General features: G+C 33.6%; 15 protein-coding genes, 2 long non-coding RNA genes, 2 other non-coding genes and 2 pseudogenes across 30 annotated transcripts; 11 read left to right on the top strand and 10 right to left on the bottom strand.

Annotated features, from left to right (window-relative positions):
* Positions 1-480: 480 nt before the first annotated feature.
* On the bottom strand, positions 481-2,008 carry LOC148212515 (uncharacterized). The gene is made up of 2 exons (XR_015789829.1): positions 1,283-2,008; positions 481-1,170 (listed from the first exon to the last, which is right to left on the bottom strand). It is a non-coding gene; the product is annotated as an uncharacterized LOC148212515 (long non-coding RNA).
* A 7,033-nt stretch (positions 2,009-9,041) lies between these two features.
* Positions 9,042-10,258, top strand: LOC111010938 (putative WRKY transcription factor 65). The gene is made up of 2 exons (XM_022284521.2): positions 9,042-9,480; positions 9,566-10,258. Exons 1-2 carry the CDS (start codon positions 9,194-9,196, stop codon positions 10,137-10,139), a joined length of 861 nt encoding a protein of 286 aa, XP_022140213.2. The 5' UTR covers positions 9,042-9,193; the 3' UTR covers positions 10,140-10,258.
* A 5,284-nt stretch (positions 10,259-15,542) lies between these two features.
* Positions 15,543-20,798, bottom strand: LOC111010830 (NAD(P)-binding Rossmann-fold superfamily protein). Of its 3 annotated transcripts, XM_088121929.1 has the most exons (17): positions 20,636-20,798; positions 20,333-20,563; positions 20,087-20,248; positions 19,857-19,907; positions 19,021-19,155; positions 18,812-18,835; positions 18,552-18,663; positions 18,329-18,454; positions 18,170-18,219; positions 17,464-17,622; positions 17,277-17,372; positions 17,070-17,185; positions 16,847-16,970; positions 16,604-16,717; positions 16,336-16,416; positions 16,073-16,222; positions 15,911-15,968 (listed from the first exon to the last, which is right to left on the bottom strand). In XM_088121929.1, exons 1-16 carry the CDS (start codon positions 20,696-20,698, stop codon positions 16,106-16,108), a joined length of 1,761 nt encoding a protein of 586 aa, XP_087978055.1. In that variant the 5' UTR covers positions 20,699-20,798; the 3' UTR covers positions 15,911-15,968; positions 16,073-16,105. The 3 variants fall into 3 exon arrangements, 2 of the variants coding, with proteins under 2 accessions (XP_022140095.1, XP_087978055.1); XM_022284403.2 differs by lacking the exon at positions 16,073-16,222 and having other exon boundaries at positions 15,543-15,968; XR_015789839.1 differs by lacking the exons at positions 15,911-15,968; positions 16,073-16,222; positions 16,336-16,416 and having other exon boundaries at positions 16,783-16,970.
* A 102-nt stretch (positions 20,799-20,900) lies between these two features.
* Positions 20,901-20,972, bottom strand: TRNAG-UCC (transfer RNA glycine (anticodon UCC)). Its single transcript has one exon. It is a non-coding gene; the product is annotated as a tRNA-Gly (tRNA).
* A 6,362-nt stretch (positions 20,973-27,334) lies between these two features.
* Positions 27,335-31,187, top strand: LOC111010708 (uncharacterized). 3 transcript variants are annotated; one of them, XR_002601369.2, is made up of 3 exons: positions 27,498-29,790; positions 29,930-30,015; positions 30,678-31,187. It is a non-coding gene; the product is annotated as an uncharacterized LOC111010708 (long non-coding RNA). The 3 variants fall into 3 exon arrangements; XR_002601370.2 differs by lacking the exon at positions 30,678-31,187 and having other exon boundaries at positions 27,501-29,356; positions 29,574-29,790; positions 29,930-30,193; XR_015789638.1 differs by lacking the exon at positions 30,678-31,187 and having other exon boundaries at positions 27,335-29,790; positions 29,930-30,193.
* A 5,789-nt stretch (positions 31,188-36,976) lies between these two features.
* PUB17 (plant U-box 17) lies at positions 36,977-40,091 on the top strand. Its single transcript, XM_022284396.2, has one exon. The coding sequence runs from the start codon at positions 37,529-37,531 to the stop codon at positions 39,668-39,670; it is 2,142 nt and encodes a 713-aa protein (XP_022140088.1). The 5' UTR covers positions 36,977-37,528; the 3' UTR covers positions 39,671-40,091.
* Positions 40,092-42,106: 2,015 nt separating this feature from the next.
* Positions 42,107-44,282, bottom strand: LOC111010635 (heat shock transcription factor A4A). Its single transcript, XM_022284117.2, has 3 exons — positions 44,123-44,282; positions 43,301-43,959; positions 42,107-43,216 (listed from the first exon to the last, which is right to left on the bottom strand). The coding sequence occupies exons 2-3, from the start codon at positions 43,520-43,522 to the stop codon at positions 42,212-42,214; spliced, it is 1,227 nt and encodes a 408-aa protein (XP_022139809.1). The 5' UTR covers positions 43,523-43,959; positions 44,123-44,282; the 3' UTR covers positions 42,107-42,211.
* A 10,359-nt stretch (positions 44,283-54,641) lies between these two features.
* LOC111010749 (BES1/BZR1 homolog protein 4) lies at positions 54,642-57,791 on the top strand. Of its 2 annotated transcripts, XM_022284276.2 has the most exons (3): positions 54,679-55,057; positions 56,686-57,452; positions 57,543-57,791. In XM_022284276.2, the coding sequence occupies exons 1-3, from the start codon at positions 54,842-54,844 to the stop codon at positions 57,544-57,546; spliced, it is 987 nt and encodes a 328-aa protein (XP_022139968.2). In that variant the 5' UTR covers positions 54,679-54,841; the 3' UTR covers positions 57,547-57,791. The 2 variants fall into 2 exon arrangements, with proteins under 2 accessions (XP_022139969.2, XP_022139968.2); XM_022284277.2 differs by lacking the exon at positions 57,543-57,791 and having other exon boundaries at positions 54,642-55,057; positions 56,686-57,456.
* Positions 57,792-57,921: 130 nt separating this feature from the next.
* Positions 57,922-61,089, bottom strand: LOC111010747 (RING/FYVE/PHD-type zinc finger family protein). The gene is made up of 5 exons (XM_022284275.2): positions 60,604-61,089; positions 59,383-60,267; positions 59,054-59,254; positions 58,547-58,742; positions 57,922-58,348 (listed from the first exon to the last, which is right to left on the bottom strand). Exons 1-5 carry the CDS (start codon positions 60,721-60,723, stop codon positions 58,164-58,166), a joined length of 1,587 nt encoding a protein of 528 aa, XP_022139967.1. The 5' UTR covers positions 60,724-61,089; the 3' UTR covers positions 57,922-58,163.
* Positions 61,090-63,444: 2,355 nt separating this feature from the next.
* On the bottom strand, positions 63,445-65,977 carry LOC111010902 (endoglucanase 25). The gene is made up of 6 exons (XM_088122241.1): positions 65,647-65,977; positions 65,263-65,573; positions 64,678-65,157; positions 64,456-64,588; positions 64,139-64,317; positions 63,445-63,846 (listed from the first exon to the last, which is right to left on the bottom strand). The coding sequence occupies exons 1-6, from the start codon at positions 65,975-65,977 to the stop codon at positions 63,445-63,447; spliced, it is 1,836 nt and encodes a 611-aa protein (XP_087978367.1).
* A 3,836-nt stretch (positions 65,978-69,813) lies between these two features.
* Positions 69,814-79,975, top strand: RKF1 (receptor-like kinase in flowers 1). Its single transcript, XM_022284512.2, has 25 exons — positions 69,814-70,187; positions 70,318-70,449; positions 72,003-72,177; positions 72,818-72,889; positions 72,977-73,045; positions 73,126-73,197; positions 73,310-73,381; positions 73,492-73,563; positions 73,675-73,746; positions 73,859-73,930; positions 74,022-74,093; positions 74,195-74,266; positions 74,535-74,603; positions 74,763-74,828; positions 75,758-75,820; positions 75,928-75,972; positions 76,112-76,158; positions 76,420-76,808; positions 76,885-77,083; positions 77,726-77,884; positions 78,078-78,199; positions 78,277-78,487; positions 78,665-78,902; positions 79,015-79,165; positions 79,331-79,975. Exons 2-25 carry the CDS (start codon positions 70,353-70,355, stop codon positions 79,718-79,720), a joined length of 3,066 nt encoding a protein of 1,021 aa, XP_022140204.1. The 5' UTR covers positions 69,814-70,187; positions 70,318-70,352; the 3' UTR covers positions 79,721-79,975.
* A 508-nt stretch (positions 79,976-80,483) lies between these two features.
* LOC111010670 (dynamin-related protein 4C pseudogene) lies at positions 80,484-82,779 on the bottom strand (annotated as a pseudogene). Its single transcript, XR_015789962.1, has 2 exons — positions 82,320-82,779; positions 80,484-82,238 (listed from the first exon to the last, which is right to left on the bottom strand). The product of XR_015789962.1 is annotated as a dynamin-related protein 4C pseudogene (transcript).
* Positions 82,780-83,801: 1,022 nt separating this feature from the next.
* Positions 83,802-85,020, top strand: LOC111010844 (histone acetyltransferase (DUF1264)). 2 transcript variants are annotated; one of them, XM_022284416.2, is made up of 4 exons: positions 83,802-83,933; positions 84,024-84,319; positions 84,398-84,595; positions 84,666-85,020. In XM_022284416.2, the coding sequence occupies exons 2-4, from the start codon at positions 84,034-84,036 to the stop codon at positions 84,890-84,892; spliced, it is 711 nt and encodes a 236-aa protein (XP_022140108.1). In that variant the 5' UTR covers positions 83,802-83,933; positions 84,024-84,033; the 3' UTR covers positions 84,893-85,020. The 2 variants fall into 2 exon arrangements, with proteins under 2 accessions (XP_022140108.1, XP_022140109.1); XM_022284417.2 differs by lacking the exon at positions 83,802-83,933 and having other exon boundaries at positions 83,958-84,319; positions 84,404-84,595.
* Positions 85,021-87,586: 2,566 nt separating this feature from the next.
* On the top strand, positions 87,587-92,175 carry LOC111010783 (serine/threonine-protein kinase 12). Its single transcript, XM_022284340.2, has 12 exons — positions 87,587-88,173; positions 89,937-90,011; positions 90,104-90,199; positions 90,289-90,374; positions 90,464-90,584; positions 90,674-90,753; positions 90,890-90,952; positions 91,047-91,153; positions 91,230-91,315; positions 91,400-91,521; positions 91,598-91,709; positions 91,845-92,175. Exons 1-12 carry the CDS (start codon positions 87,847-87,849, stop codon positions 91,944-91,946), a joined length of 1,377 nt encoding a protein of 458 aa, XP_022140032.1. The 5' UTR covers positions 87,587-87,846; the 3' UTR covers positions 91,947-92,175.
* Positions 92,176-92,323: 148 nt separating this feature from the next.
* On the top strand, positions 92,324-96,791 carry LOC111010782 (zinc ion binding protein). 3 transcript variants are annotated; one of them, XM_022284336.2, is made up of 7 exons: positions 92,324-94,060; positions 94,393-94,448; positions 94,607-94,879; positions 95,018-95,254; positions 95,556-95,675; positions 96,262-96,390; positions 96,574-96,791. In XM_022284336.2, exons 1-7 carry the CDS (start codon positions 92,401-92,403, stop codon positions 96,592-96,594), a joined length of 2,496 nt encoding a protein of 831 aa, XP_022140028.1. In that variant the 5' UTR covers positions 92,324-92,400; the 3' UTR covers positions 96,595-96,791. The 3 variants fall into 3 exon arrangements, with proteins under 3 accessions (XP_022140028.1, XP_022140029.1, XP_022140031.1); XM_022284337.2 differs by lacking the exons at positions 96,262-96,390; positions 96,574-96,791 and having other exon boundaries at positions 95,098-95,254; XM_022284339.2 differs by lacking the exons at positions 95,556-95,675; positions 96,262-96,390; positions 96,574-96,791 and having other exon boundaries at positions 94,968-95,106.
* A 3,810-nt stretch (positions 96,792-100,601) lies between these two features.
* Positions 100,602-105,636, top strand: LOC111010689 (floral homeotic protein AGAMOUS). Of its 2 annotated transcripts, XM_022284193.2 has the most exons (9): positions 100,602-100,758; positions 100,866-101,096; positions 103,386-103,467; positions 103,555-103,616; positions 103,689-103,788; positions 103,866-103,907; positions 104,008-104,049; positions 105,221-105,354; positions 105,503-105,636. In XM_022284193.2, exons 2-9 carry the CDS (start codon positions 100,873-100,875, stop codon positions 105,555-105,557), a joined length of 741 nt encoding a protein of 246 aa, XP_022139885.1. In that variant the 5' UTR covers positions 100,602-100,758; positions 100,866-100,872; the 3' UTR covers positions 105,558-105,636. The 2 variants fall into 2 exon arrangements, with proteins under 2 accessions (XP_022139885.1, XP_087978148.1); XM_088122022.1 differs by having other exon boundaries at positions 105,221-105,636.
* Positions 105,637-110,519: 4,883 nt separating this feature from the next.
* On the bottom strand, positions 110,520-113,227 carry LOC111010627 (GDSL-like Lipase/Acylhydrolase superfamily protein). The gene is made up of 5 exons (XM_022284107.2): positions 112,940-113,227; positions 111,993-112,117; positions 111,497-111,742; positions 111,107-111,362; positions 110,520-111,013 (listed from the first exon to the last, which is right to left on the bottom strand). Exons 1-5 carry the CDS (start codon positions 113,166-113,168, stop codon positions 110,790-110,792), a joined length of 1,080 nt encoding a protein of 359 aa, XP_022139799.1. The 5' UTR covers positions 113,169-113,227; the 3' UTR covers positions 110,520-110,789.
* Positions 113,228-116,724: 3,497 nt separating this feature from the next.
* LOC111010824 (adenine phosphoribosyltransferase) lies at positions 116,725-117,865 on the bottom strand. Its single transcript, XM_022284392.2, has 2 exons — positions 117,187-117,865; positions 116,725-117,088 (listed from the first exon to the last, which is right to left on the bottom strand). Exons 1-2 carry the CDS (start codon positions 117,655-117,657, stop codon positions 116,909-116,911), a joined length of 651 nt encoding a protein of 216 aa, XP_022140084.1. The 5' UTR covers positions 117,658-117,865; the 3' UTR covers positions 116,725-116,908.
* Positions 117,866-120,650: 2,785 nt separating this feature from the next.
* Positions 120,651-129,790, top strand: LOC111010763 (alpha,alpha-trehalose-phosphate synthase [UDP-forming] 1). 2 transcript variants are annotated; one of them, XM_022284297.2, is made up of 18 exons: positions 120,651-121,009; positions 121,676-122,077; positions 122,282-122,379; positions 122,561-122,949; positions 123,193-123,307; positions 123,482-123,583; positions 123,881-124,031; positions 124,259-124,347; positions 125,133-125,181; positions 125,848-125,948; positions 126,491-126,678; positions 127,686-127,803; positions 127,922-128,098; positions 128,169-128,291; positions 128,380-128,467; positions 128,544-128,674; positions 128,933-129,031; positions 129,197-129,790. In XM_022284297.2, exons 2-18 carry the CDS (start codon positions 121,693-121,695, stop codon positions 129,593-129,595), a joined length of 2,802 nt encoding a protein of 933 aa, XP_022139989.1. In that variant the 5' UTR covers positions 120,651-121,009; positions 121,676-121,692; the 3' UTR covers positions 129,596-129,790. The 2 variants fall into 2 exon arrangements, with proteins under 2 accessions (XP_022139989.1, XP_087977499.1); XM_088121373.1 differs by having other exon boundaries at positions 121,645-122,077.
* Positions 129,791-130,151: 361 nt separating this feature from the next.
* LOC148212514 (U6 spliceosomal RNA) lies at positions 130,152-130,254 on the bottom strand. Its single transcript, XR_015790039.1, has one exon. It is a non-coding gene; the product is annotated as a U6 spliceosomal RNA (small nuclear RNA).
* A 489-nt stretch (positions 130,255-130,743) lies between these two features.
* LOC111010705 (putative carboxylesterase 18 pseudogene) lies at positions 130,744-132,401 on the top strand (annotated as a pseudogene).
* The last annotated feature ends 6,903 nt before the right edge of the window (positions 132,402-139,304 follow it).

Here is a 139,304-nt window from a genome sequence, read left to right as displayed (position 1 = left end):
GTCATGTGAAAGTTCTTGTCAAACTTTCATTAAGAAAATTTGCACATGAAAGCTCTCGTGTGTGCAATATTACAACTATAATGATCCGTAAGATTCATTGCCATATTTTTAATAGAATACTTCTTTCCCTGCTATATCATAATTTTAATCATATATATAATTTAATAATATGTAGGAGTTGGGAATGATCTGTTCAGGTGGAAATATCATTTATATGACAAGACACATATCATTTTAAGTATACCAATAAAAAATATATAACTAATATACCATTGACAAAGTATATCAATGAATATACTCAAAACGAAGTACATTAACAAATACATGAGTGCTTACTTTCGTACGATTTTTGTAAAATATTTTATTGTGTTATTATTTAAGCCTGCAAAAGCCCCATGTTATAATAACACAATAATGATGTTTAAAAATATTAAAAAAGGCAAAAAGGAACCATGCAATAATATAAAAACGACAATTAAAGATGAGAAAGTATGGCATGTTAACAAAAATTCACTTCTCTAAACAATGCAACATTAATTGTCTTTGCATAAAAGACAATGAAACCTTAAAGCAAGCAACAAGGAGAATCTAGAAAAGGGGAGGCAAGGGGTTCCGATGTGCATGTGTTAACATGCCGCCAGTATCTCTCCATGATTTTCTTCAATATGATTTCTTCATTTGGTTAGAAGTAATTCGCCAAATCCTAGATGCAGAAATATAATTTGGAAGATCTGACTTGCGTCAAACTTGTGAAAGAATACTTGCAGCACATCTGCTGAACAAGGTCGTAATGACTAAGCCCGAACAATTGTTGCATCTCTTTCTTCATTAATTGTTCCTTTGTGGCAAGCCTCTCGTATCATCTTTTCGATGTATTGAAACTATCTTCTTCACTCCTAAGTCTCATTGAGATTTTTAATATGAAAGTTTTGGCTAACATACCCCAATTTCAGTGATATCTGCTTTGGAGTAATGTTGTAGTTTCGATCCTTTAGCATATTTGATTAGAGTGCAAAAACTGAACCTTTAGCAGGACATCAAAAAATTGCAGCTTCATCCTGGTCCTCCAAATCTTTAACTCTTTTGTAATTATAATAGATCTTTTATTTCACTTAATTGGAGCAATTTCACATAACTTGTCAGGCACCCTTCAATGATATAGTTTGATATCTTTAAAAAAAAAAAATTATGGATTTTGAATTAAAGAAAAACAAAAGTTCACAATATATTTTAAACCTAATAATAACAAAAAAGCCAGGTATATATAACCATTTCAAAATACCTGGGCTGGATGATATGAAAAGTTCCTCCCAGTCCCCACCTAGTAGAAGAAAATGAAATATTCAAACCATAAACAAATTAAAGAAAGTCACACAAAAGAAAAGCATATGGACTAGTGATTACAAGGCTCGGCAGCGATACCAAATGCCTCAACACTTCTTGTAGATAAATTGGGAAAGATGACATACTAAACTTCTTCTACGTCATTGCTTTATGAGGATGATGCTTTTGCAGGAGAGTCGAACAATGGTTTTTTCGTGTCGAAAAGGAAAAGGTGGAGGGATGATTTGCAATTGCATAGGTGCATTGCCGGGCAAATCTCCTTTGGCAGTGAGCTTATGGCCGAAAACGACATAACTAAATTATGCCAATTAAGAAGAGGCAACTGCCAATGGAGTAATTGCCCAGAAATCCATGCCATGCACAAATTTAATCTTCATCACTGCACTGCTGCACTTTCTTTGATGTTCATCAGCTTCATGGGTGTGTATATATATTGGAATAGAGTTGAGATTATTGCCAATTTTGCAGAAGAAGAGAGCAGCATATTCGGAGCACAATACTGTGATCCCTTTGATATATGCACAAGTATAATGCTGTTTGTGCTTGTGCTTGGGTATGAGATTCCCCCTCTGCCTCCGCTCCACATCCATTAATCATTAAACCTGATCTCCCCTCTGTACTAGTACTAGGTTTAGCAATAATTCCCATGGATCTGATCCCAAATCAAGCCCCAGATCAAATCATCAGGGAATTTTCCCCTTTTCCAAGATGGACACTTCAAATATATTGATAATATTGCCTCCAAGGACAATCCAGATGACAGCCAGTACTAGTTTTTTTTGGTGCCACTTGTGGTTTGAGCTGCTTTATTCAAAACCACAAAGCTAAGGCATCTAACTATATCATGCAGTTTCCTTTTAGCTATACTTTCAGACCACTTTTTTCTTGCAAGAATTTCAGCACTTTGAAAAGCAGAACATATGCATTTTGGAAATGGAATAATCCTTTCTTGGTTGCAGTTCATCACCACTATATATTAGAAACTCACAGTCGTCTTACAAAAATTAAACAAGAGATCATCCATATACTAATTGATATACATTTATATATATAATATAAAAGGATAAGAGAAAAGAAGGGAGAATAATCAACAAGGAAACTTAATTTAAAGAAAACTGTACTGTGTATATTCTGTGAGATGTTTGAAGAACTCTCTCTAATATTCTTATCCTTCATTTTGGCCTTTGGGTTTTCCTGCCCCTTAGGCTTCCTTTCTTTGCCCTTTCCCCACCTAAATTCTTTGGCCCTTTCTACGGATATAGATATATACGAGTTCGGTTCGGTAACATCTTCGTTCTTTAGTTTCTTTTTCTCATTTTTAATAAAAATAAATAAAATTACATTGGTAAATATTTTTTAAATTAAAAAAAAAAAGAGGTAACCAATTTTTTTCTTTTGTTATCTAAATTTTAAATTCATAAAGTAAAAAATTTTAAATAAAAATTAATTTTTAAAATTAAATATTAAGTTTTGTGCTATTATTATTTTTAATATATATTATTATTTTTATAAGATAAAATAATATTTTTATTTATGTTTTTTAATAAAATAATAAAATAATATTTTTATTTATGTCTTTGAATAAAATTAAATATTAACAATTACCACATGATTAAATAAAAGTGAAAAATAAAAACCGAGAATATTATCAAACGAGTCAAAATATTTAAAAACCCATAAGAAAGACCTCCAAAATCAACCAAAAGAAAACCTAGTAATCAATGGAGAAGGATTTGGGCCTGTGCACTCGGATTAATTTGTGTTGAGTTTCTTGGTCCTTATTTTCTCTAATGATTCAAACACTAAAGAAAGGGGAAAATTTTTGTATGAAATTTCAACTTAAACTTTTCAATTTCATAGAATAAACTCAGATACATGTTTCAATTTGTATATTAAATTTAATTTTCACTAACTCACCTTCTAATGTTAACAAAAAAAAAACTCAAAAATACAAATTTAATGAAATCCACTTTTCACAAAATTAAGTTTGATTAAGTAATTCCATCCCAGCTAAATTTTAAAACCAAAGAAATCGTTTCAATATTGTCGTATTTTATCAATTACATACCAAATATATGTTTATAATTCATTCAAGTACTTTGTCAAAAAAAAATTAATGAAAATTTACCAAAAAGTAAAATTTGTAATACTTTTTAAAATTAGGATGATATCAAAATTTAAGGCGTAATTCGATGAAAATTAAAATTTAAAGTTAAAATTGAATTTTCCAAAAAGAAAAAAAAAATGTTTTTCCAACTAATTCCAAGTTCCAACATCAACTTAACCCCTACAAAACCGAATTCTTTAATTAGGTATATGCAAATGTTGATCTTTAAAATTTCAGCTGGACTGATGATAAAGCCTGTTTGGTAATTAACGTTCTGTTTTTTTTTTTTCCGGTTTTCAATTTTATTAAAAAATCTAAGTATCCATCACTATGTATATGTATTTCTTGCATTCTAAATTATAAAAAAATTGTGGGACAACAAAAAAAAAAAGTTACTATTTTTTTTTAATTTATTTCAAAATATAAATAAAAATATTATTTTTTCATTTGCATGGATGCGGAAGTGATTCAATTCTAATTTTTTTATTAAGAATGGAAAAACAAAAACAAGATGGGAAGTGATTCATTGCAGTTAAATTTCAATAGCCATATTATATTTACTCCATAACGCTGTAATTTGAATAATAATATGTCAACTACTACGAACTCAGGTTGATGAATCCAAGAAAAAAGCGGCAGCGAAATTACCTACCGACGGCGCCGCCTGGATTCGTGGGGTTTTCCAAATGTTTGGTGGTCGGAAAGTTGAAGAAGGCTTCATTTTGTCTCATTCATAAGATATTTAAGGATATATAAACCTTCTCTGATCTTCTGTTTCATTCTTAATTAATTTCTCTGCATATTATTAATGGGGAGAAAGATATTGGTTTACATTTCTCCAACCAATCATATTACAAAGCATATGAGATGATAACTCTTGCTCACCAGTATTTATTTTACTTTCCATGGGAAGTATTTCAAAGAATATATATTAAAATAGAGTAGATTAATTAATCAAACTTGAGTTTATTTGAATTAATTAAGGCATCAATCTCTCACTAAAACTCTCTGTATTCAAAATATATATATCAGTAGAGATTATCAATTTAAACCTACATAAAAATGATATTTTTGTATAACTAAATTTAGTATTTTTACGTATATCAGCTAATTGAATAAAGTCCACATTAGTTATTTTGTTTTACTCTTCACTGATGTCACACCTAGCTAACTGTTTTTTGACCAACTCACCTTTGTTTGAGGAATATTTGGGAAGAATAGAGCTTGATGAAAGGGTGATTTTCTTGTGAAATGAGGGTGAGAGTCGATATGAGTTTTCTCCTCTAAGAGATTGTAATTTTTCTCTTGTTGGCTTGGTATATATAAGTAGTGATTAATATAAAAAAAAAAAAGAAAAAGAAAAAAAAAGAGTATATAAATGTACTAAAAATAGTTAGGTGCAAGGAAATCATTGAGTGGACTTCTTAAGCTCTCACTACCCGTTTTTGTACAAATAAAACTGTCTCTCATAATTAAACGTCTAATCAAAAAAAAAAAAAAAAACCGTCCAAATTGGAAGGATTGGAGATGAACATGAAACTAGTTGAATATTATTTTAGCCCAAAATTAAAATAGAGATGTGTAAGTCAAAATAAAAGAAATAGAACAAACATTTTAGTCTCTTTTGGTTGGTTTGGTTTGATTAAGTTTTTGTCTAGCAATCAGTTTGATTTTCTGAACAATGGATTTTGACCAATTCTTTTTTTTTTTTCTATAAAAAAACACACGTACCTTATTAACTTAGGAAGACATATATATATATATATATATATATATACTCTTGCAGCAGAATTGCAGGACAAATCTCCTTTAGTCGACACAATAAACACAACTCACAGATCACCCACCTCCGGCTCCGGCGGCGCCGGCGATCGTAGCTTCATTAAATGGCATTCTGTCAAAAGGAGATCTCCCCCATAATGCAACTGCAATCTCATCAACTCTATATATCTTATTTCAATTTACGCACACCCATTTATATATTTTATATATAGGGCCTATATATGTTAACTTTAATTGGGACAAAATTATTCCTTCTCTAACCTCAAGAAATGTGCAAGCCAAACAATGACCCGCGTGGGGTTTTATGTAAAAGCATACTCTGATCATTTCTTTTCTCATCTATATATATATATATATATCCTACAATAGTATTAAAAGAAAAAAGATTTATACTAAATGACATAAATATGTATTTATATAAAAGTATTGTAAAAATGTATTTTATTTTTTTTAAATGCACAAAGGTGGTTTTTGGTTTGGTTTCATATATTTGTATCCAATTTTACAATTTATCTTACTTACTTTGTAAATTTTTAAACTTATAAAAATACATATTCCTTCTATGCTGTTTTAATTCTCTCTTTTTATTTTAAACCACAATCGAAAGTAGAAAGCAAACAGATATTTTCTCTCCACACATGTCCTTTTGCCGCTTAATTATTGATTTATTTCAAAAGGAGTTTTAGATGATCTATTAAAAGAATTTCAATAATTCCACGATTCTATTAATTAATTAAAGGCTTTTTTTCTTTCCTTCTATATAAACTTTTTATCCAATGAATGAGGGAGGACTAGCTACTTGTTTGGTCTCCCTACACATATACATATATGACACATTTGAATTAGAGATGATATATTAAAAAAATTTCAATATAGGTTGTAAATTCAAATATCTACTTGGCTATAAAAAAAATTAAATCAAATATCTACTCTCTCTTTTTATTTATGATTTAATATTAAAAAATACATATAATTTAAAGTTGTAGGAGATGGATTCTCGATGCCTTAAACCTAGTTTTGACAATGATTTTAGGTTAAAATGCGAATTTAGTTATAGATTTTCAAGTTGGTATCCAATAGGTTTTTGAAGTTTAAAATGTTTAAATTAGATTCTTTCAATTGTCTATCTAACTTTCAATATTTTGTGGGTAATAGATTCTTCACCTATTCAATATTTTAAAAAATCTCTAGATCTATTAGACATATATAGAAAATTTACTTTTATCTTAATTTAAAACATTAGAGAACGAGAAACAATAAAATGGATAATGGTTAAATAGGCTTAGGTTACTTTTTTTTTTTTTTATAATTAAAGGAGAGAAGTAACATCCACTAAAGGGTGGTGGCGTAGTGGGCTTGTGGCCGAATGAAGATACATCCTTCTCGGTTCAAACCCTACGAGGCTCGTAGTCAAGACTTCTTCCCTCTTATTCGAGGACAAGTCTTGTCACGTTAGTTACGAAAAATAGAAAGAAAAATAAAAATAAAAACTACTACCACACTTAGTTCTATTTTTATTTATTAAAATGGGAAATAATAAACAACCACCAGAATTAAAGAATCACGCTTTTGTAAATCAGAACCTATCCTATTAGTTTAATAGAGACAAAATTAAGAAATTACTTTAACAATAATTATATTAAAGGATGGCGTATAAGAAAAGTTGATGGTTGAACTTGAACCAATTCCATTGTGGAGGTGCGTTTCCCAAGATGAATCTATGCGAAAGTCAGAAAAAGGAACTCAATAAGTTTTAATTTTCTAAGTAAAAACAAAGGAATTTGAAAACAGACTTAGTCAAATTGTAATTAATTAATTAATATGATTAGTATTTATTGCTTGCTTCACGCATCCATTAATTTCATAAAATTTTTTGGCTGTATCTCTCATTTCCCATGACGCACCAATAATAGATAAATATTTATCCATCGACCATAATTTCAAATTTCAAACAGCATCCCATTCCCCTGCATCTTATTTTATTTTTTTTTAATTCATTCATTTTTCCTATGATCTGCATGCTCTTTATTTTCTATCATTTCATCACTAATTAACTTCTTTTGAGAGAAACAAAAAAAAGATCTAACTTTGTAAAACATTATTGTTAAGGCCAACGGTACCTCTGTAGTTCGAATATCTAGCCTTATACCAATGGGGATAATTGTCCTTCTTTGTATACCATGGATAATCCATTTTCCTAACCAATGTGGGACTTTATTTACACTCCTTACAAACCCGACAATTATTAAAGAGTGATACATCATATTATTATTTAACAATTGTTAGTACTAAAAAAAATACCTCAATTATATTGTGGTATGCTAAAAACGAGACAACCAACCTAAACGTAGCTTAACTAGCTGTTAAGGTAACTATTTCTCATGAGAAATCGTGAATTCAAATCCCCGACCTTAAATGATGTTTGTATTAAAAAAAGATATACTAAATATGAGGAAGAGAAATACATGGTATGTATAATGCTAATATTGTCAGCTCATATTATTTATGCTAATTGTATCATTTAAAGCTCATTAATTATAATCAGGTATAATATTACAAGCGAGATGTGTGCTGAGAAAAAGATTCTTCTTTCGAAGAATCTCTCTTCTCCTTCGTTGTAGCCAAGACCATGTGAGCAACCCAACTAAGTTTTTGCAAAGTTTAATTAATTAGGATATAGTTGTAATTAATTATCAACGATAAAATCCATATATTTAACTTGTTATTTAATTAGCTAACTTGGGCTTGGTCTTCTCTAGGATAGTTAAGATAATTGAATGTGGTAATTAAAGTCTCCTTTTTTTAACATAAACTTAACCCTATCTTTAATAATAATTTACATTTAATAATAGTTTACTTGCAAGATTGTGTTATTTACGGCCATAAGCATACAAACTTTTCCTCAAAGGTTTATATATTATACAGCAAAATGTTTGGTTTTCTTTGAGATTTTCTTGCTAGCCTGACTTTAAAAAACGCATAGTGGGACTAACTAAAAGTTTGGTCCAACAGTAATATGTAGAGATGAGATTCGAAACCTCTAACTTTATGGTTGATGATATAATATTTCTTAATCCATTGAGATATGTTTTGGTTAGTGTGTCTACCTGTACTTTAATTTAAAAATTTCTCATAGATCACATGTTTAAAATTTTCAGTTATATGTGTCTAATAAATCATTATTATTAACTCTTTTTAGTTAAATGTTACATGACACATTGATGGTATTATTTATGTATTATATGTGGTGGATTGATTTTACTTAAATTTGTATGTTTGATGATTTGTGTGTTTGGGAACCTTACCGACAAAAAACTATTAAGATTCCATGGCCTATTTACAAAATCTTAAGCACGAGGACTAAACATACAATATAACGTGACTCTCGACCTATTATAAAACTTTTATAATGTACATAAATTAATTTATGGTACAAATTTAAAAAATTTATGAACAAAACTTATAATTTAATTTGAGTTTTCAAAATTAGGATTATCCATCATTATTATTTACTATATGATTCCAATCTCTATGTGTGAAGCGAACTATAAATATATAGAAAACATTAAAATGAAAATAAATTCACATCGTTAAATATAGTAAAGGTTAACAATTTTGCATAATAGGCAGAAAATCCCACATAATTTATGTCTAGTTATCCAAATTAAAGTCTTCGATGGAGAGAGTCTGTATCTCGTTTCCTCATGACCCCAAATAAACAAAAAAGTAATCAATTTGAATATAGTTTATTTTTGGTGACGATATGAAGAGCGACAAATTGTTGAATTGAATATGATGAAATTGAGAGATGGTTATAGAGTTAAGGAGTGGCACGTCCCCCCACTAATATTTGTCAACTCAACTCCCTTCAAAATTAAAACCTCCAATAATCCAACATTGCCCCTCTCCTTCTTCTCCTTCTTCTTCTTCTGATCTGGCGGAGGCGGCGGCGGCCATAGCATGGATGGTAGCTTTATCAACAACAACCACCGCTACTTTTATTCTGCAGACCAAGATCAAGATCAGGACACCCACAAATTAGGCCCGGATAATTCTCCACCTCCTTCTTCCTCCGCCGCCAAGAAGGGCAGGAGAGGGATGAAGAAGAAAGTGGTCTCGGTGAGAATCAACAGCGAGAGCCCCAGGAACAATTGCGGTGGCAGCGGCGGTAGTACAACCCCACCTTCAGATTCTTGGGCCTGGAGAAAATACGGTCAGAAGCCCATCAAAGGCTCCCCTTACCCCAGGTCACATCAATTTTCCCTTTTTTATCCCAATTTCGTTAAGTTACGAATTTTGGGTTTAATTTGAGTTTAAAGTTTCAATTTTTAGGGCGTATTATCGGTGTAGCAGTTCCAAGGGGTGTCCGGCGAGGAAGCAAGTGGAGAGGAATCGTCTGGATCCCTCCATGTTGCTCATTACGTATTCCTGCGAGCATAACCATTCCGGTCCGGTTTCCAGAAACAATAACAACCACCACCACTCCGCCCGGGGCGTGTCAAAACCCGGTTCGCCGGAGACAACTCCGGTTCAGGCCGTGGTGGAGCCGGAGCCGGAGGAGAAATTCGTGGATATGGGAGACGAGTCGTTGATAACGGGGGACGAGTTCAGCTGGTTCGGGGAGATGGAAACGACGTCGTCCACGGTGCTCGAGAGCTCAATTTTCACGGACAGTTCGACCGGGGTGGGACCGGGACTGGGAGATTCCATTTCGAGTGACGTGGCAATGCTGTTTCCGATGGGAGATGATGACGTGGACGAATCGCTGTTTGCGGATCTCGGGGAGTTGCCGGGCTGCTCCGTCGTATTCCGGCACGGCGGAGGCCGGGGATTGTCGGTGGAAGAACAGCCACCTGGCAGTGCTCAACGACGTCGTATCACTCCTTGGTGCGGAACCACCACCTGAGATTCCCATAACACGCGGCTTTGTTGTATACTTCTATGAGCATCCTCCGCCATTGATGCCGGGAAAGTTCTCATCTTTCTTTCTATTTTTTTTTTAATTATTAACTTGGTTTTTGTTTCTATATATTTTTTCGAATATGCATAAAAGAAAAATCTTCCTTCGTTGCATCAAACGGTTAAATTACCATTTTAATTTGATCTCTATAATTTTAAAATTTCCAATTTTGATTACTATAACTTGATTAATATTCCTCAAAATATATTTATCGTCACTATTTGATGTTTAACAGTTTTTTCACTCGACATTATTATCTTTGGATGTGGGTATAATTAAACAAACCACGAACTAACATCCCCAAGAAAAAAATGTTGTGAAAACTGTCGAAATTAAGTGATGGTGATAATATTTTGAGAAATTTAACCAAATTATAGAAATTGAAGTGAATTTTTTAGATTGACTAAAATGGTAATTTAACCTTACCAATAATGATTTATCTTCATGTACTTTGATAATGTATGCCTTTAGGTTAAATTTATTGTTTATCCTCTTAAATAGTTTCTGCTACCCAAGGGTACTGTTTTTTGTGTCTTTCTTTTTTTACTTAAGTGCAGATCACCCAGGTATTGTTCATTAGATTTTTTTTTTTTTTTTTTTGGTAAAGAATAATCATATGATTAAAACTCTATTTTCTTCATTGGAGTAATAAATCAAAATATCTTTTTTTTCTCCTCCTTTCTTGAGACAGGTTAAATTTATTCCCTCAAATTTAGTCTCATTTCAATATAATATCTAGCATTTAAAATTTTGAATTTTAGTCCTCAAATTTAGTAAGTTTCAAATTTATTTCTTATTGTGTTAAATTGGAGTTGGTAATTTACGAAAAAAGTTAACATGATTTACTTTTATCATAGATTAATGTATATGTATAATTAAGAATTAAAGAGATGGAGATAACAGTATATATAGGCAATACACATAATTACCCACGTAGAAGCTGTGAAAAAATTTAGCTAAACTGTTAAAGTGTGCTCAATATAGTAAAAGAAGAATGAAAACAAGGTTATAAAAAGTTCTTAGTATTCAACCCTAGGCATTAGATAATTAAAAAGCTAGTCATATGAATATCGTTTTTCTTTGTGGGTTAATTTAAGGTTTTAATGGCAATGATTCAATCCGAGACTTGATCAAATTTGAGGGACTAAAATTTAAGACTAAAATTCTATTTAAACCTAATCGCTTTTAAATGTAGTTGTCATGGCCAAAAGTTATTCTTTCATTCAACTCTTAGATAAAATTATAGTCGGAATTATAACATAATAATTAATGAATATTTTAAAAATACAGAGATAAAAAATATACGTAAAATCTAAAGGGTAAAATAGATGTTTTAGAGATTTAAAACACATACAAATAATTAAATGAAAAAAAGAAAGACTCAATTTATATATAAAGAAAATGGGTTTCAAATAATCAGTCTCGAATCGAATACAAATCAATACAAGCCATAAAGGCCATTATTAACAATCTAATAAAAAGTCTAAGAATAGTGCATTAAATTTAAAACCTTTTTATTATCAAATTAGCATTAAAAAAAAACAATCAACTAAAAATGAGCGTTTGGATAAATAGGTAGTTGAAATGTCGAGCCGAGCCGGCCAAACCCTAAGAGTCAAATTTGACTTAAAAATCAAATATGACTTTTTTATATAAAAAAATTGGATTAATTAGCTGTAAGAAAGTATAATTTATAAATATTCGGAGGGCTTAATCATTGTATTAAAATAAGATGAGGCCCACGTGATTGGGGCTCCATTAATGCCTCTAGATGCTTAGGTATTACCCCATTGTGAGAGAGAAATAATCTAAATTATGTAATAAATAAAATAGGGGTGGTTGAAGGAAGGGCTAATTAAGGGATTGAAAAGATAATATACTTTTATGGTTGAAGTTAATCTCTCCATTAATTTTTAATCTTTTTGTTTTGGTGTATATATACGTAATCTAGAGAGAGATGGGGTTTTCTCGAATACGTAATATTGTTAATAAAGTAAGCTCCATAAATTAATATTAAAAAAATGTGTGTTTGCCCTACTTTTCATGGCATCTCTTTTGGAACAATATTATGGAAGGTTTTATACGTTAAATGTAATTATTAGTTTATCTTTTTGATAAACGAGTAAGGACTGTTTTTTTGTGTTATATTTTCTTACTTTAATTTCCATCACCCTTTTATTCCTCCTCTTTCTTTGTTTTTCAATACTATATATATATATACAAAAGGAAGTCAGAAATCTCATAGAATTTAGGAAAAGGGTTTGATTCTCCTTAAAGGTGGGAGACTCTTGACAATGCAAGGGTGACCCAACTTTTTGAATTTTATTTGGGAAAAAAAAACAAAAACAGGTTCATGGTTAGTGTTAAAAGGGTAAAATGGAGTGTTGTCTGCTCTTGTTGAAATACGTGTGCTTGAGCTTGAGTCGAAGACGAGGATGAAGTGACTTACGTGCCTAAAATTGGGGACGCTTTACATAGGCAGAGAATCTGTTGAGAGTCAGCAAAATGTCAATGGGATAGAGCTACATTTCTCAATACTCACCTAGCTATAAAAGGTCAAAGTCTCACCTTCTCAAAGTTACACAATTTCTTTGCTTTCAACTAAGTTCAATTCAACGCAAGCTCATGCTAAGTGCTAAGCTCCCATTGTGTATGTGTGGCTAAACACCACACTGGTACAATATCTCCTATTTGCAGGTTGCTCGTTAGCCCACATCAGAGTCCACCTCGAATCACCTACTGACATGTAATCGGGACTAGAATCTTGCATCAACAGTTAGTATAATCAATAAAATTATTAACTTAAAATATCTATCGAGATTTAAGAGACATATACCCTCTGGTTACAAATACTCTACTATATCCATCTTATATTAGTTAGAAATGAAAATGATCTATGATATTATTCCATTAATACCTAATGTGATATTTTTGGATGAAATTTATAAAATATAATTTTTATGAACTTTGTCGACATGAACTGTGATGTTTGATTAGAGAGGAATGGTACATGAATGAACCAAATGAGAGGGATCCTGAGACAATGGAAGCATGATTAGGAAAAATTCTTAAAAAGATTCTTAGTTACTACCTATGCTAACAAGGTACACTTTCTTTTTCGGTAACTCAATCGTAAGAACTCTAAAGTTAGAAAATCTTATGAACTCGAAGTCTAAAATGTGGATAATATCAAAAGTTGAGAAAATATTAAAGAAGAACATCGTTGTCATTGCAATATTTATAAGAAGGAAAAACAAAATTTTGTAGCCATCCATTTTACTAACTAAATAAAGTAAAATTGTACGAGACAAGTTTGAACTTCATGTGTGATGCCCAAAGCTAAAGAGAGTAACACATGGGTTTTGTAATTAATATATTCCGATGATTTTGCCTAAACATATCATTTTTTTTATTCACGATTGAAATCCTAAATGTCCATTCGATCTCTTCTTATTTTAATTGATTCAATTAATATATTACCCAAATTCATTCTTACAAGCAATACATGTTGCACATTCATTATATTCTAACCTTCTATATTTCATGGAAAATAAATAAATTGCCTTAAAATGAGTCTTTCTTTTTTTCTCTCAAAATTTCGTTGACTTTTGTGCCTATAAGAATATAAAAGTATCCAATCAACTCAATCCAAATGGTTGCATGTTACACCTTTGATATTACTTTTGTTTATTTAGTATATTACTTTCAAAACATTCATTTGATCTTTGTATTTTTAATTAATAAGTGACCATTTTGATCCATATTTATAAAATTTTAAAACAAATTTTATACAAAATGGAAATCTTTTTAATAGAAATTTACGTTCGTATTTCAAGAAATTCAGTTAGTAAAGTGTCATGCAAAAATTGTCATTCGAAGAAATGAGATAAAAATAAAAACAAAATGATCGCTTTTTAAAAGTACAATGATAAAAAAAAAGTACGTTTCAAAATACATAAATTAAAATGAACTAAAGTTAAAAATATAGGATTGAAATAGTATTTAAACCGGGAGGTATATGTTATATCTTTTAATTCATTTCACTTAATAGTTCTGTTTAGTTTTTTTTTATTCTTTAATGTATTTTTAGAAAATAATTTATTTAAATAGTTGGATGACTATAAAAGTATCGTATTAAATTATTTTTAATTTAATGTCTAAAAAGTAAAAATTATTCGAGCTGCAAAATATATCCTATTACATAATTATAAAACAAATAGTTCCAAACTATTCAACTCAACCCACCCTGCCTCGTAAGGCCAGAATAGATCATGATATGTATTAAAAGTCTTTTTTTTTAACCATGTATTGAAAAGTCTTTTCTTTTATAAGGAATGTTCAGAATTTTTTTATTTTTTTTTTTGTTGTAAATATCAATTTTAACCTGATTTGGCCAAGTATATTAAGACTTTTAATTTCATAAAACCGCACCTTAAATTTTGATGAATGTTCACCTAAACTATTTAGACAAAATCAAAATGAGACTTTAAGGGTGGTGCAGTAATCAGACTCAATCTTGAGCAAAGTTTACTTTCATTAAATTGGCGAGTCTTTTACATTATTTTTTATTAGAATTAGTGGGTGAATTAGAAGAAACTAAATAGATGATAAAAAAATTACAACACTTTAAGGGTTAATTTTGTCAAATTGAAAGTTTAGGGTGAAAATTAATACAACTTTTTAGTGATAAAAAATGAAAATTTCTCTTATTATTATTTTTATCAAGAAAATTACTCGATTTAAAATTAATTCATAACGAGATTGAGAGTTTGATATACTCGAGAGGTGAATGCATTATCAACATGAGTGTTAACCAGTAAGTACCTAAGTATTGTTCTTACCCAATTCTCTGTCAACCTAAGTGGTGGAGATCTGACTTGTTACCAACGAGCATGCCAATGAACATTGACATGAACACTCACGTCTATCACTTTCACTCTAAAATAATGCAGCAATATCAGATTCAAAGTAAATCTCTCTGATGATCATCTGAAGCATCGAATCAGGAAATATAGGCTCATGTTTTGCATCTGCCCATCTAAGAAAAAACTATTGAAGGAATCGAATCTTTCTTTTTGTTGAAAGACCATGTTTAATTTATCTCTCCCTGTTTCCAATTTCCTTCACATCTATTAAGAAGATTGATCCACTAATCCACACATCCATGTAGAGGTAGAATCAATACTTAAACGTGCATGCTCCAAGTAAACGAGAGAGAAATTACAAAACATATTTCAAATCTGTATCCTATGATTATAGCGAGTATTTCGAATAATCCAACGTTTAGGTTTTTCTCAAACAAAAAAAAATCCAAAGTTTGGGTTAAAATTACAGGATCAAACATATTAGTGAACGACAAATACGATTGAAGTTTTTTAAATAAAATTTTATCTAAGGTTACTCATAAAAGACAACAATCTTACAGAAGAGGTGCAATCTATAAAATTCCATGCACCTTGTTTAACAGTGGACAGTTTGCTGTCATACACAAATACTGTGACCTCTAATCAGTAAAGTTGCAGAAAAGATCATACATACATTTAGCTTTTCTTTTAAAGTCCCTACCAAATCTGGTCTACCAAAAATGAACCCAACAATGCTTTCTGTAGAATACGTTTCAAAAAGGAATCAAACTGGAGCAGGAGTTTGCTCAAGGAGTTCTTTCCCAGTAATGCCATCCTTCAAGGTTTTGAAGTAAATATTATAGTCTTTTTCTGGGGGTGGGTTCTCAGGGTCCACAGTGAATGGCTCACTAAATGGAATCACACTTTTAACCTGAAAAAGAATAATAGTAATCACTAAAAACTCGAATGCTTGTTGTCCAACATTTATAACTATACTGGATCATCCATATAGTCAAAATCCCAGGTTCAACATACTGTTTTATTTGTGGTCACTCATCTTCAGTCCAATCAGTAGAGATAAAAATTCCTATCTGAATGCAAAGGCATTGCACTTTCTTTATCTATTTCTACTTTCCTTTTGTGCACGTGTATGTGTGGGTGCGTGTCTCTAGACATGTGCTTTAACTGTACATGGAATATGAGGTAGATCATAGATAAAGGAAAAAGGCAACTAAGATTATTTTATCACTTAAGAAAATAGAATAAAATAGAGAGAGAGAGAGATAGGGAAGGATTGCCTCAAACGTTTTGTCACATGCATATGGACTTTCCAAAGTAGCGATGCAGATACGAGCGATCTCTTCCCTCGATATCTTACCCTGTGTAAAAAGAGAAAAAAAACATCATAAGAAATATATATTTACCAATTTGAGAACCAGGAAATTAACGAGTGTTTGACACATCTTAATCTTCTGTTGGGATGGGCAGGAATATCTGATGATTGCACATTTCATTGATAGGAATCTGTAAAATCTAAACACTATACATCAGCAGTTATTGTGGTACCGTAATATTATCTCCTTGATCAAAAATGAGATCTGCACCAGCAGGTTCTTCAGTTAACGCACAAGGTCTAACAATTGCATATGGGATTCCGCTTTCCCGAATTAAGTCCTCTCCCTGTCGAAGAATTTTTCAGTATTGAAAGAAAATGAAACATAAGAACAGAAGTATCTGAAACTAACATGTGGAAGTTGGATAATCTGGCCAATTCTAGAAGATTGCATGAATTTAGAATTAGTCTTAAACCTTCGATTTGAATGTAAGAATAAAATCCAATTCTTTATTCAAGCGGACGGCAGGAGGTTGTTTGCTGAGATCAAGCCCAGGCCTATCGGGTCGCGTAACTCCAGCAGAACTCACATGGACAAACCTATACAGTAAACAAACAGACACAGGAACTGTATAAGAAATCGGAAACAGATCAAAATCAGTTAAGGAGTCCTGAAATATGGTTTCTTTTTTGGCAAACCTGGGAGTTATAGGATCCTTTATATACGCCCGTATACATGATAATGGAAGTTGAAATGCACCTTCCACAAAAGTTGGATTGAGTTTCCCATCATACTCGAACTTGCTAAACATGAGCTACATATGATATACGATTCATCAGAAGATGTGAAAGAAAATTATGCAGGGAAAAGATGAGATTGAACTAAAAGAAAACAAGTAATCTTGCCTGAAGTGATATAATATTTCTAGGGTCAAAAGGTGGGGCATCTGTGACAGTTCGAGCTCGAAATATTGGCCTCAAAGAGGAAAATGGCACACGAATCTGAGTATTTGAGGGAACAGGAAACATAATCAGTCATTGGTAGTTAGATTGTCCGTAAAAAGCCCCATCTAGGAGAAATGGTGCTACTCACTGACTGCCATTGGCCTTTTGCAGTGTCAAAGCCGGCTGTATAACCAACAGTATCCCAATCTGTGCTGGTACGCACAATCAGCTTATACCGACGACCATCTCCTTTGAGACGCAACTCCAATCCATCATAAGCAGATAGATCTTCTGGTACAGAAAAATTCTGTATAAATACAAAACACAGCAGAACTCTGACATTAGATCAGGGGATGTAAGGGAGCCGAGCAACATCCTTATTTTAGAGAGCTCAGAGAAGAAACTGAAGGGAAAGGAAAATCTCATCCGAAGGTCAAGCTTAAGAAGCAAGAACATTAGTTCCCATTTATAATACGCATAGATAGGGAAAAAGAAAGAGGATTAAGGAATGGTTCAGTTCAACCTTATAGGGTCCTTCATCCTAATACAGCAGAAAAAAAACGTGATGCAATCCAAAGTTGGAAATATAATAGTACTTCAAATGCTACTGAAAATGAAAACATGATTTTTTATGCTACGTGCTCCTTGGTAATGGTGTTAACAAATGGTTCTTAACTTTATGCGACAGAATTTTGTCATTTAGGACATGAGTTTTTATAGAGTTGTTTCTGGTCCAATTGTTAACTTAAGAACAACCGTGGAGCATTCTGTACGAAAAGAGGCCACTGCATTAGATTTAGATATCTGACAATGTAAAGCATGGGCAAAAGAAATATTCAGAATATTTAAATTACCCTTGTCCGGACACTAGTAAAGCCACCATTGTTTGCAGTTGAAACAACACCTGAAGCAGATGCATCCAAACATAGATTCTTGATCACAATGTTGTTCATTCTATTAACAGTGAGGTAATCTTGGACTGCTACACTGTCTAAAGGCTTAATGGAAGAAACCTTTAAATACTCCAGTTGGTCCTCCATTTTCGCCACCTTTCAAGTCAATTTGAAACGAACTTTCACTCACTCCACCCATCACCACATCATCTAAAGCACCCCAAGGAATTTCTTTGAGATTGTTTCCTGCATATTACAAAGTGTAAACTCAATTACTCCCGGAACATGTTCCATGTGTCTCCTTGTGTCTTGTCCCTTTGCCTATCAAGTCCAAAAAGTGTACCTTCAAATCCAAAAAGTAACCTTCCATTTCGAAGTCCAACACTTTTCTTCACAGCATTGATCAAATTTTTCATTCCAATAAATTCCACCATTTCTGGCGAATCACCTTTGATCTGCATTTGTCAATTATGAAATTAACCTTAACCAGTAAGCATCATTTCTTACATTGATTACAACATATGACCAAGTAAATTTCAGTTTCAACTCCCAAATTAAACTGAAATCTGACACGGAGAATAATGAAGGCATTTAGCTTGTCACCTCAGGTTCAAAGAACTTGATCCCCTGCACCATATCAAATATTGGATCAGAAATTTCTGCAGAAATATGAAAGTCTAGCATACAGATTGTGGAAACCAGAAGTTTATGAAACTGAAAAATGGTGAGAACCAAGTTTAAAATATTAATACGACTACTGCCATAAATATAAGGAAAAGAAAAATTATTATCTTAAGCATCAGTAAACATACTTGGCTATACTTTGCCCTGTCTGGAGTGTCTCCTTCCTTTGGCCCAACAATGACGGAGACAGCATTAATAACTTTCCTCACTCCCTTAAAGTTCTCAGGTGCCAAAGTGCTCCCCTTTGTAACATCCCCAACAATCTGATATTTCAAGGGGAGGAAAATGATTTAGAGGTACTTGAAACAGATTCAAGAAAAACAGAGTTCTTATGCAGTGCATTCCCTAAGAAGAATGTGATTTCTTATTGATACTACCTACCTATTGTGAAGTACTAAAAACTAGTATTCTTATACTTATCATTTCGTGTAACTTCAGTGCGTGTACCATATGGTCATCTGGTTTTCAGACAAGTTCAGTTTAATGGCTAAAAGTTCATATCTAGCTAAATGAGATGATAGGATACACCTGATAGAGCTGGTTGAGGTGAAGTGAGAAAGAAAGAAAAATACGACATTTTTGTGGGTCATATCAATTGGAAACAGTTGAAGAAATGCCAAACGATTAAGAATCAATGAGCCAACTTCCTAGGACATGTCTTTTCTTTTCACTTCACGGCAGGCTCGGTTAAGTTCGTTTTCTCTGCAATCGAACTGATAACCAATAAATGACTTGAAGAATAAATAAAACCATCACCAGAAATCAGATGGTTGGGCATATCGTTAGAATTTCACCATCAATTGGATGTCATTTGGAAAACCTTTCCTACCCAGTTACCACTACAAACATGCATGAATGTCAAGACTTACTCATAATTAACTATAAAGGGAAGGGCAAAAGCTTAACCGATAAATCAAGAAGTATCAAGAAAAACTTTGGATCAGTATGCGGTGATTTAACTAACCAAGTCAATGTCAGGGCCTAGCATCTTCCTTGCCTTCTCTTCATTTCTGACCTGATTACAACAAAAATGTGGAAACTGTTGAGAAAACGAAATAAACAAACAACGAAATGATCGTCATTACTTTTCCGTCTTTTATCAAATGTGCTACCAGATAGAATGCAGTTTTAATGTGTAAGAAGAAAGCACAACAAATGAAAGATTAATCAAGTGAAAGTGGAAAGCTACTATACCAAAGCTCGGACTGGCAACCCCTTTTCCCTCAGGATATCAACCACCCTTCTACCGACCCCACCCGTTGCTCCAGCCACGAGAATGAACCCAGAAGTTTCCATTTCTTCGACGGGTTTGCTTGGTGATGGACCCGACAGTTTAGCAATCAGAGACTCGAAGAACTTCACCATTACCAAAATCAAGTTTCAGTCAATTGATCAAGAAAGAATTCAGAAAAACCATAAAAATTAAGAAAATAACCCGACCTTGGCAGGAGATGGTGGTACGTTGAAAAAGTAGAGTGTTCTCAAAAACCTGCCAAAATCCCAAGCCTCCGAAGAAATGGGTTTTGCTGGAAACCTCACTGAGCGGGAGCTTGAGATGTTATAGTGGAGAAAAGAGTGGTCTGTGCCAAGAATTTGGAGGAACGGATTAGGAAGAAGTTGAGAGGATAGCAAGAACTTCCTTCTACCAATGGGTGACGATGATTTAGGACTCTGCAAAGGGCAAAAGCAAGTAAATTAGAAAATAATTGACATGGGTTATGGACTTAAAGAGAGTGTGATCACCTTCAGAACGAAACAGGGCGAATGTTGAGAAGAAAATTGAAGCCCAACACAACAGATTCCCATTTTCACGTAAGAAAGAAAAAAAGAAAAAAAAAGTTTGAGAAATATTAAAATGTGTTGTATTGATCCATTTCCATGTCTGGTTCTCTCTTATGGTTGATATTTCAGAACCAGAAACAAATACAGGCCACAAAAAGCGCCAACGTTTGGACGAAGCCTTCCAAGCGGTAGAAAAGTCCGATAGATTTAAAAAGAATAAACAAAATGCGTTTGCCGGGAGTCGAACCCGGGTCTATTGCTTGGAAGGCAATTATCCTAACCGTTGGACTACAAACGCTATTGATTAATCGTAACCAGTAATTATTTATTTATAAAGATAAGACAACCTATTTGAATTAAGGAATAATGATATTAGATGATTTTGATCTTAACTAAAACCAAAGATTTTAGATCAGCTACTAGTACTAACAATGAAATAATCTATATATACTCGTTAATCAAATTTAGAGTTTTGAGTCCTGTACATTGTGTTTATAACTTGATATGTTTGTGTAGATTATTATTATTATTATTATTATTGAATAATTTACATGTATCATCCAACAATAAAAGTTTGCATCTGAAAGAAATAATTTGAATATCAATTAATATTAACTATTGATATAGCCATTGTTTTTATATTGAATATCAATTTTTGTCACTCCAAATATGGTATTTCAAATATATGATTGATATTTATTATTATTATTATATAAAAACACTTTAGTTTGTAGTTAATAGTTATAAATAACAAAGCATGGTTATTTTAAAACTATATGTTTTGACTTTCCATAAAACCATAAACTTCACATTATTAAAATCAATTCTATGGCTAATCGAAATAGCTCAAAATAGAAAATCCTGTTATTACATATATCAATTCTCAATCAGTTATACTAAAAAACATAATAGCAAAAATTGAAAGAACTTTAACGGAGAATTGAAAAGTTCAACCACATGATGTGAGATTTAATTTTTTTTTCAACAGAGAAACATTGCATTAAAAAGAAAAACACAATCACTAAAGATTAGATGGAAAAATGGGTGACCATGCAACACAATCAGAATCCACAAAGAAAAGCAACTATCACAGAGGACGGAGAAACGATCAGAAATAAGACACTTGCCCAATAAAACAACTTGTCTGTTCAAAGAACTATGAATATAAACAAATTTTAACCCACTAAACACCTTTACTAAAGTCACAACATCCTTAATCTCAATCAATAATGTTGGGGGAAACTCCTCAATTAATGAAGGGTTCTTGTCAATTGTGGCACCTCTATTTAAGATTGGAAAGGAAATATTTGCCTCCAAAGTTGTCTTATTCCCCACCATGACATGAAGTTCTCTAAATCAAGATGCAACGAAGATGAAGTTCTCCAAGAAATCGCAAGTGGGTGGTCTATCTAATTTTGTGCTTGATAACTCTTCAAAATGTCTTGATGACGAAGTTACGGGTCATACGTAACAATGTTGTCTTTTTATTTTGTTGGCCACAACAGCACTATCTGCATTCAACGAGGAGATATTATATTCGACACCCGACCATTGTCCACCATCACATAAACCAACAAAAAAATAAGGATCCTCTCCGAAAATCGCCTCCACAAGAACAAGAGAGGTCTCTATTATGTCTCTTTATCGGTAATATATATACTTCGACTAATTGAGCTGTGCGTGGAAAAAAAACATAATATTTAAAATTATAGAAAACAAAGAAAAAAAAAAGCATTATTATAAAAGATTTTTTCTAGCTTAATATAAGATTCGGTGTGTTTATTTATTGTGTTTAGGTAAGATTTGGAAACGTTAAATTCGTGTGGGTTTGTGTTTAAATAAATGAAATTCAAAGTTAGGTGCAGCAATTCAATTCAATATCTCCTCTTGGAGTTTGAATCTTAGACTTTATGCTCTTCCTTTTGACTTTGTCAAATATGTGAAGACCGTCGCTATCTTACAGCTTCCAAAGTTCCATGCCCATTGCCATCGTGCTCACCAAACTTCCACATTTTCAACTTTCAAGATCAATATTAATATATAAATAAACAAATACTCTTCGATTTTTCCAAACCTTGTGCATTTTGAAAAATAAAATCCAATCTAATAGAAAGTTATGATATTATTAATTATTGTTATAAATCAATAATGTCATATTATATTTAAATAACCACCCTTGTCTTTTTTCTTTTTTTCTTTTTTTATTTAGATAGAAATTAACAACGCAAGTAGAATTGTGAGGGATGATCTTTATTTACCATGCAAATTTGAGGAGCCTAGGTTCATAGAGTTGAAAATTGTATTGGTTCCGCTGTTAAATTTTAGAGGGAAAAATAAAGTTTTAAACTTGTTTAAATATTGAATTTTGTGAAAGTTAATATCAAATATAAGTACATTTTTTAAGTCAAAATGATTTTACTCCAAACATGAACCTAAGAGATTAGATATGGGTGTTTTCTCTTATTCATTGTGTAAGATTTAGAAATAAGACATAGGAAAGAAGTTGATTTACACTAAAAATAACAGACAACAAATCTCATGATGGTTAAGTACCTTAGTAATTAATAATTCTTATGTGTTTTTAAGTAGGTCAGGCGGTTGTCCGGTCTTGTGAGACTAATTGAGGTGTACGTAAACTGGCTCGGACATATAAAAAAAAACAATAAGAATCAAAATAACCTTATAAAAAAGTTGTTTAGAAACCAATATGAACTTTTCTGAAATTCTAAAGACGAAATGTGCAGAAGTTTAAAACTAAAATTAGAATTAAATTTGTAGACTAAATATACGGTTTAAATGTTTGGAAATTCTTTTTCTCTTCAATTTAGATGATTAAATTTAGGTTCTTCTATTTTAATATTTCCCGTGCTCCAAATTGACTAATGATACTTAGTTAATTGATTTAAATTTAGAAGAGAAAAAATGTTGTTAAAAGAAAAAAAGAAAAGGAGAAACTCAAATATTCTATCAATTCTTTATATGAGGAATTTGAACTTGCTTCTCTTGTTTATATGTGTTATTCACCGATTTTAATATTTACAGATTAAATTAAAAAATATTAAAATCTAATTTCGACCAGGACTGTGAGTTCGTACTAAAAAAAATTGAAGAATTTTGAAAACATTTAAAACATGTATTTAGGCGAAATTACATAAATAAAAGAAAAAGAAAAGACAAATCGGGGAAAATTAGAAAGACAGGCGGCAGAGGCCATGACTGCCACGTGGCATTCTTGCACCGTCTTGGGATCGACATTTATGGCACAGAATTTCAAAACCCTCTTTGACTTTGCCTTTTCCACAGATCTGATTTCATTACTTAGCCACTGACAAAAAAAATTCAATATTACACTATATATATCACACTCTCCCTATTTACACTATATTTTTTTTCTTTTAAAAACATTTATAAAACTATATGTGACAAGTAATGAATTGAATGAATATATATACTTCTATAGTGTCGAAAGTTTTAGATTTTGGTACGATTGCAAGGTTTATCCGAAAGCAAAAATTTTAAAACATCGGATTCAATAAAAACATAATTGTTTCGATATTTGGTAACATATATTGAATCTCAATTTAAAAAATTATTCATAGTAATATATTTGTAAATTAGTAGCAAGCTATGGACTAGCTTAAATCTAAAATAATATTAATTGATTTATTATAAATTTAGTATAAATACTATTTTACAATATTATACATTTTATAATATTATGTTTTGATTTAAAAAAGAAAGAAATAGATTAATAATATGGTATAATATATTTATCATGTAGTCACCAAATTTATTTTTTGGAAGATTATTTATCTTTCTGCCACTTCATTACCGTACCATACCCCATCTCTGTCCCCCAGTTTCCCAAATATTATTCCGACGCTTTGCCTCGTTGGAATCCTCCCCTTGCCATAGATATAATTACAACAATAAGAGAAATATTTTTTCTATTTTTTTATTAAAATAAAAGCGCTATGAAATTCAACAGCAAAATAGGCGCTAACTAAATATTTTCATACACTTAATTATATACCACCTAAATTAGGTTTAAATATTATTTTGTGTCTATTTTGATTCCTATATTTTTTATTTTTTATTCATTTTATTATATATATATTTTTTCAAACCTTTATTTTATGTAACATAAATTTTATACAGTAAAAACAATAATATAAGTTAATGATTATATTTCAAAGAAAAGTAGTGAATAAAGTATTATGTTAAAATTATGAATTAAAAAATAAGATGAAAATGAAAATGAAGGGGCCTAAACCGTCACTATAGAGACCAAGAAAAATGATTCAAAAGTTCATGGACTAAAGTTAACAAAAGTTAGAAGCACTTCAACCTCTAAGGAAGTTTTTAAACATGCACCAAAATAATATTTAAACTAAAATTTTAAAATTCGAAAATTCAAGAATGTTACATTTAGTGGGTGATCTGAAAATAAAAGATCTAAAGAACAAAAACGTTCTTTATAAAACATAATTATATTTCATATTAGTGTTTTCAGATCTGTGTCTGGTAAAAGATTTTTGAAACTGAAAACCTAAGATTTTAATTTTGTTGATCCCACGCTCTGTGTTTCCATTGCCCCCACGCGGTTGTGTTTATATTATATGTACTTACACGTATCTTCCAATCCCCCACTCATTTCCTTCGCCTCTCTCTCTCTCTCTCTCTCTCTCTCTCTCTCTCTCTCTCTCTCTCTAATGGTGATGGCTGCTTCAATCGCATCGCTGCTTCTCATGTTCTTCCTCGTAGCTTCCATGGCGCCAATTTCCGTTTCCACAAAACTTCTCCGCCACAGCAACAACGACTTCGATGAAAATTCCCTATTCTGCACCGCTCTCCCCAAAGCCACCACGCCGCCGCCGTCGTCTCCGAGCACAAGAGGCCACGCCGCCCTCAACGACCAGAAGCTCCTCCGTGCCCGCCGCCGCCGCCACCTCCTCCCCGCCGACGACCGTCCACATTATCATTATTATTATTACAATCGCATTCTCCGCTCCGTCCCCAGCCCCGGTGTCGGCCATTAGCAAAATCCCTTCAATTCCCCACCAATCATTTTCACAGTCCTTTTTTTTTTTGTAATTCTTTTTAATTTGATTCAAAAAGTTTTGGGAATTAGGGCGTATGTCATGATTAAGCTTTTTATACCGTTTTATCAATTAATTAATGTACAGATCAAAGAGAAAAATAAATCGTTCTGTTTGGGTTTGGGTTTGGGTGTATTATTTCAGATTTATGCTAATTAATTAATTCGCACTACTATTGCTCCTTCTGATCCATTCCATGACTATTGGAAAAAGTATGGTACTTCTTCTCATTTAATTTCATTATATCTTATTTAATCATTTATTTTTTAATTTTAGCACTTAATGAAAATGAGATTTTTTTTTTCCTTTTGACGAAATGAAAATGAGAATTAATTAGTAGAAATGAATATCGAATTTAAATTGGTGATGACCCACACAAAATGAAATGTTATGGAAAAAAGGTGACCATAAAGAAAAAAAAGGGTGATGGGACTTGCCAAAATCAAAATGTGAGCATGGGACTATAAAATTGAAACTTAAAAATAAAAAAAGAAAGAAAAAGAAAACAGGATTAAAACTCTATAAAATGGTGTTTCAATAACTTCTTTTTTCTTTTTTCTTTTTTTTTTCTTTTAAATTATGATCTCAATGAATCATTAATTTGTAAACAGTAATTTAAACTATTATTGGATGATTCGCTCCAAAAGAAAGGTTCAGATATCGAATATCAATTTCACTGAAGATATCCATGAAATATTAATGTTGATAGATTTTTTTTTGTAAGGTTATAGAGATAAAAAAAAATAGTAAAAAATATTTAAATTAACAGACAATAATTTCATCATTTCATTGAGAATTTGATCTTTTCTAAGATAAATTAAAAATAATTAATATTAATATTATATCTATGTTAGTGAGATTTTGTTGATATTTTTTATATTTTATCAATCTCTTTTTTGTAATATTATGGAAATATCGATTTATCTTTCATGTCGATGTCAAACTCATGGATACATACTGTTTTAACTAAAAAAAAATTCTATCAAAACAATAAATCTTCAAGAACACTCGATAGAGGTGGATCCTACAAAACAAGTTAGCACTTCAAATATTTTGTCGGTACATAATTCAATAATACAAAATCTCAATTAGAAATTTTTGCATAACCGCTATCATTCAATTGTTAGATTTTTTTTTGGAGGCTAAGTAACCCTTGGATCGTGGATTCAAACTTAAGACAATTATAGGTGTTAAATGTGCATTAAGATTGAAATACAGTTGTGTGGTTATGTATTTGAACGTTGGATTTAAGTTCGAAAACTTTCATGACAGAATTTATTTAGTTCTTCTCCAAACTTACTTTTGAACTAGGAGATAGGAATACATATAATAATGAGAACTTTATTCTTCAATAATCAATGACAATATTTATAATGTCCAATCCAAATAAATATATAGATTAGCCTATATTGTATATTGTAGGAAGAGAAATGGCATGTTACTTCTTGGAATTCCATGAACCAAGATTGTCCCAGAAGAAAAATATAGAATTTTGGTGTATATTCTCTTGAAACTCCCATGTGATCTTTGACTCCCATATCTTCATTGCTGCTTCTTTGAATACTATTTTGAATTGCCAAATAAAAAAACATGATGTACAAACAGAAACTATGTGGTCGGTCCAATGTGCGTCTACATTTGCTGACTTGAATTTGTGGTGGGTCGTGTTTAATTAGTGAGAAAAATCCAACATGGTGCACATGGGCTTGGGCAACTTCGAATTGAAATTGTGATCTTCATTAGCCCACACCAGAAAAAGATTGTATGGGCAATGTCCAAAGAGAAAAGGGAAAATGACAGCTTTTGAAAATTGCAATGGATGGTTTCTTCTTAATGAATTCACAATCCCACGCTTTATGAAACTGTCCCCTGGTCTTGGCAATTAGAAATGTCTCTCTTTTTGGGGGAAATAAGCTTAAACCCTTCTACCCCATTTTTGTTCAACGCCATTGCTCTCATCTCTGTGTTATTTGAAGGACGCCGATTGATCTTACACTTCGATGCTTCAATGGGTCACTTTGCTTTTTCTGCTGCAGTTGATTGAATGCTGCTGTCATGTCCTTTCTTTCTCAGCTTTGTGTTTGTTTCCCTTACTATTTGATCAAGGAGGAGGTTCTTGTTGGGAGTTGTTGTATGTTTGAAATGATGGGTTGGGTTGTCTTTCATTCACTCTGTTTTGAGTTTTGAAGTCTGGGAGCTGCAATTTGCTGTAGTTTCTGGATGGAATGGAGGGATTCCTATTATTTTTAGTGGGTTATTTCCATTTGTTATGACATAAATGCTCACTACATTTCCATTTAGAAACATAAGTCATCCTTTACATTATAAGACGACATACATTTGCAAAAACGTATTCACCTGGAGAAAGGGATGCTCAAGCAAAGTCCTCATAAGCTGATAAATTGCTTCTGAGGAGTTGATTATCCTTCAAAGATTTCAATTTCTTGTGAAGGATATTTTCTAAATCATGGATTGCTTCATTCTCCTTCTATTTGTCAGTTGTTCAAAATAGGTGAGAATGATAGATTCATAATGGGAGAAGTTTGGTTGGAAGAACTGAGAATAAAAGAAAGTATTCGCCGTATAAAAGCATATAACTTCTTGGAATCACAGAGTTGTCTTTTGACTCTTCATGGCAAGTGGGGCAATAATTTTTTAGCAAAGACATTTCTAATACTAGCTGAGGCATCTTGATCTCAAGAAAGCAATTCCAGTGCAGGATGGCCACATCCCCATGATTATTATGAGAAGGAAAGCTGGTAAATTTGCTGATAATCTAGTCAGCCATGAAGCAGAATATGAATTCCCTTCATAGGCCCCATAAGGCGATCCAAAGAAACATGTTAAAGTAATTGTTGGTCAAACAAACATGTGTCCATTGTTACTGAAATGTAACTGACCACTGCATTTGATGAAAATTTGTAGCCTAATTACCCTGTTGTGTACATATATTTGCAGTTAAACAGTACATTTACTTATTATTCATGTTGCGCTACCTCTTGTCTTGGGTGTTGTCTACTGTAAAGTGTTAAATGTGGAAAAGTAGATTTCAAGTGTTTCAGATTATGAATTCCCTCCATTGTTCTCGTGTCTGCGCTCAACTAGTGTCTTGAGTACCGCCCTCGTCAACTTTTGGTGCTCGGTTTCTGCAGTACTTGTAGGTGCCTGTTTTTTTCTTCTGGCTAAGAATAGCATCTAGCAAGGTATAAGGATGGTAGGAGGACAAAATATACTAAGTAAATGCTACAATGTTATGCCAATTCTAGTTTTAACCATCATTCTTCAATCTTAGATAATGAAGGTAAAGTAGATGTCAAAGGGAAGGGTGGTGAAAATGCATACTAGTTAGAGAAGCCTACCTACGAAGTACAAACGTTAGACATACTATTTTGTTCTGTAAGTCGGAATATCATAGGATTCTCTTATGTCAATATGTTTGATTTTCGGTTACAATTACTCTGTCACAGAGATGGTTGTCTTAAAACTTAAGCTGAGAGCTGATAGAGCATAACTCGAACACTGTCCTATGATGGCCATCATGTGCAAGTGCAATGGAAGGCTGCAAGCCCAAATACCATGAATAGTACGAGGACTTGGCACTTCTATACTAGTTTATCTCTATAGAAGTCTAGACTGATTTGCAACTTCACAATTTTATGTTTTGTTTGATTCCTGTCACGTCTAATCATGTTTACTTTAAAAACTGTATGCTTTGGAGATATTATTTTGGTTGCTTGTTACTTTCATTCATAGAGCCTGTTCATCCAAATTCTCATGTTTCTTGTTTTACTGGTATCAAGGTATCAACTGAATTTATGAGATTCTTTCTACAATCCCAACCGGGATCTAAAAACCAACTTCAGAAGAGAAATCAAATATGACCCGTGTCATTGAATGAGTGGAAGATCAGATCATTGTAAGATGCAAAGTTGCTCTTACACGTGTCGTTGAATGAGTGGAAGAAGGTTAACACAAATCAGTTCCCAGTACTGTTGAGAAGCTTGAGCTGGAAAACTTGTATTGTTTTGCCACCATTATCTTTAAAGCTCTTTGCAGTCTGAAAAACTTACAATAGCTGATAAAAGTTTGTTCAAATTTCTTGATTCCCATCTTTTCTTGGCACAGCCAGATGAATGTGTTTGTCTCTTTTTTGCAGCGTTCAAAAGTGAGAACACAAAGATCAGATTCATTGCTAAAGCTTGTTATCTGCTGAGGAAAGTGTCTTCCAGCTAAGTATCCAAGGTAAATATTAAATAACAAGACAAAGATTAAGACTTTTGGTTCTAATACCCCATGTTCTTTTATGAAAATTCATTCTGCTTTTTTACTTTTTCATAGACAACTCTTATCTCTTAAGTCATCTTTTGTACAAACTTTTTGAGTTTAGAAAATGTAGAAAAATCACTCTCTTATGTTCAAATACGCGGTTTCCCATTTTTCTGTTTCCTCTCTGATGAGGGCTATATGAGATGGGTAGCAAATGTCGTACGTTACGTTAAATTACAAATTTAGTCCTTCAACTTTTGTAGCTTGTATCTCATAGGTCCCTAAACTTTTATATAATATGTCCCTCGGCACAAAATGGGAAGTTCATAGACATTGTTTAAAGGTCAACAACCCATTAAACACAATTCTAGAAGTCTAACTCATTTCTACTCTCATCTTTTTGGACAAAATGCAGTGAAACAGATGATCATTTTCACATACCAACAAATATAGATTACAAAACAATTCGGTTTCGTCCAAATAACGAACTCTAATGATTTGAAACGACGTAACAACCAACCCGACTGTCGTGTTTCGAGTCATTTGCATTGTAATCCGACATTTTTATTAGTTTGTGAATGGTCTTTTTGTAGCCTTCTGAGGCAAAAATTATTAAAAATCTTCTTCTCCCCCCTTAGCACTTAGCAGATGCAATCTGGAAGAATCAAACTGGGCCAAACCAATATGAACTTTTCGAAAGCCGTCAACTTGGGCAAATCCCTGGAATCCATTCATTTTTTCATTTCAGTCCCTGACGTGAAGTCGACTTAATTAAAAATTTTGAAAGGTCCCATGTTTCTGTCGTTATGTCTGTTAAAAAAGAAGAATATGAACACGAAGGTAAATTGTATAGCAGCCACAGTTTTGAAGCTCCGTGGTCGGTCAGCTTCAAATGGTGCAGACTGAAAGTGATTGGAAATGAAGCTGAATCTCTCTCTCTCTCTCTCTCTCTCTCTCTCTCTCCCCCTTCTTTATGCCCACTTTGCATAAATTAAAGGTTTTTCTCCAACCTCAAAATGCCTTTAAGAAGAGAAAAACATTATTTCCGTTTTAAATGTCTATGTCGATGGAAATATCAACAAAATGTATTTAAATTGACAAATAAGCAAAGGTTACTCCAAGTCAAACACGCTTAACTTTGAAATTCTTACGATTGAGTTATCGATGAGGAATATGTATCTATTAGTATAAGTAGTAACTATCATTTATTTTAAGTCTTTTCGTCATACTCATTCAGATGTGGTATTGGTATTGGTCCATTCATGTACTCTTTCTACTCGAGCGTCACAAAAACCATGAGTGGTATGGGTCACAAAATAGTGGGCTTTGGTTTGATTTAGTTTGGAAAAATACTTAGGTAATTCACATTTTTATTGGTGGTCGGCAAAAGAAAAAGATATTAATCGATAAGCACTTAAGTATTGTTTCTAAATATGGCTTTGATCAAATTTATACACGAGAACTAAAAAATCATAAACTAACCAACAAGCTCTTGTCCAGCCACAAAATTTTCGGCCAATTCAAATATAGCTCAACTGGTTAATACACTACCTCCAATCAAAATATCACAAGTTCGAGTCTCCACTTCTAAATTTTCAAACAAAAATGAACATTTGTACTATTAAAGCTTATGATTTGGTTCAATGAAATTGAAAATTAAAAATGTGTATAAAAAGAAAAGATTTGATATTTAAAAATTGCTAAGATTAAGAAGAGTTGATTTGAAATGTTGAAGATTGGGAAGTTTGAACAGAAATGGAGCAGTCTGGTTTGTATTGGTATGAATAGACGTCGTTTTGGTTTTGACTTTTATTATAATCAGCCACTGGTTTTGGTAAACTTTCACAGTCTTAATTATAATTATAATCATAATAATAAATCACATTTTTTAAAACTTTTTTCTTCTTCTTTTATTAATGCGTCGGCGGTTGGCAGCCGTAAGGTCTAAACTTCAACTGTTTAATTACTTTAGTTAGTCGGTCAAAAAAAAAAAAACGTTCTTTTTAATTACTTTATAAATTATAATCAGCTTTTCTGGAACCGTGTTGTTAAGCTAATTTACATATGCTTCTTATCTATTTTAAAATTTCGTCCCAAATTTTTATTTTGAATATTATAATGTCAATAGTTTATTTTAATGGTCACATAAACATAACTCAATTGATTAAGATATTTTAATTAAAAAGATCTGTGTTCGAATTCTCATCTCCACATATTATTGTTCCAAAATAAAAATAGTTTGTTTTAATTAACTAGATGAAACTCTCCATCGTGAAGTAACTATATAGGTGATATATATATATATAGTTGTCTAAATATACAATTTAATCTCTTATGTCTGGTGTAAAAAAATGTTAAAATTAATGGATAATAGACTTATATGACATAATACTTAATGAATTGACGAAAAAATAGAGGACAACAAAGGTCATTTGAGGGAAGAAATTTTCTACTCCTTCCTCTAGATTTTTAAAAAATTAGTATAATTTTCAAGTTTTTTTTATAATGTTTTTTCTCCTTTAAATTTATATTAGTCCAGGTTTATCATTAATTAATAAGACTAAATTAAAAAATGTGAAAACATAAGATACTAAATTGAATTCTTTTTTAAATAATAGGAACTAAATTGAAAAAACTTCCGAAGATCATAGATTATACAAAAATATATTCATAACCAAAGTTTGATGCTAAGAAAATGGAAGCATATATAAGTGGAAAAGGAAATAAAATGCATTTGACAAATTATTTTCCAAGTATTAGAACGAAAAGGAATCCATATTTTACTAAATATGTAAGTTGCCCCTAATTTTCTTTTTCAATAATATCAAGCCCTCGATTGTTTGTATTTAAAAACTTCTCATAAAATATACAATATTACGTAATATCAAACTCCTATTTCATATGAAATAAATACTCCAATAAAACAAAAAAGCACAGATTTACATTTTTCCATAATTTGAAGCTATTTAGAGAAATGTGTAATGTAACTTAGATTTGTTACAATAAAAGTTAATCTAATATCAAGAAACTATAAAATAAAATAAAACAAAAGAGTCCATTTTAGTGGTAGAATCAAGGTTGAATTGTATAAGTTTACTCTTTTTCAAAATTGCTTATTGGTCAACAACCTCCTCAAATATCAAAAAAAAAAAGACCAAAAATCCTAAAAATTCATAGAGCTCAAAAATAAATTATTCTAATTATAAAATCTAGTACAGCTCATTTCGTTAAGAATGATTAACCATGAACATTTAAGTTCATTTTATCCTCTTTACCTCCCCAATAGATATGTGTATCGATTTTTTTTTTTTTGAATAATGAATTTTATAAATTTTCTACGAAAGAAATTTTGAGAAATAGTTACCCTGTACATGAAGAAATAAATCACAATATCGTGTGCCAATATAAACTTAATTCAGCGATTATTAATACTTAGTTTATATTAAAAAGTCGTGAGTTCGAATTTAACCACCCTACTTTGTTATACTTAAAAAAAAGTCACAGTACCGAGCTAGTTCTAGTAATTTCTCAAATCCAACTACCACGGCGACCTGATTAACAATCCAATAGAATCACGCCACATCATCAATAACACCAATGGACAGAATAAAAAGTCCACGGCGACAGCATTATTGAAGCCGGTCGAGTCAAAAGCACGGGTTCCCATGGCCTTTTTTTATTTTTTCCTTTTTCATATTTTTAGTATTCTGACGTAAGCCAGCCCAATCTTTGACTTTTCCAATTCCGCTGACATTTCTCACTACGTGGCACTGTTTTACTGGCTGAAATTTATCGGATCAATACGCTAACTTGTCGGTCTCTTCATTTCCCCGGTAGCTACGTGGACCGGTCAAAATTAAACACGTGGAAATCTCTAATTGGCACGCTACCTCTTCAGACCAGAGCTATCGGTGAATAAATAAATAAAAAATTTATTATCCCACCGTTTTAATTCTTGAATATTCAACACAAATGCCCATGAGCTTCCCACACTTATATTACCCTTTTAACTTGACTTTTAAAAAATTTTAATTATTTTCTCTCAAAAACTGGATATTTTAATAAATTAAGATTGTTTATTATATTTTAATTTTTCATCCACTCTGCCCAAAGAGAGGGAGAAAAAAAAGGATTTCTAGAAATTTCTAAATTGGAATTTGTTTTGATTTTTTGACTATATTTTTGTTTTGCTTTCAATACTTTTAATGATAGCCAAACAAAATTGAATTCATGGTTTAGTTTTTAAGAAGAGTGATAGAGATAGGAGGGAGCTATAAAAAAAGTCAAATCGAAGAATAAACGAAAATGATAAACGATTTTTTCTTTTCAATTAACACGTGTACGATTTTTTTTATAACTTATAATTATAAAAAATCTGAAATGCTATATATCAAAATATATTGTTCCTTGAAAATCAAAAATGGGTTTTTGCATTTTACTCTTGTCAACAAATTCACAAATTCATAAGGTGGGGTTTGATAGTAAAATTTTATTTCTTAAATTTTTACTGTAAGGACCTTCCAGTAATGTTATTTATTTTCATTTTGAATTACTGACCCAAAAAATATAATAAAAAGTTGCTCAAAAAGTCTCCAGATTTTGTATTTTTGGACTTCCAACTAAAGAAGAAAAACAATTAATGCCTTTTTTCTTCGCCCCTAAAAGAAGACTATTATTTTGTTAAATGTGTCATTTAATAAAGTATTTTGTTATTGTTTTTCCTAATCTTAATTTTCATTCTTTATTAATGCTCCTTGGAGAAATGTGGAACAACTCCTATTGTTGTGTCTTTTCTTTTTTCTTTTTCTGAGAGGAAGATATAAAATTATAGAATAATACTTTTTCCCTAAGTTTAATGTTATTTATGAGAAAGGCACAATGCTTGTTGAGATTTAAAATTAAAATATAATTCTTCAAAGGTTTAATTTATGCATAGCTGATGCACGATTTTAGTATGTCAGCGTGTGATTTAAAGTTGGGCTCTTACTAATGATCTACCCGAAAACAGAACATAACACCAGTGTACGTAGACTTTGAAACTTAAGTTAGAAGTTAGTCCAAACTCATGTTGAAACAAGCTTATGTAGGATGCAAGGGATTACGTACCTTTTAGAAGGTGGAATTATACCGTTTATATAAAGGGAGTACAAAGGAACCATGCCTCTATCACTACATTTATTGTACTTGTCTTTCAATAGATTTTTCATTGGCAATTAAAGATATTCTGACAGCAAAATATCATTCCGCTGAATGTCTGCGATTTTTCTTCAAGAAAATAGAAAAAAAAAATGGAAGAAGAAAAACATAACCAAGTACTTAAAATTACTAACACTAGCTCTAAATTTACATACAAGTTTTTATTGACGCTATTTGAATTAAAAACAAAATAACAAGCATAGTTACAAAGTGAAAAGTTGATTTCATTATTTTAGTAAAAACACATTCTTACTTTTTTTTTTATAAAGCAAAAAGGAAAAAAAAACACATTATTCTTACTTAAGAAAGCAGCATTAAGTTTTTGGTATTCAAAATTGTATTGTAATTGGATATATGTGAATGAACAAATAACTAAATTCCATTTAATTGTGGATAGTACAAAAATGGCTCATCAACTTCATTCACTTATCCACATGCTTCATGCTAAATGTTGTTTTTTTTTTTATTCAAATTTTTTATGAAAATTTTAAGTTCAAGGCCTCTCTTAGTCTAAAGTCTAAGAATGATTTAATTTTGATTTACAAAATTTCAAAATGTCTTTTAATTCATAAACTTTAAAGAAATAATCGTGATTTTGTAAACTATAACTTCAACCCTATAATAAAACATAATCAAATCAGTTAGGATAGTATTAAGTAAGTAAATTTTAGGTGAAAAATTAATAGCAATAATTAAAGAATTAAAATACATATCGCCCGACTCAAACACACCTCCTAGAAAATCAAAGATAAAAAACAAAACAAACTCAAAAGAAAGCAAATTAATAACAAAAGCACCATACATGTTAAAACTCAAAAAATTGAATGAAATGAAATAATAGTATATTTAAAGAAAGCACAGTGTTTCTGTTCTGTTTTTTTTTTTTTTTTTTTCATTTTGAAACAAAAATTCCCTTAAAAATGGAAAAAAATGAAATTGGTTATTCATTGAGTTTAAAATTAAAAATTGGATTATTAATGTTTGAAGTCAACCCGACCCTGAAAGAGAGAGAGAGAGAATCACGTTCCGTTTCCAATTCCAAATCTCCCCTCCACGCGCCTTCCCACTCACGTGGGCTCCACGCTTTGATTTTAGTCAACACCCTTCAACAAAATCCAATGCCACACAATTACATACATAGAGGCGTTTTTTTTTACCCAACAAGATAAGAAAGAGAGTAGGTAAGATTTAAACATATTTTCTATTATCTTCTTTTGCTACTAACCTCAAACAATTTCTAAAAATATATGTCTTTTTTGGGTATATGTTTATATTTGGCTAAAAATATTTAAATTAGTCACTTATATTCTAAGTTTGTGATAAATGATCTGTCTAAACATACATAAATTTTAGGTTTAGATTATCATTTTTATGGATTCAATCTCAAATCAATTGACAATAAGAGAAATAATTCATTTATATTATAAATTCAAGGAATTGGCTTAATTTAAGTTTTTGAACTCTCATATCATATCAATATCCATCTCAAAATTAATTGACAATTAGAGAAGTAGTTCAAGACTATTACAAATAGGATTCTTTTCTTTTGAATGTGGTATCCTCAACACAAATCTCCACCGTCTTAGAGAAATAAATGGGAAGAAAAAATTAATACTTTTAGAAGTGGTTGAAAGAAAATTATTAGATGAAAAAAGGGGTTGTTTCTTGATTCTCGAACGAGCATAAAAGGAGAGAGAGAGAGAGAGAGAGAGAGAGAGAGAGAGAGAGAAGGGCAAAAGTAAGAGTGGCAAGACATTGTAGAGTAGAAGAAAGGAGAAAAAAGAGGAAACGAATGGACACGAACCTCTCATAAAAATTTATTATTGTCAAACCTTTAGCTTTGGGACGTCACTTTCATTTCACTTCTTCCATTGCAAATTTCATTCATTCACGCTCTCTCTTCCAACTTCTCAGTTTCATTGCTCTGACGCGGAATCCCCACCCAGGAAAATTTTTCTCTTTTAAAAGGGTTCTCTCTCGGTTTCCAATTCGATTTTCTTGCGTTTTTCAATTCATTCTCTAACAATCAACTACTTCCTTGACTGCCCCGATTGAAATAACATTCGGGAAAGTTTTGTTGTCTGATTTTGATTTGGGGGTTTGTTTTTCTTCGTGGCGTTTTTGAATTGCTAATTTGCGGTTTGAGTTGAGCCCACCCAGTTGTTGTAAGACTTGGATTATATCTTCCGTTGATTCGCTGGAGAGGCGTCTTTGGATTATCCTTGGTGGTTGGTTGAAATTTCTATCGCCAATCAGAAACCCTAGGATTTGAGGTTGGTGGGTTTTTAATTTGATGGCTGCCGCTGCGATTTTCTCGTCTTTACGAAGGAGGAGATCGCCGTCGCTGGAGGCTTTCTTGGCCCCCGTTGACCTCTCCGATGTGGCCTTAGTTCAAACCCTAGCGTTAGTTGCGACCGAGCTCGTTTCGCGATTTTCAGACAAGGCCTTCTTCTTCCAGCGCCGGAATTCGCGATCTCTGATACGGAGGCTCCAGGTTTGCCTCGTCTTTTTGGAATTTTTGAAGGATTCGGATGCCACTTTGCCTTACACCGCCTTGCTCTGTTTGAAAGAGCTTTATTTATTACTCTACCGCTCCAAGATACTTCTTGATTATTGCTCCGAATCGAGCAAGTTGTGGCTCTTGCTTCAGAACCACTCCATCTCCGGCCATTTCAATGATTTGAATTTAGAGTTGTTGACCTTTTTGGATGTGTTCCCTCTTGAGGAAGTTGAATTGGGGGTGGACATTAGAGAGCAGGTGGAGCTCTTGCAGAAGCAGTTGAAAAGGGCGAGGATATTTATTGATGAACGTGATGAAGCGTTGAGGATTCGCTTCCTTTTGTTTCTTGAGGAATTTGAGAACGGGCGGCTTCCCAATCCGAGAGAAATGAGGGAGTTTTTTGTGGACAAGTTGGGGATTCGGAATGCCAAGAGTTGCAGAGCTGAAATTGAGTTTCTAGAGGAGCAGATTGTCAATCATGAGGGCGACATCGAGCCCACGGTAGCAGTGCTATATGGTTTCGTTGCATTTACGAGATACAGCAGGTTTTTCCTCTTTGGGTTTGAGGAAGATGAAATCGAATCAGGTGCAACGAACCAGAAGAAGCTGAAGAAGAATTTGATAACACAGGAAATTGCCGAGACGTTTTTAACCATTCCAAGGGATTTCTGCTGTCCAATATCACTGGATTTGATGAAAGACCCAGTGATAGTTTCTACAGGCCAGACATACGATCGCAGTTCAATCGTCCGGTGGATGGAAGAAGGGCACTGCACTTGCCCGAAGACGGGGCAAATGCTCATCCATACCCGCCTCGCTCCCAACCGTGCTTTAAGGAATTTGATCATGCAGTGGTGCATAGCCCACGGAGTTCCTTATGATCCACCAGAGGGGATGGATCCATCTGCAGAAAGTTTTGCAACGGCTTCCCCCACTAGAGCTGCACTAGAAGCCAACAGAGCGACAGCTGCAATTCTTATCCAACAGTTAGCAATTGGATCACAAGATGCGCAGACCATCGCTGCTCGAGAGATTCGTTTGTTGGCGAAAACAGGGAAAGAGAACCGTGCTTTTATTGCAGAAGCCGGTGCCATCCCTCATCTCCAAAAGTTGCTGGCTTCCCCCAACCCCGTTGCACAGGAGAATTCGGTGACTGCTATGCTCAATCTCTCAATATATGACAAGAACAAAAGTCTGATTATGAGTGAGGTAGGGTGCTTAGGATCAATAACCGAAGTGTTGAGATTTGGACACACTACAGAAGCACGGGAAAATGCTGCAGCTACATTATTCAGCCTGTCTGCAGTTCATGACTTCAAGAAGAGAATAGCAGAGGAGGGTGGTGCAGTTGAAGCCTTGGCAGGTTTGTTGAGAAATGGTACACCAAGAGGAAAGAAGGATGCCGTAACAGCCTTATTTAATCTGTCAACCCACACCGATAACTGTGTGCGGATGATCGAGGCCGGGGCAGTAACAGCACTTGTAGGAGCATTGGGGAATGAAGGTGTTGCTGAGGAAGCAGCAGGTGCATTGGCCTTGATTGTTAGACAGCCCGTTGGTGCTGCAGCAGTGGGTAAAGAGGAGAGAGCCGTGGCAGGATTGATAGCAATGATGCGATGTGGGACGCCGAGAGGAAAAGAGAACGCAGTTGCAGCTTTGCTTGAGTTATGCCGAAGTGGGGGAGCTGCCACAACCGAGCAAGTATTCAAGGCCCCCGCTTTGGCTGGATTGCTCCAAACGCTTCTATTTACCGGTACCAAGCGAGCAAGAAGAAAGGCTGCTTCACTAGCCAGAGTGTTCCAAAGATGCGAGCATGTTGCAATGCATTATGGTGGATTGGGTGTTGGTTATGCCTATGCAACTAACTCGGCCTCGGATCCGAGCTTTACAAGCGAGGTGTCTGTGCCAATATCCATCTCGGTACCCGTCGTATAGTTGAACCGTTCACCATTGTCTAGTAGGCTTCAGGCTTTACATGGGTTCCCAATTTTGTTAAAATGTTTACAGATTCTTTAATTGAAATTTAGAAGGGAAGGATTCTAGCTCAACCATGTCCATATTTTATGAAACAATGGTTGCCATGAATCATGTAATCTACTTTTCTCTTAAAATACATGTATCATCTGCTGTGGTAGAAAACATTGGCAAAAAAATGGAGGCTATGCTTCATTCTGATCCTCGAACTAGGATGGCCTCTTTCCATTCCACCCCCAAGAAGCACAAATACCTGAAACTGGAAGTTTTATCCAATGCCTTCACCATGAGCATCTCCCAATGGGCATCCATATTTTTCAGAATTGTTCCCTATCAAATTGGTCATCATTATCATGTTGAATAGAGGATATCCCTTTCAATATCCATGAAGAAATATCATGATGTGAATACTGTTTCTAGTTGATTGATTGGAGACCATTAATCAACTACTATATGCGAAGCTATCAATTACCATTATCAAAACGACAAATGCTAACAGTTCAACAGATATCAGAACTTCAATTCTTGCACTATTCATTTCCCTTATAAGGATTGAAAACAAATGCTGGTGTTGTTAGGTGGCAAAGTTATGAGCATTGGGTTGGGGAAGTCCCACTGAGTGGCAAAAATGTGTTCACATCAACAGTGAGTTGTTAGGCAATGATCAAGAATGGTGGGGCATGGCTTCACCACTCGTGTACTGCAATGCAATGAGATGAAGGAAAAGGCACTCAAAGTGGAAGCAGAGTTGGCCATTTTCTCCAGCAACCATTGGTCTGTATCTGTTTCTGTATCTGAATAAAAACAAAAAATCAACATGGTGGACTCATTATGATGATGGGTTACACATTATTTTCAATTCAAATGCAAGCTGCTGTTCTTTTTCCTTGCTCTAAAAGCAACTTTGCACCCACTAACCCATTCAACAGGCCCTTCCCACATTGAGATTTTACAGCACAACTCCAGCCATCCCAACTTCTGGAGCTTCTTAGGTGAAACTTGAAGGGAACGAGTTGAATTTGGTTGGGCTGATTTGGTATTTCTCCATTTTTATTCCTTATATGGATAGAATTAACCCTTTTCCTCTCTATTCTTTGTAAAGTTAAACATGTAAAATTTTCACTTCCACTGTTGAATAAATTCTAATGAAGTTTTTTGTCCATAATTGTTCCCAGGCCAGATTACATGCATTTGCACATGGCTGGAGTGTGAATAACTTTAAGTTGTACAGCTCTAAACAGAAATAAAGAGAAGGAAAAAAGATCATGGAAAATGAGAATAAAATTTGTGCAGTCCCAAATTAAAAGTAATTATTAATTGTCCTTCCTCATACTAACCGCAGTAAAAATTTGAACCCAAGAACCAAAGCGAGATAACCAAAGATTAGCAGCAGTCAGAGGTGAAACTTGGACGCTGTTTCTTTCAGCAGATCTCTGTGTCCATTTCAGAGTGGAATTTGCAGCAAGATTGTCCTTCATCTTCATGAACTTACTGTAAGTCGAAATCACCATTTCAGCGTATTCAAAAGTTACCTACAATAGCCCAAAGAATCAGAAAGTGATACTCAGAATCTTGAACATACCTCAAATGATGAGAAATAAATATCACACTCCAGATGATTCAGATGGAGCATCAGATATGAGATACTTACCACTTGGCATTAAACAAAAAGAGATTTTTCTATTAGGATGTCAATCCTCAAGGGCTGTTGGAAGTCTTTAAGGAATCAGCAAAACAAATATGATGAAATATTAGACAAACTTTTTCTTAACATGTTAGAGGGTTTCATGATAATACTTCACTGATATCTCCCTAACAAAAGATAAACCATTAATCTTCTAAGACTAAAGGAAACAGAGAATAAATTGGGAGTAAAGTTTTGTGTTCCCTATCATGATCTCTGAAGCATAAGTGAATGATAGTCAAATTCAGTAATAATGCCACCTTTGAAACAGGCCAAGAGAGACTAACCTTTAAGGTAACTGTGTTTCTGTATCAAGACAATGAGTTTCTTTCTATAACCTTGAAAAGGCAAGAAACTCTTCACCACTCTCTCAAGAGCTAGCTTGAGATTTCACAGAAAAGCAACATGCATGGTAATCTGAAGTTTCTAATTACATTTTGCAAGTGAAGATTGAAACAAACTAACCCAATATTTCACAGTACTTCATGTTCCTATAGAAGGAACCAGAGTTCTAAAAAGTTCCCAAAATCAAATTATAATGTTAGAAATGAGAAAGAGAAACTAGTGCTCGTAAAACAAATGACAGAGGAAGTACTATGGACAGAAGACAATGCACAGATTTTTATTTAAAAGAATACAATGATGTGGCAACATAGAATCTTGGGAGTACAAGGCAAGTATTATGAGGGAGTTTTTAAATCAATGAGATCATCTGAAAAAGGACATGGATGAGAGCCCAAATGTTCCATTCATAATAAAATATGTTACATGTGGAAGCTATGGTGAATCAGTAATTCAGAAAAACAATCAACCTATGATCAAAATTTCTCTGCTGGAGTAAGGTGCCCTATTTGTTCTACAACGTTATTTACACTCCTCACATTCCACCAAAATTTTCCGTGATCTCTCTGTCTTTTTTCTTCAACCACGACATTGGAATCTTTTCTCGCCGATTGAACTTCTTGTGGGTCAGATGAACCAGGATTCTCCGTCAAGAATTGCTCCCAGAATCCATCATTGACTCCAGTTGGTACTGGAGCATTGACTCCAGCTGCTTGATCTCTCGAGGCTACAGATTCCGGAGCAACGGTTGCCACGGGCGGCTCCAAATTCATGTCAATTCCAGGTGATTTACATCGAAACTCCTCGCTAACTTGTCTGTGAGACATAGCAGGGCTGCTGGCATGACTTGTAGATTCATCCAACTCCAGGTATGAGCTTGAATCAAGTGGACTAACTTTTTGACCAAAACTATGGATAATGCCTTCCCAAAAGATCAGAGATGTCTCAAAAAGTTCAAACTGCTCTCTTTTCAAAATTGGATCAAAACTACAATCCATATTTTCTCTAGCCACGGATTGAGTTGTCCCCCCCATCTGGTCATCCTCAAGCTTGTCTTCATTGTTGTTGTAAGCAATTCTAGGCAATCTCCTCTTTCTCTCAGGAGTTTCCAATCGTGGCAGAAGATCCAAGCGAAGTCCTGGGACCACCAAACTGATAAACGTTTGCATCTGCTGTTGCATATGTTCGAACCGATCTTTCAAATTCTGCATTTGTAATCCAACTCCCTGATGCTCTTGCTCGTGTCTTCGTAACTCCAGAAGAAGCTGCTCTTTATCCTGTTTAAGCCTTTCAATGTCACCTTTCAAACCCTTTCTTTCCACTTCAGTCAGCGGAGAGGATATTCCTTGTCCATGAATGTTCTGTAAAGAATGACTATGGACTGGTTTTCTCCTGTGGATGTTCTTCATCAGATATGGCTGACCTCTAACAAAATCCTCATTAGCAAATTCCCATTGCTCAGGATCGACCTTCCTGAACCCCTAAAGCAATCAACAAAAGATTCAGACAACAAAAGCAAAAACATAACCACAACACTACAAGAATGAAATTTATCATCATCTTACATAAGTATTGAGCTGCCTGATGAAGCTGGAGAAGTTGCTATGCTTGAAGAATTTTGGCAACAGAACTGATGAGAATTCCAGTGGATTCCGAACAACAAAGCTTTTATTACTAGGAGTCCATGAAACAATCGAATCAGTCGAAGGATCATCGACCATGTCATATGTTTTGACTAAAAATGGAGGCAGCGAACTCAAGCCGCCGCCTCCCTGAGCTTCATCCATTCTATAACCTAACCCTCTCCAATCCCCAAAATGAAACCCCCAAATTCAAAATCCAGAAGCTATACATACATTAACAGCTCCTGATCCGTATACCGAAATTGCAAACAGAAGTCCCAAGTATCAAATCCCTTGCTAAAGAAGATCAATAGAAATCTAAGAAATTCACCACCTGGAACAACTTCGAGAACAATAATGATAGTCCACTCAATGGAAAAGGACTCCTCTAAACCTCTAAAGCGAAAACCCCGAGCTGGGTCTTCATTTTGACTACCAAAAACATCGCTAAATCTCAGAGATTCCCGTCGGAGCTTGATTTCCGGATAAACCCAATTCAGAGCTCTTGAATTCCCATAAGGGATTTTGTAAGAGAAGATGAATTTTGATTTTCCATCGACTCTGCCCCAGTCAACTCAAGTAAAATCTGCTCAACTTATAGCCTAAAAAAGACAAAAGAAAAAAAAGTTGCGGAATCAAATATAACGGTTCGAACTAATAGAATGCTTATGCAACCTAATCAATTCGATTCAACCAATACAAATGGGGGAAAAAGCGACGACAAAAGATTCCCAGATTCGAGGGCAAACTGTAGACACTAGGTACCTGTAGTTGCACTGCACCAAAACAAGCAGTTCTTTTTCCTTCGCTGGATTAGGAGAAATTATAGTTCTGAAATAAAGAAAGCTTTAGTCGACGAGTAGAGTACCAAACATGGCCTTGAAAAAATCATCAGTCGCTTAAAAATGGTGGAAAAAGAAAATAAAAAGACGGAACTTGGAGGATAAGGCAACAATTACAAAGCGTCCAATTATTGAAATTTGCGAAATTGAAGGAGGTGTACGTGTAAGATAAAGATTGGCCGTTTTTTCAAACTACGGGGAGATTTTTCATTTAACGATTTTTTCTTTTTTCCTCATAATAAAAAAAAAAGTTTGGGTCAAATTTAACCAAATTTTTAATTTCATTAGATTATATTATAAACTTAAATAAATTGTAAAAAGTAATGTCTGTTCCACGAGAATCTCAGTAAGAGAAAATTCGAATTTATGAACTTGATTTGTATTGAATATATGTTGTGTTACAATCTCTAATGTATGATCAGATGTGAATTTTAATTCGAAGGCTTGTGAGCTTGTTCTCGAATCAATGGGTCTACGCTTTCAGCTTCTAGCGTATCGAAGAATCTTTAAAATCTTCGGCTGTGAAGCTTGACGCTTGGCGCTTGATGAAGTCTTTGGCTCGCTTGATGAAATCTGCAGCTTGTTGAAGTACTTTAGTTTTGCAACGTGTTCTTCGGTCGGTCGCTTGGCGAAGAGAGGGTTCAGAATTCTTAAAGTCTCGTAGTCTTCAAGTCTTTAGTTCTTCAAGTCTTGTTAGTTTTGGATGCTTGGCACTCTAAACGGTTGTAGATGACTCTGAATGCACCGAATGCTCTGAATTTCCAATGCTTCTCGATCTTTTTTTTCTCTTCCTCTAGATGAGAGGTGACCGATCCTATTTATTGAGCTTGGTGGGTCTTGGGCTTTAATGGGCTGTGGGCTTGGGTCCAATCTCTTTATGGGTTTTGATCCAATTAGTTGATTTCATCGGATGACCATAAGAGAGACACGTGGCACAATTTGATTTGCCGATTTAAAATTAATTTAGGACACGTGTAATTTTATGATTGGTCTAAAATATAATTTTAAATTTTGATGTGGCATTTCGTAATTTGTCAAAATTTCTCATTCAACAATGTCCTTAGTTTAGTTTAAGCTAGATATCAAATATTTATTTATCATTTTAAAATTTTTAAAAGTCTCAATTTAATAAATTATGATTACAGGTCTTTCATACAAAAATGTGTTAAAATTTGTTAATGGAAAATTGATGTGTAATTAAGTGTGGTTACATATTTAGAAAGTGGGCATACCCCTTGAAATAAATGGATTTTGTTGTGATGATTAGGTCGGATTTTATTGATGGGTGGGTTGAGTTTCACATAGCATCTGAGTGAAATGACGTCTACCTATCTAAATATGTTAATGAAATAGAATAATTCAATGATACATAACTTTTTGTTAACAAAATTCAACCATTTTTATGGAAAAACCTAATTGAAAATTGGTATACATTGAAGATTTAAGAAATTTACAATAATAGAGCCAAATTGAGAATTGCCTAAAAGAATATGAACAATGCTATATATTTAGTGTTTATTTTATTACAAAATATTTGTATTTGGTTCTGGGCGTTCAAGAATTTGGAGCGTTGATTCTATCTACTATTGTCTAAAAATAATATGTTATTAATCACGAGATAAACCAAAAAATAACCCATTTTGAATAGTAAAATTTAATAAGGATATTTTCATGGGTACTTAATTTTCTTATTATGTTACCATGGCGGGTGGCGTCATGTAGTGGGCTTGTGGCCCAATGGGATACCCCCTCCCCGATTCTAGCTCCGTGGAGTGCGTAGTCAAGGCTCCCCCTCCTCCATTCAAAAACAAGCCCCACAACGTCGATTATCATGTTGAATAGTCGTCGACGCTCTCGTTTATAGGGATCCAATGGCAAAACCAAACGATAGATTCTGCGTTATCAAGAATTTTTGTTTAGTTGGCTGGCATTTCCTATTTGAGCATTTTATTTTTTTACACGTTTGATTTTGGTTAGATTTGACTATTTTTATTATTGAATTTAGGTACTTTTGTAGCTTAATTTTTTGTGACGTTAATGGATATAATTTGTTAATTTAGGATTAAAAAGAGTATTAATTGGCTATTAGTTTAAGTTTGAAACTCAGATCATCTTTGTGAAGAGAATGGGGAAAAGATTTGGGAAATGAGTAGATAACTGTATAGATTTAAATTCTAAATCGTACCAAAAAAAAAAAACCAATATTGTATCTTGCCAAGAATTGAGTTACCAATGTCAAAAACTTACGTCTATTAGCAAGCTGAAACTCAATACAAATGCGGCAATTAGATCTGCAACAAGGTGAGTGAGATTAAGAGGAGTTATTAGGGACCGTGTTATTGAAATTACCGGTGAAATATATATCTCGCCAATCTCGATTGTCAATATAAGTATAGTTCATTTTAAATAAACAAAATAGAAAAAATATATATTTTTTCTTTTGATGTTGGAGGTTTAATAATTACCTCATACTTGTCGTATTAAAAAATTAATATGAAGTTGCCAATCATTCCAACATACCTCAAGTATCTATTATCATCCAAAAAATGGATGGTTTGATCCATTAGCTAAAAAAATAGAGGTCAATTTTTAATTATACTTTTTGATACTAAACTTTTACTTGTGTTTTTAGTTTTATTCTTTACCTTTAATTTATGTGATGTCGAGTTCCGTTCATCATTGAATTCTAATTTTTTTTATAATTTTAAAATACAGTTCTAATTTTGTAACTTTGATTAAGGTCTACATTTAATGTTTATCAGAAAAAAAGCTCAATTGGTTATCTACATTTGATTTTGTAGCCGGTAAAGATATAATTCAACTGATAAATTTTTTGAGAGCATGGCTCGTCAAGTTGCATCTATGTCCGATCAAAAAGTTTTGAGTTTGAATTCCTACACTTTTATAAGTTGTACTTAGAAAACAAAAAATTAATAATAAAGAAAAAAACTTGAAATCATAAATTTCAAATTGAAAAACACAAAATATTGTTTAAATTAATTAAACATTTGAACTACATTTTATCTAATGATAATAATAACATATCATTACGATAAAATGTAGTTCAAATCTTTGGTTAATTTATATCATTTATTTGTTTTTATTCTCCCTTGAATATGTATTACTTGTTTTGAACACCAAAATTCTTTTTCTTCGTCCTTTTCTTTTTCTTATAAAAATTATAAGTAGAAGATTCAATCGACTTTTGAGATGATAATAAGTGTCTTTTAACTATTGAATTATGTTTAGTTGATTTTTTTAGTATTTAATAAAATAAATTGTATGATCAGTTTTTTCAGATTTTCGTTTCTAATCTTTGTAATAAATGAGTCTAATAATTACTATAAATAGCGTTTATTCTTTTACTCAAGTAAATTATAAATTGGGTGTTATATATTATGAATATAATGTAGTGGATTTTTTTTCTTTTTTTTTTGAGTACATGATTAATGGATTAGTAAAAACGAAACCCTGTCTTTTATGAAAAGAATTTCATCATATCCCTAATGTTATAATTAGTTGTAGAACAAAGGACAAGAGAACAAGGATTTTAGAAGAATGTAAATTGATGTTGCTTCATCATTACTCTGGAAAACATGTTGTAAGATCATAGCCCATATCCTTTTAAAACATGTTTTTTTTTTCAATTTTTTAAATTCAATTAAAATTTGGATGCTATTGTAAGAAGTGCATAACTACAAAGGTCTAATTAGTAAAACAAACTTAGGATTTTTAATAATTAATTTTACAATTTTGGGGAGGTATTTAAACATTAGACCAAGTCTTTCTTTTTTCCCTTTTGTTTTTTAATTGGTTGGAGATGTTTAAAATAATAACACCATAGTTGCCACATGCTACAAGTAGGCATATGTAATTTTAAAAAATTATCTGCTTCAATTCAGTTTATATACATTATAAAAATAAAAGTAAATTTAATTCAATAGGAATCATTATTATTAAAAAAAATAGAAATGATAATATTACTAACATGTCCAAACTTTTAATATTATTTAGATGTGGATTGGGTTTGCTTTTCACTTAATAACCAAAAAAAGAAGAAGAAGAAGAAGAAGAAGAAGAAGAAGAAGAAAGAAAGAAAGATAAAACTTTTATTCAGCCAAAAATTATTTGAATTGTTAAGCATGCACAGAGATCTAAATTAAGAGGGTGTGAGTTCGATCTCCACTCCTACACGTTGTACTTAAAAAAAAAATCTATTTTTTTATTATTAATTAGTTTAGAAAAAATATCCCCCATTGTCATGGCAAGGATAATATAATATGACCCTATTAATTTGTAAAAGTCTTGGTAAATAAACGCATAATATTGGCCGTTGAAAATTTTTCTCAAAATTAATTCACCACGGTTGATCAAAATAAAGTTTTATATAGTTTTTTCTTTTTTTTTTTTTATAAATCAAAATATTATTATGATGATTCGCACTCGAACTCCAAAAGGATTAAATTCATGTTGGATAGTTTGGAAAGTGAAAAAGTCAGAGCATATATACATTTGAACTATCGGCTAATACTAACTTATGTACTATAGAATTTGCTTTTTTCTGGACATCGCAAGGGACGGGTATCCTAAATTTATTTAAATTCAATCCTTATCCGAGGACTTAGATTTTCCAAGAGATCATGTTGATCTTGTTACTTTTAAATTTTATAAATTTCTTAAAGCCCTACTGCCATATTTTGTAATTCATTACATGCTTCTAATAACAATTGTTCAGCTATGGTTGCAGATTAAAATTTACAACACTTAATTAAATTCGATGTTTTAATTGGGAGTTGAAGACCAAATTTGAATCACTTTGTTAAATAAATTTCACGATCAAAATTGGCAAATTACCATGAATTTGAAGATTTTGTGTAATTTAAATTTTCATGGGGGCCGTGAAAGCATCCATTCGTCCAGTCCAAATGATTGTAATCTTTGACTTGAAACTTTGAAAGGCCAAACCCACCGTCCAAAACGACACCGCTTCAATATGAAACGTGCTCGCTCAGTGGCTGTCAGATCAACCCCATCATCAGTTTTTAACGGATATGATTAGACTACACTGCGGGCCCCACCTCCTTAAAACCAACCTGGAAAATTATAAATAAAAAAAAAAGTGCATGATAATTAATAATGCCCCCGCACTCGCCGTCTCGGTCTCATCAGTACCGGACTCCATTCCCGAACTTGCATTACAGTATAATATGTCTTCAGGTCCGCGGCGCACGTGTGGACGCTTCCAAGCCACCACGCCACAAATTCTAGTTATTTTTCGGAAAATATTTGGTTACACAGCAATGAAGAGGATAATATACTTGTCTTCAAAAAAAAGAAAAGAAAGATAATATGCTACTGGTAATTATTTTGTCCTATTTAATCAATATTAGTTACAAATAAAAATAACCTAACTAAATGGGTAATAAATAAAATATAAATCTCAATGGATAACAAATAAAGTACAATTATAATATTCATTATATAAGAAAAATAAATATTAATTAATTGAAAATAAACTTACAAATAAAAATAAAGTATCAAACAAAGTATGATTGTTGTAAAAGAAATTCAAATGAAAAAGATAGGAGATGTAGAAATGAAAGAAAACAAAAAAGATAAAAAGATAAACGTCCTATCCTGAAAATATAAATAACATTAAGAAATAAATGAGGTAATTTAAGAGGGTGGGAATATTATATTTGAGATTTTTAACTCTTAAAATCTTGTGGGTCACTTTATTTATATACTTTATTTCTATTATAATGCGGATTATTATACACAAGTTGCAAAAAATTGATTGAAGTAGTATGAAAAAATTTAAAACTTATAGTTCTAAATTTTATTGGAGAAAATTTGTCACTAACAGAGAAAAGTAAAAACAAAAGATTTTTTTTTTAAATAATAATGAATTGTCAAATATCTAATCATAAGGATGATAAAGTTTCTTACTCATGGTGGAGGAGTCAAATATTTTTTATATTTTCTCTTTAACTTGGTTAGAAATAACCCTACGTATAAGTTTAATTTTAGACCTTATTTTTTGAGGGGTGGTGTAGTATTTGTTTTAAACTTACGTATTTTATAATTTTTACCTTCAAATTGACTTTTGTTTAAAAATTTGTTCAAACAATTGCTTTAATGAATTGTAATATATATGACTGGTATGAAACTGATTAAAAAAAAAAAAAAAACTTGAGCTGTATTTTTGTTTAAATTTGCAATTTTTTGCAATGCTTAAATATTTGGATACAAGGCTTGTTTAAATTTAAGGTAAAAAATGCAATATTTATCCGAGCACAATGTAGAATGTCCAATTAATGAAATTAAAATATCCTTTTATATATATATTTATTTATTTATTTATTTATATTTGGAATGAAATTGAGAGTTAGGATCAGAAATAGAACTCACAATCAATTAGTTGGATATATATACAAATTACCGTTAAGTTATGTTCACTAAAGTTTATTAATAGGTAATATGATACCAAATAAATTCTTCCGCTTTTATTTATATTTTTATCATTAGGTACTCCTACTAATTCGTCTAGTTATCAATAACTTCAACCACTATTTTAAATAGTTAGATAATATTTCACTAGGTCGATTTTATTTATTTTTAGTTAAAGTACTATTTTGATATATATATTTTCCACTTTTATTTATTTTGGTACATGTACATTTAAATCATTTAACCTATTTAGTTTTTTTTATTTTCGAGACCTTCCTCTAAAAAGTAATCACTCTGGTCCCATCATTTGATTTTTTTTATCTCACTTTCTTCTATCATAACTTTAGTAGGACACTCTATTCAATATTTTTCCTAAAATGTATCCATAATTTTACGTCAAAGAGTTTTCATTATGCCATGAAATTTGTTTTAGAACTCAAATAAGGATCAAAATAATCCCTTTTTAAAATTACAACGAACAAAACGAACATTTTGAAGAGAATAAAAACTAAGAATGAAACAAAGTTAAAAAAAATATAAAATCAGAATGAAAATGAATATTTTGGAAGTAAATGATCCAAACGAATAAAAATAAAAAAAATAAAAAATAGTATATAAAGTATTCTTAAAAATTATCCTTAGCATTGAACGAAAGTGTGGATGGCAAGATTTATGTATCAAATCACACTAATTTCCAAAATTCCAAACACAACACATAAATATCTCTCTAAAAAAGAAATTTATGTTTAAACATTAAGAAGAAAAAAAAAGTTCCATATGTAGAAATATCTCCCCATTGAAATTAGGGGGATGAAAAGACCCAAGACTTTCCAAATCGAGGAAAATGAACTACATCACATGTGGAGTGGGGACACTCTCCACACGCATTGGATTACTATTAGGCGGTGATATAAACCTCAGGTGTCATTATCACTTCTCCAGCGGACAAATGATCAACGTCCGAGTTACTGCCACGTGTTCTCGGAGGGTAAAAAATAAAAAATAACTTCAACTAAACCGGGTAGCCAGCGGAAAGTGGCGCCTACAGCCGGGACCACACTAAGCTCTGGGAGACCGGGACACGTGGCTCTATCAGGCTCCTCTGTGGTTCATCACGCAAACGACGTTCCGTAGGGCGTGATAGTCACGTGAATGGAATGCTGGGGCGGAGGGTATGAGCCTAATTCGAGGCATCCTCCGTAGGGTAGGGTGTCCCTTGAAAAATAAAATTATAAATAATTATATAATCAGCGATCGCCTTTTGTTTTTATTCTCTTTCATGATTTTATCGTGTGGATGTGATGTCAACTTTTATCACCCCCTTATTTGTAAATTACAGGATTTCTTTTTCCTTTTATTTATTTATTTTTTTAATTTGTTAATAAACTCGTATTGTATTAATTTCTAAATTTTTCAATTTTATACCTAATACATTCAATCTTATATCTATTGACTTTTTTTTTTTGACATCTTTCGTTTATCTATTAGACATAAACTAAGGTAAAACTTTAAAATTTTAATTCTATATTTAATAGATTTGTAAATTTTAAAAAGGTCACATCAACTTAATTCAATTTTTTTAGTTTATAAATTGCTTCTTAAATTTTTTTATTTAAATTTTAAATTTTAAATCATAGATAAATGGGTTAAGTTTTAAATATACTTAAAAGTGTATTTTGATGACTAATTATTTAGGCTCTTTAAAAACAATTTTGTTTTTTGGGCTTCTAAGAGTGAAGGTCCCCATCCTCCATAATAATAATAATTTTATTTTTAATTTTATGTTTTTAAAAATTAAGTTTACTACTTTCACTTATAGTTTTATTTGTTATTTGATCTATTTCCTAAAATATTTCTAAAAGCTAAAATATTATAAACATTGTAAAATATGTTATGATACTTTAGGAAGGTGCCATGCTTGGGTTTGTTTTCCATTTAGTGTTATTATTAATTTTGTCTGCTATCATAGAATGTAAATCTTTTTTTTTGTTTCTCTTGAATACATAATAGTAAATCCTTTTTTTTTTTTGAGAGAGCAAATCCATTTAATTCCCCATACTATATATATATTTTTTGTATATTTGGGCGAAGCAACTCTTGGTTAGTCTCTAAAGGAAAAAAAAACATAAAAATGTGAAAATTTAAAAAATTTCTCTCTAAATTTTCATAATTAAAAGATTATGCATACAAAAAGTTATAACGTAAATTTTTGCTCATTTCTATGAAAATTTAGGACTCCACCCTATTTGTTTAAGTCTTTTCTTTTTCAGCAGCTATTTGTTTAAATCTATATCTTAAAATGATTGTGAATTTTCAGTCAAGTTTGGAATACTATTATTTTTCCAAGAGCCTAAGTATCTTTCAAAAAGTACAAAACAATATAAAAAATATCATGCTTAAGAAATACACTTCCTAAAAAAAAAAAAACAAAGACAGAGAAAAAAAAGTATTATACATTTAGAGTGGTACAAATACGTATAAGATAATTTGAAAAAATTCAGGTTGAATATATTTCTTGATTTATTATTATTATTATTATTATTATTATATTTTCATGTTCTCTGTGTCCCTCTCTTAAAAGGAGAAGTTATTCCTCCTATATATTTAACAATTACGAAATAAGAGATCGAATCATTGATACTTGACATAATAATAAGTGTCTTATTCATTGAGTTGTGTTTGGTTTAGTTTCTTTTATTTAATCATAAACGTGGTAGACGAAGAGATTTACCACTCCAAATAAATATTATGATCTCACAATAATTTTTGTAATTGGTGTAGTTTTGTCACACTTTCATCTATCTCATACAATTTTAAAACAAACTAACATTGGATATCATCATACCATCTGTAGAACTAACAAACTAACGTTGGATATCATCATGCCATCTGTAGAACTAACAAACTAACGTTGGATATCATCATGCCATTTGTAGAACTTTAGACGGATTAAAAAGTATTGTATTCCTATCTTCAAAAAGTAAAAAAAGTATTCTATTCATTTGCACAAAAAAAGTATTTGTATTTTAAACTTTAGACCAAATAAAATAAATCTCATGCTAGAATATATTGAACAACAAAACAATAAAGTATATAATAAAGAATTAAAGAGTAAAATCTATTATATAGTTGAAATATTCATCGTTACTACTATATTTGTTGAATAAATTATTTGGATAAAGAACAGTTAATTTATTATCATTTCTATCCTACCTAAAATTTCATACTCTCCTGTAACCTAACATACCTGCTATCATTTTATTCATTTTTAATATGCATTAAGATAAATAAGCGATATTTAAAATAATAAGTATCCCGCTGACTCTAGTTTATAAAAAAAAATAAATGAAGAAAAAATTAAATTTAACTATCAACTTTAAATCTCATCAATCTACACGTATGGAAAGTTTCACCTCAAACTCTAAAAGATATTGCAAAATTTATCCTATAAAATAGATAAGATTAAAAACGACATTAATTGAATATGTGAACTAATCAAACTTAATTTTGTGTGCAAAGCTTAATTTTCATCAAATTAGCACGTTTTTAGAATTATTTACAGTATTTATGCTAAAAACTAGTGGGTGAAGGTGAAGCAGCAAAAATTAAATAAAGAAATAAAAATCACAACATTGATCAAAAGTTTAATATTAAACGCAGTGAATTAGAAATTATGACGAAAATCGACACATCTTAGAGGTAAAAAATGACATTTTTACTAAAATAAAATTATGGGAAGAAAAAGTATACAATTCTCCGCCATAAATTCGCGTATATATATACGTACTGTCGGACGAACAAAAAAATTGTCTTTTTGTATTGTATTTTTTGAATTCGTGAATAAATTTATGTCATAATTATATTATACATAATCATTATATTGGGAAAAAGGAAAAATAAAATCGTAAACACGTGTTTACTCCGTGATTATGGGGAGGGAGAAAAGAAAAGAAGAAGAATGGTAATGTGGTAATTTCGCAGTACTAAACTCCAGAAACCAACGTCTCTGATCTTTCTCTCTCACGCTTTTTCTCTTTTTTCTCCCCAAAAACGACCGCCTGATTGGTTCTTTATTTCTTTATTTATTTATTTTGGTCTCACATTTTTGTTCACCAAATTCTTTCTTTCTCCTCTTCTTCTCCGGCTTCGTTCCCCCTCCCTTTCGACCGGCTCCGATCAGCCGCCGTCAGCTATGACGTCCGGGACGAGAATGCCAACTTGGAAGGAGAGGGAGAACAACAAACGCCGTGAGCGGCGCCGCCGTGCCATCGCCGCTAAGATCTTTCTCGGCCTCAGAATGTACGGCAATTACAAGCTCCCCAAGCACTGCGACAACAACGAGGTTCTCAAAGCCCTCTGCGATGAAGCTGGATGGACTGTCGAAGAGGACGGCACTACCTATCGAAAGGTACGCACTCTCTCACCCCTCTCCCGCGATCCCTCTGTTTTCTTCTGGATGTGCGTGTTCGTTTCTTCCTTTCGATTTCCTGTTGGAATTGGGCGGTTGAATTGCGGATGATTGCTGCTAACTTCTTGTTTCTTCAATTGCTTTCAATGTGGATCCGGATTTGTGGAAATGGTGCTAAATGCTAATATGATCCGTGGGTGTTATGTTAGTGTTAGGGCATTGGAACTCTTCGTGCTAAATACAGTTGGAATTGATCATGAAACTGTAATTGTTTTTGGAATTCTCCGTAATTCTATGATTAGACCTAAGTACACATGATTTTGGCCAAAAAGATTTCAATCCAATAAGAAGTTGTCTGCATTCCCGAAGTGGGGTTGGGCGTAAGTTAGTCCCATTAGGGGAATTTTAGATTCACGGACCTGTTAGGGAGTCCGACGGTCAGCTCTCGATTTTAATTCTGTTGACTACTTTACTTTTTTATTGGAGCCCACTATGAGATTCTTTCTGGTTCAGTCCATGTTGGAAGACGACGAGGAAAACTCTGAGTTTTTCAGACGCCAACACAGAGGTGTTTCCAACAAAAGGAAATGCCTCCTCGAAACCATATAAATTAACCACCACTTGTCTCTTAAAGTCTACTTTTTAGGGATGAGTTTGTTCTTTACTAAAGCCAATTTTATCTCCTTAATTCAAGCTCCACCACTCACTTATCGGCTTCGTTAATTATCCAAACACAATGGACTAATTCTGGAAAATACATACTTTTTGGGCGCCGAGTGTTGTTGTTCAAGCTTATGCAGATAAACTGAGTTTAGCTCTCTTAACTGTCCTCAAATGATTAAGCTGGATTTTGCCCATCTCAGCAATTGATGTCAAAAGGAGCAAGAAGGCTTCCACACCAGTTTCTCTCTGCACCGCACCCACCCACCAACCCACTAATCTTTTTTTTTTTCTCTCCTTTATTTAGCATGCTGGTGTACAGTGGATGGATTTCAGTGTCTGCAATTTCATAGCAGTATCATGGAGCAATTACGAAATCCCTTTTCTTTTGGTTTGCTTTCTTTATCTTTTTCCGAAAATCAACTAATGGCCACTCTTACCGAGATTCCCGGCCTTCATTGAGATACACCTTTTTTCCAGTTAATTGAGAGCACAGCTTGATAATGGCGCTGGGCCGGCAAGATTTGTGAAAATCTTCGGTCCAATCAGCCCAATGCATGGTTTCAGACTAAACAAACATTCACGATTCTTCTCGACTGCCTATGCTTTTTTCTATAGAAAATCAAATCTTTTCGGTCCTTTTCGACAAATAACGTTTTCTTTTTAGCATTATTAACACGAGGCAACAGGGGAACACGCTGGGGGACAACATGTAGTGGGGTTTTTTTTGGCGTCACTTGTATTTGCTCATCATATTCGTCGATGATACTTCTCTGGCATAGGTCGGTCTTTTATGATTTAAATTAAAGTTGGGGAGTTCAACTTTCTTATGTCCGAATTATATAGATTCTTCTTTCTACTATTCTAGTCAAACTTTTATGACAAGAACTTGGGTTGCCTTCTTTATCTCCAATTGCTGTTGATTATCATTCAGAACTGATAAAGATAATCAATTAACATTTCTTCAGGGATGCAAGCCTGTGGAGCGCAATATCATGGGCGGATCAGCATCTGCTAGTCCATGTTCATCTTACCAGCCGAGCCCATGTGCATCTTATAACCCAAGTCCTGCTTCTTCGTCCTTCCCAAGCCCCACTTCTTCCCGTTACGCCATTAAAGCCAATGACAATGCTCCTGACGCCAATTCACTAATCCCATGGCTGAAGAACCTCTCCTCCGGTTCATCATCAGCTTCCTCCAGGCTGCCTCACCACAATCTTTATTTAACTGGTGGCTCCATAAGTGCGCCTGTCACCCCTCCATCAAGCTCCCCGACAGCTCGAACACCCAGAAAACCGAATGATTGGGACAATCATCCAGCTGCTGCTCCTGCTTGGGCTGCGCAGTGCTTCTCATGCTTGCCTGCATCAACCCCGCCGAGCCCCGGGCGTCAGGTGTTGGCCGATTCGGCATGGCTTGATAGTATGCGGATTCCCCAAAGTGGACCGTCGTCTCCAACCTTCACTCTTGTGGCAAGGAATCCGTTTGGGTTTAAGGAGGCATTGTCCGCCGGAGGGTCTCGGAATTGGACTCCTGCGCACAGCGGGACATGCTCACCCACGATCGCTGCAGGTGTTGATCATACTTCAGATGTTCCAATGACGGATGGAACTTCTGCGGAATTTGCCTTTGGAAGTTGTTCGATTGGGTTGGTGAAGCCTTGGGAAGGAGAGAGAATTCATGAGGAATGCATCTCAGATGATCTTGAACTTACACTTGGGAATTCTAGAACGAGGTAAACTCAGATACCTCCTCTCAAATTAAATTCTGATGACTCTCTTGCTCCATATTGCTTATTAGATGACTATATGTCGTCCTGATGCAGGTGAAAGAAAGTCACGAGTTCCAAAATTTGGTTCTTTCTCTAAAAGGAAGGGAAAGATTCAACTGCATGTCCGTATGTTTTGATTGGCAAAGTTTGCCCCTCGGTTTACGGTTTAATTCTTTCCTTGATAATCGATTTGTCGTTCTTGTTCCTTCCAAAAAGTAAATTAGATTCTGGCTTGGTCGTTGAAAGGGTTATTTCATTGCCATATTCAATTCAATAGAATGTCAATTGTCAAGTTCTCTCCTACTGCTCCAAGTTTCCCCTCCTCCCCAATTACATGACAATTGCAAAACTTAAGTTTAAGAGGGAAAAAATCTAATAACCAGAAATTTCCAATGGAATAGGGAGAAACTATTTGACATATTGGAGGCAACCGTTCCACAACACCAATGTATTTACACAAATCATAAGTATAATCAGATCCCATTTCGACTTGTTTTCTATACATGTGCGTAAAAGGCAATAGGTGAAAGTTTATTCACAGAGACAAAGAATAATGGTGAAGAAGAACTATACAGTTTGTGTACCTAATAAAGGCAAATGCTTAACCGAATGAGGCTGTAGAGATTTCTTATTCCATGGATAGAAACCGATGAATTTACTTCAAACTGAGCTTGATCATTTCTCAATCTTCTGATAAAGATCAGCAAGAGCATTATAAAGAATGGCAGCTGCGGGTGGTCTTGGGAGCGCCCCAACGAGAATGTCAGTGGCAGTTATTGACTGACTGCCGTAGAACCGAGCATTTTCTCGTGTCCGAGTGGTAACGATGCTTCCTTTAAGTGAACATCCAACAAACGCACCTGCAAATGATGCAGAAAGCTATTGAGAGATGCACAAGAAATCTAAGGGGAGGTCACTATCATCAATAAGAAAACTCTTAGGTTTAATTCTGACAATATCCAAACCAAAATATTGTATTCTACTCATATAATACCAGAAAATGGCTTCAGAAACATGTACCAGTAGGAAACAAATAATGTCAGATAAGAACAACAAACCTTTACTACAACTATATGTATAACAGGAGCCACAACCACCATCACCAGCCCGTACGTCGGCTTCAGCTGTCCTTCCAATGACTCCAACTGCTGCACTCACACCGGCCCCAACAGCCAGATGCACATTACCACTGAATGTGTTGACAGCATCACACGTCCTCAATACAATTATGAAGTCGGTCAGTTCTCCTCCAATCTGTAAGAGAGGTGACGGCCAAATTATAGTTTAGATGTTCACTGGAGAAGGGATCAGGATATCACAAATTGTTTGAAGAGCAATCTTCATCAAGTATCTACTTCTCAACAGTATAAATGCCTCTTGAAAATTATGCATTATCTGAAGATTGATCCAATTTGTTTTCTGAAGTGCATTATCTAAAACAGAATACTAAAAGCATTAGCAATTGGGCTCAAACTATTCAAGCAACTGTTAGGTTAGTGATCTTTCTCTCCTTGATACTTGAAACTAAAGAACTAAACAAGAGTCTTTAGAGAATAAACACTGACCTGAGGCCCCCACCCCATACCAAATGATGAAATTGCAGATGGAGGAGACCACGAGCCGTCTTCTCTACGTGCAACCACGAGACCAGTTCCTACATTGTAAGTCATCACTGCTCCCACTTTGACAACAGTAATAATTGCGAGGCCTTTTGCTTGTCGTAGAATGGCGTCTGGAATTAGTTTTTCAGGCTTTAGAGAACCCACCTGAGCAACATGAGGAAAAAACATAATGAACATGTTGAATTATTTGAGAAATATAGTCAAATATTCCAGCTTCTGAAACATAGTCCAAAACTGATGGCAGGTGGCATACTTGAGACTTGAATACTGACCTTATTATAAGCTCGAATGGTGTTTGTTGCTTTATAGATCTCATATTCCATTGACTGTCCCCAAGGAAAGTTTACCCATGACCTCAATGTACTGAGGTCTGTCAAGTCATGGGTCGGTAGCTGCGCAGCATTACTCACTTTATCCATTAAATATGGTTGCACAGATTCAAGGCGCACATTACATACATCGCATACTCGTTGTGGATCTGCAACACGAAATTTTACAGGCAGCAAGCTCCTTCCTTTGGAGCAGTCCCCACAAAATATTCCACCGCAAAATCGGCAGTGATGCCTGGAGCACATTATTGGATGAAACCTCACACCACATAACATGCAAGAAGCAGCAGAACTATCAGACAGCCATCTGGGTGGCTCTGCTTCAAGAATTTCCCTTACATTTCCAAAATTTGCTTCAGTGAGAGAATGTTCCAGTTCACTCCAAGCTTGCTCCAGCATATGGCTAGACATCCATGACAACCTACAACCATTGTTACCGATGGAACCCAGTGAACCAACTCTTCCACGAGCAGCAGTTAACATTTCTACCATCACATCCCACATTGTCAACTCTTTTTCTCCCCCAAAGCACTGGCTATATCCCAATTCCTCTTCAGGGAAGCAACCACCATTCAAGTGAAAACCTTTGGCCCACTCTTCATGATCAGATTCAGACATGGGTGGAACAGAAATGGGTATCCAGACTCCAGTATCTTCCAACAAAGGCGAATCATAATAGAAGCAATTCCCACGAGGTTTTTGCATTTCTCCAATGCTTGGCAGTGACTCAGAGTCACTTTCCCTAGATTCAACAGATTTTTCACTCAGAAAACACTCGGGGCCTAACGACACGTTAAGCTCTCGAAAAGAATCGACTTCTGGATAACCCTGCACGACACTATCATCATAAGAATTGGAAAACATATTTATAAAATCAGTTCTGGAGCTCCGACTTTCCAGTTCATATAAGTTGTATTGTATGCACACCATAGTAGCCATTTTCCTGAATCATACTATTGTAAAACTGAAAGTGAAATTTGAATGATTCTACAGTCTCGCCACGATTAGAACTTCTAAGGCGAAGAGAGATAAAAATTGCCTAATTCTCGAACCAGAAACATGCCTTGCAATCAGAAGATTGACAAGAAACAAAATCAACCCCAAAATATTTAGGGGAAAAACAGACCAAAACCTAATTGAACTGAGCGACATGCATAAGCTTACCACGGCGGAAGAGGAATCGTCGGAAATAGAAACCGGATAGGGTTGGGGAAAATCGGAAGCCCTAGAGGCCAAAGTTTCGATTCCTTGAGAATCCGTCCGAGAAATCAAAATCCCCTCCATCGAAGAAAATTTTGAACCTAGCCCCGATAGCCAAGAACGATGGATCACACCCAGATGAAGAAAAGCCCTGGAGAATCGATAAGGACAATAGAATTCTGAAATTCAAGTAATTCAAATGGTTTTAGAAGGAAGTGGAGGACAGACGACGGATGGGCCTCCGTTAATTTACGTCTCTCTCACTCTTACGTTCTAATATTATATATGTTTTTGCGTTTTTGGGGATTTTATCATCTTCCACCTTCAAACTCTGCCATCGTAAATTTTCAAAAACGTAAAAATGGAAAAAACTGCTATCTTGAAATTTTCGATGATGTTCTGTACATAAATCCTATTTTGGAGAGAGACAGAGAGAGCCACCGCTGAAAATTTGGGTGATGGTTCCATTTCGAAAACTCTAATATATTCTTGCTCCAAAAAAAAAAAAAAAAAAAAAACTCTGTATACCCTATTTGGATTATATTCAAAACAAAGAAAGAAAGAAAAAGAAAAAGAAAAAGAAAAAGAAAAAGATTCCTTTTTTTATTCTCAATATGAATTGAAAAGGCTACATTTTATTTGGAAAATCACTTTGCATCCAGATCTAAATAATTTTGTACTAGTTATTTGCCCTTTTAACTTTTGGAAAATTTTGTTTTTAACAAGGTTTTCAAACTTTTTTCAATTTTAGTTTAAATTTTTTGGGGTGCAATTTTTTGAAGGGCACATTAAAATTGAAAGGAAAAAAAAAGCATTTTGTGAAGTAAAAATTAAATTCGAAATATATATATATATATTAACAAAATTTTAGAACGAGAATTGAAGTTAAAATTGAAGGGCTAGGAATGTTCATTTATTCTATGAGAACGAGTCTGCCTTAAATAGAGTAGGGTGTTGCGCCTCTATTCAAATGCAATGTTCACTATCACAAATAATAATTGGAAGTATTCAAGTTCATCACAGGACTAGTTTCTTTTGAAAATATTTGCAAATCATTTGTGTGAGTAATTGGTTTAGGATAACAATAGTTAAAAAAATACTTTAAAAATAAAATTTGAGTGAAAACACGTTGACATGGTCGAAAATGAATATCTGTTTAGAATATATCTATTGGCAATACAAGAAATAAAAAAGACGAAGAAAGAAATAAAGTCAAAAGATTCTCTAATATATATAAAAAAATTGAAAAGTAGGATATCAGTGAAAATCGAAAGTAAGGTTATCAATGAAAGTAATTTAAAGCGCGAAGAGGTCGTGGATTCGATGGCCGTGTCATATGTCCTGAGGAAATGGATGGTTTGGGTTTTGGGCCTCCATATATTGGGCTGAGGGATAAATCAGACTTTTCATCAATTGTTAATGGGCTGAGCTACTGAAAATTGAAAACTATTTTGTATATGCTAAATTTGCTATTTACTATTATTATTATTATTATTATTATTATTTATTTTCTATAAGGGCATTTTTCCCAATAACAAGTAAAACACCAGGCTGCAGCAGTTGCGGTGGAGTTCTGAAGTTTAGCTGTGGGATTTAGATTCCCACAGCCTCTCCTCCATTTCCATGGGAAGGAGCTCCGATCTTCCCTCGCCGCTCTCCATTTTCCTCCTCTCCTTCCTCCTCTTATTCTTCTTCTGCGTCTCTTGCAATGGCTTACCCATGGATCGGAAAACCACCTTCCCCACTTCGGATCGCAGTTTATTGAGCTCCCAGAGGAGGAGAGACCAGAAGATCCCGAATTGCGGCGAGAAGGTTTCGGCGTTACAATGTTCGCAGAGCCCCAAGTGTCGCTGGTGTCGGAGCGATGTAATCGACGACACCTGCTTCACCAGAGCCGAGGCTTTGAGATTGCCCCAACAGGTCTTCTCTTGTGATTGAATTTCCCCTCTGTGTCTTTAATTTTTCTTCAAATCCGTTATTTTCCGGCAGTGGGTCTCTGGTTTACTCCACATCTTTTGATCTCCCTGTACGCGGCTGCTGCGTTAGGTCTTTTCTTCTCATCGTTTTGCAGCATTCAGATTCTAAAATTTTAAAGATCAATATAGTGCCGATTGATTGTCTTTCAACTTATTTAGTGTCGTGTTCTTTAATCGAACTTGCGGATTGGTTGGGTTGTGTTGTGTATTGTATCTTCAATTACTTTGGTTACAGAGTGTACCGGAAAATTAAATCAAATTCTATAAATATCTGTCCATGCTATTCTACCAATCGAGTTTTCTTCATCAACAAAGAGTTCCTTTTTCTGTTTTGAAGATCTTGAGCCTGTTTTCCTATTAGGCGTTCCTAATTAAATTACAACAAAGGACTAAATCCTGTCGAAGTGAAAAAAAAAAATAATACTGCTCTTGTGTACTACTGAAATTGTTGAAGTCATTCTCAAGTCTTAGCTCTTAGCTTCCGCTTTTAAAATTAGTCTCTGTTTTGAAGAGGCAGATAATTGCTTTGGATGATTTCTTGGGATGAAATTTTGTTTCCTACAGTGATCTATTAATTAATGGACGTGTTGAAAACTGAGGATACCATATTAGCTTGTAGGGAGAGAATACAAGCAATGATAAATAGGGCAAAAGCATAGAATCAATAATGAGATTGCATAACTTCTTACTCAAAAAGGTCATGCTGGTTGGGAAGAAACAATTTGTTCATATACTTGCATGTAAGAAAGATTTTGGGATATTACAGAGCGAAGATTTCTGAAGTCACATTTCTGCTCTTGTTAGAAGTTAAAAATATATCTTAGGACCATCAAGGAGCTACAGAAGCCATTGGGATCCTATCAAAGATTGACATCTGATCTATGCCTAAATCTTTTCCATTAAAATCTGATGTATCACCTGGATAGTCGTGTAGAGCAACGAGCGCTGCAACTAAACCTGCATTGCTTGCTATACTTGGTTCGGTAAACCAAGGCTTACCCCTATCATCCGAGAAGTGGTCAAACTTGTCTGGTCCTGTCACCAGGGCTCCGGAAAGAATATTTGGATTTGAAGCCTTCGAGAGGAGCCATCTATCCCCTTCAGCACATGAATAGAATTGACCATCCCGAGGAATTGAGGCACCCCTGTGGTGGACATGGGTGGGAAAATTGGTTCCAAAGCCAACAACATAGCTCATTTTCATTGGATTATCTCCAAGTATGTAGTTGAGCTGAAAAAGTTCAATACCATTGAAATCTTATATTTAACTGAAGGACTTTTAGACTTTAGTCTAGAATGTTTATGTCATTGTTTCTAACATTTGTTTGGTTTTGTTTCTGAAAAACAAGTATGAAAACTACCTTTGTAAGCAAAAAGATGATAGTTCCCAAAATACAGTATATGAATTGTTTCTCTCTTCTCAGAAAGAAGAACAGTATGTTATTCCTTAACTAATAAAAAGGCTGAAGATATTTTCTTAATGCTCTCTAAAATCAACTTAGTTCTTAGTATATTGCACTTGCCTGAGACCTAGAGAAGGTCCGCAACTTTTCCAGAGAAAAGCCAGGATTGGCAAAAATGCAACTCATGTAAGATGCTCCCAAAAGATCAAGGTAATCACTGTACAATTTACTGAGAAATGATGCTGTTGCAGCAAACTGAAGTGGTGCTCCACCATCAGGTCTTAGGATGATCAGTCCACCTACATTAAAGGAGACAAACTTGCATATATTCTTGTTGTTGACAGAAAAACCAGTGGGGTAGTAGATTTGTTCAAGTATAGTTGCAATTCAATAACTAGTAAGTTTTTATGATCTATAGGATCCGAACAAATGTTTACCAGGTGTCCTGTTGAAGTGTTGATCAATGAGATACGAACACATGAGGATGTCTGTCTTGTTTGATGATGCTCCCAAGGCATGTTCATATGGATAGACAATATCATGAAAGTAGAGGAGACGTGTCAATAGTACCTATGAAAGAGTAAAAATGAAGAACATTCATCAGCTCTAGATTCTTCATCTTTGATCCGAAAGTTCAAATAAGACTTTGATTCAGTTACCGCAGTTGCACTGAACTTATTGTTCCAATCGAAAATTCCTCTGTCAATACTTGATTCCTTGCTCTGTGCTAACTGAAATCTTACAGCATCAGTGGCATATGCAAGATATGAAGTGTTTCCAGTAGCATAGAACAACCAAGTTCCTGCCCATATCAATTCATCCATGTAGCTTGATGAGTTGTAGAAGTTTCTTGCTTCTCCTCCACACGAATCAACCAAGGTGTAAGTTCCTTGCTCACTAGGGTCTAATTTAGTCACTTCCTCAAACAATTTCTCTGCAGCTTTCGCCAATTCTCCTGAGTAATTGTTATCTTCTTTGAATACTAATGATGCAGCTGATAATGCTGCAACAATCTCTCCAGCAAGATCCGAAGCCCGGGTATCACACTTTGAAACAGGTCTTGGGTACCTCGTGTCTTCTGGTCTTTGCCAGCAGTTGTCATTAGTTTGAACATTACTATCATTACTGGCACTTCCTACCTAGCATCGCACATTAGAGTTACTTTTAAGTGATAGACATGACATGTGAAATTCATTGTTGTGGAATAATTTTAATTTTTCTCATTGGGAGGCCATATGACTTACCTGAGAATATATTATGGCTTGATCAGAAGTGCCATTTGGGGCCACAAAAACTTTGAGCAAATAATCAGTTCCCCACCTGATGATGTCCTCGACATGATCAAGCTCATTCATGTCTGCATACTTTGGATGATACTCAATCACACTCCAGCTTAAAAGAGTAATGGTATAAGCTGTGGGGAAAGTGAACTTAATATTGTTTCCTGAATCATAGAAACCACCAACGAGACCATCCAGTTTATTGTCCACAACCCCATCTTCCAAGCCTGAATCTCCTCGAAACTTCACTGGACTATTTTTTGGGTACCTACCAGCTGAGAAAAGCATTTTATCAGTCAGGGGCATGAAAAGATCTTCTGAAATTCTCGAGTTAAGAGAGATTTTTACATTTTTGAGCATCAAAAAACTTTAGAGCTTGATTCATTGCGACTGTGTGATTGTTTGAGGCTTCATGGTGGTTATGTTTATGAGGCAAAAAGTGAAGGAGAAATGAAACTGCTATGATTAGAAGTAGCAGTAAAGCTGAAATGTAAGAACACCATCTGAACCGTGTTCTATTTGATATAACCATCTTGAAGTCGAAGGATTTGGAGTATGGAGAAGGGATTGAATCATAACCAATGGAAGCTCTAGGAGAGACATTGGAGTCGAGTCGTGTCGAGCTGAGAAGACGGTTTGCTTCATGTTCCGCGTGGACAGGTCTCACCGGTTGCATCATATGTGACTTCGATGAGCAATTGCCTATTTCAAGAACTTCGAAAGAATGAAAGATGTTGTGGAGATGCTTGAAGGATAGCAGGTGAGGAAGATGAGTCCACTGAAAATGAAATTTTGAAACTTAAAACTGTCACAAATTTCCCTCAAAACTGTGTCTAAGCTGAATACAAGGATTTAAGTTCGAAAAGAGAAACAAAACCCAGAAATCAACAGGAGATAAAGTTCTGCGAAGCAGTCCCAAGGAATCCATTTGGAAGATAAAAAATAATACAGACAACTGCAGCTTGTTGGATTTTCCTTGTCCACGTTGATTCCAATGTCTTGCTGCTGTCTTGTACATTTTTACTTGTCTGGTGTAGCTCTAGCCTACTGGAGAGAAGCTAAATCTTTTTCTGTTCAGTTTCTGAAGGGTAAATTTTTGTTGATTTCACTCTGGAAAGACGATGTTCCAAAAATTATACTATTGAATAACAAGCCTATTTTTTCATCTATCTCAAGATTAGTATGATATTATCTACTTGAGATTTACGTTCGTATCGGTCGACTTTTAGATTCAACCAAAAATGTTATGTATTTATATTGATATTGTTCTTGCTCATAAGTTTGTTGTTATTTCTACGCATAAATTATATAAAATTACAGTAGCATATTAATATTCAAATGTGATATATGTTTTGGCAAAGGAGCAGGCTTTTAATTCTAATATAAACTGTTTTTACTTTTGTCGCATTAATTAATAAATTTTAGGTGGGCTGCGCCAGAAAAAGAAAAAGAAAAAGACAAAGCAATTATTATTATTATTATTATTATTTTTTGCAAAGGCAATTATTTTGATTTCCATTTTTCTGTTCTTTTTGCCACGTCTGCATGCTCCAAAGCAGCCATTATTTAACCATATATATAACAATATTTTACTTTACTACTAAGTACTAAAATATGTTTATGAAAATTGAACACTGACAAGACTCACGTTTTTTTTTGTAATTCCATTCTTTAAAAAACCCTTGCATCGATGAAATTTCCGAAGAACATTCCTTATTCTGAATTTAGCGAGGTGTATCGATTTTTACCGTAAATTATTTATTTTAACTTATAAAATTTATATTGAGTATGAAATTAATAGAATTTAGACAAAAACGACCATACAAATGAGAGTTGATAGAATTACTCTAGTATCGTCATCATATCCAATTGGTATTAGAGAACATAAGAAGAAATTATTCTTTAATTATGTGGTTTTGTTTGGTTCACTTTTCCGAAATTAAAAAGAACTTTCTACTCATTCCAAAAACTCCTAGTACACCAAAAAGGAAAATTCAACGTGGTAATTAATAATGTTAAGAAGAACATGTTAGAAACCTAGAAAGAAAGGGTTGAGTAATTAACTCCATTTAAATCAAGGCTGCCAAAGTGAAGAAATTTAAGCACAAAGCTGCCATTTTTAGGCCACATTTGGACCCCACTTAAAAAGAAAATACCACAATTTTAAACATCCTTCACATCACTTTTGAAATTCGAAATAAGGTTGAATAAGCCTTTTTTTTATTATGACATTATAAATATGGTCACCGACATAAATTTTCCAAATAAATATCTTATCGGTAATTTGAATTTATATTGGTTTCTTCTTTTCTTAAAAAAGACAAAAAAAGACATTTTTATTATTGGAGAGAAGTCAGAAGGGGAGGCCAGCCAATTATTCCAATTCCATTTCCCATGAAACATTGGTTTTCCTTTCAAATTTTGAAAATTAAACCACCAAATTGACCGATCTACCCTTCAAAGAATTACGAGATTATTGTCCCATACATAATAATCTTTACTTGTATAACTTAGCTGAAAAAGTGTTCAATGACAAGTTGGATGCATAAATTGTATGAAAAATCCATCTACTTTCTCTCTAATAGATTTAACTTTCGAACTTGTATCTTGTAACTTAAAAGATTGTCTAATAAATTTATGAATTTTCGATTTTGTATATGATATGTTGTCCTAATTAACTTTGCCAATTTAATGCTTGCACCCATGAAATACTTAATCTTCTTGAAATCAACTTTGCACGTAAATCGAAAATAATGCAATCATATTATGTAAGTAGCGACGTTGTAAACGTAGGGATCTAATATTAGACACAAAATTAAAGGTTCAAAAACCTATTAATTAATGTTTTAGTGGTTAATTCATCTACCCTTCCCCTTTAAGTTGGAAGTTAAACTATTTATCTCCACATTGGTTGTGCTAAAAAAAACCCAGTAATTTCTTTTTAGTTATATCACCCATTATATTTGACATGTTTTAATATCACAAGTACATCAGACAATCATATCAATAGTATATCATATATATCACATGTATATGTCAGTAATCAGATATATTGCAGATATATATAATTTATATAAAATTGTCATTTTAAAATTGGACATCCGTTTTTTTAAATATTATATTTGAAAAAACTAAATATAATTAGTACTTTACTAGTTTTATTAAATATTTTTACTATATTTGTAACTCTCCTCGAGCAAATTATACCTTAATCCATTAAAAGAATTATATGCGAAATCAGAAACAATATGTTAATTTATTTCAAGGGCAATAGTGAAGAAAGAAGCGAGGGCTTTTGGCCTGTGGGGTCCACTTTTAAATTTCAATAATTTAGAAAAAAGTGGTAAGGCATTTATTAGGTTGGGCCACGTTGTACAGAAACATTACAGTGGCGGCTGATTTGGAACATTAGTACACCAATGGTCATCTTTTATTTTCATTAAGTCAAATCTACCTAATTTTTCTCTTACTTAAATCAAATATATATATATATATATATATATATTAATATATATCATTATCCTTATTTATTGTAAATGTCCACCTTCTAAATCTTTAATCTAGGTGTGGACTTTATTGAAAATTTGAAAAAGCACCTATTTATTTTCTAAAAATTGTTATTAACAACAAAATTACGTACACAGTAGTTGGCAAAACTCATCCCAGTTTATTTTTAGTGTTTTATTTATATCATATTTATTAAACAACTGAATCTCATATTTTGAATCATTAAAAATAAACCATATAATAAAGGGAAGTTTACATATTTAATTGTGTGTATGTCAGTCTTCTTCTAAATAGATTAATATTTATTTAAAATTATTATTCTTCAAAGCCATTCGACACTATTCGTTAAGGTGATTTTGGTATAAGTTTGAAAAGGTTAGAAGTGCTCTTTAAATTTGTTTGTTGTGTTTGATTATATTTTAAAAATTTAAAAGGCATTTAGAGGAAATGGTTAATTAGCACTCCTTTCTCAAAAGCAATTATGGAAAAAAATTTAATTTTAAGAGTCATCTCAAATTTGTACATTCGACAAATAAAAATAGTAAATATTCTATGTTAATAATATGGATTAAAAATATATACAATATCTATGTACTCGTAACGGAGTAATGATTAGATTCAAAAAATCAAACATCGTAGGAAAGAAAAAAAGTTATTGCTTGGCTAGTTGAAGTGTCCCTAACAGACATATTTTATAAATTGAACCAACATTTTTCATGTGCTTTGAAATGAAGAATTGTTCTTGAAAATGCCATTCATATTCTTGGTAATGCAAACAGAGGAAAAATGATTGTTGGCAAAAGGGAAAATAGGGTAATAATTGGGGAGTAATTTAGTTATATAGTTTGGTTTTGGTCCAACGAAAAGAAATTTAGTTATATAGTTTAAATACTCCCACCAAGACGTGTCTTAAATAGTAATCAATACGCCTATCTTTAAGGAATCTAAAACCAAATTAAAACCAAAAGGATTTTGGTAATTTTCTCAGTTGGCTTTAATTTTGTCCAAATCTTTTAATAAAAAGTTTTCAGTTTTGACATACATGTGCGCTGGTTTCCGCTTCAAAAACTTCTTCCTGATTTTTAGTTTTTGATTCATTTCTTAAATGCAAACAAATATCAACGAACCACTTGGAATCTTCCATGTAGCCTGAGATTTCTTGTCAGCCCCAGTCCAAAATATATCATTTTGGTTACTGGGTTTCGTTTTCTGCTACCCATTTCAGCTGCCTGAATCATATTCATTGATGTTTAAAGAGAGCTGCAATTTGAAAAGAACAGGCACAGAGACCCACATCCCCAAAAGTTTTGAAGCATTCGAGAGAGATTTTTGTTGCAGCGGACAGGCCATTCATTCCAGACCCAGTTTAGAAACATTTTGAGGTAAATTTGAACCTGTAAATGTGCAATGATTGGACAATTAATCTGTCTGCATCTGGGTCTATTGCTGCTGGCGCTTGCCATTTTTGCTTTTCGGGCTATGTGCTTACTATTTGTTTCCGGTTCATGACAGATTGAGCTTAATCTCTTTGAGGAAACAGTTCTTTGATGATGGTGGTCAAGAGCTTCTTCGTGTTCATGATTATTGGGCTGGATTGCTTCATGCTCCTGAGATTTGCAGATTCCAAGCTTCCCCAAGAAGAGGGTATGTTCCTTCCCTTTCGCTATAGTTTCTCAAAATGAGGTGGTTGCCTGAAATAAGGATAAATTTCTTGCCGATTTTCTTAGTTGCCCAACACAAATTAGTTGTCCCCTGAAATTCTATGGCTAAGCATCTACTGGGTTGTTTATTGGCGCTTTGAGCTTCTGCTGTATCAGAATATGTCTGATATGATTTTGGACTTATTATATTTAACCCAGGGATTGTTTGAAGATTTGCAACTTTTTTTTTTTTTCCTTTTATTTCTCTGTGTCAATCCTAGTATGATTCACTTAACCTTTAAATTGACTCCCATATGGGGAGCACATCAGTATGAAATTGCAATTTCCATCTCATATTTTGCTGTCTGAACAGTTCAGACTGCAGAAACTATTCCCAATGGAATATTTAGATAACTAGATTCGTATTTCTAATAGAAGACCACCTCTAAAGAATTAGAATGAAAGACATTACTTCCTTTTGTCTATTGTTTTGATGCTTCCACAAGCATTTCTCACAACTGGGCTGCCAGTGGTTGTTACTCGAGGGAATGGGAGCTTGAGAATACGCAGTAATGAAATGTGTCAATTATTCTCTTGCAATTGATTATTACATACAGGATATACTTTGATTAAAAGCAAAAACGTTCCATGTCATTCATCCAAACACTTATATTAATAATGAAGAGAGGCAGATAGTGCATTATTTCATTTTGGAAACACATAGTGATGACATTAAAAAGTTCTGTTGGGAATTCGAATATGTGTGGATTTCTTAGTTCAAGGGATGAATAAAAGCCTCCGAAGGTCGATGAGAAGGGAATCAACCCAACAAAAGATACGATGAAGGGATAACCTTAAAACATAGAACAAAGAGCTGACTAGTTGAAGAATATTTTTGTGTTGTTTGAAGAGTACAAAAACAAAGCTTATTGTTCAACATTCAGGGCTCTTGGAGGCTTGCTGTTGTTTGAAGGATGTTTCCTTGTTTTTCGAGGAGACAAATTTCTAGTTTGAAGAGGAGAAAGGAGATTGAGGGCTTGGACAAAAGTGGGTTGTTGATAGTTTAAAGTATACATATCCTAAATATAATTATAGGGTACTATAATCAAACCAGTCTTCAGTGCTTTGCTTTCTTGAGGTGTTCATTACTCATGAATTTGTGTTAATGGCAAGAAAATAGCAGCTATAGTATATGCCCAGCCACAATCACCGCCACCATTGGTAAAGCAAGCACCTGAGTTTGCCTTAAATAATACTGCATCATATACTTCTACATTCACATACTTCACAATCCACTATAAAATTAGTCCTAAAAATTTCACAATAATAATTGACACAATCAGATTCATATATGGTTGCTAAACATTTGAGTTGTCCAAGATCATTCTCACTAAATTAAAAAGAACCAAATAAAACAGTGTATCTTATTTGAATGATGTATGACCAAACCATTATATGTTTTGAATGTTGCCTGTTAATTTTTTGTTTATGGATATTCATCACATTCATATCATAAAAAGACTAATTTCTAACATTATGCCTCTTGATTCAATATAGTTGATGCACTCCAGCAAATTACGAGAAAGTTAGGTGCAGTTTATTGGAAATTCAACAGTGACTCCTGTAGCATTGAAATGTTTGGGCTCACAGAAAAAGCTCCGAGGGAATCTGAGAGTAAAATTACTTGTGATTGCAAGTTCGCGAAAGAAACAATTTGTCATGTCATAAAGATGTATGAACCTCTTATCTTATTTCTTAATATTCATTTCTAGCTCAACAAGCTATCTGGTGTAATTTTCTGTCCTACTTAAACTTCTAGAATTAATGGCAATATGATAATTCTGCATATCGAAAATGAAGTTTCCCATATTTATGTCTGTCTCCTTGAAATAAATTGCAACATGAGTGAGTTTATTTGGATGCCAAGAATCTCCTTTTTTTTTTTAAATAATAATAATAATAATAATAATAATAATAATAAGTTAAAGGTTTTCTTTCATTTTGAAGTGATTGTAAAAAAAGTTTTCAGATTCAAGAGTTTGATCTTAGGTGCGTACTAGATTCTAATAGGATTATTGAAGATAATGATTCTTGTTATTCTCTGATGTTGTTAATTAAATGTCTGACTCTTCTCAAGATTTAAATCATAAAAACAAGGGTCTAGATGAACGAATTAACATTGGAAGGACGATAATTGTACCATGCAAAGGGATGCCAGTTGCATTTGAAATAAATTATGATTTGATCATAAAGAATGAAATTAACCATTCATGCTGTTAGCATTTTATGTCCAATCAAATTATTTTCCCACCAACACTTGTCCTGTTCTTGATTCTCAAATTGCAGTTTCCTTTGTTTTATTTTAATGTCAGGAAGTTCAAAAAGCATAATTTGCCCGGCGTTCTTCCACCCGAAATGGTCAAACTTCCTTACCTGCAAGAAATGTAAGTGCAGTGGGCTTGTATCCTAAGGCTGTATCTGGAGATATTTTCTTTAAAAGAAACTATAAATCACTTTTTGGCTTGGTGTAGTGATTTGGCATACAATTACCTTCATGGTAGTATACCTCGGGAGTGGGCTTCAATGCGGCTGTCGTGGATGTAAGATCTTTCCCCCCATTTTTTTTCTGTCGATGTCTTGATTTATTCCTCTAATAAACTATCTAGAGAATATCTTGCAGCTCTGTTCTTGTAAATCGGTTATCAGGTGAAATACCAGCTGAATTGGGAAATATTACTACTCTAACATACCTGTAAGTTATGACGTAGTTTATTCATTTTATTTTCTCTTTTCTGTCATGTTATCATCACTTTGAACTTTAAAAAAATGAAAGCATGTCTCATTTGTATGTTTGATAAAATCAGGAACCTTGAAGCAAACCAATTTACTGGTGTAATCCCATCACAACTTGGGAGGTTGAGCGGTCTGCAAACCTTGTAAGATGTTATCCACTTTCTTTAACATAGTTATTTTCTTCCTATGGTTTGAATTTTTTTATTTTGAGGTATGAACGTAACAATTTATTGATTTAACTCTGTATATGCAGGATGCTATCATCTAATCAATTGACAGGCACATTGCCGACAACGTTTGCTGGATTAGAAAACCTTAGAGATTTGTAAGATCTAATTATATACACATTTCTCTTTTTTTTTTCTTTTTATTCATATTCACCTCTCAAAGTAGTTTGATTCATATTCATCCAAGTTACATTCTTTGCATGCTGCAGCCGAATAAATGATATCGACCTTAATGGAACCATGCCAGACTTCATACAGAATTGGAAACAACTCGAAAGATTGTAAGTTATTTTTTTTCTAGAAAGTGTTCTAGTTTCGTTCATTTTTGAGAAACAAACCTATGTTAAATTACTTTATCAATTATTGATACCGTTTAAAATTGAATTATTGAAGAGAACTACATGCAAGTGGACTTCAGGGACCAATTCCTGCAAATATATCCTATTTGATTAACTTAAGAGAGTTGTGAGTAAAACTCAAATTTGTTTCTATATTTTTATTGTCATCCATAAGAGAAATGAAAAAACTCATAAATTTCTGGATTTTGTTAATGTAGGAGGATCAGTGATATGAAAGGGCCAAAGCAGGATTTTCCCCTATTGATGGGCATGTTTAGCATGATGAGACTGTATGTCATATATCTATGTTGATGGAAATTTTTTTAGCAACATCTCTACATAATCTATTAGAATATGATGTTTTTTAGTCTTATTTGCTCATCTCTTTTAGGGTTCTGAGAAATTGTAACCTTGCTGGAAAGATTCCTCCATATGTGTGGAAGATGCCGGTTATGGAACTGATGTAAGTAAGACGTGTATGCTCCTGTCATGTTTATGATCTCTGATACTCTGTTATGATAAATTTGTATGGTATGGCATAATAAAATTTTTAATGAAACGCTATTGGATCAAATGAATCAAGATATTATCGAGAAAAAGACAGAGATATTTTTATACTTAGATTCCTGATCTTATGATTTTGATTCAAATACAAAAGTTTTACTTCATTTTTCTGTAACTTGTATGTATCATAACGATGCACTTTGGTTGTTTTTCATCATGACTGATAGGGACCTCAGCTTTAACCAGTTGACTGGGGAAGTTCCAGAGGATATAACCATAGAGCGCCTTAGATTCATGTAAGTAGACAACTCTCTGTTTTGATAAGTTTTGCAGTTTCATTGGAGTATACACATGGGCATGTCGCAGACAACAAATAATATTGTAATGTTTATTAATGCTTCTTATAATACTGATGGGTGTATCCTGATCAATTATTTTATTTTATCTTTTTTTAGCTTCCTAAGTGGCAATTTGCTAAGTGGCAATCTACCAGAGTCAATCTTTAAGGATGGAACTAATGTGTAAGCTTCTTATTTGCTAATCTTTTTCTTTTTTTTCCCTTCTCCTAAAACGTTGGTAATCTATTAAGTTTATTATTTTCTTTGCAACCACCAATGTCAAGAAACATTTCAGATATGGATTTAGTTAGACAAATAGGCACCACCTCAAGACTTTAAGCTTGGAATATCACGTCAGAAATTTACGATTTTGCCTAGTTTCAAGCTGATTTAGCAGGTGAAAGTGAACATCCAGAGTGCAGCCAATGACAAATTCTGTGTGGGGGTGGGGGACTTAAAAAAATAAACATTATTACTTGTGATTACATTTTAAAATACATCACATGAACTAACAAAACGAATCAGAAGTTTTGATTATGGTGAAAATTAGGTGGGTCAAGTGGTAAATCACAACTTATAGATCACTTATAAAGCCTTGGAGAAACTTTACTTTTATGAGGGATTATGTCTAGGGATAAACTTTAGGATGCAAAAATCGAGAGAAAAATAATGGATATTTCTTCTTAAGAACTTCCCGAACTCAACTGTTTTGTGCAATCTCAGAATTAGAACGTTATCATGACTTCCAGTAACGTAGCTAGAAAATTTTAATCATTTAACACCATTTTTCCTGCTTAAGCCAAATCTTCCCTGCTTTCAAATATCTTGTTCTTCTAACACAAGACCTACTGTAGCCAATGTTCCATTTTCTTTCATTTCCAAGGACCAATCTTTGATTGACAAGTTCTCGGTTCTTTATCTATTTTTACTCTTGTGCTATGTGGGTGTCTGTTATTAGTAGTCAGTTTAGCTGATGGAATGAAGGTAAATGTGAACTTGGACATGAGCATTCTAGCATCATTTTATCTTTTGATATTCAACTAGTTAACTACAGTTAAAAGATAACTTTGCCTATCCCATTCTAACAAGTATGATGTTATACTCTGACACAGCGATCTTTCATACAATAACTTGGAATGGCAAGGCTCTAAGCAGCATGCTTGTAGAACTAACATGTAAGACACTTCTTAAAAAAAAAAAAAAAAAAAAAAAAACTTTGAGATATGTTCTTGGTGTGTGATACATGATAGAGTTGATTTTTTTTTACCCTATTTTGTGACAGGAATATGAATCTGAACTTGTTTCGTTCTTCCACCGGCAACACCCTGTAAGTTGCCTAATTTTACCCTTTTAAATGAAATTCTCTTGCAGATTACATGATCATTGGAGTTAAAGCAGAATTCTAGTATATCTGACATTTTGTGCTGACGCCTGATGTATGCTCTGTTGACTTGGTCATTTTGCAGCAAACAGGGGGGTCTTCCATGCGTGGAGAATTCCATCTGTCCAAAATGTAAGCAATAACCTTTTTGTTATTAGAAATAATGAAAAGGGAACATGATACATCCTGACAGGTAGTTCATTTATAGATATAAAGAGGAGAATATATAGAGAACCTTACCAGTGGCTTTTACCCTAACACATAAATAGTAAAGAGGTTATACTTCAATTACTTTACCAGTTAGAAAACAATCATTACAATTAAAATGAATATGAGAAAGGAATATGATTTTGACCTTGTGTTTATTTGACTATTATTTTTTCTTAATGACAGATTCTAGATGTTGGTTCATCAGTTCTGGTGGGAGTGACTTTACCGTGGACGTAGATGGCGACAACATTCTCTACCATGGGGATGTAGATGTCGAAGGTGGGACGGCAAAATTCTACATTGATCCTGATAGCTACTGGGGATTGAGTAGTACTGGGGATTTCATGGATGATTATGACTACCAAAATACACGATACACTTTATCCCTGCCCTCAACAAATTTGTCCGTGATGTATTCAACAGCACGTCGTAGTCCAATTTCACTCACTTATTTCCATCATTGCTTGGATAATGGAAACTACTCTGTTAAGCTTCACTTTGCAGAGATACAGTTTACGGATAATCAGACATATACAAGTCTTGGAAGGCGGAAATTTGATGTCTACATTCAGGTATTTGTCACGGTACTTAATAATGATTGAGCAATATTGGAATTCACAGATGGTCTCAAAATTGTACTTTCTGCAGGATAGATTGGTATTGGAAAATTTTGATATTGAAGAGAGGGCGGGAGGAGCTCAAAAGCCGACAGAAGTACAGTTCCATAACATCACTGTAACTAATCATGTTCTGGAGATCCGATTCTCTTGGGCTGGAAAAGGGACAACTAGGGTTCCTACTAGAGGAGTTTATGGTCCACTTATATCAGCTATTTCTGTTTATTCTGGTTAGTCATTTATGAATTTTTCTATTCTCTATTGATATTTTTAGGATGGAACCTATTAGAGGAGAATTTCTTCATTCTTGGAACTTCATGTTTTCATTTTTATATTGTTATTTCTCATGAGAAGAAGTTTCGTCTAATTTATTCAATACAAGAATTAAGTTCTTAATGGATAGCCTTTGTTAGGTACCCGAATACAAGAACCTAACAAGAACCAATAGCCTTTCGAGAGGGCTATCGCTCTCCCAAGAACTCTCTCAAGTCCTCACCAAAATACTATTTTCCTTCTCCCCTACTATCCTTATTTATAACCAACTTACCCTAACTAATTATCATACGAATTACCATACAACCCCTTCATACTAACAAACTAATATTCCCCAATACCCCTAATAGGACTCTCATAGGAGCATACTCCTTTTCTCTTGATAATATGTTATCTTACTATATTTTAGGTGATTAATATTAGATGGAACCTTCTCCTCTTCTTCTCCTTCTGCTCATGAAGAATTTCATGTTTCATTTCAGAACTTATATTTATCCACTCATTTTCAAATCAGCCCATTCATAACCAGATATTGTAGTTTTTTGTTGAACTCGAAATGTTTGCTCGAGAATAATGGGTGTTTTTTATCCTTTTAACAGATCTTAGTTATTGTACAATCAGTGGAAGTGGGAAACAAAGAACTTTATCTATTGTGGTTGGAGTTACGAGTGGACTATTTTGCCTTATGATCATCATATTTGGTTTTATTTGGTGGAAAGGCACTCTTAGAGCAATAAACCAAAATGAAGGTGCTACAGGTGGGTTTGGATTGCACATCGTCACATTGTTGCATTTTTTATCTACTATGAATTTCGATTTTTCATGAACCTTGATACTCATTTACTGTAAAATTTTTAGGAAAAGCTATAGCATAAATGTAACTCATGGAAATTTGTGGAACATCTAACATCTAAAAATGTTTCCATATTTCATCTGTACCACCATGAACAGATGTTGCAGGAGTAATAGAGGTGCAAACTGGACTTTTTACCTTGAAACAAATAAAAGCTGCCACCAATGCTTTTGATTCTTCCAATAAAATTGGAGAAGGCGGTTTTGGCCCTGTTTTCAAGGTATTTTTACCTATCTTTCGGATAAATTCGCATCTAAATTTGATGAAGAGAAGTGCTTATAGAAGGCTGATTTACAGGGTCAACTGGCTGATGGTACTCTTGTAGCAATTAAGCAGCTCTCATCCAAATCAAGGCAGGGAAATCGCGAATTTCTGAATGAGATAGGGATGATCTCTTGTTTACAGCACCCGAATCTAGTCAAGCTTCATGGATGCTGTATTGAAGGGGATCAACTGTTGTTGGTGTATGAATACATGGAAAACAATAGTCTTGCCCGAGCGCTATTCGGTTAGTTTGATTTCTCATACTCATACCCCCTCAATAGAAGTATACAAAATAATCATCTGATCTAGTTGGTTTGGTAACTTTGCTAGATATTAATCTTTTCTTCTGTCGATCATTTTAGGGCTCATCTTTCCTATCGTCACCTTTGGTTTCGTTTTGCTATGTTGTTTTGTTTCATAGGTCCAGATCACACTCGGCTTAATCTAGATTGGCCAACCAGGCTTAAAATCTGTATCGGTGTAGCAAAAGGCTTAGCATATCTCCACGAGGAATCAAACCTCAAAATTGTTCACAGAGACATCAAAGCTACTAATGTGCTATTGGATAGTGACTTGAATCCCAAAATATCTGATTTTGGTTTGGCTAAGCATGACGACGAGGAGAAGACCCACATCACCACCAGGGTGGCTGGGACCATGTATGTAACAATCCTCACCCTGACATCTTATATGCATCGGAATAAAACCGTATATGGTAATCATGCTTTATATCGAATTAAACCTCATCAAGACTCTCTCTGTGTGTGGCAGAGGATATATGGCCCCAGAATATGCACTTTGGGGATATCTGTCCCACAAAGCAGATGTTTACAGTTTTGGAGTTGTGGCCTTGGAAGTTATTAGTGGAAGAAGCAACAATGATTTTGTACCAAGTGAAACTTGTGTTTGCATTCTAGACTGGGTAAACTAATTCACTGCTCTTCTTCCTGTCCCTTTCTTTTCTGGTCTGACCTTAAAATTGTTAACATTTCTATTGAGGCTGAATCTCAGTGAGAGCCTTTACTTTCAAAAACTGCATCTGTTTTTGGTCTGAACAAATGAAACAAATGAACTCCTATTGCTGCAGGCCTGTTGTTTGCAACAAAGTGGAAACTTCATGGAGCTGGTTGATGAGATGTTGAGGCCAGAAATCAACAGGAAAGAAGCAGAAAATATGGTAAAGGTAGCCCTTCTTTGCACAAACGCTTCAGCATCAGTAAGGCCTACGATATCGGAGGTGGTGAACATGCTCGAAGGACGAATGGAGATTCCAGACCTGAACCCGGGACCGAGCACTTATACCGAAGATCTGAGGTTCAAGGCAATGAGAGATGTGCGTAAACCGCAGCATAGCCAAAGCGGGAGTGACAGCCAGACCCATTCCACAATGCAAACATTTGGTTCTTCCTCTACATCTGGAAATGAGTTCTGTGAAATCAGCCCAGAGCCAAGATCATCATACCATCGTCCTGAATAACATTGTTTATAATCTTTCAATCAATCAGTAGGCTCATTTTTCTTCTTTCTGCCCCTTGTGACTTTCTGAGTATGAATGTTGTTCATGGCTGGGCCTGAGATGAGACATCTCGGAGGCGATCACCGGGGCCGGGCCGTGGTCAGATGAGTTGTAAAAAGGGGAAATTTCTTGATTCTTTTTCATCCTTGATTTGATTTTGTACAGTTATTGTAATATGTTTAAATCAATCAAGTTGATTCTTCCCTCTTTCTGTTACATAGTTAAATTAAATGTATAAAAAGCCACTTATCATAGTTGAATCATAGTTCATACTAAAAAAAAATTATTTTACTATTTTTTGTAACAGTTATGAAGATTACTGTTACATTTTGGTAGCCACATTGAATAGTATTCTTAGGCTATCTTCAATGATTTTTCACAACTTTTTAGTTTGGTTTTATTTGATAAGGATGCTAATCTGATTAAATCATGGATAAATTTGACAACTTTGATCATCCTGCCACCAAAATATCGTAATAATGACGTCAAAAAAAAAATATATATATATATAGTAATAATAATAATAAAATAAATTAGAGCTTTCTATTTAGTTCCTTTTCTAGATAAATTAAAGAGCCTAATATTAGTCAATTCATTTTCATATCATGTAACTTTTATCTTTAAAAAATTAGTTACATTTGTTTACATTCCAATTCATTCAAAACAAAATTAACCATTCAAAATAAATTCCTCCCAACATCAAAATAAACCAAAAAGAAACAAATACTTAAAAAGGAAAACCCATCATTTTCAATCAAATTGAGAACATGTTTGGTTACAAAATTACTAGAAATAACAAAATACATTATAAGTAAAATATAGTTTACAAAGCTCAACAAATGCTCTCCACAAAAACCAAGAAATTTTCCGGGAAAATTTTGCCAAACAGAACTAATAATCAACTATCCGCCAAAAGTAGCAATCCGATCAAGAATATTGGCCACCACCTCCCTCGATTCCCGGAGCCGCCCAATGCTCCGGCTGAGCTTCTCCCTCTTCACAGCAAGAGCAGGAGATTCCTCCAACATTTTCTCGATTCCAACTCCGCCGGGCCCTAACAGTTCCCTCACGATCTCCGATTCTAGTTCTTTGTTGATCAGATTATCGATGCTGTATTGAAGATGAAGCGCCATACAATCCACCAATCGTTTTATCACAATCTTCCAGTACGCTGTCATTCTCATTCTCAGATCGAACGCCTGTGGAGCGAGATGCAGGTATTGGCTAAGCGCCCCCACTTGAACTTCCCCAAATCCTTCTATCGAGATTATCGAGGGCATCTCTTGATCGTTCCCTAGCTGTTTCATGAACGATTCTTGCTGCACAATCAGTTTGTTCCATTTCTCAATGTACTGTGGGTTGCAAGTATAATCCGTGAGCATCTCCATTTGGACGAACTCCATAACTCGTTCCATCGATCTCTCCTTCATCTTGGATATGAGGACATGGCCGGCTCTTTTGGTGGAGAGCTGGAGCTGGTAGTAATTTTCTGAATGTTTCGTTAGAACAGAAGTAAGAACGTTTTCCAAGTAATTCCAGACGGTTTCTACAAATCCGATGGGGAGAGAAGAAATCGCTTTTACTTTTCTTTGTAGAATTACTAGAAATGCGGTTCGGGGAAGGAAATTGGGTAATCCAATTGATTTTGCTTCCTCCAAGATTCTGATCTCCTCCATCAGAAAATCCCTTCTCGAATCATTTGCAGGAAACCTATGTACATCACCCGAGTAATTATCCAGAAATTCAACTATTCGAGCAGTACAGTGCATTTGTTTATCATCTGGATATTCCTCAAATTCCCCTCAAATAAGAATATTCTTCAATGTTTCCTTAGCGGATCCAATGATACGCATAAAAGCCGTCATCGCCTCCGCAACAGAACTCAGATTCTTCGGCAATTTTTTGATCTCCGACAAATTCTCACCGAGTTTTTCGTTTATACTCCTCACAATATCCGGCAAATTCCTCGCAATACTCGAGGCCTGAATCTGCACCAATCTCTGAGCGAGAACTGGAATTCCAACAATGGATTTGTCAATTTTTGACAGCAAATGATGCGATTCAAACAATCGAGCCTCCTCCATTCTTGCCTCCTCGTATGATTCATCTCCTATTCGATTTCTTACACAAACATAACCAAGTCCGATGTTCACATCATCGGCGGTAACTTTCTCCATCAAACCTTCAGGAGCTTTATCGGCCTTGGTAACCACAGCAAGCGTCCTGTCGCCAGTTTTATCGACCATCTGCGACATTCTAATCGATTCACAAGTAGTGAAATCGACTGTTGCCGATAAAACATTCAAAATTATGCTCTGCTCCGGCCTAATGTACTCCATTATAATCTCCTTGATCTGATCGTAGATGTTCTCGGGCTGCCCGTGCACAGGAACCCTCGTGATTCCGGGAAGATCAACCATCGTAAGGTCAGGAACTCCATTCTTTCTCACTTCCAATGTCAATGGGGCGTTCGATATTCCTGTTAAGAAAATTAATAAATCATTAAGTATGCAGTAATCTATCGGCTTAAATTTAATGCCATTGTTGAATATTGTGCTACCTTTGCCGTTGCCTGCGAGTTCTTCAGTTGCCATATTAATGGCTTCTGAGACATTGGTCTCATCAGTGCGCACCGATTTGCCATTAAATTCCAGGAAAAGCTCTGTTTGTGGAGCAGAGTGATGCTGTAGCCTCATTATCAACGGCACTCTGGTGCAAATCCCCTGTCCACGGGGGAGGCTTATTCCGGCGAGAGACTCGAGAACGCTGGACTTGCCGGAAGATTGGTCGCCGACGACGACGATGGTCAGCAACTGAATGCCTTCTTTCATGATGTTGAGATGACGGAGCTTGTCGACGACATCGATAAGCGGCCGAATTCGGTCGTTGTAGGAAGAAACGATCGGAGCAACGGAAGTGAGAGGCTTCGGCGGGGAGCCGACGCGGACAATGGCGTGTTCTTCTTGTTCATTGGGAACGAAACTTCTCTTGTTCTTTGCAGAAAGCTTGGGGCCACCCATTTTGAAATGATAATTCAGATTCTGAGACTGAAAATCGGGTGCGAGAAATATTGAGGCGGTGATTGTGAAGAGAAGAGATGCATGGTATATATATATATATTTATAGGTTTCATGATGGTTTAAAGTGAAGACCAATGGAGGAATATAGATGAAGAATTAACGAAGAAGGTGAACGTTTGGTATTCCAAAACAAACTGAAACCCATGGGGAAGTGGCAGAGAGAGGACTCGAACCAGTTTTGAAATTAGCTTCCTTTCGTGAGAAGTGGAAGAGTTTCACAGTGGAATTGACTGCATGGAGAAGTGCTTTGGATATTATATCCATAATTTGTTTGGGAGTCATCTTGGCGAAATCACTTCTCCTGATTGTCAAAAATAAAGTTTCAAATTATTTTAAATCGGTGATTTTGAAAAGTAAATTTAAATCTATTTTTTTAAAAATCATTCCTTCTATCTCACTCTCAATCGCTCTTTCTCTCTCTCTTTTTTTCTAACTTCTACTCTCAAACGTTCTTATCCCCACTCTTATATAAATTAAAATGAAGAAATGATATCTAAGTTATTCACCATCTTTGAATTAAACTAAAATAAAGAAATGATATCTGAGTTATTCACCATCTTTGAATAAAAATGAAAATGATAAAAGACTCTATTATAAACTAATCAATTATAATAGATTAGTATGAAAGAATATAATAAAGATTGTAAATAGGGATGCGTTCATGGGTGGGAAAAGGACGGATCACCGCTTAATCTCCATGAAATTTCGCGGGGATTCTCCGCAGGTATCCTATGGGAAATTGGGTTCCCACAGAGAATTTTTCCCATTTCTTTTTTTGTTATTTAAATTATTTTTTTCTCGTAGAAATTTTTTGTTTAATTGCTTAATTTCTAGAATCTAATTCTCTCATATATGATATATATAGATTTTATTAGGTGAACATCCCTAATTGTAAACTTTTTTTAAATAATAATAATAATAATAATAAAGATGGTAAAATGTAGATAATGATTAAGCAAAAGGATACCAAGTGTTGTTAGATTTAACAGCTAAGAGACATTGCTAATATTCCACGCGTCGTTGAGAGCGGCTCCATTTCACCAAAGGAAGCCAGCTCAGCAACCAATCCGCGTCCACGTGGCAGTCGGCACCGAGTAAGAAAGAAAAATCCCGTATCGTATCCCACTTTTTTCCGTGCAGACAGATTCAGATTCTGAACTGGATTAATCCGTGGTTGAGTTCAGATTTGAGAAGATGGCGTCGAGCGACAAGCAACCGGCGGCGGTAGCGGCAAAGGAAGACGCTCCTCAGCCGCCAGGAAAGCCGATGACGATGATGCAGGCGGTGATCGACAGAGGAGCTCAGATGGTGCAGTCTCTGAAGCCAATGAAGGGGATGAGCCAGCACGTGTGCACCTTCGCCCTCTACGCCCACGACCTAACTCGCCAGATGGAGACGCACCACTACATCTCTCGCCTGAACCAGGACTTCCTCCAATCCGCCGTCTACGATTCCGACGATTCCAACGGCCGCCTCATCGGTATGGTTCCTAATTACTTCACAATTGATCAAATTATTATTGTTAATTAATTAATTACTGCACTGGCAACTGCTGCAGGAGTAGAGTATATTGTTTCGGATCGAATTTTCGAGGCGTTGTCTGCGGAGGAGCAGAGGCTGTGGCACTCCCACGCGCACGAGGTCAAATCGGGTCTCTGGGTTAACCCACGGATCCCCGATTCGATAGCCCGGCCCGAGTTGGACGATATGGCCAAAACCTACGGCAAGTTCTGGTGCACCTGGCAGCTTGATAGGGGTAAACACGTAAATTAATTAATTACCATTTGTAGTAAATAATAATAGTGAAACTGAAATGAGTACTATAGGGGATAAGCTGCCGGTGGGAGCACCGGCGCTTATGATGTCGCCGCAGGCGGAGAGTCCGGGGAAGGTGAAGGCGGAACTAGTGGGGCGGAGGGACGAGAGATATAAGATATCGACGGCGGAGATAGCGGAGGGGAGAATGGATGTGGAGGAGGCAGAGGTGGAAGACTCTGAAGCTGACTACTGGAGGAAGCACCCAGGGAAGGGCCTTGCCATTGACATATCTTAGAGAAACCCATAGCCGAGCCATAGCTTGGTGTCAGTGTTGCAACTTCTGGTCTACTAGGGTTTTGGGTCTTGTAAAGTTGACAACAGAGATCTTAGATATAATAATAATAATATTACTTTAATTTGATATAGAGTTATATTATAAATAATAATAGTAATAAGTGATGAAGGCGAATTCGACTGGAACACACACGTCATTATTAAGTTAACGAACGATTTAACTCAGTGCATGCCTATTAAGTTAATGATTTAACTCTGCGTATGCCTCCGTCCTTGAAAAGTTCGGAAATGAACTTTTGAAACTTGAACGATATTATGTAGTATGGCTGTCTTTAACTGTAGTCTTGTTTCATAGCGTATCTCATATCTCACATCTAAAGTAAAGAAAAAGAAGGTAATTAATTATTTAGTTGAGTACATTACTCTAACTCTTAAATAAATATCCAGAAAATGAAAGGAAGTACGTAATCGTTTTAATTTGTAATTTTACTCTCGAAAAATTTCGAAATGCTAACTTGTTTTTGTAGTGAAACAGGATCTTCAAGTGTTTTTTAAAATCTTATTAGATTTTTTTAGTTAAAACAATAATCACAAAAAGGTAGAAATGATAAATCCCTCGAATTTAGTCGTCCTCAATAATTAAAAATAAGATGGTAACACATATTATCGAAGTTGAAGACTTAAAATATATCACCCAAATATTTGTATGCAACCTTTTTTTTTAATAATTTTTTGAAGCATGTGACCGTATATATATTAGTGAATGGGAAAATTGTAATATTTTTTATTATATATATATTTTTTAAAAAGGTAAAGTATGTTATTTTTTATTTACTAATTTTAAATGTTTTCTGGGTTTTCTTAATATAAAAAAGGTATATATTGTCGGTCCGTTTTTGTTTAAAAAAAAAAACAACTCACGATTTAAAATGTGAACTGCGTGAAGACGTGCGATATATGTTCATAAATTTTGTATTTGCTTTGAAAAAGTAAGCATACATGTGAAGGAAAAAAAGGGGGGAAATTTATAAACTCTTTAGCTTTGAATAATTCTAATCTTTTGGATTTTGTTTTATTTAAGATCCGGAATAAACGGTTTCTTACTGTGAGAATATGCCAGAAAATGTTGACTTCAAAAAATATTAAGTTTCAAGCTAAACACATCTTCTTTACTCGAATAAAGTATTTAAAGAACTCTAAAATTTCAACGAGTTTTAGATTATGATTTGACTAATATAATTTCAAGAACAATAATATCTAAACTTTCTAAAAGAAGGAAAAATAGATATATTTTTTTACAGATATAAAATGGACCCAAAAAAAAAGGGATGTAATTCCAATTACTAAGATGAATTTGGCTACGTGAATGGTTTTGAAACATTGTATGGATAAAAGGCGGCCAAAAATCATGTGAATTCCCCATCTAACCCTTCACAAGTTGCGAATGATTACAAAACAAATTTCCCCCAAATGACATAGTCAATGTCATACACCCCTTTACTTTTTAAATTTAAATTACAAACCTACCCAAATTCATTCCCCATTATTCAAAACCTTATCCCTTTGCTCACCATTCATCCTCTCTGTCTCAATTGGATAATAATCAAAACTCAATTTGCATTACTAATATATTAAAACTTAAATTCTGATTCATTAGAGATAAACACCATATTTTTTTCAACATGGTTGACTCTTTAAAATCAAATGGAGAGAAATTTTCAATTGACTCGCAAATAAGGAAAGTTCGGAGGAAAGAGATTGATACTTGTATCAATTGTTGTTTTTAGTACAATATGTGGGGGCGGGGATTCGAACTCGCAACTTATTGATTGAAGATATAATATGTCAATTACTGCTAAACTATGTTCGTTTTGATTATACTTATATCAATGTTAAATTATAAGTTTAGTGTATGAACTTTTAATTCTGTGTTCAGCATATTTCTAACTTATTAAAATTTTAAAATTTTTTTTGGACCAATTGACACAAAATTGATATCCACTGAGTCTATGAACTTTTTTAAAATGTGGAACTAGTCAAAGATTGAAAGCCTATAGTCTCAACTTGTAATTTAACTAGTATCAATTTACTAGTTGAGTAGTCAGACTTTTTTTTTTTTGTGACGTTTGAGTTTGTATTCATAGTCTCATAGATTTAGTCATAGAAATGAGATCGAGAAAGATTTTGTATGAAGCATATTATATCAACATTAATACAATAAAATACTTCATTTATTAAATTATATTTAGCACATTTTTCTATCCTAGTTTTGGAATGTTTGGGTTATGCAATATTGTTTTGGGGCCCTTGTAATATACATCACAATCAGGCTGCTTTCTTGTAGGGCATTGATCCTCAGACGACGTCGTATTCATCAAACAATCCAAATTGTTCCATCGGTAATCTCGTCCTCACCAGATCCAAGCCTTTAATAAAATTGAAATTCCACCAAATGAACGGTCCAGATTCCATTCACGTTTATAAATTAAATCCGTTCCAGAGTAATTAAATACCCATCCGCGAAAAAGGACAAGTTCGTCGTCACCCAGCCGTCACCGTCACAGTTGGAAACAGAGTCCGTCACGTGTAAACGACGACGTTAATTGGTGGTGCAAGTTAGCCCCATCCTCTTTTCGTGCGCCACACCGACGATATCTTCCTCCACACGCGCTTTGGACCCCGAAATCGCTATAAAAGGGAAATCGGAACTGCCGCAAAGCTGCTGAAACGAGTTCTCATTTTTTCTCACAAAATTTCCTCAATTCTCGGGTTTTTTCTTCATCTGAATCTCTGAAATCTAGCTGGAAATTGTAATTGCCGAACTATATTTCCCAATTTAGTGGAGCGAAGTCTTTCTTTCCTATTGCAACTGTAGCCGGAAATTCATCGGAAAACAGAGGAGCGTCGTCAGTGGTTGTTATATTGCTAGGGTTTAAGGAGAGGGGGTTTTGGAGTATGTTGGAAATGGAAACGAATAACAACAAGGTGAGGTTTCTGCTGGGGAAGCAGTCGTCGATGGCGCCGGACCGGCAGCCGGAGGAGTCGGCGACGGCGGAAGACGGGGACGAGATCGATCCAAGGGTGAGGTTGATGTATTTGGCGAATGAAGGCGATTTGGAAGGGATTCGGGAGCTTCTGGATTCTGGAATAGACGTAAATTTTCGCGATATTGATAATCGGACGGCGCTGCACGTCGCGGCTTGCCAGGGCTACTCGGATATCGTCGATTTGTTGCTCCGGCGAGGCGCTGAGATCGACCCCAAAGATCGCTGGGGTAGTACGGTAATTTGCTGCTCTGCATTTCATTTCCTCGCTGCATTTACTTTCATTTTTTATTTTTATTTTTTTCAGTTTATTGAAAAAAAAAACTGTTTTAATTTTTGGTTTCCTCGCAAGGAAACTGTTTTTGAAAGCAAATTGCTTTGATCCAAAATGACCAATAGAAAATATCTAAAAATATCTGCATTGCAAGAGGTCAACCATGAAATATCATATTTAATTAAAGAATTACCGGCAGCTATTTCTTGTGATTTTCATGTTTTAGTTCTACAAATAAAATCGAGTACAAACATCGAAAAATAGAAGATCATCGATTGATTAAAAATATATATCAATTAAGGTTGAGATGAATTATTTTAACAGTTTATGTTGAGGAAAATTAAATAATTATTATGTATAACTTTTACTAAAAAAGAAAAATTAAATATCAGTTAAGGTAGTAATACATTTTGTTGAAATAAAATTATCAGAAAGTAAAATAATTGCAGAAACAAAGAAGTTGTCTTGTCATTATTACATATATATTTAAATAAATAAATAAAACTTACGAAACCGAAGACTTTGGGTAATGGAACTCGGTGGGCCCGGACACCCCTCGTGGAAATTCGGCCTAGACAGTTGTAGAAGCGAAATATTCCATTTTATAAAAATTCAAATAATGATTATAATTCTTTTTCCACATCTATCTTTTTTTTTTCTTTTTCTCTGAGATTTCCACATATATCTTTTGGTGAGGTGGAACTCGGAATTATCTTTCTCTAATTTTAGAAAATGACAATTTAAAACATTCAGGAATAAATATCATAATTTTTCCTCTGACATATCTTTTGGCACTTTAATATGTATTTTTATTTTTATTTTCTCATATATAACATGCGTTTTGACGTAATAAAAAAAAACATGCGTTTTGACTTTTCTTTTTAGATTATTTTGACTTTCATTTGGGTTATTTTTATAGAGTTTTAAACTTTATCCTACATTTGAAAAGAAACATATATCGCCTCATAAAAATACCCACAAATGTATATGCCATTTTGTTAATTAGGAGATATTAACATGGATTTCCACTCAAATTTCTTAACCTTAATTTATATAGATCCAACTTGAGCAAAATATCTCTTTATTATTAGACTATATATATAAGTTTTATATAGAAATTAAAATTTGAAATTAAATACTAAAATTTTTTCATGTTGTATTAATTTTTTTATTTTTATTATGCACAATGATAAAATAATATTTTTATTGTTAAAAATTGGAAAGAAAGAACTAGAAACAAGAAAATACACAAATTTTGAGAAAAGTTTCTTAAAAATGAAAAATGATAAACAGAGACATATATCAAATGTTTATGTTTTGTAAAATTGAGAAAATGTGAAAAAAAAATCAGACACAAAAACATTATGAAATGAGTTATAATTATGTGATATTTGATATGATTCGTACTAGGAACGTCTATAAGATTATTGTTATTCTGTATAAAATATGATTGAAGCAAGTAGCAACCCACTTTTCGCATTGATGTATTAATCTATGCCTATCCTATATTAAACAAAAGAAAAAGAAAAAAAAAAAGAACTTATGACGGGGTATCTTTCTTTTTTCTTTTTTTTTTTTATTTTTGGTTAGTTAGTGAATGTATTAATGTTAAATTAAAATCCTTTCGGTTTTCACCGTCTCTGTGACGAAATCTTAACATACATAATTTCTCAATTACTTTTTGTGTGGACTAACGTCTGAGGAATAATCCAAGTTTGGAATAACAGCCTCTTGCAGATGCTATATTCTACAAGAACCACGCAGTTATCAAATTGTTGGAAAAAGGCGGCGCAAAACATCTGGTACAGTGTTTTCAGATTGTTGTTTCTGGCTTCTGTAAATCTCTGTCTTATGTTCATTAATCACGGCTTTGTTCATAATTCTGGAAATTCAGATGGCTCCAATGCACGTGAAGCATGCTCGTGAGGTCCCAGAATATGAAATTAATCCTAAAGAATTTGACTTTACTAACAGTGTCAACTTGACCAAGGTCCCTCTTCTTCTTTTTCTTCTTCTTTGGCTCTCTTATTTTTCATGTGACAGCTGGTTTAACAGTTCTTAATCTAAAATTCATTCCAGGGAACCTTCCATCTAGCATCATGGCGTGGAATTCAAGTTGCAGTAAAAGAGCTTCCGGAGGATGTGATTTCAGATGAGGATAAAGTGTAAGTTCTATAAAGAATATCTCTCAATTGAATTCATTATTCATCTCTTGAACATTTCTCAGCCATAACTTTTTATTTTTCTTTTCCAGGAACGCTTTTAGAGATGAACTCGCACTGCTTCAGAAGATTCGCCATCCTAATGTTGTTCAGTTTCTTGGTGCCGTGACTCAAAGTAGTCCGATGATGATTGTTACTGAATATTTGCCAAAGGTTCCATTTTATTTGGTCTAAAAAGGAGAAACTTTAGATGGAACCCACTGTCCATTTCCGCTGATTTTTATTGTCATTTTGGGCTGCAGGGAGATCTTTGTCAATTCTTGCAGAGAAAAGGAGCATTAAAACCAATTGTAGCTGTGAAATTTGCCCTTGATATTGCAAGGTTTTCAACTTTTCAACTCTCTCTGTTTGGTGCATTTCATTATACATTGTTTATCTGCTATTGCTTGTTCTGTTTCCTTTTTGAGCGTGGAAATGGCCACTCACTATGTCATTGTTTGCCAAAACTCTCTGTTCAGGGGAATGAACTATTTGCACGAGAACAAACCCGCGCCAATCATCCACCGTGATCTCGAACCATCGTAAGAGTTGCTTCCACTTGACACTTTCTGCATCAACTCCTCTAATTTCTTGGAAATTCCTAAAGTTGGTTTCTCTCTTTTTGTGTGATCCTAGAAATATATTGCGAGATGACTCTGGGAGCCTGAAAGTTGCAGACTTTGGAGTTAGCAAGCTGCTCACAGTCAAGGAGGACAAGCCTCTAACTTGTCAAGACACTTCTTGTGAGATTTTCCTCTGCATAATCTATAAACTTACTTTCGCTGAATAAATTCTAATAAAGTTATTTTGTGATTATAGGCCGATATGTCGCTCCAGAAGTTTTCAAAAACAATGGATACGACACCAAAGTGGATGTCTTCTCCTTTGCCTTAATTCTACAAGAGGTTTGCGTTGGCCATTTATTTTGATACCCACTTGTGAGTGCATTCACTCGACTTTGATACTAATGATGCGCTATAACAATACAGATGATTGAAGGGCAACCGCCATTTTCAACCAAGAAAGAAAATGCAATTCCTAAAGAGTATGCAGCCGGAGTACGCCCACCTTTCAAAGCTCCAGCAAAATGCTACGCCCATGGAATTAAAGAGTAAGCAGAGTTTCTTCCTTCTTCTCTCCAAATCTCATCCTCGCTCTGATATTGTACTAATGGCATCTGTGTTCAGGTTGATTGAAGATTGCTGGAATGAGAAGCCATCAAAAAGACCAAATTTTAGACAGATAATCACAAGGCTGGAAACCATTCATCACGGTCTCAGCCACAGAAGGCGTTGGAAGGTTCCTCTCTCTCTCTCTCTTTTTGTGTCTCTGTTTCTTCTCCCATTTTCAAGCAGTGATCAACCAATGAGATTTTGTTCTGTATTTGAATTGAATGATAACTTTGTCTTCCATTTAAACAAATTTGTGTTGTAGCTCCCAACGTTGAGATGCTTCCAGAATGTAGAGGCCAAGATGAGGAGAGATCATATATCAAGCAGCCGCAGCCTTTCATCGCGATCTGCAAGCAGCATATGAACCAACTTGGAAAGTTTTCCCGTCATGTTGTTGTAAAAATTTTCTCTTAGTTTTACAGATTTGTTTGCAAACCAGAAGAACATGTTTGTTGTAGTGCAATCCCTTTTACACATTCAATTCTACTGCAAATTGTCTACAGCTCTCTCTCCCTCTCAAGTTTCTGGGTCGAGAGTTTATACTGTAAATTGCTACATTCTTACTAATACATACAATTTGTTTGTACATTAAATTGATTCCATTTGCAGATTACAATACCGAATTAGAAAATTTTAGAAATCTGGAACGGAGAGTTCTCTCTTTCTCGTCTATTTTCAATTCGCACGATCTGAGGGGCCATTTGGGAATTGGGCGGAAGGATTAAAAATTTTCGATTTAATCTCCAATTTCAACGCGTTCGGCCATTTTCTTCTCTTTTCATCTTCACGACCTGAAGAATTTTGGCGGCGAATGGTTTATGGAGTTCCCCGAGTGCCCGGTTTGCCTTCAAACGTACGACGGCGATTGCACAGTTCCTCGTGTTCTCGCTTGCGGCCACTCGGCCTGCGGAGCCTGCCTCGAGAATCTGCCTCAGCGCTATCCCGAAACAATCCGGTGTCCCGCTTGTACCGTACTCGTGAAATTCCCCGCTCAAGGCGCCTCGGCGCTCCCCAAAAACATCGAACTCCTCAGACTGTGCCCCCAGCAAAGCGCCGATGTCGAAATTTCCAGAAAAACTGACAAACGACCCCTCGATCAAAACTACGGGTTGTTTCCTCAGCTTTGGTCCGATGAATTCTACAAAACTTGGAGGCGCTGGATCCTGCCGCACGGCTCCGTTTCGATCGAGCGGAGATATGGTGATGACGAAATCGAGAAGTTGTTGCTGGGAAGAGTTTGTCACGTTTCGGACTCGGGTTCTTCTTCCCCGATTAGGGTTAGAGAAGACCGGACTGTAAGTCTTGTTCGAGTCGTTTCGTTGCCTTGTCTGAATAGTGATGCTGTGCTTAAGTTTAGTTATACTTCAATGGTTTTGAAATGCTTGAGTGAGTTGAAGGATGGGGAGAGGAATGAACTGGTTTTGATTTTGGAAGCTGGCATAATGAATGGTGGAAGAGTGTGTAGAACTTATGGGTTGTGGGGTAATTTGGAGGATGGGTTTCTATACTTGGTTTGTGGAAGAGGAAAAGAAAACTTAACGGAGAGGATCAATAATTGGATAAAGAAACTTGATATCAGAAATAAGGTTGGCTTGAACAACGATGAGATGCGCGGTTTTGCCATGATTGCCATTGAGTTATGTGAAGCAATTATGGCTATGCATTCTCTGGGGTTAAGTATAGGCTTTCTGGGTCTATCATGTTTTAGTGCTGATGAATTTGGCAGCATTTGTGTTGATCTAAATGAGGTTTTGGTGATGGGAAGTACTGTGAGGGAGACAATGGTGGGAACTGTTTCTACCAAATCAAAAATTGACCTTAAGGAATTGGGAATTCTTATTAGTAATCTGATCAAGAAAGAGGCTTTTGTCAGCCCAGAGGTGTTACTCAAATTACTGCATAAAGAAGGCGTTGTGCTGGAATGCGGCACGACTCTATGTTCGGTCGGGAACAAGTGCGATATTTGGTCCTTAGTTTTTGTTTTGCTGAGTCTTCTTCTTGGAAAGGATTGCCTTATAGAGACACTGGGGACTCTCGATGAAGTTCATTCTGATTGTGATTGCTCTGCCTTTTATGGGAGTTGGATGGAGAAAGTTAATTCATGTTTGGTGATGAAGTTGGGTTCGGAGTATGCATCGTTGAGACAGGCACTCTGCGAGTCTTTAAATTTTGATCCCGAGAACCGTCCATGGGTCGTTGAATTGTTGAGATGCTTTAGGGTATTGATTGTTAGTCCTGAGTTGGATGCTTTGGCCAGTTTGAAACTTGCAATTAATGAATATGATGCTGCTCATTGCTTGGTTCTGGGGGACCTCATTCAACTTCCTGACGAACTGATCGAAACTCAAAGAGATGATACATGTCAAACAGGGGAGGAGAAAATTATAAAAGATTTTGTTGATGGGCTATCTGTTGGAATGGTGAAATCAAAAGATATGCTAGGCCATCGTGATTGTGTTACCGGTTTTGTAGTCGGTGGTATGAACAATGGAGTTTTCACTATTTTTTATCTTATTTTTGTTTCTCAAGCCATATCCATGAACAGCATGCTGTGTTATACGTTTAAAAGTTCAATGTTTTCTTGGCGACTTTATGTTTGATGGCGAAAAACTCCAAAAAAATTTCTCAGCTGGTGAGAACTTTTTCTGTTGGTGTCTGTTACTGAAAAAATGCAACTATGGAAATTCTTTCTTCATAGAAAGTTTTTGATAACATCCAAAATTATGAATCCTGTGCAAGACCTTCACTATGTTCTGGTTCTGCTAACTTTATTGCATTTTTTAAGATGCATCTTTTCTCTTCTTTTGTAGGGGAATATCTGTTTAGCTCGTCATATGATAAGACTGTCCAAGCATGGTCTTTGCAAGTAGGCGTTTTATTGATTTTCATCCTGATAATTGAATGGATATGATATATTCATTCTTATATTCTATTTATATCTGATCATCTATTTGAACCTGTTTCTGGATATTGTTAAGCTGTTCCTTTGGTCTATGCCATTGACGATGTGCACATTTTATGTAGGACTTCTCTCATCTACACACATTTACCGGTCACGAGCATCGAGTAACGGATCTGGTGTATGTAGCCGAAGAACAACCATTATGTGTAAGTGCTGATATTGGAGGTGGTATATACGTCTGGAGCATTGCTCTTCCTTTGAAGCAAGATCCACTAAAGAAATGGTACGAGGAGAAGGATTGGCGCTATGATGGCATTCATGCCTTGACCTATTCGGAAAATGGGTACCTTTATACCGGTGGAGGTGATAAAACTATTAAAGCGTGGTCATTGAAGGTAATTACTTTCTTTCAAGTATAAGGATTATGTAAAAGCCTGTTTGGTAACGTTCTTGTTTCTGCTTTTTATTCTCTTTTGAGTATAGTTGTCCACATTGAATCGGTTCGACTGAAATTTGAAAGTTTCCCGGTTTAGGATGGCACTTTATCAGGCTCTATGAACGGTCATAAATCGGTAGTTTCTGCTCTTCTAGCATGTAATGGTATTCTGTACAGTGGCAGTTGGGATGGAACTGTCCGATTATGGAGCCTTGCCGACCGCAGTCTATTGACCGTACTGGGAGAAGATTCGTCTGGAAGTTTGGGTTCTGTCCTATGTCTTGCTGCTAACATGGACATGCTTGTTGCAACTCATGAAAATGGATCCATAAAGGTTTCAAATTCTTCAAACACTGATTCAGCTACATAAGATTTACTTCACTTTCTGAAAAGATAGCAAAAACAGCTAATACATTTACATCATTTGATCATTCTGATTCTAAAACATTTCACTTTTGTACATGAAACCACAGATCATTTGAATTGTCAGTGAAAAGATATTGAGAAACATTTTGAACGTATTGATTGCCATAAACTGTTACACTTAGTTGCTAGAAGAGCTCTGATCAATTACTTGGCCCTTTACTTCTGATCTTAACTTCAAGAGGAAGAACTAAACCTATCATTTTGTTAAGGTTTGGAGGAATGATGTATTCAAGAAAACCATGAAGTTGCATGATGGTGCCATTTTCGCCACCAGTATGCAGGGGAAGCAACTTGTCACGGGGGGTCGAGATAAAGCTATAAATGTACAGGTACGTATCGAGAACTCGATATTGAAATACTCTTGAACCGATGAATTTGACTATCATCTTAGAACTTTTAGAAGCTTTGAAATGGGATCTCAATCTTTTAATGAATCTGCCATCCAGTCATCACCATTCACTGATTCTTGATGAAATTGATACAAATACTTCTGTATGTTCAAAATTATGATTTGAGATAGTTCTGCCTCAAGTTTGGTTTGGTTCATGTACTTTCAAAACATCTATTTTAGTCCTTCTACTTTTAAAAAGTGATATTTTGGTCTTTTCATTTTTATTTTTATCTCATTTTTTCTATCCTAATATATTATAGCAGAACTCTTCACTCACCAAATTTCTTGAAATGTAGCCATAATTTGTATTAAACGATTTTCATTATATATAAAATTTGTGTTAAAATTTTGCAAATAGAGACCAAATTGGTCACTCTTGAAAAGTACATGAATCAAAACAGACGTCTTGAAAGTACAAAAACTAAAATGTACAAAAATTGATAATACAGGGACTAAAACGAACCAATGTCAAAAGTATAGGGACCAAAATAGTATTCAAACCTAACCAAGATATTGATTCGTAGGAGTTATCGGGCGACGAGTTCGAGATTGATTGTAGGCATCTTGGATCCATCCATTCAAATTCTACAGTAACAGCATTACTGTGTTGGCAAGACAAACTTTATGTTGGATATGCAGACAGGTTCATTAAGGTAACTGCACTACATATCTATCTATATGTTTAATTTCAGCGTATGATAAAATAAAACCCATCTTAGCTCAAGTTGGACAATACAAAATGGAGGAAATATATCAAATATTGTATATGGTCATAAAAAAGTGGTGAAATTATTTTAGTGAGTGACATTGATTCATTGAATTATTTTGATGCGTAGGTGTATTATTATGGAAAATGATACATATATATTTCAATGGGGCTGCTGAGGAAATTTCCATTGCAGAAAACAACACATTCTAATGTAATATAAAATAGCACTCCAGGGGAGCTCATAAGTTCCTTTGTTTTTGTTTTTTTTGAGAAGGCCCATGATGTTGTTGTTGTTATTATTATTATTTTAAAAATATATAGTAATATAGTATATTCATGCAGATATATTTTGGTTTCAATTTCCATTTTCAGGTTTTATTTCGGTGAATTCACTCGATAATGTTTTTGTTTCTTATTTTTTTAATAATAAAAATGAAACTGCGTTGGTTATGTTTTTTTTTCTTTAAAAAATAAATAAACATTTATAGTTTCTTGTTTCCTAAAATTTTTAAATTTAAAAAGTAACATTTTTTATATGAAAATTTTAAATTGAGTATTCAAAACTTTTATATTATATTTACTTTTTAATATTTATTTTATATTTTATAAGTCATTGATAAAATGATACTTTTTATTTACATTTTGAAAAAAATTAGAAAGAAGAACAAGAAAAAACCTAATTTTGTTGTTTTCAAAATTTTTATGCAATTATAGAAATGTTTCTTAAAAAATAAGAAACGAGAAATAAAAATAATTACCAAATGCTTATGTTTCTCAAAAGAAATGAGAAAAACAAGAAACAAAAACATTAGTAAATGGGACTTAAACTTCAAATATTATATCTTATTATATCTTAGTCGAACAATTATATATATATATATATTTTCAACATCATGTTTCAATGGCTAAAATTTGCATTAAAATATTAATCTAGTCATTAATTTTTTTTCTTATTAACTATTTAACAACTTTTTAAAATTGTTTTGTAATTTGTGACTACGTGACTTCAACTACTTAGTTGATTTTTTTGATGCAAATACATTTTTTTCAAGTAAATATTTTTTTTTCTTAATATAAATTTTGGGATTGAAGATTGAACTGCCAATCTTTAAGGATGAAATATGATGCTTTAACTAATGAGTTAAATTCATGTTCGCTAAATACTTGTGGTATAATGTATAAAAGACATTAGTAATAAAGACAAATAGTTACTTAGATTTTTTCTTTTAACACAAGACAAAAGATCAGTTATGTAAACTTCAAGAACTAACTATAATGCTTTTAAGTATGTTTAATGACTAAAATATAATATTTTAAATATTTTTCTTTTTATTTTGGAAAAATTAGAATAAAGACAAATGATTAGTTATGTAAACTTGAAGGATTAATTATAATGCTTTAAGTACGTTTAATTACTTTTCTTTCTTTCTTTCTTTAGAAAAAAAAGAAAAAGAAAGATTAGACAGGATAGAAAGAAAAGAATATAGCTAAAATCATGAATTTTCAATTGAAATATTTGATGCGAGTTGTAAACAAGAAAGGGATATGGGGTTCTATCTCTGAATAACATATCATTACTTGTGGGGATGCCGTCCTTTCAAATATCACAAAACAGTTTCATAAAAGTATAATTATTTTTCTTTGCCAAAAAGAAAAATAAATTTTATTTCCAAGTTTGGATATTTTTAATTTTGTAGCAAAATATGCTGTTTTGTCATTTTAAGTTTATCCTCAATGTGGGCCATTAATCCATTAGCTCTCCCACACACCTTTGTTTCTTGAGCCATTTTTGAAAATCCACCAAAAATTAATTAATTATATATATATATATATATATATTGAAAAAGCATTTAGGAAAAAAAAAAAAAAAGAATAAAGCAAAGGCTTTGATGTCTCAAATTTCCTTTGTGAGCTTAGCAAGTTGGTTGTGATTTATTTTTTGGTGATTCATATTATTGATTTGGCTTCATCTATTCTTGTGAAACTAAGGTTGGACCACTTCAATTCAACCCCTAATTCTTCCCTCTGCCCTAATCAAACATTTGGTTCCCCAAATTACTTTATTAACAAATAGTTAACCTAACCATTACACTTCACACGTCGAATATTTTGATAAGTTAAGGCTCATTTGGTAATGTTTCTATTTCTTATTTTTAATTTTCAATTTTATTTAAAAAGTTGAGCATTTTGCAACTAATTGTGTTTCTTGTTTCTTATTTTTTTTGAAAATATTCTCAAAATTGTATGGATGTCTTAGGATAATCAAAACAAGTTTCTTGTTTCTTGTCTATGTTTCTAATTTGTTACAAAACGTAAATATAAACTTTGGTTGATAATCTTTGAATTTACGGGTGTTGGAGCCGTGCAATTCTATTTTTCTTTATATGGGGGAACAGAAACGAAAAAACATAAATGTTATTAAGTGAGCGCTATGTTTCTTATTTCTTGTTTCTCGTATCTAGTTTTTGAAAAATATAAATATTTAATGACTATTTTTGTTTCTCGATTTCCATTTTTAAAAAACGTAGAAATTTTAGAAACAACAAAATAGAGTTGATTGTTTTTTACTCCTGTTTCTAGTTTTTTTTAAACATAAATAAAAATATGAATTTATCATTCTTGACTTATATAATGTATAATAAATATTAAAAAGTAAATATAAGATAAATTTTTTTAATATTTAATTTAAATAATTAATTTTCATTTAAAAGTTTCCTTTAATTTAAAATTTTAAAAAACAAGAAATAAAAAAGATTATATTTTCTTTTTCCTGAAAAAAAGAAAATAATAATAATAATAATAATAACAAGAAACAAATTTTCGTTTTTATTTATTAAAAAATAATAAACAAAAATTAAAATACATGAACGAGAAAAAAAAAACAAGAAATAGAAAGTGCCGTAATTTTTTTTAATACAAAAAGCAGCACAACCTCATACCGGCAAAAGTCATCTAATTATGGTTTAAGTTGATCGGAAAATAATGGAAAAAAAAGCATATTTTTCAATAAAAAATGTTACCCACTATAAATTTTGTGAATTAAAAGGCTCGTGGGTCAAATTTAGATTTCAGCGAGATTCTCAACCAAAAAAAAAAAATATATAATAAATAAATAAAATCAATGATTCAATAATATTATTGAGAAGGAGACGTATCTCTGTCACATTCCCACATGCATGAGGTGGTGAGAATTCATGGAAATATAGTACATAATTTTGCAGATTACGTTTCAGGCCAATACAAATTTTATTTTTTATTTTAAAAAATTATACTTATTTTCCCACCATTTTTAAATATATTTTTACATCTTTTAAGAACATTTTTAAATTTCTTTTAGTTAAATTTTGAAAACAAAAACTACTCTCCAAAAATTATTTTTTCTTCAAGATTTGGCTTGAATTTTAAAAATGTTTTTAAAAGGTTGATAACATGACAAAAAAATACTTATTGTCGTACATCGGTGAAGTAGTAGTTATAACTTTAATTTTCAAAAATAGAAAACAAAAACAAAATAATTATCAAACTGAACATAATTCATTTTTCAAGATTAAGAAAAAAAAAAGAACAAAACATTATTATTGAAAATTTAAAAAGAAATATTCTAACAAAAATAGTTGGGGATTTATTTGTAATCTCTTCATATAATTATTAGAAATTTAAGATGTGTTTGGTTGGGGAAAAGAAATAAATTCATGTTTTCAATATTTTTTAATTGAGAAATTGAATCTTAATTTAAAAATGTTCACAAAAGGTCATAATAAGCATTTAATTAACCTCACTTAATTTGAGGTATAATTAATTGAGCTTTAAATTGGTAGACCCACTTATAAAATATTTAATCATCCAAACAATAACTAAAAAATTGTTCAAAAGGGCCTAACAACATGGGGATTGGACACTCAACATTTCACTGCATAACGTCACTAACCCAAAAACAACAAAATCAAGATCATACACAATAACATATATATAAATTAAAGTACTTATCGTTACTTAACAATTCCAAAAAATCGTTAAAAAAAAAATGAAGAACAAGTATGTCATATATACTCATATGTCAACATTTTGGAGCTGTAAATAGGTAGGAAAAAAGTACCGATAAAAGCATTTTCTGAGGCCCCTCTCTAATGGAATAAAGGCTTCATTCTCAAAAATTATAAAATAAAATACCCCACAACACAAACTCCATCTCCTCTTTTGGCCCATCTCCCCTACCAATTTCTCTGTACCTCTCTCTTTGAGTTCTTTCAGAATACTGAGAAAAGACAAATAACCCCAAAAATATCTCTCTCTCTCTCTCTCTCTCTATCAGGTCTGCGATCAACAAAAAAAACTTGATGAAAAACACAAAATTACGGAATCCCAATTCAAGAAAGTGCCTGTTTCTTGACAAAGTTTTGATCTTTGTTGTGATTTCAGGGATCAAATGGCGTACCCAGATGAGAGGCAGGTGGAGCAGCAGCGAAGAAGTGGGCGAGGGAAGATCGAAATAAAGAGAATAGAGAACACAACGAATCGGCAAGTAACTTTCTGTAAGCGGCGAAATGGGCTGCTCAAGAAGGCTTATGAGCTCTCTGTTCTGTGTGATGCTGAGGTTGCTCTTGTGGTCTTCTCCAGCCGTGGTCGCCTCTATGAATATGCCAATAACAGGTGCTTTCTTTTTTCTTTTTTCTCTTTTTGTTTTGAATTTTTGTTGGGTTTCTTGAAATGGATCTTGATTGTTCAAAGATTAGGGTTTGATGATCGTGTTATTTGGGGTTATGGGTTGATGGGTTGATGGGTTTTGGGGATCTGGTGTGAATAATTGGATTGAGTTTTTAAGGATTTTTGAGGATTTAGAAGAGAAATAACTAATTAAGGAGAAGGAGATATCATGAATTTTCTTTTCTTTGTATATTTATTTGATTTTTTTTTAAAAAAGAGGGTGTTTATTTGATAACAATTAAGGAGATGTAGATTTGTGTAATATGAGAGATTTAACAAGTTGAATTTGTTTAATACATGTGAATTTCATGACGTATCATAATCAAGTTAAGAAATTAAGGGCTCGTTTGCTAACTTTCTTATTTCCAATTTTCTTAACAAGTCTAAGCATTTTGCAATTAAGTTTAAGTATAAAAATTTTGGAAATAACCAAAACAAAAATTATTCCTTCTAATTCTCATTTTCGATTTGTTCCAAAACATAAAAAATATATATATATATATATATATATATATATATATATATTTTATTGATTTGAATTCAGGGATGTTAAGGCCATGAAATTCATTATTCTTATTAAAAACTAAAAAAACAGAAAAAGAAACAGAAAACATTACGAAACTAGCCTTGATATCTCTAAACCAATTTTTTTTTAATATTACAAACTAAGCATAGGATTATAAAAAGTGAGCCTCTGAGTAACAACCATTTTGTTTTTATTTTTAAAAATTATACTTGTTTTCTCACAATTTCTTTAACGTAGGAAGAACTACATTCTCGACCTAATCAAATATGTGTTAAAAAAGAAAACAACAAAACAAAGAAACAAATATAAGTGAAAATAGTATTTATAAAAAGAAAATGGTTATCAAACGGTCTGATTATGAATTCGGGAGCTAAACTTACTAAAAATTGGTTTGTGTTATTATTTCTCTCATTTGATAGCCGCATCCATGAAGCCTATTCTCACATCCCACAGATCCCAATCTACTAGACATAGACAATTCATTGCAGTGTACAATTTAGAAAGTTTTTTTTTTTTTTTTCTTTTTTGGGTACAGAAAAGATGGGATTTTTAGGGTTAGTTTTTGTAGTAAGTTTAAAAGAGAGAGGCCTTAAATAAACCATATTTGAACAAATGTGCAGAGAGTCAGCCAAAAAGAAAGAGAAATTTTTAGGGTTTGTATTCCTCATTTAATTTGTTATGTGGGTGTTTGAAACTTTTGAAGTGGTCTTCTCTTCTTCAACATATATCAGAGAATCTTTGATTACGTCAGAAGAAGGGATTCTTTTTTTCTGCTCTCAAGAAAATGACCTTCATTTTTGTCCTCATTTCCTTATCTGCCTCTTCCTTTTTATTCCCTCTCCAACCCTCTTCTTTATCTTCGAATTTACCCGTTCAGCTATGCTCGGTTTGACTTTTTCCATCTAAATGACCCCAAGTATAGCTCAATAGAGATGACATTAATTACTTTGGTTGAACCTAAACTAATTTCTAAAAAAATCTACTCTACCAACTACTTGGATCAAAATTTATTCCGCATTCATTTAGCTCATCAAATTTTCATTGAAATAGAATCCGAACAAGAAAAAACACCTATACCATTTGTTTGGTTTTCAGTGAGCCCGAAAGTGTCCAAATCAAAATACAACTTTTAAATTAAGCTACGAATTAGTGGATTCAGCCCGGCCTTAGAAAACTTAACCTGTTACCAAAGGCAGTGAAGAAATTAAAGCACTAGAAAATAGCAACAAAAAGAAAAAAAAACCCAAACGTGTCAGATATTAGCCCTAATTCAGCTCTAGTCTGCCATTTCTATAATTGTGAAAATATACAGAGCCCTGATGTATCCTCAATTTTCATGGATTTTCACCTGCCATTATTTCTTTTGAAATTCCCAAGGTTGTGATTTTAATTTTATGTTCTCGACACCTGGCCAAAGCCTGGCCGTAGATCTCTCTTATCCAATCTCGACGAAATTAAGGAATCCCAGACCCACCTTTGCATTCACTGAAGAAACAAATGGATGTGACTTCCCCTTTTCCTTTCAAATCATCACCACATTTCTTCATTTTTGTTTTTGTTTTTCAGATTCAAACCTTTTTCATGCTTTTGAATTTGATTCTGATGGGAGGAGTAAAAATTGTGCATTTTAAGCGGTTTAGGAATAATCCAGGAAATCGAAGCAGATTTAGGTATAAAATTTTAAAATTATAGAGACCGTTGGTTTGCAGTGTTCGGGCGACGATTTCGAGGTACAAAAAGGCATGTTCGGATCCTTCCAGCGCCGGATCCGTTTCTGAAGCCAATGCTCAGGTGAGCTCTCCATATCAAATTAGGGTTTTCTTTTTCTGATTCTTAATTAAATCGTAACTTCCCGATGGATCTTTAATTGTCTCACAGTTCTACCAGCAAGAATCCGCCAAATTGCGATCTCAGATAGGGAATTTGCAAAACCTAAACAGGTAATAAATGAATAAACTCCATTAATGTTCTGCTTCGATCCTCGATTTTTCATTAATGTGATGGATTGGAAGGCATTTGCTGGGGGATTCCATAAGTTCGTTGTCGGTGAAAGATCTGAAAAGCCTGGAGGTCAAATTGGAGAAAGGAATTAGCCGAATTCGATCCAGAAAGGTAAAATTTAATTAATCCACCCTAATTCCATCTTGATAAATTTCTCATAATTTTGTTTCTTCTCTCTTTGTGCGCAGAACGAGCTTCTGTTTGCGGAGATTGAGTACATGCAGAAAAGGGTACACAGATTTCTTTTGATTATTGAACTCGTAATTTACCTTCAATCGATTTGGTGCATGTAATTTAGTTTGTGATAAAGTTTAAAATTAATTAATACAGGAAGTTGAGCTGCACAATAATAATCAGCTGCTGCGAGCAAAGGTCGTCTCTCCATCTTCAATTCATCCCCTCTCTCTTAAGTAAAAATTGCAGATTTTGATTTTTTTATTATTATAATGATATCATTAAGGACTTCCAATTTCACAGTCAAACAAGAAATTACTGATTTGAAAAATAATTCAAACATTATTAACATCAACGATTTTACTTCTAATCTTTGTTTTACAAAATTTGAGTTTATAGGAACTACTAGCATTTTTTCGGATTTAGTTTTAATCCTAGCAAAATATTAAAAACATTTTTTATTTAGGCCATTTCATAATTTCTTTTTTTTTTTTTCTATTTTTTTAAATCAATCTTTAAAATTTTGTTTAATTTAAAAGTTGTTTAGACATTTTAGTCCAATTTTGAAAATTAAAAATAGTTCTAAAAATAAGAAATCTATACATTTTTGGAATTTGGATGAAATTTGTTCTAAAATGTGAAAGCCAAATGAATAAATCAAAAAATAAGTAGCTTAATTTTAAAGAGAAAAGAAAAACAAAACAAAACCAGTCTTTAATTTCAAATTTTAGATTTCGAAAATAGATTTAGTGCATGCTGTTATCATTTAAGCTTATGGAATATTACTAAATTAGAGAATATTATCAAATTTAGCATGGTTTTTTGAAAATAGAAAACACAAAACAAACAAATTGAAAACACCAAACAAACAAATTGTCATAGTTCGATGACTTATAAGTTATATCTGATTTGGTACAAGCTAGTATCAAATATTTAATTTAGACCATCTTATAATTATCTTTTTGTCTCCCCCTATTATTTTTTTCTGATTAAATATATATTTTAATCTCTAAACTTTTAATTTAGACTCAATTGCTCAAAAAGTTTCAATTTTTAAGTTCCTAATGCTTTCGTATTTTTTTCAATTTCGTCCGCAACCATTTTTGTATATTAAAATTAGCCAATGAAAACTTGCTACATAATAATTTAGTGAATTGGTTAAAATTTAGGAGAGAAAAAATGTCATAAAGAAAAACTTGAAATTTTACCAATTTCTTAGAAATCTCGATGAGAATCAAAACTTTCCACATCGTAGACTAAAACATATATTAAACTTTTTTTAGTTTTTATAAATAAAATCAGCTTGGAGAAGAAGAAAAGGAACATCAATGAAAAATATTTATGGGAAATTGGTAATGTATGGATACAGATAGCGGAGAGCGATAGAAACCAACAAAACCAAAACCCATCAACTGCAATGGGAGAAGGAGGAGCCCCAAATTTCGAGCAATATGACTCAAGAAACTACTTTCAACTCAACAACCACATCTCTCTCCAACTCGTGTAAGCTTCATTCTCACACCATATTATATATATATTTATATACTTCAACATTATCGTAACATATATATATATATATATATATATATATATATATCTATATAATGTCATCAATTATGCACTTGATTAAAATACCATATGTTTTATTTAGAAGAAGGGGAAGCTTGTATTGTGGCTGTTTTTGTAGTATTGAACTCTCAGTCTGAGGTTATGATCTTGACTCTTGAGAGTACTGTCCCCCATCAGTTTTTAAAGAATATAATGTTGTTGCAGCTCCATTTTCCATTTCTCTGCTACATGATCTCCATAAACTTGGGAGATGGGTTTGTTAATTTCCATTTAATCCAAGCATATCATCTGACCCTCATGCAATTATGGGATCTGTTGAAATTCTTTTTGTGGCTACTGGCTTTGCTATTTGCTACTTTAATATTTTCGACTTTATTATAGATTGGTCCATTGGTTTAAGGGTGCCGAAGTAAATTCTAAAGAATTTAGAGGGAATGAGTTCCTATGATGATTACTTATCTAGAATTTTCTTGACAACCAAATATGATAGGATCAGACAGTTGTTCAGTGAGATTAGTTGAAATATGATGACTACTCATCTAGAATATAATATCTTATGAATTGAAATATGTATAAACTGGTCTAGACGCTCACGAATAAATTAACTTTAATGTTTTATTCCTTTTCTCCCTCAAATTTAAGCTCTAGTATTGGACCAAGTCAGGGAATGGTTTAAACTCAATCATGAAAATATCCAAATTTAACCAACAATTCAACCAAAAAACTCTCCAAACTCAACCAAAAAGAAATATCCAAATTACCCAACTGAAAAATATTCAACTTGATCACCGTCCATGAAGTCAATAAATTATCATGTTGGATGTTTTTAAGATTTAGGTGTAATGAAAGTTATCCGTAAACAAATCTGCAGTTTTAAAAGAATTTTGAAAATCATTGTCAAACCAATCCAAAATTGTCTGCATGTGCATAGTTGAGTAGTGAAGGAATCTCCTCTTTCAAATTATTAATTCGAAATCTTTGTATGGTTTTGCAAATTCGTTTTCGTCTCCCAAGGGTTATTTATTTATTTATTTTTTTTTTCAACAAGTCATACATTGAATTTAATATAAAACTTATAATATTAAATAAATTTTAGTTTTACAAAAAATACAAGAATTTCATACAAACAAAAATTAAACAAATTCTAAGAAGTCTCAAATAAAAAACCTAAACATATGAAAATGTCTCATATCATCAAATTCTTCACGAGAGATAATCAACTTTTCAGACGCTTTTGATACAGAAATCGAACTAACCTGAAAAAATAAATAACAAATAAATTTATGTTAACAAATACTTCCACAAGTTAACTCACCACTTCTATTCAAACAAACTTCTAATTCTAACTCATTCCACATAACAAACTAATTGCACATGCCATGAACTAAAAATGTTATTCTCACTTCATATGCATGAACTCAAGTAAGCATTAAAAGTTAACTCATTAAAAACAACTTTCAAATTCACAAAACTTACTCTCACTAAGTCTAAAAAACATGCACACAAACTCTATTACAATACACTTAAAATTCAACAACGTTATCCAAAAACACTTAATAACTTAACACTTCAAACAAACTCACCACTTTCATTCAAACAAACTCACTACTTCCATTCAAACAAACTTCCAATTTTAACTCATTCCACGTCAAACAAAACATTCAAACTTTGCACATGCCATGAACTAAAAATGTTATTCAAGCTTTGCATATGCATGAACTCAAAGCAATCATTAAAAGTTAACAAAAACTCACGAAAACAATTTTCAAATTCACAAAACTTACTCTCACCGAGTCTAAAAAACATTCACATAAACTCTATCACAATTCACTTAAAATTCAACAACGTTATCCAAAAACACTTAATAATGCCCCCCTCCAACACTCTCATATATTTAAAGCCAATAAAAACTCTCTCAAACAAACTTAAAATGCACAAAACTTAGTCTCACTATCAAAACACACACACAACTCTCTCATGTCCATATAACTCTCATTAACTTCAATCCAAATTATACAAACTAAAGGAAAGGTACGTATAAAACCCCACAAAATTAAGAAAAACTAATATTCAAACTTCAAATTCTAAAAACTTACTTTTATTATGTAAAACATCCACAATCACCAATTCATTTCACAGACTCAACAAAATCATCCAAAACCACATTATACATAAGCGTAGCTAAACTATACATGACATATGTTCTAAATGGCTACCATAACTGCAGGATAGCCACATTTACAGTTATTGAATTCCAACAACACTATGTTGTCGATTATGAGTGTTGTAGTTAAAAGTAGAAGAGTTTGAAAGTATTACGAGGCCTTAGATATATTCCTAAGATCTAGCCACTAAAAAAAGAACTAAAATATACTTAGAGAGGTCGTCTAAAAATCTAGACCAACATCGGTCACAATCAACATAATAATCATTCATAATTCATTATAAATTCAAAACTAACAAAATAAAATCACAAAGAATACATATAAATGAAACAATCATGCGCACAAACATCGACTAATTTAAGTATAAATAAAACAATCATACTTACAAACCCAATAAATTAAATCAAATAAACAACACTCACAACCAAAAAAAGTATGTCAAAATCAAACAAATAACTTTTATATTTTCTCCAATAACTCATATAATACATCAACTACTATACAAAATATAACTTAAGCATTTGTTCAAGATTACAAAACATCAACTTCACAATTTCTCCATAGCATTCACAATAATCTAATATAAAAAAAATAACATAAATAAAGTGAAAAAAAACCTTAGAAGGTCGAGGCGGCGCCGGCGAGCGTTCAACGATGGGCGGGCAGCAGTTGGGAGTGGCGGGCGGCGGTGCAGTGGTGGGCGGGCAGCAGCTGGGAGCGGCGGACGACGGTGCAGCGGTAGCGGGCGGCGAAACCGAATACGAAGGAGGTATCGGAGGCGGCAGGCGGGGGTGGCGCGACAGAATCTGAGGTAGACTGCGTGGGGTCGAGGCGGCGGCAGCGGCTGCGGAAGTCTGGAGGTCGAGCGGCGGCGGCGAACGTAGATCTGAAAATCGGGGGGGGGGGGGGGGGGGGGGGGGGGGGGGCGGCGCGAAAGAGATGAGAGAAAGAGAAGAGAAATGAAGAAATGGGGAAGAAGATGGATTTTTTAGGGCACCTTTCGGCGACGATTTTAAAGTAGTCGCCGAAGGTCCTAATTTGGTGGTCGAAAGGTAATTCAAATATACCTTTTGGCAACAAAATCCCGGTTTCGTCGTCGAAAAGGCCCGCCAAAAACATGAAATAAATTACTTTCGGAGACGAAATAGAGATTTGGTCGCCGAAACCCTGACTGGTTTCGACGACCAAATGAAGATTTGGTGGCCGAAACCCTGACTTTTGGCGACGAAATAAAGATTTGGTCGCCGAAACCTTGACTTTCGGCGACGAAATGTACGTTTCGTCGCCGAATGTCAATCCAGAATCTTCGTCAAGGTTCTGGAACGTGCTTTCGGCGACGAAAGTATTTGTTCGTCGCTGAAAGTCCCACCGTCGGTGACGATTTTATAAAATCGTCGCCGAAGGTCCTGCCATCGGCGACGAAATTATGTGTAGTCGCCGAAAGCTGTTACTTTCAGCGACCACATAAGATTTCGTCGCCGAAAGCCAGACCTTCGGCGACGAAAGTTCGTTTGGTAGCCGAAAGATACTTTCGGAGACTAAATTTGATTTGGTCGCCGAATCTCAGATTTCTTGTAGTGATAAGAGTTAATGTAAATAGGACTTAAAAGAGAATGAGTTCAAACTATGGCGGTCATCACAGAGTTCGTTTAGTATCGTTTCTGTTTCTTTATTTTTAATGAAGAAAAATGTATAGCATGGTTCCAACCTCTAAGAATAAAACAATCTTTTTATTTATGTTTTGGAACAAATTGGAAATGAGAACAATAAATGAGAAACGATTTTTGGTTGTTTCCAAAATTTCTATACAACTATGAGAATGTTCCGAAAAATATGAGAAACAAGAAACAATAGATTTTTTAACAAAATTGGAAACGAGAAACAAGAATGTTACCAAACGAGCCATAAATTCTCTCTTATTAATAATTTGCTGAGTCTCACTCCTTCTTTTTATATATTATATAAAAGGGCAAGAACTCAGTTCTTCACATTTTGATTAAAGATATCATAGTTTAATTTGTTGAGATATGTTCATGTCGATGTATAATTCAAATCCTATTATCTATGAGAAGAAAGAATTAGAGTATATTGATTATTGCTTGAGCAATGCTTAAATCAATACTTCTTTGAATATTATTTTATTTAGTAAATAAAATATTTGAGTGTACATTTTTTATAATGATTGATGTATAATAACTAATAAAATGGAACTATTGGGATAGTTAGAAATCATTTTTTATATATATATAATTCGAACCACCAATCAATGGTTCAGATATTTTGATGGCTCGCATCCTCAAATACCAATACAAAAGTAACAGATGAATATAACCACAATTTGTTAAAGATTAGAGACAATTAAATTGACACAATTTTACTATAAAAAAATCATTATTTTTTTCCTTTTACCTCTTAAAATAAATTTCTTTAATAACTCATTTTCTTTGTTTTCTGGGGTGTGATAAACTCAATTCAGAAAAAGAATTAATATGGATCATTTATTATGTTGATAAGAGAAAAAAATTGATTTGCTTTAGCTTGTAAGGAGTGACATTTTTATTTATATTCAAAAATGGAAAAAGGAATAGTAGAGTTCAAAAGTAAAACTTCAAGTGTGTTCAAAATATTAAGCATGATACTTAATTCGTAGACCATTAAACTCAAAAGAAATTGGTATGTCTGTTTCTCTGAGTGTGATATTGATTTGATCCATTTCTTTTATAACGAAGAAAAAATTGTTTCCTAAAGAGACGACTTAATTAAATAACTATAGAATGTGTTAAACGATAAGCCGAATCAATATTATTCTTGCAATGCTTCTCTTCAACACTTCTCTTTTTTCCAAATTTGAATGAATGGGAAACTTTACCAATACTAATCCCAAGTTATTTTTTTAATCAAATGGTAAACCTAAGATTATTAGATAAACATATATGGACAACAAAATATATGTATTAAAAGATTTAAATCTATTCTAATCAAGCAGTTCTTTTCTTCTTCCCATGTAAAAAAGAACAATTTAGTAGAATTGGTAGATAGAAATTACAGCATACAATAATACAGACAACAAAAGGCAGGAACACCCCAAACACAAAAGAAAGAAACTAATTGAGAGAAGTATATATAATATATATATATATATTTATGAACCATAGAGCTTGCTAACAAATCCATAACATATATATATCCTCAGCCAAATCAATCTTAGAGTTGTGCAAGACGACGAATATCGATCGGGTATGCATCGGTCGGATGTTGAGCGCTGTAAGCTCTCCGTCCTACAACGGCATTCCCGGCTTCTGTCGGATGAAATGCGTCCCAAAATAGATACTCATCTCTGTTTGAACAAGGAGTTTGAAATGGTAGGCATGTAATTTGGCCATTGTTCCTTCCTACTCCACAACACCCAGTATTGGTAACCTTAAAACCTGAAGAAAACAACAATATACACAATTCACTGCTTTTTCGATCTTCTGTTTCGATACCATATTTAATCGTAGAAGGTAGAAAATTTTAATTACCAAACGCTGCTGGATTGTTAATAATATCTTGGAAAATGGAATAAGAATCAATGTAGATGAATCTTGCATCAGCTTGATTGGCATTGAATTGATCAACCATGGATCTAAGGCCAGCATTGAATATTTGGTTGGCTGAGTTGATCCTTTGAACACAAGTTCTTCCATCTGGGCTGTTCTGAGCCAACTCATTTGGGCTGCAACCTATTTGACCTATTCCAAATACCACAAATTTCCTCGCTCCATAGTTGTACAAAAGCTACGACGATCAAAACCAAACAATCACAAACTTCTTAGAGATTTGAAGGAGGAATTCGAAACTTACAAAAACACAATGAATGACCGAAACATCATAGACTAAAGTTATATAATTTTTCGAGTGGGGTTGATTACCGTAAGTTGGTCGGAATACTGTTGGAGAAGATCTTGAGCATACTCTTGAGGAGTAAATTGGTTGCCAGTTGAGTAAAATTGGGGCATGAAGTAGTTGTTGAGATAGTCATTGCTTCCCAGCCCTATTGAGTAAATGCATTTACTCAAATAGGTTGCAGCTGAGTCCTCATCCCCAAGAAGATCTACCACTTGGGACACCGTCTCTTGGTAATTGGCCACCTGCCCTCTGAAGCTTATCCGTCCTCCCTATAATGTAGGACGTCCATTTTAAATACGCTCTCAACTAAATCGAGTTATACGCACTTTTTAGATTAGTAGAAGTTCCTACTCGACTTTGAAAGTGATAAAACACGTCATATTAGAAAGTCGGTAGAAATTTCTATTAATATCGGGTGTGTAAGCTAGGTATTTTCATTTTTTTCTTTTTTGGAATATAATTATTGTTTTTGTAACTGTGAGGATGAGTTTGGGAAAATAGTGATGAAAATTTAATTACCAATTGGCGTCCGGTTTCCTCTCTAATTCCGGCGGCGGCGGATGCGTAATTGACGCCTCTGAGGATGTCTCGGCCTCTTGCGGTGGCGTAGGGAGGGATATAATCGTCAAATCCCAATAGCTCCGCTGCATTTTTCAATTACCAAAATAATTGATCAATTATTCTCTCAAATTCGTATCAATCTAATTTTGTTATTCGTTTTCTATTTTCTTTTTTGGCTAATGTTTTAAACCATTTAATATATAACTTTTTTTTATACATCATTGTATAAAAAAAGATTGATGAGTTAGAACTTTGTTCAACTGGTCACAAAATAAACTCTCTATAATATAAAGTTATGAAAATATTTTAAGAAGTTTATTAAGTGTAATATTATACTAAAAATTATAATTAAAAAAAGAGAAAAATAAAATAAACTTTTTAAAATAAAAACTAAAATGAATCAAAATTGAAATAAAAGGTTATAATATGTATAATTATTAAAAAAAATTATGCAAAATAATTTTGGAGGAGCGACAAGGGTGTTAAATATTTTCCAGTAATTATGAGGGCAACAAGCACCATGTGCATGGAATTTAAGGAAATCAATTATAATTTATAATGTACTATCACAAAAAAAGACCAACTTTTCATTAAATCCACACCTCAAATTTCTCTTATCCCTTCCCTTTTCTTTAAAAAAAAAAAAAAAAAATTCTAACACACCGACCGGTGGAAGCTCTTACTAACTTTAATTTCTAGTACATTTATCAGTTAAAATGTAACAAAAAATAAATATTAATAAAAAAGAATGTGAATCAACAAGATTATATGTTCCTACGATAAGTTTAATATATCAATAAAATAAATAAATGTCACATCAGAAAGTGGATAGAAACTCTTAGAGAGTTGAATAGTTAAAATTGGAAACTCTTTGAGAAAGAAAGAAGGGATAAGGGGTTAATTACCAATAACATCAACAGTAGTTTTGCCATTGGAGAACCTTCCAGTGGGTCCACCAAAATCAATCCCATAAGGCAAATAATCAGCTCTAGCCAAAGATTGAAGCTGGTTATTGTTCCCATTGTCCACCAAAGAGTCACCAAAAATGAAGTAGCAAGGCACTTGCTGCGCGACCGCCCCGCCGAGCAGCGCGCCCACGACCATCGCCACCGCCACCGCCACCGTCCCCGCCATAGAAACCGAAAATGTATGTAAATTTGAAGTTGAACCAGATCAAGGGAAAATGGTGGAGATGTGTGTGGTTTATATAACAATGGGAGTGAGAGTAGAGAAAGAAAAGAGAGAGATTTGTAGTTGGAGGAAGGTTAGAAGCATTTATTTCACGCGGATATGCTGAATGTGACGAAACCAAGGGCCCTCCCTCTCTTATCCCCTTTTTCTACTGCTTTCCGATTTGTGTTAATAGTGTGTTAAATGTCGACAAAGTCAACAAAAGAAACTTGCCAGACGCACAAATTGAAAGTTTAGAGATTGATAAGATGAAATGGACAACTAAAAGTTAGAGGGTGAAACTTATAAATTGACATTTTATACATATTCTCGATCCACTTCTGTCTGGAAATTAATTAGCACAAAACTAACATAAGACATGTTAATTGCAGAGAGAATGAAATTAGAGTTTGGGCATAAAGACTTATTCTAATATATATATCATGTAGTTTAATGTTAGTATAATATAGGTTAATGGATAAGCCACCTATTTTCTTTTCAAGGTTTAAGGTTAATCTCTAACCCTATAGATTTATTGAATTAAAAATATATATATATTCGCCCTATTAATTAATGTACTTTCAAAACGTTCGGTTTGGTCCATTTAACTTTTAAAGAATGACCAATTTAGTCCCTATTTGCAAAAGCTCAACACAATTTTTTATAGACAATGGGAACTCTTTAGTATAAATTTATTACTACATTTCAAGAAATTTAGAGCTCGTTTGGTAACGTTTTCGTTTCATGTTTCTTGTTCCCGTTTCTCGCTTTTTGAGAAACATATATATTTTGTAACTCATTTTGTTTCTATTTTCCAAAATTTGAGAAACGTTTTCAATAAAGAGGCTAAATTTTGGAAACAAAAAAAAAAGTGGTGAATACGACAAATGAGATAAAAAATAAAAATTGAAGAGACTAAATTTCATGTTTAAAAAGTATAAAGATTAAATTGAACAAAATTTGAAAGTATATGAACCAAGATATCATTTAAAGCAATAATTATTTATGGTATACTTAATTTTTTAAACATATTATTGACCATAATTATTAGTTTTTTTCTCTTTTACAAGGTAAGTTTATTTGTCTAGCTACATTACTATGTTTAAAAAAAGTTGTATATAATTCCTAATGAGGTATAGCTAAAATTACTCTTTTTTAAGTATTATACCGACTTGAATTTAGTTCAATTGGTTAAGACATATATTTCCGACTAAAAAATTGTGGTCAGGTATTCGAACTCCTACACCAACATGCTATTTTACTTAGAAAAAATAAAGTATTAAACATAGTAATTTAGGTTTTTTTTTTTTTTTGTGAGAATATATAGAAGGGGTTTTCCTCTATGAAAAAGAAAAAGAAGGCTTTATCAACATACTAATAATATCTCCTATATTGAATTTGCTTTTTGCTTTGATTTGTTGGGACCATCCCCATGCGATTGTCAACATTCATAAATATAACATAACTCGCACCAGCGGGGAAGTATTAATTTCGGACAGCTGAAATTATTAAATGAAACTTTTAACTTACATCCCTTTAAATTTATTAAATTAAACTCTATTTTTACCACTATGCTACAACCATAAGATCGCATTTATTTATGGAAAACATGTTTTCTCCTCACATATAAAATGTCTTTCACAAGACAATCTCACTTAAATCAATCTTCCGTCATTTACCTCTCCAAAACCTATTTTAAACTTCTTCAACTTTAGTTTTTACTTTTAAATTGCATGTGAAATGTCAACCTGAGTTAAGCTCAATGATAATTGACATCTGTCTCTAGTTATGAGTTCAAATTTTCTCGCCTCCATTTGGTGTACCAAAAAATCGTATTGTAACAACTAATATATCATATAAATGATAAAAACGGGCTACAAACAAATTTTAAGATGAATTTGAAAATCGTCTTTGGAATCAATAGTGGCAGCTAGAATACCCCATCAAAAAGTTTAAATCAACCACGTATGCTTTTTTTACTGAAAAACAAATCCAAGAGAAATAATTAGAGTGAGCTTTAAATGATTTTTTAAAGCAATGGTTTTAACTATTACTTTTTTTTTTTAATACAACATGTGAGGATGGAGGATCGAAATTACAATCTCTTGATTTGAGATATATGCAAATTATATTACCATTCAGCTATGTTCGCTTTAACTCTTGAACCAAAGTAGTAATTACGTGTCATTTTTCTGTAACTAAGCACTTCTGTTACCTTTAACTAGTTAAAAAGTACTTTTTACCATTCTAAAAGTCACGTCGAGATGAGAAAGAGGGGGAGCTTATGATGATAAATGAAGGGTAGGTGGTCAAATTGAATGCAATGGGCTAAGTCCCAATGGGGTAACATGCAAGCACACCAACCTATTGACCATTTAATATTTCATTTAAACCATAGATCCACTATGCTCTCCTATATTTATTTCAACCCCAATAAAAATGTGGGGTTTTTGGAAAATATATAATTCAAAACTTGGGACAGGATTGAAAGTGACTTACCCATATCATATATTATTAAAATATATATATATATGTGGACTCTTTGGCTTCTGTGCATATAATTAAGTGTACTTAATTATGTCTTAATTACCTTTAAAATCAAATCTCTAACTCTCTAGTTGAAGTGTGGACATATTTCTTCAGGAGGAAATTGTTGAAAAATGTAATGCCATAAATTAATGAAAGGGAATGTGAAAACTGAGAAGATAGAATATAAAAACTAAAAAAGTCTTATCTTTCTAATTCGTTTTTACAAATTAATTTTTGGGATTAATATTATTTAAATTAATTATAAAATAAGTTCTCCCACTGCCCTCTAACACTACGTGACGTTAAGGAATTTTAGAAATAGAAAAAGACTTCTTCTCTTTACAACTTTCCTAACAAATTTCTAATATGTAAAATTTTCGAAAATACTGAGTTCTTTAGTTGCATTTTTTATTTTTTCATCTCAAGTGTGGTCAAGATCATACAGGTTCTTAGTAATAAGGAGCCAATTATTTTCCTTTTCATAATCTAACTTTTCTTTTCTAATTAAAGCATTCAACTTAAAAAAAAATATCCAATCCACTTATTATGCTCAAATTAACTTTATATTATAATGTTTTTTTTACACAATAAATATGAGAGTGGAGGTCAATTGAGCATAACTCAACTGGTTAAGATATATATATTCGATCGTAATATCATACATTCAACCCCACCCCTACATGTGGTCCCATCCAATTCATAGGTGCATTTAAATTTATATTTACCAAGTCAATGTCTCAACTCGTAACTACATATTTTCTCCTCAAACTATGCTAGTTTCAATTTCTAGGTTCTTCCTCCAATTTAAATGAAAAACTAGGTTCTCCCACCAGTTAAAAATTTCAGCTTTTTTTGCAGTTTTCATTTCAGTAGCATGGCTCTCAAATAACTCTAAAAATATATAATTAATTTCAATTCATGAAATTGAAAAATAACCTCTATATATATTAACACGAACATGCATCACTTGTACATAACATAATGATTCCCGTAAAGAAAAATCCGAAGACCCATATATATAATATAACAGCCTATTAATTTGTCAAATACCAGAGACAGAGATGCATGATATCACTTATCAGTCAGAACCAGAAGCTGTAACAAAATTTAACCCAAGAAGAAAAATTATAGAAACAATCCCAACGTTGTGTCTAAAACTAAGAAAGATTCAATTCTTACAGTTCATTGTGGGCGCGGCGGCCAGTGCCCGTGGAGGAATAGAAATTCAAAGCCAAATCCTTCAAAATCTGAACAATTCCTTTCAAATCGCCACTTCCCAGCTCCAAACAGTCCTTCAGCAACCCGCCGTCCACCACCTCCGCTTGAATCGTCTCCACCACCTCCCTCCAAGCCCCCTGCCCATACCAAAAAAACACGACACGGCTTCTGCCTTTATACGCCTAACTTTTTCATTCAGGCATTTCAACAAACACTTTGCAGGTCACCCACTTACCGATTTTCTAAACACCTTCAGAAGCCTCTGCAACAGCGAATTGGAGACCCTGAGGACGGATTGGTAATTCCGCGACACCCACCCCGCCCTCGCCGTGTCCGATTCCAACCGGGCCAACTCTGCGAAGGCCCGGAGCAACTCGTTCATGTCGTAAACGGCGTCGTACAGCTCCGTGTAGGCGAGGTCTCGCCAAGCGTAGTTCTTGGCGTAGTCCCAGGCGAGGGACCACATCGGGCCCCAGAGGCCTAGCCCGAGCCCGCGCTCGAGCTTCTGGGCGATGAGCCTGGCCCGTTGCGAACCGGAGAAGTCGCCGCGGGAGGCGCGTAAATTGGCCACGCGCGACATGAGGGAGTGTGCGAGTGAAAATAGGGTCTTGAATTGGGAGAAAGAGAAGGAAAGGGACGGCGGTGGGGCCGTGAGAAGGAGGAGGAGGAACAGAGTCACCGGAAGAGACGCCGCCGTTCTGGCCATTGTTTCTTTTTCACCGCCGTCTGATCGGTGGACAAGACGACGGACGTAAGCCTTTTGGAAAGGCTGTCATTGACCCGGTATTTACTAGTGGGCCGCCCGTTGTGATTTGGGCCTCAAAGTAATTTAGTATTGGGCCTTTTAAATTACACGATTATATGGGCCTTAGTATGTTTTTTTTAGAAGTTTCAATTTAATCTCTAGTTTTGAGTTTTGTTTCATTTGTCCTGATTTATTTTAAATAGGTTTTTAAGGTTTTAAAAGATTTAATTTCATCAGTTAAATCTCGTAAATTGTCTTTTATTCCCTCTAAAAGTTTATTTATTTTCTTCTATTTTTTTACTTCACCCTAAATAATAATACAATTAACTAACATAATTAGCTAAATAAAAAATAGTAAATTATTGTCCGGTTAAAAAGAGCGAGAGATATAATAATGATTTGATTGGTGAGGTCTAACTCTAGAAACCAAATTGAAACATGAAGCATCAAGTTTGTAATTTAATATTTACAAACAAAATCAAAAGAATTAAAATAGTAAAAACGACCAACCTACTTCAAGCAATGAAACATTGGATCCTTCTTCGTTAATCATTGGTTATGATTCTTATATTCTCTCCTTTCTTTTTTAATTTTAAATAAGATATTCTTTTTGGAGAAATATTAAATATGTAGGAGAAATAATAGGCTTAACTATATTTGATATTTTAATAAAGAAAGAGACTGAAATTAAAATTAAATTGCAAAATAGATAGAGGAATAATTTTTTTTTTGTTGACAATAATAGAAGAATAAATGTTGAAATAACAATATGCAAAAAAAGAGAGGTTGTGTTTGTATGTGCATGTATGTGTCTGACAATGCGAGAGATAGAAAATCAAAATAATTTATAAAAGTTGAAAGAAATATATAAGATTAGAAACAAATTTGTAAACTAAGAGACCTAGGTTTATGTTTGCCAATCTTGTTAGGTTTATATAATCTTCATTAGGATGAGAGGTTATAATGTTAAGGTAGATCTTCATGGAATGATCATTTTATCGAGACTAAGCTAAATTAATTATTTTAGTAGAATTTACATGACTACAAACTATTTTAGGAATTACTTTGGTGAAAATAAAAATTTTAAATGTTTTTTTTTACAACATGTGGGGTGGGAAAAATTTTAAATGTTGGTTCATCAGTAAAGATGTCTACCCTTATATTACATCTACGTATAGTCCACATGTTACACTTCGTTCCAAAAAGAAAGGGATCAAATTTGGCCTCAAAGAAGTTTAAATGTTTTTTTTTTTTTTTTGTGGCTACCAATATATGTTCTCTTATCCAATGTACCCAAAAGAGACCCAGAAAAAAATGTAACCTTTTTTTATTTTATGGTCACATTCTCATTGTTTTTATTGATAAATTGTGAAATGCCGTAATGATGTGTTATTTATTCTTAATTGGGTATAAAAATCGATTCATTAATATGGTAATGCTTGAGAAGTGAACGATGAAAGTCTTCCTATAATTTTGGTTGTCTTCATTTAAATTTTGTGAAGCTTATCTCTTTATTTGGTAAATGATTGTCAATAAATTAAGTTTTCTTCATTTTAAATCTATTTTATTTTATTATTCTGTGTTTTAAATTGAATATATGCATAGTAAATATCAAACAATATTTACCTTAAATGTAATACTCCGATTAATCATTTAAAATAAAATTACAATTTTTTTATGTTTCTATATGGACTTCGAGAGGGACGCCTCGCGAGCCGGGCTTCTATAGATGAGGCCTTTTGGCGAAGCCAAGTCAATTTCGGGCTGATAAATATTACAAAACTAAACTAAATGTAAAATAAATAAAAGCTTCAACTAATGGAATGCTACCAAAATTATTTATCTTTAACTACGATAACTGACATATATCTTCAACCAAGAAGTTGTGAATTCGAATCTCCACGCCTCTCATGTTGTAAGAAAAAAAAAACAAAAAAGCAAAGAAAACTAGTAGAATGCTAAATTTTAACTTATTTTTAAAGCAAATGAAAAGTGAAAATTAAATTTGCAAATGTTTTCTTAATCCATTTTTACAAAGCTAAAGGTAAATTGGTATTAAGAATATTCATTTTTATGATCAATAAAACATTAAATTTAATCCATTTGTAAAAATTGCATAATCATCGTAAGATGCACCAAATATTATGAACCAATAAGTAACTTGAGTAGAGTTCAATCGGTTAAAGGCCAACATGAGTATAATTTATCTGCAATTGGCAAATATCTCTAACCAAAAAGTTATGACTTCGAATTCCCCCACTCCACGTAATAAAAAAAATAGTTAAGATATATATGTACTTGAAAACACATATTAAATACGGATCCTCTCCCAAAAAAGAAAAAAAGGAGAAATATATATATATATATATATATATATATATATTATTTGATCCCTATACTTTTGGGATTACCATCGAGTTTCGAATCATATCGCTACCGTCTTTTTTGCGGCTTTTATTGTTGCTGGAATTGGTTCATTTTGGTTTGATCATACTTTCAAAATATTCATTTTGGTTTTTATACTTTCAATCTTTGTTTATTTTAATTCTTATACTTCCAAAATTTCGTCATTTTGATCTTTATATTTGTAAGAAGTGATCAATTTGATATCTATTTGTAAAATTCTAACACAATTTTGATGAAAATAGAAACTCTTTAATACAAATTTGTTTAAAAAAAAATTGTGAGTAAAATGTGGTGCTAAAATTAGAGTGAAAACAAATAAAATAAAAGTAAAAAATAAGTATTCCATTGAAAAAGAAAAATAAAGAAATTGGAAATGGGATATTCCATTGAAGGAAGCAGAAGCAGAGCAGGCCCTACAATGTTGTAAAAGAAGATTCGATCCCATTTGAAAAGTATGGAATGCAAAAAGGAAAATAAAGGCACATTATGGAGATAAGAAAGTGCCAAAATTTCATGAATGTATAAATTGATGTCACCTGCATGGCCGAAAGCTTCGCCATACAGAGTTTCTTCGCTACTCTCGAGTCCCTCCAATTTTCATATCCCTTTCGCGATTTCATATTTGGCAAAAACAAAGGGAACAACCCACAAATTTGGAATTTATAATATTTGTTGCTGTCATCATTGATCGTCGTCATCATCCCAAAATTCTGCAGATTTTTCTTCAATTCCTCTCCTCACCAGTCACCCAAAAAACAAAATTAAGAAATATCGCCTCCACAACTTGCTTTGCCTAATTTCCCCGCTCTCAATTTCCCCCTTTGGCGCACTGTCTTCTCTCCCGCGTTTCGTTATTAATGTGAGCGACACCGACGATCTACATTCTGCGTTCTGCATTCATTGCTCGGTGAGAACTTGCCCTTTCATGCAATTCTTTTTCCGTTTCCAGTTCCTCTGCATTCTCGCTTCGGCTACTGTAAATTAGTTTATGCATTGGGCACACTGCTTCCTGTACCATCTTTGATTCAAGTAGTAAGGGTCTTTGTTAGCCACTCTGTTTTTTCGTTTCTTCTTTTCTTGGGATTTGGGAGTTGGGTGTTTACTTTTATTGTATTTTTTCTTTCTGTGTAACTTTGAATTACTAATTAGGATTAAAACCCCTCTTGCCATTCTAATTCTTGAAGTCGTCTGAAGGTTCTTGCTCAAGAAATTGCTACATTTCAATTGTTCTGTTTTTCTTAACATATGGAATTGTACTCTGTATCAATAAAATCTCCAATGACTTGGAATTAGAAGTGGATATGTATGTGGTTCCGATTGTTACAATGTTCTTTTCCTCTATCAAATTTCAACTGTCTAGTTGTTTACACATGTATTGGACATTCTTGCACGGGCACGTATGAATACTTTGTTGTCAGAAAGAAGAAGAGAACCATGAGAAAGATCGCCATGATGGTTGTTTCTTTCGATTAGTACTGTTTGATCATGTTGAAGGATTAGATCTAAACTAGTTGCTCATTTATATTGAATTAAAAAACCCAGGAACTTTTTTGCTCTTTCAACATGTTTGCAGGACTTGTGTATCGATCAATGCTGTCAAACAACCATAGCTGCAGTCCTCCTACTCCTAGAACTAGATTGGAAAGGCTTCTTAGGGAAAGAGAGCTCAGGAGATCAAACCGGTCTTCTTCTCTCAATGAGGAGGCACGAGATGGTTATAGTCTGGGAGAAGTCAACAGCAGCGATCTCTTCACAAACTTTGGTGGAAGTTATGGGTCATTTTACGAGGAAGACATCTTGGAAGGCGTGTCAGTGGCAAAAGACTTCAGTGATGCATTACAAAGGCCAGAAGGGAGGTATTCTAAGCAACGCCTTCTAGTTGTAGCTAATAGGTTGCCTGTGTCTGCTGTTAGGAGAGGGAAGGAAACATGGCATCTTGAAATTAGCGTTGGTGGTCTAGTCAGTGCACTTTTAGGTATGATATCTCTGGTCTATTTCATCAGGGTGAACGTCATCCTTTCTACTTCTATATTTGCAAGTGTGGCTTAATTTTCATGTTAACATTTAGAAGTAATTTTGACAGAGATCTACTTTTTTTCATTCAGTTGACTAATTTTACTTTATTATCTCGTGAACTTCATATCTTAATTGAAGGTAAAGTCTTTTTCTCTTTTTCAAGGACTAAAGGAATTTGAGGCAAGATGGATTGGTTGGGCTGGTGTGAATGTCCCGGATGAAGCCGGACAGAGAGCCCTAGAGAAAGCATTAGCTGAAAAGGTAACATCATATAATGACACTTGATTCTCTTAAACTTGTAGGTCAATAGTGCTTCATTGATATAAAGTGTGACTCAAGTCTATCTGCTCTTTTGCTCTTTCGTTAACATCTGTCTAACCCACCCCCAATAAATGACCACATGTTTAAATAGCTTCCATGCTTACTAAGTTTCTGATTTCAGAAATGCATACCAGTCTTTCTTGACGAGGAGATAGTTCATCAGTATTACAATGGCTACTGTAACAACATCTTGTGGCCACTATTTCATTATCTTGGTCTTCCACAAGAAGATCGCCTTGCAACAACGCGTAGTTTTCAGTCACAGTTTGATGCATATAAGAAGGCAAACCAAATGTTTGCTGATGTTGTAAACAAATATTACGAAGAGGGAGATGTTGTTTGGTGTCATGATTATCACTTGATGTTTCTCCCAAAGTGTCTTAAAGAGCATAATAATAAGATGAAAGTTGGTTGGTTCCTTCACACCCCATTTCCATCCTCAGAAATACATAGAACTCTGCCATCTCGTACAGAGCTTTTGAGATCTGTTCTGGCAGCCGATTTAGTTGGGTAAGCCATTTATTTGTGTTGTACTGTCTTTTTAAATGCATCTCATCGTCTTAATTTTTGCTTATCATACTTCCTACAGTAATATTGGATCTTCTTTTCGTATGTTTACAAAGAAGAACTATAGGAAACTTCAATTTTCACTCCAAATGTTGTGAAATTGGAAAAAAGAGATGGAGCTTGTTTCTCTAATAATTATGTTTAGTTCAAGCTCTGGGCCTAAATGACACATCTTTTCTCCTCCAGTTTCCACACATATGATTATGCTAGGCATTTTGTCAGTGCCTGCACCCGTATTCTTGGATTGGAGGGTACACCTGAAGGAGTAGAGGATCAAGGAAAACTGACTCGCATAGCTGCTGTAAGACCAATTGATTATTATTTTTTTTCTTTCAATGTAAATGTTGTACAGAAAATTTTATTCTTGTAACGGAAATGTCTATTGTTTCAACGTTTTTCTGCTTTTTAGTACTCACTTGAGTCATTTACCATGTAATATCTTGTCTTTTCTTCTTTTTGGGTCTTCAAACTACAGTTTCCTATTGGAATAGATTCTGACCGATTCATTCGAGCTCTTAAACTCCCTCAAGTCCAGGATCATGTTAAAGAACTTCAAGAAAGATTTGCTGGACGAAAGGTAAGAATTCCTTTTCCTTCCCCTCCCAAAGATCCCTTTTTGTCTATCACTTTCATTTTCTTATTGTCGTTTCTTTTAATACAAAGTACATCTCAAATTCTGTGTAACTTCTTTTGTTAAAGGTTTTCAGGTCTTTTTGCTGGGTGTTCGTCATTGTGCTTGTGCATAAGACTACATGACCAATTAAATCTTGTTCTTTGCTTCATGTTCTAAGCTTAAATTTCTTTTTCCTCCTTGGTAAGGTTACTTAAGTAACTGTGTTCTCCCAGTTCTTCTGATGCCAACTGACATCACCAGGTAATGCTGGGTGTTGATCGTCTTGATATGATTAAGGGAATACCTCAAAAGATTTTGGCATTCGAAAAGTTTCTTGAAGAAAATCCAAAGTGGCGTGATAGAGTAGTTTTGCTGCAGATTGCGGTGCCAACAAGAACAGATGTTCGTGATTGTAAGATCATTTCTTCTTTAACATGTTATTTACATGCATTATGTACTTTAATTCATGAGTTGTCTAGTTATTCTGAAACTAGTCAGTACTAAATGTTGATATTTGAATTGATGTTTCAAGGATAAAATGTCTCTTTTTTTAGTTTCTCGAATATATTATTTTATGTGTTACCTTGAAAAAGGGAAATGGAACATTCAAAGATCTTGTCCTATTTGTTGCATTAACAGATCAAAAGCTAACGAGTCAGGTTCATGAGATTGTTGGGCGCATAAATGGGAGATTTGGCACTCTTACTGCAGTTCCAATACATCATCTGGTTGGTGTTCCCAATTGATTTCTATTTCCATGCGTACATCTTTCTAATGGCTAAGAATTATTTGCATGGCTGCAAGTAGAAATGCTCAAGGTAGTTGCATCATGTAAGTGCTCATAATTTCTGGAATTAGTGACAGTCTCACCGCTTATTACTCTAATATTTAAGGCAGGGAAGATCTCTCTTTTTTATTTTTTTGTCAGTTGCGTGGTGGAGAACCTTAACTAATGTCAGTTCATGAAACTGAAAAAGGGTTCCCTGTCATTCTTTCTAGTGCCATATTCAATTAGGTAGCCTAGTAAAGAAAGGCTAGATTTCATTAAAGGAGCAAAGAAAATAAGAGGGAAGGGCAAATCATTGTTTCTCGAGTTAAAACTAAACATTGTTTCGGGCAGTATATAGTTAGGAAGAAACTAATACTGTCATGGTAGTAGGGAGATAAAAGTGAGGGGTAAGAGTTCTATTTATTCTCTTACATGATCTTCTAATGTCGTTTAACCTACTTTGTTCTCAGTCTGCATTCATTATGCTTATAAGTCTACTCTCTCATCTTGCCTTCAATCTTTAAAGTGGCTTCTCTGCTCTTTGTAACTTCTTTTTGAAGGTTGGGAGCACCACCGTAATCTTTAGATCTTTTTGCATCAAATTATGACAGGCTACGTGATCACATATCACTTGTATCCTTGAAACTTGATGACTTGAACTTAGGCTTCTTGCAAAGCTATTTGAGTACTGGTTTGTTGATGAATCAAACGAAGGCTTATGAAGTTTTTCTTCCTTATTTACAGGATCGTTCGCTTGACTTCCATGCATTATGTGCTTTATACGCTGTTACTGGTACTTATCTTTATGGTGTAATTTTCATGTTTCTCTCTCTATTATATTCCTATTTACCCACTCCTATTACATCAATAGGAACTACCAGGCACCAACACAAAAATTCTAATTGCATAGAAGGAAATATTGCAAGTTGGATAGTCCTAGGTGATTGAGGAACCTGAAAACCTCTCCTTGAACCAGGCTCAATATGGAACTCTCTTTCTCACCCCCTCCTCTTTCTCTGTCCCCAAGCCATAGTTACTAACCAATCCCATATGGTGAACCTCACGAGTAACTACTTCATGTGTCAACCTAGATGCCTAACAAACATGTAACTGACCATGGATTTCCTGGTTGTATCTCGTGATTCTTGTGTCATGAATCAAGTGATGCCTCAGAAAATGACATGCTGCAAGAACATTATATATAAATGCAATGCATGCATCTTCACCAACTTCTTGGGATGGTAGGTTAGATGTCACCACCGGTTCGATGTATCTAAGGAGGAAGTTTCTTACACTTGACTCTGACCAATGAAAAGTGCAATTATTAGGCTATGGATAATTGGCTAATCAAGTGAACCTTTTACCTTATTGGTAGCTGTCACAAAAAAAAAAACCTAGTTTTGACATCAGTTTTCATCTTTTAATAGTACGTTGTCTTTTGGTTTTCTCTTTTGTGTAGATGTGGCACTAGTTACATCGTTAAGAGATGGAATGAATCTCGTGAGCTACGAGTTTGTGGCCTGTCAAGCTTCCAAGAAAGGCGTTCTTATCCTAAGTGAGGTAATCCAACGTTTAGTTTCTTTGAGATTTTATAAAACTAACTGGTTGTCTTATGCTGCAAACTGAAACGGTAGTTAGGGTGTTAGTACTGCAATAAATTTTGCATTTTCTGATCTCTTTTCCCTTTAGACTAGGGGCTTTTGAAGCCTTTTTTAGTATACTTTTTTTTCTGACTGGTAATCACCAATGGAGTAACTGCTTACATTTTCAATAGAAAAAAATTAATCGACTATGTTTTTAGAAGGAATTTATCAGGAAATAAATTAATTGTTCCCTGTTGATTGAAAGGAGAAACCATGCAAATAACTTTTTTCCGAAATACATCTATTAGTCACGTTACAATACAACCAAAGATCATGTGTTATACAAAATGTTGAAAAGCACGTGGCAGTCCCAATTAGTTTCAAATGTGGAAAACAATGATACGTCTGACGATTGTTTCAAGGGTTAAGGAAGTCTGTTTTGCCTTCAGGATATAAACTGGATCTGAGCAGCCTATGGTACCATTTTCGATGCTGGTGACCTTTATATCTTTTTTCTAGTTTGCAGGTGCAGCCCAATCATTAGGTGCTGGTGCTGTTTTAGTTAATCCATGGAATATCACTGAAGTTGCTGCTTCAATTGGTTATGCTTTGAATATGGAAGCAGATGAAAGAGAAAGACGACACCATCATAACTTCATGCACGTTACAACTCACACATCCCAAGAATGGGCTGCAACATTTGTGAGGTACTGATGTGCACTGGTGATATAGTTCTTAATTTGCATATAGCTTAATTCTGAATCTTGTTTCATGAATTTTCTTGGTTTTATTTTGAAAATCTTGAGTGCATTGCATGAATTCGGCTGAGGGTTTAGATCATGGAACTTCCCCATATAATTTTCACTCTAATGCCCGCAATGTCCACAGCCAGTGACAGCAAATACAGAGTTTGCAATCTAATAAATGAATTCTTCATACTAAAAACCATAAGCTTCTTGTCTGTTGGGCTTCTTTTTCATATCTGACATGTTTTAACTTCCATGTCCCAAGAAGATTAAACAAGTGTTGTTTGAGATCTTGCTATCCCCACATGAGATGTGATTCATACACGGTTCTAGCTTCTTGTGGAAGTATCTACTTGGTCTGTTTTGGTTGGGCAAGTTGCACTTATAATTGTACTTTTTTTCAAATGAGGAGTTCGTGTAATGCAATTTTTCTATTCACTTGTTCATACTTATAATTGTACTTTTTTCAAATGAGGAGTTCGTGTAATGCAATTTTTCTATTCACTTGTTCATTGTAAGAGATCATGTTAGATTACGTCAATAAAGTCCATATCTTTTAATATTTCCCATGTCCTGTCCATAACTATGGCAGCAAGAAGCACATCTATAAGTACCGATAAAGGAGTTCTAGATCTTCACAATTTCCCCTCCATTATTCAGGATCATTTTGTAATGGCAAAAACGTGAAACATAATATAAGAATGTAACGTTGGAAAGGCAATATAAATACATTTATTTTGGAGGAAACATTGTGTATGAAGATGAATCAATTGATGATTTGTCTAAAACAAATACTGGCATTCTTGTCTTCCCTATCTCAGCATTATGCCTGAAAATGTACTTTATTACATGTGCAATCTGTCCTAGAAAGAATTTTGATATGGTTATGATACTTTCTTGCAACGTTTGACTTTCAAGTTTTTTGTCTGAAGTTTTAGATAAAAATTTTGAAGTTCTCTTGGCTGTAGCGAACTCAATGATACAATAGTTGAAGCTCAGATCAGGACAAGACAGATACCACCTTTACTTCCAACTAGAGAGGCAGTGAATCGTTATGTTCAATCACATAACCGATTGGTTATTCTGGTATATTCCCTATACCACCAAACTATAATAGTAGCAAATGCACTATAACTGATTTTCTGCACAACTGCTTATTTGAACAGGTTTTTCCATAATTGTTGATCCATCCTTTATATCACAGGGTTTCAATGCTACCTTAACTGAAGCAGTGGATGCCCTTGGGAGAAGATATGGCCAAATAAGAGACATGGATCTTAAAGTACATCCAGACGTGAGAGAACCGTTGAAGAAACTTTGTGACGACCCGAATACGACGGTGGTTGTCCTCAGTGGAAGTGACAGAAGTGTCCTGGATGATGTACACTTATTCTTCTGCTTTAATGCCTTGTACCCTTCTGTTAGTTTTGGGTAACTATTTTTCATTACAGAACTTCGGTGACTACAACATGTGGCTGGCAGCGGAAAATGGGATGTTCTTACGTCCTACTAAGGGAGAGTGGATGACAACAATGCCTGAAAATTTACATATGGACTGGGTGGAGAGCGTTAAGGTTGGAAGAACAATTACAGATTATTTTAGTATTTACCTACTTTCATCACCTTCCTTTTTGGTCTCTTATTTCTCCTCATGAATGTTAGCATGTTTTCGAGTATTTCACTGAAAGAACTCCTCGATCTCATTTCGAGCTTCGCGAAACTTCTCTTCAGTGGAACTACAAGTTTGCAGGTACTAAGCATTTACAACTTATATCTAATGGATTTCTTGCAAGATTCTTTTTAGTAACTGACTAGTACTGAACTAGATGTTGAGTTTGGAAGACTTCAAGCAAGGGATTTGCTGCAGCATCTTTGGACTGGTCCAATCTCAAATGCCTCAGTTGATGTTGTCCAAGGCAGCCGATCAGTCGAGGTCCGAGCAGTTGGTGTGACAAAGGTGTGCAACATCGATTGGCCCCCCAACAACTCAAAATGCAGTCATAAACTGAATCATTCTTAATTTAAATAAAATGAAAACTAGACTCTCTACAGTACTTGAAGTTTTGCAGAGATCTAAAAAATATGCTCTTCAAGTATGAATTACATATAAAGAAAATGAATATTAGATGAGCTCGTGCAAAAAGATAGAAGAACAAAAAAAAATGGAATGATTATCAAATAGATCATTAGTTATTTAACATGTGTGTGGAAACAGGGTGCTGCCATTGATAGAATCTTGGGAGAAATAGTTCGTGATAAAGGCACAAACCAGCCTATTGACTACGTTCTTTGTGTTGGACACTTCCTAACCAAGGTATGTACACTCAAATACAGAACTCAAACATATTAGGATTGCTTCATCACTCAAAAATTTCTGCTGATAAGCATTATACAATCATAATCATCAACAATCCATCAGTCAAGTAAACGACTGCCTTATTTTTACACATTCATGAAAATTCGCATGTGTATGTTTCAGGATGAAGACGTCTATACATTTTTCGAGCCCGACCTACCTTCCGAAGTGCCGCCTACAGCAAGAGCAACAGTCACCACCAACCCTTTTGGAGTACCAGTGCCAAAGCTCCCAAACAGTGGAGTCCCGCCCAAGTCGACGACGACACGCCTCAAGAAACAGCGTTCCCTTTCTGTTTTAGAAAGAAGAGCAAACAGCCACGGCAGTGCAGTGTTTTGGAGGCCTATAATGCAGGACCGATTGTCGCTGCACGAGGGCTCGTCCGTTCTTGATCTCAAGGGTGACAATTACTTCTCCTGTGCTGTAGGGCGGAAGCGGTCGAATGCGAGATATCTTCTCGGATCATCGGATGATGTCGTCAAACTTGTGAAGGAGCTGGCCGAATGTTCAGCTTCAAGTTGAGTCGAATGAGTCGAATGGTGTTGTTAGGAATGGATCAGGGGGAATTCTCCATGGTCACTCACAGTGTATTTTTAGTGAATAGTAGCAATAAGTTGACATCTTCCTTTCCTTTTCCTTTCAATTAGATGTATTCAAATTTCATAACCTTCATTTTACAGTAGATAGAGTGAAAAAGAAAGCCATGAATCTCTCGCATCTCAATGATCCAAATCTTCGCAATCATATTCAATGGCCAAGACAAGTAAGAGAAACGTATTCCAATTCATCACCCACAACGAGAACAGGAATCAAATGGAAATCGTAGTAAGCGAAGAACACCGAGAGAGAAACTAGATATCATCAATGAATCCCTAATTTGATGTCTCCGAATATAACTACGATACGATGAAGAGAAGGATAGAGAGACGTAACCCTAATGGCAGGAATCCAAGCTTTTTCAAATATAACTACGAAAGAAGCCATGGATACTTCTCCGGTGTCCGGCGCCGGAGCAGAGATTCAAGCAAGCTGAGAGGGGTACGCTCGTAAAATCATAATAGTAGCAAATTAAGGGAAAAAAAATTTGGACCATTTCTCGATTTGTGCGTGTCATCCTTGCGCAGGGGCCATGCTAATCTTCTCTGTATCGTTCCAATTTTATCAGATGTCTCCGAAGAGACGATTGCTTCGTATTCGTGCAATAACATAAACAATACAATTTTCCTAAAACTGAGCGATGTGGGAATGCGAGAGATGCTAATGGAATTGGGCCGCGGTTAAGCCCATATGAACTTTTTTTTTTAGTTAAGCCCATATGAACTGTTGTTTGTTTACTAATATTTCTTTTACGTTTCAAAATATTTTGATTTCACAAAATGCATTACTAAATTGAGCATTTTTTTTTTATATACAAATACGAGATTTTAAAAAAACGTGTTTAATTTGAGTATTAACCATTATTTTAAAATTATAAAATTTAGGTAAAAACACAAAAAAATTCTCTTCACTCCCCCACAAAAATACCTTTATCCTTTCAAAAATTTCAATACTATTTTTGAACTTTCATATACGTTTTCAAAAGTACCTTTCCAACAAACATTGGTTAATATTTTAAACAAAAAGTTAATGTGATAATATACATGGTAGAAGCCTAACTATCCAATTTTGCCTAAAAGTCTTCTTCCTCCATTATCACCAATGTTCGTTTCAATATTGTCTATTCAATTTTTGTGTTAGCTTCTTCTATATTTTATTTCTTTTCAAGCTGCGTTAATTGACACATCACGTCAATTTTTTTTTTCGTTGAAGGAAAGTTTGCTCAAATGATATTTCTGAAACATTTATGAAAGTAGCATAGAAATTTTGGAAACACATGAGAAATGTTTTTAAAGAAATAGCAAAATTGAGGGGTATTTTAATTGATTATTTAGTTTTTATTCCTTGTAATTTAGCCTAAATTTTAACTATGATACCTGAAAGTTGGGAGTGTGTAAATGAGAAAAACAGAAGTGGGCGAGAGAGTTGGGAGCCGCGATTCTGACGCGTTCATCCACAATCTCTACATACGGCTTTCAGTTTTAAGTTCCCTTAAATTCCACTCCCACTCCCCCCACACTTTCTGTCCATCCTCCACCGCCTGCAGCCATGTCCGGCGATCTCTCCGACCAGAAGCCCACCAAACTCCCTCTCAAATTCCGCCTCCGACAAATGCTGCCGCCCTAACATGACCGTCAACCGCTCTCTCATGGCCCTCTTCGAGCCCAAAATTTCCCCCTCCTCTGCCCCACGCGACCGCGTCTTCACTCGCGACACCGTTCTCGATCCCTCCCGCAACCTCTGGTTCCGCCTCTTCGCCCCTTCCCCCACTCCCGACCTCCCCATGCCCCTCCTCTTCTACTTTCACGGCGGAGGCTTCGTCTTCTTCTCCCCCGATTCCTTGCCTTTCGATCTCCTCTGCCGCAGACTCGCTCGCGATCTCCAAGCCGTCGTTGTCTCCATTAACTACAGCCTCTCTCCCGAGCACCGCTATCCGTCTCAGTACGACGACGGATTCGATGCTTTGAAACTTATCGACGATTTGGATTCTGGTGCCTTTCCGGAGAAGCCTGATTTCGGTCGGTGTTTTGTCGCCGGAGATAGCGCGGGCGGGAACCTGGCTCACCACGTCCTGGTCAGAGCCGGCGATTACCAGTTCAGGAAGGTGAAGATCAAAGGTCTGATCGCTATTCAACCGTTCTTCGGTGGAGAGGAGCGGACCCGATTCGGACGGACGCCGACTTTGAATTTGGAGCGTGCGGATTGGTATTGGAAGGCGTTTCTCCCGGATGGATCGGACCGGAACCATCCGGCGGCGCACGTGTTCGGACCGAACGGCGTCGACATTTCGGCCGTAAAGTTTCCGCCGACGCTTCTGATCGTCGGAGGATCTGATCAGTTGCGCGATTGGGGAAGAAAGTACTACGAGTGGCTGAAGAACGCTGGAAAGAAGTGGAACTAATCGAATATTCGAACGCCATCCATGGATTTTACACGATTTCTGGGCTTCCTGAATCTTCAGTGCTGATTAAAGATGCTAGGGATTTCATACAGAAACAGTGGGCTCTGTAAATAATGAATTGAATTCGATCGTCAGCCGAATATCTTCTTCCTTCCTTCTTCTCTTCCCTGCAAATTGCAAAAGCAGTTTGCAGCATCCATTATCCAGATCCGCCTTCTGATTAAACAATGAAAAAGAAAAGGAAAAATTGTGTTTCTTTTGGTATTGTAATTTTAAGGTGAAAATGATTTGTAAGTGGAATTCGATCTTCGACTCTGAAGATTTTTGTTCTCTCTCTTTCCTGCAAAAGTAGTTTCCAATTTCCACTTCTGTTTATAGAATGAAAAAGAAAATGGCAAAAAGTGAAGAGCAATATTAAAAAAAATATATATATATTTTCGACAGGTAGCCAAAGGCATTTTCAGTTTTTCTTTTTACACAATTTTTTAAAATCAAAATTTCATTTATTTCTTTCAATTTTGTTATTTCTAAATATATTTTTTTAATACAACCACTAAACTATATTCACACTTATCACTCATATAACAAATATATTTGATATAAATATATATGTCACATTAATTATATGAATAATATACTTCATATTCATATTAAGCATATTGTTAATAAATCTTGTTCAAGCTGAATATTTTGGTTTAAGTAAAATATTGTTTTTTTTATAGCAAGTAAAATATTGTTGGTTTCCTGTTAATATATAAAGTATATGAGTGATATATTTGATATTTGATATATCAAATCTAAAGTATATATTTGCTATATCTAACCTGAAGTATATTTGTTACATTAAATATATGAATGATATATGTATATCACTATTAAATCTTATTCGGGTCGAAGATTTTGATTAAAGTAATATTGATGATTTCTTATTGATATATTAAATATATTTATTAATAATATACTCCATTTTAGATATGGCAATTATATAATTGATGTACATAATACTAAATATACATTTTAGAAAAGAATATATATCATCAATATATTTTATATAGCTAACATGAAGTATGTTGGTCAAGTTAAATATATGGATGATATAATTACCTATTGGTATATCACGTTAAATTTTCTTTAGGTTAAATATTTTTGTTTGGTACATTGCATGTTTTTATTGATAATATCAAGTATACCGATTATATAATTGATATAACGAATGTTAAGTATATCATTGATATAATTAAAGTCGCATAAGATTTTAGGTATATCACTAATATAATAAAATGATATTACCTAAAACGAAAACTATATTTTCCTGATCAACAATCTTCTTGGATCATCAGGTTCAATGTATTCAAAATAGCATCTTGATACTTTTGAAATTTAAGTTAATTAAATTTTTGGGAGAATTAATATCAAAGTCAGAGAATAAAAGTTGGCAATAAAGACATAGCTATGCTTTGGAATGGGCAATCTTATTATTTATTTTATAAGAAGTCAAATTACTTCGAGAGAAATTATAATTCAAATACTTCAAGCTAAAAAAATGAAATGAAGTAATGTTCGAAATCAAACATTCAATTCCAATACGAAGATAGTTCAATAGATAATACATCTATTACTTTTTTTAAGGTCGAAGATACGATCCTCCTACTCTACCTTTGTTGAATTTGAGAAAAAATAAATAAATAAAATCAATAAAAAAACAAACCAGTAATATATGCTAAAATTTACATAATTTAATATTATACACGTTACAAGATATAAAATGAAATATGAAAATAGACTACTTATCGTAGATAAAAATAAGTGAAATAAGAGACTATTATTATCATCTTTATTTTAGAATATGACCACTTGAATAAAATAGAAATGTCTTAATTGATGAACATTATTAAGTAAAAACAAAAAGAGAAAATTAAAGCATATCTTATAATATACAGATAACTATGTGAAGAATCAAATTTATAGATCAAAACAAAATCTTATAGAAGTAAATTATCTCAATATACTTCGATAAAACCAAAATTATAATTTTGGCAGTTTTCTAGAATCACTATCTTTTTAAAATGCTGTCTAATAATTAATTGTAGAAAAAATATATATTCTTTTAATTTCTAAATGTCAAACTAATTCATATTTTATGCCTAACAGTGAAAAAATATATATATATATAAAATTTCAACCAATATATAATTTGAAGCCTTCTTCTACACACTCATACAAGAAAAGAACACATTTATTATTTCATTAATCCAACTTGGGATAAGTGTGGACTTGGACTTCATGCTTCTTAACCTAATCTAATTTTTGACATTTCATTTCTTTTATCTTTCAACTTCTTAATTAAGAAGTATTTTAACTTTTCATTCACTTTTAAGAATAATATTTTGAGGGAATGCACACTGATATTTTTTTTTTTTAATTTTGCAGAGAATATATATCCAAATACTAATATATATAAATATATACAATTTATAAAGAATATTAATTACTAAGAATGTGTCAAAGTGAGCATAGCCTAACAACGTAAAAATATTTCCTTTATTTTAATTTTTTAACCGGTTTCATTAAAATGGATTTATTCTTGTCAGAAAAATCAGTTTGTGAAAACTTCATATCATGATATGTATATTTGAACAAATTAAACTAAAGTCAAAGAACAATAATCATTTGGAAAAGGGTTTGGATTCCCTCTTTTGTAGAGATTTTAAATTGAATTTTCTCTGTTTTTTCGTCCATATACATTTAGATAAGCTCAAATGATTATATAAATGGACAAGATTGTAGAATCAGGATTACTCACAACTTACAAATTGAAAGCAACAGCTTTATTTTTTCAAAGACGTGAAACTTTTAAACTTTATCCAAATTAATTGGATTCATACCATGCAAACTTCTCTCTTTCTTTGTTTATCTGTTTGTGTACGTTGGTCCACGAAGCCACGTGGATTGCACACGATCAAGAAATTTTTTAATACCACACAAACAAAATTAAAAATGTTAATTATCACATTGGTAATTGTTGATATCTAAACCTCATCGAATTGAGCGAGCGAGATCTGGTTAGTTCGTAATGCGTCTCACCTTAGAGAGTAACTGCAATCAACCAAACTCAATACCGGTGTGGTGCTCACTCTATCACTCTCTAATGCCTAAGTTAGTGCTTGGATTATAGTAAAGAGGGTAGGAGAGCCAGAGATTTGTGTGGTAGAAGTTAGCATACCTTGTGGAGAGGTTTTGGTAACCCTTTTATAGGAGCAAGACACTCGATGACGTATCTTTCCTGAATCATGTCGTATCATCGACCAGTGTGTGATATGTTGGCCGGTATCATAGATTGACAAACAGCACAAAATCGTTTCTCCATCATCGTTCGGTGTTTGGTTACGAGACCCTCTACTCGAGGCTCTAACACAAACTTTTATGCTCGTGGATCGAGTGCACGGACCTTCATCATCGTGCTTTAGTGCAGTTGTGCAGAGTCCATGACCTACATGGTCATGTGTAGAAATAGGATAATATTTTGAGGTTATATTCTCAAATAATAGAAAGAGAATATTTTGAGATATCTTATATTATTGTATAAACTGAAAATCTAGGGTCGCATTTTTGTTACCTAGAAATAGGAGAATAGACCAACATATGATAACTTTAATTGAGGTACATAGTTGTTAGATTTCGCACACTTTGTTCAAATTTAATTAAATAAATGTCAATGTTAATGATGTAGCCTGAAAACAAGTATAATTTTAAATCCTAAAAGTAATAAAGTAATATTTATTTTTTAAAAATTAAAAACTAAATAAACATACTTTAAAATATGTATTTTATAAAGAATAAATATATATTTTAGTCTTTAATGTTTTTTATACTTTCTCAATTTTGTACTTTTATGTTTGAATATATTTCAATTGTATACTTTCTTTATTAGTGAATGTTTAAATTAATTGTTGACAATAGTTAATGAATTGGAGAAAATGTAGAGAATGAATTAAGACAACTAAAGATAGAAAATTTTCTAATTTCTTCTCTATACTCATCTGAATGTAAAGATTTTGATTTTTTTTTCCTTAATTGGTCTCATCCTTCATTTATATACTCACGAAGAAAGTCACTCTTAAAAGATGAAAAAATATAATATTATATAAATTTAAAATCAACTAATTTTAATATTTATCAATTGAAAAATATTAAAAGATAAGGTGAAAATTTTTAAGCAGTAAGTCTAAATTGGAAAGAAAAAATCCCAAAATATTTATTAGTTCCGTACAATCAACCAATGTTCCTGACGGGGACTTGACAAGTGAAATCAAACCACGTGTCAGATTGTTATATGGTTGTCATATTGCAATGTTATGCCACGTGGATTGATATAAAATATCTAGTGGGACTGATTCCGCCGCCGCCCGATAATTCTCCATCTCTCCGATGCGGTACACGTAAGCGGATAAATCATTTCAATTTTCCGTTCAAACGCTTTCACTATTTCGAATCATTATTTAATAACAATGAGAATGAGAAGAAAATGAAAATCAACAAAAAAAAGAATTATATGATATGATGAAAAATTGTCTAAGAATTGTGGAAATTTTTCATCAATATTATTCATTGATATCTATGATGGTACTTTTAAATTTATTTTATTTTGATTTGTAAACCTCAAAAGTAATAATTTTGTTTATTGAATTTCATAATGTATATTCTAGTTAATTTTGAAAACTAATCATTTTAATCTCGCTATACTATTTTATCATCTAATATCCATTTATTCAATAATTACATTCAACCTATGTGATTTAAAGTGATGTTATCTATTTTTTAAAAGAAAAATAATGGTAAGGATCAAAATAGTTATTTGTTAAAGTTTATAAACTCCCAACCTTTTAATAGTTTAAAGAATCAAAAGAAAAAAAATTGAATGTAGAAAGATGAAAATGAGCACTTTAAAAATTTAAGAATTAAAATGAAATAAGAATCTTAAAAAAATTAGGGATCAAAATTGAATTTAAACGGAAAGTAAATTTAGAATTACCTATGACTAGCAAAAAAATCAAATAAAGAAAAGTAGTGGGATCCATCCAAAAAAGAAAATGGATATGGCATTTTCAACCCTTTATAAATGGGAAAATATTCGAGGGAATTGCAACATGTCACTAATTATTATAATCATTGATGGAGAAGAGAACAACTAATCTTTTGTTTCAAAAAAAAAAAAAAAAAACCTTAACTTGTTCTCTATAATGAATTTAATGGTTAAATGGAGACATTTGTTCTACAACGAATAATTTTTTCATGGGAAGAATCAAATATGATGAAATTAATAAATAATGAAAATCAATCTAAACATCAGTAGAGGCACCTACGTCCAATCAGAAGGTTGTGAGTTCGAATCTCTTTTCCATTCACATGTTGTACTAAAAAAGGAAATAGATAATAAAAACCAAAATAAGATTAAGTGATTCTCGTCCTCTCATCTTCCATACCCCTTCAAATAAACATGTCCAAAAACAAAATTCACGTTATTCAAGTAAAATTATGGCTTTTTTAATACAATAGATGTGAGCATACGAAGATTTGAACCTGTTATCTTAAGAATGATTATGTACATGTTATTAATTGTCGAGCTATATTTATATTGGCATAAAATTGTAATGAGAAAAGCCACTATTTATAACCAAATATATTGTTTATGATAAACAAAGTATGAAAGCTTTTAAGATATTACTGGTTAAATTGCATATTTGAACTAAACTTGATTCTTATAAATACTTGGGAAAAAAAAAGCACAATTTAGTAGTCTACCAAAAGTTTTCAATAATACAATTTTTGTAATGCCCCAGACACTCGTACCAAAATATGGAATCTGAATTATTTGGCACTTGGTGGCCCTGATAATTTTCTACACGACTTGATTGGGTCGTCTACTTAATTTGATTGTTGTTTGGAAGAGTGGAAATTATCCCTATAGACCAACATGATTTTGAACTTCTTATTATTGATTCATTGAAAATGACGGGGCACTTTGTTAGTATAAATAGTTACTATCAATTGTTTTAAGTCTTTCTCTTATTATACTTACATGATTTCACGATTTGTCTCAATCATATGTGGTGTCGGTTCATTCATATACTATTTTTTTTACTCAGGTGTCACGTTTTGATATATAGCTGAAGAATAATTTGAAATTTTGAATAGTTTTTTGTTCAGAAAGGAGCAAATATAAACTAAGAAACAAGACATCTGAAACACATAACTCTCAAAGCCAGTTAGGGTGCAGAAGATCTCCATGCAATTTTATGGGCCACGAACAATCTAACCTCTGTAAGGTCTTCTTCATTTCTGTTCGGCGAGCGAATAACTTTAAGATTGTTTGATGAATCGCTACCCACCGATTTTAAACCACCTTAATTGACCATTTATTCGATGGGTATGAATGGATAGCCAATCGTGATGACAATCTCGACAAATCGAACTTAAACCAATTTTGTGGTGCGGTTAGTTTAGTTGTTAAAAAGAAACACTTTTTAGCAAATTGAAAAAAGTATTATTAATTCTACTCACGCATAAATCTCTTTAGTGTCACGATTCTTGTAAAAATTTATACTCTAATAAAAAAATATGTGGTTCATGTTTTTTTCACTCTCCAAATTTATCTTTTTCCTCTCTCTTCATTCATTTCATGGTGCACCCTGGTCCCTGGCCTTGTGATAAGACTATAAAAAGAGTTTTAACTTTAGTTCTCCTCACACTTTTTGTGAAACACATGAATTTACATCATTCTCTTTTCTTTTAACTTTCATATTTATTTCATCATATTCTATTTTTATTTCTAACTTGTATATTAAACATTGTCCTTCTCCGCCTTACATTTATATGTAATGTATTTAATTTAAAATATGGTGGGATACTCGACATGTCTATATTTCAAGTAGCATGTATATATAATAAGATTTACAAAAATTATGTCGGGGTAAGGTCAAAATATATGCAATTAGAAAATTAAGGGAAAAAAAGAGTGAAAATAAAATAAGTAAAAGTTTTTTCATAAGTTTACTTCTTAAACTTTAGTAGTTTTATCTATTTAGTACCTAAACTTTACAAAATTTCAATTGCATCTCTAAACAATTTTTTTTCCTGATTTATTTGCCTCATCAAATTTGATGACTCTCTCTTTACTCTTATTTTATCGGGTTGTTGTACTCCTCTATACTACAAAATCATCTCTCATGTATC

Source organism: Momordica charantia (assembly GCF_013281855.1).
Source record: "Momordica charantia cultivar OHB3-1 chromosome 3 unlocalized genomic scaffold, Mcharantia_2.0 BLBB01000003.1, whole genome shotgun sequence".
NCBI lineage: Eukaryota > Viridiplantae > Streptophyta > Magnoliopsida > Cucurbitales > Cucurbitaceae > Momordica > Momordica charantia.
Note: the sequence above shows the minus strand (reverse complement) of the source record. Positions and strands in the feature narration are given on the sequence as shown.

What these genes read in the sequence shown, in the direction of transcription:
- LOC111010938 (XM_022284521.2), top strand. Translation starts at nt 9,194, where the DNA reads ATGGATGGTAGCTTTATCAACAACAACCACCGCTACTTTTATTCTGCA. An exon ending in AAAGGCTCCCCTTACCCCAG is followed by an intron (nt 9,481 to 9,565) that starts GTCACATCAATT and finishes TTCAATTTTTAG; the next exon opens with GGCGTATTATCGGTGTAGCA.
- LOC111010830 (XM_022284403.2), bottom strand. Translation starts at nt 20,698, where the DNA reads ATGGGAATCTGTTGTGTTGGGCTTCAATTTTCTTCTCAACATTCGCCC. An exon ending in TCAAGTTCTTTGAACCTGAG is followed by an intron (nt 18,664 to 18,811) that starts GTGACAAGCTAA and finishes TGACAAATGCAG; the next exon opens with ATCAAAGGTGATTCGCCAGA. An exon ending in AAGGATCCTATAACTCCCAG is followed by an intron (nt 16,971 to 17,069) that starts GTTTGCCAAAAA and finishes TTTACTGTATAG; the next exon opens with GTTTGTCCATGTGAGTTCTG.
- PUB17 (XM_022284396.2), top strand. Translation starts at nt 37,529, where the DNA reads ATGGCTGCCGCTGCGATTTTCTCGTCTTTACGAAGGAGGAGATCGCCG.
- LOC111010635 (XM_022284117.2), bottom strand. Translation starts at nt 43,522, where the DNA reads ATGGATGAAGCTCAGGGAGGCGGCGGCTTGAGTTCGCTGCCTCCATTT. An exon ending in TCAGGCAGCTCAATACTTAT is followed by an intron (nt 43,217 to 43,300) that starts GTAAGATGATGA and finishes TGATTGCTTTAG; the next exon opens with GGGTTCAGGAAGGTCGATCC.
- LOC111010749 (XM_022284276.2), top strand. Translation starts at nt 54,842, where the DNA reads ATGACGTCCGGGACGAGAATGCCAACTTGGAAGGAGAGGGAGAACAAC. An exon ending in ACGGCACTACCTATCGAAAG is followed by an intron (nt 55,058 to 56,685) that starts GTACGCACTCTC and finishes ACATTTCTTCAG; the next exon opens with GGATGCAAGCCTGTGGAGCG.
- LOC111010747 (XM_022284275.2), bottom strand. Translation starts at nt 60,723, where the DNA reads ATGGAGGGGATTTTGATTTCTCGGACGGATTCTCAAGGAATCGAAACT. An exon ending in GTATGGGGTGGGGGCCTCAG is followed by an intron (nt 58,743 to 59,053) that starts GTCAGTGTTTAT and finishes CCTCTCTTACAG; the next exon opens with ATTGGAGGAGAACTGACCGA. An exon ending in TACATATAGTTGTAGTAAAG is followed by an intron (nt 58,349 to 58,546) that starts GTTTGTTGTTCT and finishes CATCATTTGCAG; the next exon opens with GTGCGTTTGTTGGATGTTCA.
- LOC111010902 (XM_088122241.1), bottom strand. Translation starts at nt 65,977, where the DNA reads ATGATGCAACCGGTGAGACCTGTCCACGCGGAACATGAAGCAAACCGT. An exon ending in GTTTTTTGATGCTCAAAAAT is followed by an intron (nt 65,574 to 65,646) that starts GTAAAAATCTCT and finishes TGCTTTTCTCAG; the next exon opens with CTGGTAGGTACCCAAAAAAT. An exon ending in ACACTTCAACAGGACACCTG is followed by an intron (nt 64,318 to 64,455) that starts GTAAACATTTGT and finishes CCTTTAATGTAG; the next exon opens with GTGGACTGATCATCCTAAGA.
- RKF1 (XM_022284512.2), top strand. Translation starts at nt 70,353, where the DNA reads ATGATGGTGGTCAAGAGCTTCTTCGTGTTCATGATTATTGGGCTGGAT. An exon ending in TTGAGCGGTCTGCAAACCTT is followed by an intron (nt 73,382 to 73,491) that starts GTAAGATGTTAT and finishes CTGTATATGCAG; the next exon opens with GATGCTATCATCTAATCAAT. An exon ending in TTTAAGGATGGAACTAATGT is followed by an intron (nt 74,829 to 75,757) that starts GTAAGCTTCTTA and finishes ACTCTGACACAG; the next exon opens with CGATCTTTCATACAATAACT.
- LOC111010844 (XM_022284416.2), top strand. Translation starts at nt 84,034, where the DNA reads ATGGCGTCGAGCGACAAGCAACCGGCGGCGGTAGCGGCAAAGGAAGAC. An exon ending in TTCCAACGGCCGCCTCATCG is followed by an intron (nt 84,320 to 84,397) that starts GTATGGTTCCTA and finishes CAACTGCTGCAG; the next exon opens with GAGTAGAGTATATTGTTTCG. An exon ending in CACCTGGCAGCTTGATAGGG is followed by an intron (nt 84,596 to 84,665) that starts GTAAACACGTAA and finishes TGAGTACTATAG; the next exon opens with GGGATAAGCTGCCGGTGGGA.
- LOC111010783 (XM_022284340.2), top strand. Translation starts at nt 87,847, where the DNA reads ATGTTGGAAATGGAAACGAATAACAACAAGGTGAGGTTTCTGCTGGGG. An exon ending in AAGGCGGCGCAAAACATCTG is followed by an intron (nt 90,012 to 90,103) that starts GTACAGTGTTTT and finishes CTGGAAATTCAG; the next exon opens with ATGGCTCCAATGCACGTGAA. An exon ending in CACCGTGATCTCGAACCATC is followed by an intron (nt 90,953 to 91,046) that starts GTAAGAGTTGCT and finishes GTGTGATCCTAG; the next exon opens with AAATATATTGCGAGATGACT.
- LOC111010782 (XM_022284336.2), top strand. Translation starts at nt 92,401, where the DNA reads ATGGAGTTCCCCGAGTGCCCGGTTTGCCTTCAAACGTACGACGGCGAT. An exon ending in TACCGGTTTTGTAGTCGGTG is followed by an intron (nt 94,061 to 94,392) that starts GTATGAACAATG and finishes CTTCTTTTGTAG; the next exon opens with GGGAATATCTGTTTAGCTCG. An exon ending in ATGCAGACAGGTTCATTAAG is followed by an intron (nt 96,391 to 96,573) that starts GTAACTGCACTA and finishes TTTGATGCGTAG; the next exon opens with GTGTATTATTATGGAAAATG.
- LOC111010689 (XM_022284193.2), top strand. Translation starts at nt 100,873, where the DNA reads ATGGCGTACCCAGATGAGAGGCAGGTGGAGCAGCAGCGAAGAAGTGGG. An exon ending in TTTCTGAAGCCAATGCTCAG is followed by an intron (nt 103,468 to 103,554) that starts GTGAGCTCTCCA and finishes ATTGTCTCACAG; the next exon opens with TTCTACCAGCAAGAATCCGC. An exon ending in ATCAGCTGCTGCGAGCAAAG is followed by an intron (nt 104,050 to 105,220) that starts GTCGTCTCTCCA and finishes GTATGGATACAG; the next exon opens with ATAGCGGAGAGCGATAGAAA.
- LOC111010627 (XM_022284107.2), bottom strand. Translation starts at nt 113,168, where the DNA reads ATGGCGGGGACGGTGGCGGTGGCGGTGGCGATGGTCGTGGGCGCGCTG. An exon ending in AGGAAACCGGACGCCAATTG is followed by an intron (nt 111,743 to 111,992) that starts GTAATTAAATTT and finishes CCTACATTATAG; the next exon opens with GGAGGACGGATAAGCTTCAG. An exon ending in AGTATTCCGACCAACTTACG is followed by an intron (nt 111,363 to 111,496) that starts GTAATCAACCCC and finishes TGATCGTCGTAG; the next exon opens with CTTTTGTACAACTATGGAGC.
- LOC111010824 (XM_022284392.2), bottom strand. Translation starts at nt 117,657, where the DNA reads ATGGCCAGAACGGCGGCGTCTCTTCCGGTGACTCTGTTCCTCCTCCTC. An exon ending in TGAAGGTGTTTAGAAAATCG is followed by an intron (nt 117,089 to 117,186) that starts GTAAGTGGGTGA and finishes TGGTATGGGCAG; the next exon opens with GGGGCTTGGAGGGAGGTGGT.
- LOC111010763 (XM_088121373.1), top strand. Translation starts at nt 121,666, where the DNA reads ATGTTTGCAGGACTTGTGTATCGATCAATGCTGTCAAACAACCATAGC. An exon ending in AACTGACTCGCATAGCTGCT is followed by an intron (nt 123,308 to 123,481) that starts GTAAGACCAATT and finishes TTCAAACTACAG; the next exon opens with TTTCCTATTGGAATAGATTC. An exon ending in TGGGCTGCAACATTTGTGAG is followed by an intron (nt 126,679 to 127,685) that starts GTACTGATGTGC and finishes TCTTGGCTGTAG; the next exon opens with CGAACTCAATGATACAATAG.